Source organism: Rhineura floridana, chromosome 2 (genome assembly GCF_030035675.1).
Source record: "Rhineura floridana isolate rRhiFlo1 chromosome 2, rRhiFlo1.hap2, whole genome shotgun sequence".
Taxonomy (NCBI): Eukaryota; Metazoa; Chordata; class Lepidosauria; order Squamata; family Rhineuridae; genus Rhineura; species Rhineura floridana.
The window spans coordinates 152,310,881-152,455,059 of NC_084481.1; the positions used below are offsets into that span (position 1 = coordinate 152,310,881).

The 144,179-nt window shown below is 42.3% G+C and overlaps 2 protein-coding genes across 5 annotated transcripts; both read left to right on the forward strand.

The window, feature by feature from the left end:
• The first annotated feature begins 352 nt into the window (after positions 1 to 352).
• On the forward strand, positions 353 to 31,563 carry ALKBH3 (alkB homolog 3, alpha-ketoglutarate dependent dioxygenase). Of its 4 annotated transcripts, none has more exons than XM_061610815.1 (11): positions 353 to 447; positions 1,589 to 1,716; positions 4,136 to 4,251; positions 6,268 to 6,302; positions 6,568 to 6,615; positions 12,371 to 12,474; positions 14,104 to 14,192; positions 18,185 to 18,394; positions 28,273 to 28,401; positions 29,207 to 29,305; positions 30,284 to 31,563. In XM_061610815.1, exons 2-11 carry the CDS (start codon positions 1,638 to 1,640, stop codon positions 30,374 to 30,376), a joined length of 1,002 nt encoding a protein of 333 aa, XP_061466799.1. In that variant the 5' UTR covers positions 353 to 447; positions 1,589 to 1,637; the 3' UTR covers positions 30,377 to 31,563. The 4 variants fall into 4 exon arrangements, with proteins under 4 accessions (XP_061466799.1, XP_061466798.1, XP_061466801.1 ...); XM_061610814.1 differs by lacking the exon at positions 353 to 447 and adding an exon at positions 457 to 616; XM_061610816.1 differs by lacking the exon at positions 353 to 447 and adding an exon at positions 655 to 823.
• A 24,375-nt stretch (positions 31,564 to 55,938) lies between these two features.
• Positions 55,939 to 57,400, forward strand: C2H11orf96 (chromosome 2 C11orf96 homolog). The gene has a single exon (XM_061610818.1). It carries the CDS (start codon positions 56,398 to 56,400, stop codon positions 56,779 to 56,781), a length of 384 nt encoding a protein of 127 aa, XP_061466802.1. The 5' UTR covers positions 55,939 to 56,397; the 3' UTR covers positions 56,782 to 57,400.
• The last annotated feature ends 86,779 nt before the right edge of the window (positions 57,401 to 144,179 follow it).

Below are 144,179 nucleotides of genomic sequence, written 5' to 3' on the forward strand. Positions count from 1 at the left end.
TTGATTTAAAAAATGGGAGCCAGCCTCATTGCAGTCGCTGAATGAAAAGTCTTCTCAACGACTACTACTAGTTACGTACGATGGTTATGTACTACCTCCAGGATCCGAAGCCATATGAGTCGCCAAAACGAGTTGCTGGGGGTCACGAAGGGCAGAGGGCTATTGCACTCACGGACTCTTTTCGGGCTTCCCTGTGAGAACAGGGCTACATGGGACTTGGACGTGATGCAGCAGCAGGGCTCGAATGTGCAGCGGATCAAGTTGCAGAAGCTCCCAACCGCCTCGCCTCGAGTCGAAAGCTCTGTCGTTACTTTCCAATGTCCTAAAGCCGAAGGAGGAGCGGGAGAGTGGGCGCGGCAGCCAGTTAAAGATGGTAGCGGACTGTAAGGAATGGTTTGGCGCGTGGGCTCGTCTGTCCGTTTCCATTCGTGCAGCGGGAAGTGGGAGGTGCGAATTTCAGCGAGTGCGTGCGCAGGCGACGGCGGGGTTTGGCTGGGCTGACTGTTCCACTGCCAGTGCCTGCCCTTGGAGTTGTTGTGTTTTGAATTTTGGGGAGTGCTGACTTCTTCGTCGGAGCTGGGGGTTGAAAGGAGGGCGGAAGGGCTGGGAGGAAGTGGTAGGTTGGAAGAGCGCAGCGTCAGGGAGGTTTGGCGGTGGGCTTTGCGTGTCGGGTTGTGAAAAAGCGGCCTTGTTGCTCTCCGTGTTTTATGACACGACTTCAGCTCTGGGTCTTGTTTCAGGGAGGGAAGACTTCATGCATCCCCACATCGTTTTCTGTCTTTCCTCCTTCCCATCCTCAACCTGCAGCGTCATTCTAAATATGGTTATGTAGAAGTTAGGGCTCTCTATTCCCTCTAGGATGCACACCTTAACGTGGTGATTCGTAGTCTTGATGTTTCTCCTCCTTCCAAGAGGTTTAAACTGGGGGGGCTGGTGTGACTGAGAGGCCGGTCTCTTGCAGTGCAGTCTTAACCATGTCCACTCGGAAGTAAGCTCTGTTGAATCCAATGGGACTTAGTTCCAAATGAGTGAAGCTAGGATTGTAGCCTTAGTATCTCTGGTACTGTCACTTTCAAAGCAATCGTGCTGTCCAAGTATTTTTAAATTTATTATTACGTTTCCTCCAAGGAGTTCCAAGCTCCATGATTTTTCCCATGCCCAATTCAACATTGCAACAGATGATAGTTGTTCTTCACAACAATCTTGTGAGGTAGGTTAGGAAGAGAGAGAGTGGCTGACCTGAGGTCACCCAGCAAACTTTACAGATGAAACTGAGTGGGGTTTGAACTCTGTTTCCCAGATCCTAGTCGTATACTGTAACCACTACACCATATGGTTGGGGATTGAAAGATAGGTAGATTGCCTTAGGTCCATAAACAGTGCATTTCTATTTTATATGTGAAATTACCATTGCGTTTAATAGGGCTTACTTCCAGGTAAATGTGGTCTAAGTTGACATTTGAACTGGGGTTCTGCAGTTTATAGAAAATGTCGTTAACTGGTATGCTACACTACCTCTCCAGAAGTTGCCTTCATTTTAATGTGAGACTGAATTGCTTAATTATCTTTCCTCTACATTTTGAAACAGGAAAAAAGCTAATTTTTACAACAGCGGCTGGAAGATACTGTGAAGAACAATGGAAAATAAAAGGCAAAGAGCCCGAGTGCAGGGTGGCTGGGCCGGACCAGTTAATAACAGAGCAGCCTCTTGTGCAGGCAAGATATTTTGTTTGTTTTTATCTTAATGTATATAAGTCAGCTAAATTAAAAGGGTAGGGTTAGTCTTAAATCCTGGTTTTTGTTTAACAGTTATAAACTTGGGTCTGTATACTTGTTCTTAAGTATGTTTATGGTATGTGTGGGTATAAGAGGCTGGGAGAGAAGATCTTGTTATGTGTGTTCAGAAATTAGTGGACTCCACCTTGTCTTCTGTGCTAATATATAGAATTCTGGTTAATTGCTGCTGGTCCAATTATTCCTTGAAATTTTCCCTGAAAGAAAACTTGGAAGTTTTTTTTGGTGTATTTTGAATTTTCCCAGTTAAGCTATATGTTTTCATGGCTGTAGAAGTACTCTCTTACAGCGCAATCCAAACTCCCCCCCTTTTATGCTGAGACATATGTGTATGTGTTAGGGCAGAGGTTGCCAACTTGTCACCTGCTACTGTGCCCGCAAAGACCTTCAGTTCCCAGAATCTGAGATTTAATTTTTTTTTAAGGTAACTCTAACCCTTCTCGAAAGAAAGTTATGGAGCAATATGTGCAGGTACCCTCTAAAGCTATTTCTGTGGAATGAACCAGCCTGGCTGCTCCTGCCTGTCAGTATTACTAACCAATGAGTGAACTCAGAGCTGTCATGCATAAATGAGTTGTTTGGACATAAGGCAATAGGAATCCATGAGGTCTTAAAGAGTTGCTGTTGCCCTCCCTTTTAGTGCACTTTTCCTGCGTCTGTCTCCATAGTTTATCCTTCCTTTTTCCTTAGCAACCAAGATGTATATTTCCTGTGCTGGATTCACCTGAGATCAGGTAGTGCCTAGAAATTATTTTTTGCAGATACTCCAACACAATAAGGGTGGGTGAATGTTAAACAATTCCCCACCCTCCAAAAAGGCAAATGGGAAAGCTTTGCAAAGAAGCTTAGGCATGTGTCTTGCTTTGCAGGAGCTAAAGACCAGGGACTTTAACTGTATAGTAACATAGAGTGCAAGAGTACAATGTCTACTCAGAAGTAAGTCTTTGTTTAAAGAGGCTTACTTCCAGATAAGTGGGTACGGGATTACCCTAGGTTTTGATTTAGGGTTAGCACTAGGGAAAAGGAGAGTTCTTGTGCCTTTAACAGCTGTGTGGGAGGCAGACATTCAACCAGTCAAGCCTTTTCTAGTACAGAAATACACTTCATGGGGAAAGCTTCACCATGACTGCTCTCTAATTTTCTGTTATGCCATGCCCCCATGGTAGCCATTTTGTGACTGGTGTCCCCAGAAGTCTCTCAGATTTTGAAATGTGCCCTCTGGTCCATAAAGGTTGCCATTCCCTGGATTAGGTGGGAGGTTTCTCTCCACCCAGCCCTCCTAGCTGAGCCAAACTTCCATGGGAGGGCTGTTGAAGGGTTACCCTAAATGGAGATTGGGCTTAGTTCATAGTTGTCATGTTAATTTTGTATGTTATATAAATCTCAAAGTTTTTGAAATAGCTAAAAGTAGCATAACAGAAATACTTGATTTGGGGCAAGTGGGAGTGGAATTTATTGAAGTATGCATACAGTGCAATTGTTAGCTTATTTACTCTGAAGTAAGCACAACTGAGTTCATTAGGGCTTGTTCCTCAGATAAATGGGTATAACTTTGGAGCCTGTATGTGGTTTAAATGCTGTATTCAAACAATTTCAAACCTGTATTTGCAAATTATTTTTATTGGAATACTTGTCAATACTTCTGAGACATGGCAAATAGCATACATATTTGAATTAAGTTAAAAAATGAATGCACTGGAAGCATCCTAGTTTTAGCATGCCTGAAGAGCTGTGTGCATTAATCTGTGCTTCCTAGGGATAATCACCAGGGGTTGGGGAGTTAAGTACAATTCTGATTTCATATTTGACTAGTATTGTATCCACTCAAGTTGCCCAATTTAACTTGTATTGATTTCATTTGTTTCTGATTTTTGTGAAACAATGCATTTCTAAAAGTGGGAAACTTTTTCCATGATATAGTAATAGAAAATTTTCTCCCACATCACTGACTTACAGCCTTTCTGACTTGTAAATGTTATGGAAGACAACTCCATCTTGTACTTCATGTGGGCAGTCTTGTGAAGATCCAGATAAATGGCGCTTCCGCATTGGAATTTTTAAAACTAATTTCACTTTACTTACAATTCTCAAAAATTGTATGTTCTTTGTGAAGGGCTTAGGGATTTTTTTATCTTTGGGAGGCACCCTCGCAAAACTTCGCTTTCTGAGATTCTTTGGGAGAATCTATGACAGATAAACTATCTACAAGTGCATGGTGTGAGTGTGCTCAAGGTGCCAGAAATAGCAATACCAAATAACCTTGAAAATAGATTTTTCTTGTCTTCTCATTTTCCCAAATATGTATATTGTTAACTAATTTAGCTGATTCTTTCTAACTTAGCTTCTGGAGTTTCGGGTGCCAGGAACCAACCCTCTGCAAGCGCTGCACAGTCTTGGGTGAGAAGAGAGGAGAAGTTTCCATCTGAAAGACAATTTGTTTTTAAAGCACCAGAAGAGGTAAAGACTTAATAGCTGAATCCTGACAAGATAGCAGTGGTGTGGTTCACCAGCTCTAGGGTCTGAGTGTAAGGTACACACCCTGTTTGGATGTTTTTGTACTCCTCTTGAAGGAGTGGGTTTGCAGGCTAAGGTTAATCCTAGATTCAGTTTTGTCACTGAAGGCTCAGATGTCCTTAGTGGCATGGATTGCCTTGTGTCAGCTGTGGCGGCTCCTGCACAGGGCAGCCTCTGGCCACAACAGTCCATGCTCTGATAACCTTCTGATTGGATTACTGTAATGTAATTACAGTAATTACTGACAACATAGTGCTGCCCATGAAGACTATTTGGGAGGTGTTGCTGGTGCAAAATACAGCTGCTCAGTTACTGAGTGGAGTGTCCAGTCTGAGCCATATTTCACTGGTTCTTAAAGAATTGCACTGGCTGCCAATACTGTTCCAATATGAATTCAAGATATTGTTTATGACTTATACATCCCTGAATTATTTGGGCCCAACATATTTGAAGGAGAGCCTCTCCCTATATAGTCCAGCCTTAGCATTAAGATTTCCCAGGGAGGCTGTCCTTAATGACCCACCACCAGGACTCATGCATTATGTGCTGACATGGGAGAAGACCTTCTCTGTAGTGGCACCCCAGTGGTGGAATGTCTTCCTCTGTGAAGTTCAACAGCCTCCTCTTTCTTTGGAAGTTCTTACTATTTGTAGATGTTTCTGCAGTTTTATGATGAATTATAATGTGTATTTTATTCTGTTTATGCTTGTTGTAGATTGTTGTTTTTACTTGCAGTTTTACACTTCCCCACCAAAGAACTTTGGATAAAGGGTGACCTAGAAATATTTAACAAATAGCAAAAACTTATAGCCTGCTGTTCAGCTTAAAGGCTCCAAAGCTGCTTACAGGGCCAGTTCTGTCATTAGGCTGAGTGCGAGGTGGTCACTTTAGGCAAAGAGTGCTGGTAGGAGGCAGCAGTGGCAGCTTCTCTGGACGCTTCTTCTGAGCCCCTAACCATTCCCTTCTGTTTGAGGACAGAGCTGTAGTAGCAGCAGTAGTAGCAGCAGCAGCAGCATTTATTACCCGTCCTTCACCCTAAGGTCCCCGGGCAGTTTACGACAATTTTAAAATACAGCATCAAAAACAATGTGTATGTGTTACGTTGACTGGCTTGCACCTTCTAAACCTGCCCGCTGCCCCAGCCCTTCCATTGAAATAAGATTCACCTGCCAGTCTAATGGGCTTCTGTACATGGAATGGGAGGGTCATCATTTTGTCCTTCGCTTCTGGCAGCAAAATGTCTTGGACCAGCTCTGGTGACTTACTAGCATGTATTGAAGCTTTTCCATGTGTATCTAAAAATGTTAACCTGTCCAGTTCATTGTCCACGCCATTCGTAAATAACTTCTTGTTGTTGCTGTTGTTACTATTATTGTTATTTTAATATAGTTTGTAAACATAATACAAAACAAGGAAATGGCAATTGCATTCTAAAACCAGCACTGCTGTTTATTATAACAACCAACTATATTTTTATTTGAATTGTAGACAGTATTTTGCTACAGCAGGTGCAAAAATAAATGATCTTGGAGTTATGCTTCAGTTATTGCCTTCCATATACAGTTTTTTGGTTGAATAGAACAGTGGCTGGTAGGCAGCCTAAATATTTATTGTTCAGATCATTTGGATCCTTCCCTTCAGTGTTCTCATTCTTCATGTGGCTTACATGAATAACAAAGTTTTTAAAACAACTTACATATAGTTAAACAAGGTGGTAGAGCTGTGGATGATTTATTATTCAGTGCAGGTAAAACATAGATCGCAGTAACAACAAGTTTTCTGCCATTTCTCTCCCATCCCATGCAGTGCCTTAGCCCATAGGGTGTCTTTTTGAAGTGGCCAGTCTATGAAAACATAAATGCATTCAGAAATATTGCTGGGACACCAAATCGTCTCTTTTTTTAGCTGACTTACCTCAATGTGCCTGCTCTACAAAATTTTGGTATGCTTTGTCCTTAGGTGGTGCGCAAAGCCCCAGAGCCCAAAAGAATAGAGTGAGTATGGCTTCAGTGCAGAACAAGGTACTTTTCTGACCAGTAGCGAGATGGACAACATCTGCTCTTTCCCGTTATCATTTCCATTGCAAAGGAAATGGTCCCAGTTACTAACAGCCATCATCGCTGTTGCTGCTTTTTACTCCCATATTCCTATATCTAAGTGCATTTGGTAGACTTTCCTTCCCTGGCCCTTGTTGGTATTTTGAATCTTGTATGCCTGGTCAACCATACATGACTGCTTTCTTTCTCTCCTTGCCCATAGGAAGCAAGGTGTATATGAGATCAGCACATTGCCATCAGGAATATCTCGGTAAGCAGATAAAACACCCCTCTGTAATTGTTGCAGAATAATGCCGTAGGATTCTGTGTACTACTTGAATTGAGTAATACATTAGTGATTAAACTAAGGGGTGTTCTTCAACACATTGAACACGGATGGACAGTGGTAGAGGGGCAGGTTGTTGCTTCCAAATTTGTATTGAACATTACCTGAGCAACTAGAAGCAGAAATGGCTGGAAAACTTCTCAGCAACCTATTCTCCTGATCTTCATATGAATAAATGTATTTCCCCTTTTCTATCCAAAATATAGTTCTCTTTTAACTAATGACAGGCAAGTGACATTTCTAATGGCATTGCTAATATTTGCATTATTCCTGACAGTTATGTAGCTGTCCACTTTTTTAAATTTAGGAAGAAGAAACCAAATGCACAGTTATAAGATGGGGGATACATGGCTCAGCAATACGACATGTGAGAAGGATCTTGGAATTGTCATTGATCACAAGCTGAATATGAGCCAACAGTGCAATGTGGCTGCAAAAAAGGCAAATGCTATATTAGGCTGCATTAACAGAAGTATAGTTTCCAAATCGCATGAAGTATTAGTTCCCCTCTATTCAGCACTGGTTAGGCCTCATCTTGAGTACTGTGTCCAGTTCTGATCTCCACACTTCAAGAAGGATGCCGACAAACTGGAACAGGTTCAGAGGAGGGCAACAAGGATGATCAGGGGACTGGAAACAAAGCCCTATGAGGAGGGACTGAAAGAACTGGGCATGTTTAGTCTGGAGAAGAGAAGACTGAGGGGAGATATGATAGCACTCTTCAAGTACATTGGGATAAAAACCAAAGAAATGATGAAATTTTAAAAGGGGTAGGCCTAGAAGTAGGCATTGTGAGAGCAGGGGCACAGGATATAAATTCAGAAGAGCAAAATTACCACAGGCCTAACCACAAGTGCCAAAGACACTTGAAGAGAGACACTTGAAGAGAGATGGGAGAACTGGAGTGCTTGGTCTTAGAGGAGAGTATTGATATAGTGAGCATAACGGAGACCTGGTGGAATGGAGAAAACCAGTGGGATACGGTTATCCCTGGATATAAACTATATCGGAAGGACAGGGAAGGACGTATTGGTGGCGGAGTCGCTCTATACGTGAAAGAAGGCATTGAATCCAGCAAGCTCGAAACCCCAAAAGAGGCAGACTCCTCCACAGAATCGTTGTGGGTGGTGATACCATGCCCCAGGAGGGACTTAATACTGGGAACGATCTATCGTCCCCCTGATCAAAATGCTCAGGGAGACCTGGAGATGAGATATGAAATTGAGGAAGCATCCAAACTAGGAAATGTGGTAGTAATGGGTGACTTCAACTACCCGGACATAGACTGGCTGCATATGTGTTCCAGTCATGACAAAGAAGCAAAGTTTCTAGATATTCTAAATGACTATTCCCTAGACCAGTTGGTCATGGAACCGACCAGAGGGACAGCAACCCTGGACTTAATCCTCAGTGGGGACCGGGACCTGGTGCAAGATGTAAGTGTTGTTGAACCGATTGGGAGCAGTGACCACAGTGCTATTAAATTAAACATACATGTAACTGGCCAATTGCCAAGAAAATCCAACACGGTCACATTTGACTTCAAAAGAGGAAACTTCACAAAAATGAGGGGATTGGTAAAAAGAAAACTGAAAAACAAAGTCCAGAGGGTCACATCACTCGAAAATGCTTGGAAGTTGTTTAAAAACACTATATTAGAAGCTCAACTGGAGTGCATACCGCAGACCAGAAAAGGTACCGCCAGGGCCAAGAAGATGCCAGCATGGTTAACGAGCAAAGTCAAGGAAGCTCTTAGAGGCAAAAAGTCTTCCTTCAAAAAATGGAAGTCTTGTCCAAATGAAGAAAATAAAAAAGAACACAAACTCTGGCAAAAGAAATGCAAGAAGACAATAAGGGATGCTAAAAAAGAATTTGAGGAGCACATTGCTAAGAACATAAAAACCAACAACAAAATATTCTATAAATACATTCAAAGCAGGAGACCATCTAGGGAGACAATTGGACCCTTGGATGATAAGGGAGTCAAAGGTGTCCTAAAGAACGATAAGGAGATTGTAGAGAAGCTAAATGAATTCTTTGCATCTGTCTTCACAGTGGAAGATATAGGGCAGATCCCTGAACCTGAACAAACATTTGCAGGAAGGGATTCTGAGGAACTGAGACAAATAGTGGTAACGAGAGAGGAAGTTCTAAGCTTAATGGACAATATAAAAACTGACGAATCACCGGGCCCGGATGGCATCCACCCGAGAGTTCTCAAAGAACTCAAAGGTGAAATTGCTGATGTGCTAACTAAAATATGTAACTTGTCCCTTGGGTCCTCCTGCGTGCCTGAGGACTGGAAAGTGGCAAATGTAACGCCAATCTTCAAAAAGGGATCCAGAGGGGATCCCAGAAATTACAGGCCAGTTAGCTTAACTTCTGTCCCTGGAAAACTGGTAGAAAGTATGATTAAAGCTAGATTAACTAAGCACATAGAAGAACAAGCCTTGCTGAAGCAGAGCCAGCATGGCTTCTGCAAGGGAAAGTCCTGTCTCAGTAACCTATTAGAATTCTTTGAGAGTGTCAACAAGCATATAGATAGAGGTGATCCAGTGGACATAGTGTACTTAGACTTTCAAAAAGCGTTTGACAAGGTACCTCACCAAAGGCTTCTGAGGAAGCTTAGCAGTCATGGAATAAGAGGAGAGGTCCTCTTGTGGATAAGAAATTGGTTAAGAAGCAGAAAGCAGAGAGTAGGAATAAACGGACAGTTCTCCCAATGGAGGGCTGTAGAAAGTGGAGTCCCTCAAGGATCGGTATTGGGACCTGTACTTTTCAACTTGTTCATTAATGACCTAGAATTAGGAGTGAGCAGTGAAGTGGCCAAGTTTGCTGATGGCACTAAATTGTTCAGGGTTGTTAAAACAAAAAGGGATTGCGAAGAGCTCCAAAAAGACCTCTCCAAACTGAGTGAATGGGCAGAAAAATGGCAAATGCAATTCAATATAAACAAGTGTAAAATTATGCATATTGGAGCAAAAAATTTGAATTTCACATATACGCTCATGGGGTCTGAACTGGCGGTGACCGACCAGGAGAGAGACCTCGGGGTTGTAGTGGACAGCACGATGAAAATGTCGACCCAGTGTGCGGCAGCTGTGAAAAAGGCAAATTCCATGCTAGGGATAATTAGCAAAGGTATTGAAAATAAAACAGCCGATATCATAATGCCGTTGTATAAATCTATGGTGCGGCCGCATTTGGAATACTGTGTACAGTTCTGGTCGCCTCATCTCAAAAAGGATATTATAGAGTTGGAAAAGGTTCAGAAGAGGGCAACCAGAATGATCAAGGGGATGGAGCGACTCCCTTACGAGGAAAGGTTGCAGCATTTGGGGCTTTTTCGTTTAGAGAAAAGGCGGGTCAGAGGAGACATGATAGAAGTGTATAAAATTATGCATGGCATTGAGAAAGTGGATAGAGAAAAGTTCTTCTCCCTCTCTCATAATACTAGAACTCGTGGACATTCAAAGAAGCTGAATGTTGGAAGATTCAGGACAGACAAAAGGAAGTACTTCTTTACTCAGCGCATAGTTAAACTATGGAATTTGCTCCCACAAGATGCAGTAATGGCCACCAGCTTGGACGGCTTTAAAAGAAGATTAGACAAATTCATGGAGGACAGGGCTATCAATGGCTACTAGCCGTGATGGCTGTGCTCTGCCACCCTAGTCAGAGGCAGCATGCTTCTGAAAACCAGTTGCCGGAAGCCTCAGGAGGGGAGAGTGTTCTTGCACTCGGGTCCTGCTTGCGGGCTTCCCCCAGGCACCTGGTAGGCCACTGTGAGAACAGGATGCTGGACTAGATGGGCCACTGGCCTGATCCAGCAGGCTCTTCTTATGTTCTTATGTTCTTACATGAAAGGTTGTCACATAGAGGAGGGCCGGGGTATCTTCTCGATCGTCCCAGAGTGCAGGACACGGAATAATGGGCTCAAGTTGCAGGAAGCCATATTTCGACTGGACTTCAGGAAAAATGTCCTAACTGTTAGAGCCATACGACAATGGAACCAATTACCTAGAGAGGTAGTGGGCTCTCCGACACTGGAGGCAATCAAGAGGCAGCTGGACAGCCATCTGTCGGGAATGCTTTGATTTGGATTCCTGCATTGCACAGGGGGTTGGACTTGATGGCCTTATAGGCCCCTTCCAACGCTACTATTCCGTGATTCTTTAAAGCTTCTAATGAGAGATAAATCCAGTTTCTCTAGGCTGTAAACTATCTTGAGAGTATTTTTTTAAAATTTCTCATGTCCTGCTTCTTAAAGACGGTGGGATACAAAGATGTACCAGCAGAAAGAATTCTGGGCAGTAACCCTATTCTGTGAACTGTTAAGAAGACCAGCTGGAAGGTTTGGCACAAAAGGAATATAACACAAGTACACATCTCGAAGTGTTCTGCAAGACCTTTTGTAAGAGATTGCACAATACCTAGCACTTAACAGAACCTCACCACTGGACTTCAGTTCTCTTTTCTCATGTGAGAAATTAGTGCCAAGTCACCTGGATCCAACTCATTGCCTTTTTTCCACTGCCAATATAGCTGGAAGAGCCAGAGTAACCCATGATGTGTTTTTCTTCACAGTTAAAGCAGTATTAATCACAAGAATGCTTGAGACAGTTTTATACATTTGAAAGTCTTGCAGTTAATTTCTGTGTATGTCTACTCAGAGAGATGTGAAGGCCTGGCAAAAAGTTTTTTTGTTATGTTTGTTTTGTTTCAATTTTTCAGGGGGGAAACTTTTTTTTCTGGGCCTTCACATCTCTACTCAGAAGTCCCACAATGAAGCTTTACTTCTAAGTAAGTTTATATAGGATTGCAATGTTAGTTCATGCATATGTTCAATGTGACTCCAAAGAATCTGTATTCAGTGAATGGATAAAATAGGTGGCAAACATATTGGTGTAAAGAAACTATAAAGTTTGAGTCCAAAAGTAGACATGACATAGCATCTCTGTGATCGGATCTCCTTACTGTTTTTTCTTTGGATTAAGGCAGCTGTGGGCAGATCTTGAGTGGGGCCACAGCAGGGAGGAAGGGGGTTAACCCTCCCTTCCACAGACACTTTTTCTAATACAAATATTAATTCCTGAAGGTAGCTGCAGAGGAGAGGGGCAGAGGGCATAATGATATGATACCTTTATGTTTTGCTGATTGTGGGCTGGGAGAACAGATTTGGATGAGGGCCACAGTGCTGCAGCCTTGATCCAAATTCCCTCTTCCCTTACCCTGTCTGCTGCTTTTAATTATCGAAGACCTCGGTTGACTAAATCATGTTTAAGTTTTATCCTTAACAAAATTTTGTACACTGTTTTCTCTATTCAGGTGTGAATGCTAGAAATTCCCAAGTGTGCTAACATGTCTTTTTTATACATGTAATAAGTTTACATTTGCAGTATCTAAAGTTGGAGTTACTTTTCCACATTCCTAAAGAAAAAAGCCCTGATGGCAAGTTTGACTCTGAAAGGTGTCTGGGATTCTTTGTTTGTTTGTTTGTTTGTCTGTTTGTTTGACAAAGAGAACAAAAATGTCACAAAAACTGCTAACTAGCTTTGAATGAAAGCCAAGTATCAAAGGCAGCAATTTATTTGTGCTTAAATAAATGCATTTTTACATTACAGTGGTTGGAAGATGGATCTTGCAATGACCCTGTATAATCCATTTTTTCCTGTGCTAGGATTCATTTGATTCCTGGCTTCATTGACTTAAATGAAGCAGACTGGATGTTTGAACAGCTCCTCCAAGAGATCCCCTGGAGACAGAGAGCTCACATCAGGCAGGGTAATTGTACAGCCATGCTCATTTTTAATGGCTCACTTTTACTGTGGTCAGGCCTAGTACTGGCAACCAGCATGCTGCTGCATCTGTCAGGACCCACTTGGTTGGTGGTTCCTTGCCTGGATCCCTGCCCCCCTCTTCAGCCGCTTCATCGCTAATCCCCAGTAGTATGTGTGCCTCTCACTGTGGCAGTGTTGGAGCCACCAGCCGCCCACATCCCCTGGTGGTGGCATATCTTCCACAATGATATTGGAGACAATACAGAGTAGGTCCCAGCCCATTATAGCTGCCTGCTTGTGGAGGCGAAAGCTGATGGCTGCCATAACGCCATAGTCAAGGGTTCCAAGCGGTGGCAGGCACTGAGGGGCATCATATGGAATTTGGAGAGGGAATCAGGAGCAGCTTTCTCAGGGCCCCTTGATATTAAGTCCATTCTCTCTGGCCCTTCTCAGTTATCAGTTGGACCATCCTACAAGGCTTTCCTGCATATCTTGAAAAATATTAGAACAGTCCTTCCCACAATGGCTTGGAACAGGTTGTCTGAACTCCAGATTGCAGTTAAGATCTCTCCCCCTAACTACAATCTGTTGCCAAAGTTCGTCCCTATTGTTACCCGCCCCCTAGAGCATGTCCTGGCGATAACAGCTTTTTGGTTGGCCACCAAGGCCACTCGAAATTTGTGCTTATCACATGGTGTTAACAACGGCAATTCAGCCTTATAGAGCTGGGTGATGGATGATGGACTGCTGCCTTCAAGTCAATTCCGACTTATGGCGACCCATTGCCTTCCTCAGGCTGAGAGGCAGTGACTGGCCCAAGGTCACCAAGTGAGCTTCATGGCTCTGTGGGGATTCGAACCCTGGTCTCCCAGGTCGTAGTCCCAACACTCTAACCACTACACCACACTGGCTGGCTTCATAGAGCTTGATAGGCTTCCCCTAAAGAAAAGCCTTTAAAATACATCGCCAAGATACAGCTATAGGTGACCAATATAGCAGACAGAAGTTGTTATGCTGATTTTGTCCACTTGGGGGCAGTTGTGCTATTTCTCTTTTTTTGTCTTGTATTGCAAGCAAGATGACACAGCTGATAATACAAACAGCCTACAAAACCTCTCCTTGGCCACATCAAACAAGTATTGAATTGTCTGCTTGGTTCAGTCATTGGTATCTTCAGATACAGCTTGAAATGTTCCTGGTCTGAAATGGAGAGCTGCTGCCAGTCAGTGTAGACTAGGGGTAGCCAATATGGTGTCCTCCACATGCTGGACTACAGTTCCCATCATCTCTAACCATTGGCCAGACTGGCTTGTGCTGATAGGAGTTGTCCGCTAGACAGTGTTGGATTACACCATGTTGGCTACCCCTGATGTAGACAAAACTCTGGATCAACCAATCGTCTGACTTGGTATAAGATAGCTTCCTATGTTCCTATATGTTTGCTTTTGCTGAGCTTTGATATAGAGAATGCAGGAAGAGTGATTACAGATGGCACCGAGGAGAATGAAAACTCACTGATGAATCCAGCCACTAAGGATCTTTACTAGACTGTACTTAGTCCAGCCTTGTAGTATTGACCTTCTTATATGAGAGACATAAATGTTTTATTTTCCATCTCTTTCTTTCTCTCTAGATCTGTCTTATGATGAACCCAGACTCACAGCATGGTATGGTGAACTTCCATACACTTACTCCAGGTTAACAATGAAGGCAAACCCTGACGTATGTATGTGCATACTTATAGGGGTTGAAATAAAAATACTGTGTTGCAGGCAAATGTTCCACAGTGATCTGAATCTCACTACTAAAAGTGGGCAGTACAGCAGTCTTAATACCGTTATTATTTCTTACTATTGTATTCTTTTCTCTGCTTCCTCCAAGGACCTAAGGGCAGCATATGTGTATTCTCCCTTTTCTCTTTTCCCCAGCCCAATTTTATCCTCACAAAAATCCTGTGAGCAAGGCTAGCCGGAGAGTTGGTGGCCAAGGTCACCCCAGTGAATCTCATTGCTGAATGGGGATTTGAACCCATGTTCCCTCAGTCCTAGTCTGACACTGTAAGTGGTGTGCCATGCTAGTGTCATGACTAAAACACTTGTCCCCCTTAACTTTTATTTAGAGATGGAATAACTGAAAAGCTTTTCTACTAGATAGAATCAAGATTCTCTTTGAAGTGTGTGTCTGCATGTTTTGGGCAGTGATATTGGTGCATTCAATTCCAGTGCTAATCTCTTGCACCTATGACTCACTCAAGTCACATTTTCATCTTCTGTTCCTTATCCATCCACATTTCAAGGTTCTGGTCCTCAATACTTGATTTGTAGGTGTTGCCTAAACATCTCTTGCAAAAATAAAACATAATTTCTAAGCACTTAAAAATGTCGAGATGTTATGGAAAGTTACCAGGCTATCACAACAGTTATTCCTTGGCTACAGAGGAATGCCTGGTGCCGTGTGTGATTCTTTATTCACTAATGGGGAATGCTGTTGTGAAGGAGAAAAAGAGAAAATATTAAAATGATCAAACCACTGGGTCACTGCTTGTATTCTTGCAGTCAAATGGCATGTTTATCTCTCTTTGAAAGGGGGAATTAGAAAGGGAGGATTAACACTGGACTCCCTAAAAGTAGGAATGCCTCTACACTGTGCGTTTAAGCCGATTTAAACTGCATGGTTTTGCCTCAGTAAGTCCTTGATATTGTGGTCTTGATGTAGCACTTACGTTTTTTGTTAGAAATCTCCAAACTTCTCCAGTTCTTAAAGATCATTTGTTAAGAGTCATGACAGTTAACAGGTTTGAAATGAGTTCAAATTTTGTACTCCAGGTGCACATACGTATAGAATTTAGCGAGTACTATAAACAATTTAGACTTTCAACTCATTCTTCCTCAAAAGTTTCAGGTAGGTGGTACTAGGGTTGGAAAATACTGTTGGATTAACACCACCTCTCTGGAATACTTTCTGTCTTTGGGGCATGAGGGACTCAAGCCACAAAAGATTTTATGTTAAGATTAGCACCTCTCCAGAGGGCGAACAATTAAAAGATTCCAGCAAAGAAAGGCGGGGTATAAATGTAATAAAATAAAAATAAATAAATGGATATGTGTATAGAATCAAAATGCAGATGCCTTTTTCTCTTCATACTTCTAACTTGCTCATGAAATTTCATTTTGAAATTAGCACATAATACAAGAAAGGAATACTATTACAATCCTTCCTATATCAAGTCTGAGAAACAACTAGAATAAAACAGCTTAAGAAGTAGCTCATTAGCTATAGCATATTAAGTTATATGACACATATATCATGATCAGAAAAAGTATACAGTAGCTGTGTTTCCAGTAAGCGCAGAAGCATATATAGTGGAGTCAGTGCTTGACAACTCTTAGGGCTCATCCAGACGACTGAAAAATGTGTGACATGCCCGCTATGTGTGTTCATTATTTTTCAGTCGTCCAAATGACGTCTCGCACTGTTACGCATTTTCGCGGGTTAAATCTGCTCCTTGCAATACCGGCAAAAATGCAATTTGCTGTTTGAAATCGGGAATCATCCGCTGTGCCTTCCGGAGGATGCAATACTGCAGACTTTACAGCTGATGAGTGGTTCTTGGGTGTTTCCCCTTGCCCCTTCTCCTCATTCCAGCCAATCACGTATCTGTACTTTTGCGCATGTGCGAGAATAAGCCCGAGAAAATTGAACCTTGCAATGGTGGGGTGTTGGGGGGGGGGGTCTGCAACTACTGCACAGATGCATTTTATTTTTTGCCAGCCTGCAAACTGGGCAGCCGCTCTGGGTGAGATCTGCAATGCACAGCAGGCAAGAGGGGTGTGTGTGGTCGGTTTCAGCCTGCCTCCAGAAAGCTTTGTCAATTTCATTCTACTTGCTGGGGTTTTTGCTTCAAATCAGAAAAGCATACATTTGTTTAAGTGTAATATTGCAAATGCAAACAAGAAAGGGACTGCTGGTCGGTTTCAAGCCTGCTCCAGAAAGGTTTGTCAATTTCATTCTCTGTGGGAAGGAAAGGCAGAAGGAGGGGGTGACACGTTTCTTGCTTTTTTGGAGAAATAAGTGCATTGCCAGCATGTGTATCTCCTTAAATATCAATAAAGGCAGAAAAGCATACATTCATTTAAACATAATATGCAAATATTATATAATATAATATTATTATATATATAAGCTTAATTAAATAAATAAATAAATACAAACAAGGCAGGCGTGAAACCGACCAGCAGCTTTTCCTTCCGAGCTGAGAACTCCTTTACAGCCATATTGTGCTTTGTTGCAAAGGGGGAGAGGAGCATATGTAATTTTTTTGCTGACCAATTGGTTGATAGGGGGAGGTTTTAGAGGCGGAGCTTGGAAAAGTGAAAAGAATGTAGGGGTCTTACTGCTGCGGGTGCGGGTGCAAAAAAGCATTTTTTTTAATTGGGAAAGAGCGAACTAAAGGGCAAAGTGAGGACTATCAGATGACAAACCGAATATGGAAACCGTGGATTATCCCGCTCCGTTTGGATAAGCCCAGAGAAACTGAGAAACTCGTATATCACTTTATTATACAACCATGAGACTGGCTGTATACTATAGCCAGTGTGGATTTTTCACATTCCACAATGTTAAATTGAAAATACCCCCCATGCCATTCTGATGCTTCCCATACGTTCATTTCAAAACAAAACCTTACAAAACTTATAGTCCTGAACTCAGGAACACTTGCTTAACAACCCTCTCAATTTTCATGGCGAAACACAAAACAGTCAGAGAGAATTGAGAGTTCAAAGTCTAAAAAGGGGGGGGGGAAACAGAGCCCTTTTGGAATTTTTTATGTCAGAGTTCTCATAATCTGTTGAAATTCATTTAAAATCAGCCATGTTCATAGGGTACCTGTAATCCTAATGCTGACCTTGCCCCATACTCTGACCTTCATCTTCTGCAGTTTAAAAGTTAAAAAAAATGCTTGGCTTATTTTTAATTTAAGAAAATTTGGCTTGAATCCAATTATAACATCGGGCATGCTCAGTAAGAACCAACTGTCAGTGTTCTAAAAGCCAGATTCACAGCTGCTTGGCTTGCATAATCGGGGCCACACCCACACCCGAGGCACATGTTACCAAATTCTTCCAAGCTACACAGCAAGTGGATTGGACTGAAAGACCAAGCCAAATGGTGTTTGCATTTTGACCAATTTGTAGGGCAGTCCAATATCTCAGAGAGGAGTTCAGATCTCCTGCTCCCCTGGTGCATTCACTATAGCTGCCCAATTTCCCTGCTTTTTAAAGTTTGATAGAAATAGCTGTGGGCTATAGGTACGTTCTTAAACCGCAAGGTTTTTTGCCTATTAGTGAATTAAACTAATGTGTAACACATGTGTAGGCTCCAAGCACAGTAAAAACTTAGTTTTTACTTTAGTTTCTTATTGTTTTTATTTTCCAAAATAGTGCTAACTGGGTTGGGAACAGGCAACTTCCAGCTTAACTTTTTCTGTGTTTTTTAGTAGAAAATAAATATAGTTCTAGGTCAATTTCCGGTAATTATTGTTGGCTTATACCTGATTGGGGTCAGTTGATACTTTCATCAGGCTTTCCAGGGCTTTTAATTCCTTGACAACCTCCTTTGGATGCCTTGCATTTTTCCTGTCACGCCCATTTCTGCCTTTGTATACAGAGTTGTACTTCTTTCCATGTTAATCTTGTTTTCTTTCCCGATTTCAGTGGCACCCACTATTGACCATGCTGAAGGATCGCATTGAAGATTTCACTAAACACTCCTTCAACAGTCTTCTCTGCAACCTGTATCGAAATGAGAAGGACAGTGTTGACTGGCACAGTGATGACGAGCCTGCGCTGGGAAGAAACCCTGTCATTGCCTCTCTCAGTTTTGGTGCCACCCGGATGTTTGAGATGAGGAAGAAACCTTTGCCTGTGAGTGTTGTTGACTTTTCTATGCTTAAGGGAGCTGTGTAGTCCAGTTGCTGCATCAACTTTAGAAGGCCTTTATGGAATTGGCCTCACATTTTATTACTCAAAATTGTATAGTATAATATTTATTTTTATGACATTTATACCCCCTACATAGCTCAGCATGGTGTACATGGATCTCCCCTCCCCATGCTATCCTCACAACAACCCGGTTAGGTTGAGAGGCAATGACTGGCCCAAGGTCACTCAGTGAGATTCATGACTGAGTGGGGATATGAACCCAGATCCTAGTCTGTTTTCTAATGAATCATGTCTTCTCCTTATATGTCCAAAGTATGATAACCTCAGCTTCATCATTTTAGCTTCTAGTAATAGTTCTGGTTTAATTTGTTCTTGTTGTTATGTGCCTTCAAGTCAATTACGACTTACGGCGACCCAATGAATCGGTGACCTCCAAGAGCATCTCTTATGAACCACCCTGTTCAGATCTTGTAAGTTCAGGTCTGTGACTTCCTTTATGGAATCAATCCATCTCTTGTTTGGTCTTCCTCTTTCTCTACTCTCTTCTGTTTTTCCCAGCATTATTGTCTTTTCTAGTGAATCATGTCTTCTCATTAGGTGTCCAAAGTATGATAACCTCAGTTTCATCATTTTAGCTTCTAGTGACAGTTCTGGTTTAATTTGTTCTAACACCCAAAGCTCTCCTCCAACACCACATTTCAGATGAGCTGTTTTTTCTCTTATCTGCTTTTTTCACTGTCCAACTTTCACATCCATACATAGAGATTGGGAATATAATGGTCTGAATGATCCTGACTTTAGTGTTCAGTGATACATCTTTGCATTTGAGGACCTTTTCTAGTTCTCCCATAGCTGCCCTCCCCAGTCCTAGCCTTCTTCTAATTTTTTTTACTTTTGTCTCCGTTTTGGTTAATGACTATGCCAAGGTACTGATAATCCTTGACAAGTTCATTGTCCTTATTGTCAATTTAAAGTTACATAAATCTTCTGTTTTCATTACTTTAGTCTTCTTGATGTTCAGCTGTAGTCCTGTTTTTGTGCTTTCCTCTTTAACTTTCATCAGCATTACTGGTTTCTGCTAGTAGTATGGTATCGTCTGTATATCTCAAATTATTGGTATTTCTCCCTCCGATTTTCACACCTCCTTTTCACACATCTTGGTTCAGTCCCGATTTCCTTATGATGTGTTCTGCATATAGATTAAACAGGGTGATAAAATACCCCCCTGTCTCACACCCTTTCCGATGGGGAACCAGTCGGTTTCTCCATATTCTGTCCTTACAGTAGCCTCTTGTCCAGAGTATAGGTTGCGCATCAGGACAATCAGATGCTGTGGCACCTCCATTTCTTTTAAAGCATTCCATAGTTTTTCATGATCTACACAATCAAAGGCTTTGCTGTAATCTATAAAGCACAGGGTGATTTTCTTTTGAAATTCCTTGGTCCGTTCCATTATCCAACATATGTTTGCGATATGATCTCTTGTACCTCTTCCCTTTCTAAATCCAGCTTGGATATCTGGCATTTCTCGCTCCATATATGGCAAGAGCCTTTGTTGTAGAATCTTGAGCATGGGATTTTAAGGCAATAGTTCAGTAATTACTGCATTCCTTGGGATTCCTTTGAATTGGAATGTATATTGAATGCTTCCAGTCTGTGTGCCATTGTTTTATTTTGATATTTGTTGACAAATTTTTGTCAAAATTTGGACAGATTCAATCTCAGTAACTTGTAGCAACTCTATTGGTATGCCATCTGTTCCTGGTGATTTATTTCTTCCAAATATTTTAAGAGCAGCTTTCATCTCGCATTCTAACATTTCTGGTTCTTCATCATATGGTTCCTTCGTGAATGAATCTGTCATCTTTGCAACTCTTTTATAGAGTTCTTCAGTGTATTGCTTCCATCTTCCTTTTATTTCATCTTGGTCAGTCAGTGAGTGTTCCCCTGTTGATTATTCAACATCTCTACTCTTGGTTTAAATTTCCCTTTAATTTCTCTTATCTGTTGGAATAGGGCTCTTGTTCTACCATTTTTGTTGTCGTCTTCTATTTCTTTATAATAACTATTGTAATAGTTCTCTTTGTCCCTAAGTACTAGTTGCTTTATTATTGCATTTAGGGTTCTGACCGTGTTTGTCTTATTTTGCTGTCCTTCTCTCTTTAACCATTTAAAGAGTTTCTTCAGTCATCCATTGAGGTCTTTCTTTTTAACTAGAGATATTGCCTTTTTGCATTCTTCCCTGATAATGTCTCTGACTTCATAGTTCTTCTGGTTCTCTGTCAACTAAGTTTAAAGCCTCAGATCTGTTCCTTATTTGAACTTTATATCTTTCTGGAATGTTATTTAAATTGTATTTTGGCATTATGATTGCTTTGTTCTTCTTTAGCCTTCCTCTGATTTTTGATATTACCAGTTCATGATCTGCACCGCAGTCTGTTCCTGGTCTTGTTTTCGCATAAAGTATGGAACTTCTCCATCCTCTGCTTCCAACTATATAATCAATTTGATTATTATATTGACCATTTGGTGATGTCCACGTGTACAGTCTTTTTGGTTGCTCAAAAAATGTGTTTGCAAGAAACAAATTATTGGCTTCACAGAATTCATTAAGTGTCTCTCCTGCTTCATTTCTATCTCCTAAGCCCCATTTTCCCACAATTCCTAGTTCTCCTCTGTTCCCTACTTCTGCATTCCAGTCCCCCATGATTATCAGAACATCTTGTTTTGGTGTGTGATCAATTTCTTCCTGTACTTCTCCATAAAATCTCTGCAATTCCTCTTCTTCTGTGTTTGCCATTGGAGCATACTTGACATAAAGTCTAATGGAAAAATTGTCCAGTTGCTTTTGACCTTGAAGCAGGCACTCTTTCAACTATCGCAGTCATTTTAGGTTTCTTTCAGACATGTCAAGGACACAAAAAAGGAGATGGCAGCTATATTCTGTGCCTAAAATGTTTAATGGGAACAAACTTAATTTGAATGGTAAGAGTTTCTTAACTGTTTATGGAATACCAAGGTTGTCATAGTCTGTCAATCAACAATGGTATTTTTGATTGTATGTTTAGTTTGAATTGCCTTAAGCTGTTCTTCAGTTATATGTTCTTTAAATAGAATTTATTTCTAAGTCACCTTTCGGCCAAAAAGGCCATCAAGGCAGCTCACAAAGGTAAATACAAATGCAAAATTCAAGCACTAGTACACAACTTTTTAAAAAATTAAGAAAAAATACTCAGCATCTTTTTTTAAAAAAAGAACTAAAACCTAAATAACTCCATTCTCCTGCCCAAAAGGCAAATGCCAGCCCCTCCAAACTGTCAAAGAGAGAACAAGAATAACTCTCCCCCCCCCAAAAAAAAAGAGAGAATACCTGCCACTCAGGGTTACCTTACATGCAGCACCAGAGGTGGGACAGAGCAGGCAGAAAAGTTCACCCCTTGATATTCCAAACAGTGTTTCTTCTCCTGCCTCTTACTTTGTTTAGGTTTTTAAAATGTTTAATTATTGGTATTTATATAGGCTTCATTCACATTTCATGATAATTCATAGTTTGTCTTAAACCGTGGTTTAATTATGAACATGCCACCCCACCACCACATGGGACCCCTACCCCTAGTACGACACCTGTCTCAAACTACCAATAGTATAGTTTGTCATGTTGTCTGAACTCAGACCATGGTTTGTTTATTTTAACTGAACCTTGAGCAATAAGCCAGAAATAAACCAAGGTTTGTTCTGAACACAGGTTTTCTGTACTGAAGTGACAAGCTCACAAGCCCCTTAACAATACTGATGTGATAAATAGCCTGAGGCACTGATGCCCCTGAAAAATACTGGATTTATGTCCCAGAGTCTTATTTAACACAAATATATAACCACTGTTCACATAATGGTTAATATATTTTGAACCAAGCAAGACATGACTGTGGGAGATGTGCAGCTCAGTCTCCTGCTGATTTCCTGATGAACCCTACCCCCACCCCACCCATTGAAGCTTCTTGAAAAATATAAAGGCAAAACATAAAAGTATCCTGTATTTTACCTGCTCCTTACCCAGTGCCACAGTCCCAAACAGATTGCTTCCACCACTGGAACAGATGTAGGTGGTTTTTAAAAAAAATAAAACAAAAAAACGACAACAACCAACAGGAGAGCCAGTTACAGATCTCTCTCTTTCATGCAGATCAGACCTGCACAGTAACCCACCAGACCCATGTAGTGTCCCTAACTAAATAAAGAAGGGCACAGCAGGGTTTTGTCCTTTAGAAACATGAAAATAGCAAACCTGTTAAGCATTCGGGGAAACAAACTTCTAGCTGAGTATGGCACTAAGCCCTGGTTGTTGTTTTTTAACCATTCTGCTAAGGGGAGTGAGAGATCTATAATATCCAAACATTTAAAAACATTATTAGAGGTGTTGAGTTTTTCTGCATATCCCTTTCAGAAAGAAAGCCCTACGCTGCTGCAAAATTCAAAAACATAGTTCAGACTTTAGGGCAAAGATTGTTTAAAAATGAAAATAGCGAAAGTGTTCTGCAACCTCCACAAGAAATATCTTGCGTTGACTGTGCAGTCCTTCATGTAAAGGCCACTTCAACATCTGCTCAGTTGTTTTGTTACTATTGTATTATATTCTTGCTGCTACTTATCAGCTGACTTTTTCCACAATATAGTTTTACTGAAGCACTTTTACAGTAGCCTGGTTCACACGTCACTTTAAATTATAGTGAAGCTAAACTCTGGTTTAAAAGTGTTTGTACAGCATGCTGCTGCTGGAAGCTAAGCCATGGTTTGGCTTAGTGTTGCAGGCCCGTAGTGTATTGCTGCCCATACAAAACTCAGGAACAAGTAAACCAAGAATAAACCTTAGTTACAGATTATGAATTGCTTGGCAAGAAACAAACCACAAACCGTTATTCAGACATAACACTAAGCTAGACCATGGCTTGTTTCCTAGCAGCAGGGGGGGAGCGAAGTGTCCACAATTTTAGCAGCATCCTGCACGGTCACCTTTTGAACCAGAGTTTGGTTTAACTATGGTCTAAAGTGACATGTGAACCCAAACAGTGGCAATGAAGGACTTGGGCTATGGACAACTGGGCATGGTTTAGGGAAAACTATGCCACAGGCCAGATCGATTCCCTGCCTCTGTTTATAACATGAGATGGAGAAGAAGTCTACTCTTTTAACTGAATGCATATTTCCAGGAGCCAAGTCATTTTTGGTTCCTTGCAAAGTATATATATGTTTAATATTGATATGGTATCATCACATGTACTAATGAAGTATACTGTGGGTAATTTTGTAAAGTGGCCCTTGGTGTTAGAAAGATTCTGGCACATCCTAGAGCTTGTGTTAGGTCCTAAATTCGGCAAGATTTTCCTACTCTGTCATTATTTATTATTATTTTATTGATTGATTGATTGATTTTTGCTGCCCAGCCCTAATAATAAATAATAATAATTTTAATTTATAAGTCGCCTATCTGGCCAATGGCCACTCTAGGCGACGTACAACTCAATTAAAATACATCATAATAAATACAGTACAACAATAAAACAGTAAAACAGTGACAGTTCAGAGTAGCAGGCAATTAGTCAAAAAGATTAACCCTCCCCGGAAGTCCCGAAGGCCTGTCTGAAAAGCCAGGTCTTCAAGGCCTGGCGGAATACATTCAGGGAAGGGGCATGTCGAAGATCATATGGGAGGGAGTTCCAGAGAGTGGGGGCGGCCACTGAGAAGGCCCTCTCTCTAGTCCCACCAGCCTAGCTGTTTTAGTTGGCGGGACTGAGAGAAGGCCCTGTGTGGCTGATCTTGTCAGGCGGCATAATTGGTGGCGTTGGAGGCGCTCCATCAGATAAGCTGGGCCGAGACCGTGTAGGGATTTAAAGGTTAATACCAACACCTTGAATTGGGCCCGGAAAACAACTGGGAGCCAGTGCAGATCGAGCCCTGCATTTGCTTCAGCAATTAGTCCAATACAGTTAACCTGCTAGCTTTAAATCTACGCTGCAGAATAAGCTATGAAACTGAACTATAATAGCTATATGGCAGGTAGCCAAGGAACCAAGGATATGCCTTAGGGGGTGGGGGCAGAAGGAGGAGTCGGGGTATATGTGTTAGATAGTAACGGGGTGATGCTCTGGAGATGCTCACAACAAACATTGTTGAAAACAGCCTCTGTTTAACTTTGATGAGACACTGAGCAAGGTCCAATTCCCTGCATTGAGGAATGTTAGGAATTCCTTAGTTCTTTACAAAAGAAAAATGATTTTTCACATAGCAGGAACTGCAGAAAAGGCAACTTGCTTCTCTGATGAGGCATTAATAGTGCACTCGTGTGCAAATTTACTTAGAAGTAAGTTCCACTGTGTTCCACAGAGTTTACTCACAGGTTGTGCATAGGATAGCAGCCTGAAATGGGAAAAGATTGTGGGTTCCCTGTAAATGAAATGGGACGGCATTCGGGGAAGAGAGAAATCCAGGCTTTTAGGATGAGATGATGTGGTGATGGGAGCATTCTACCAGGCTTAGGTAGACAGTCATGATCTGCAAAATAGCCTGATTGCAAGAATCCCAAATGGGAGATTGATTTAAAAGTACAATGCTTGCAATGAGGAGGATTCCAGCTGGTAGGTTTTTTTTATTTTTTAAAGACTGCAAGCAGCAGCATTCATGAATCAGGAAATCACCCAGAAAAGGACTGCAGTAGCAGCAACGGGGTAACTTTAGCAGAGATGAGAGCTTATGCTGGCAATCCTGCAGGAGTAATAGATGAGCCAACTTTAGGAAACGTATGTGCTTAAATAGGCATGAAACACCTGAGCCAATAAATTTCTTGTAAAGATGGCCTAAGCACAGTGCATATTTCATGATGCTTGACATCTGTTATATCTTTGCCATGGAAGGAGTGATTGGAATATAGTTCTGGGGTTCTGAGAATGAATTTGTACAAGTTCCTTCCTATAGTGTGTGTGCTATAGAAAGAAAGAAACAGCACTGTTTTTTTTTCAGTGCTGCGGAGCTTAGATTCTACAGAGAGCTTTGATTTTCTTCAGGTATATGGACATGTGTTGCTGCAAATCATTGGGTTGAATTCAATTGTGTCCCTCTGTTCATGGAAGGCTGTTCAGTCCAGAAAGGCTTCTGTGAACAGAAGGCATGTAGGTGAATTTCACCAGTTCTGCCTTCTTTCTGTGATCCTCCATCCCCAAAATTAACTCCAGGGAGCTGGGGAATCCTTTGGAACAATTTGGGAAGGTGGTGTGGGGCATGGCTGGAAAAAGGGGTTTTGCAAAAAATCACCTCCCTCTCCCTTCTGTTCTCCGAAGCTTCCACGAGCAGAGGGACACAACTGGAGACAAAGCTTCAGATTTTTCTTGAAATAAGTGTTTGAGTTCAATATCTTTGCAAGTGTTTGTTACATTGAGTAAATCCAAGGGTTCTGTGAGACCTAAGCAAGTCCAGTCCTTAAGCTACTTGAGAATATGCCTGTCATTCCGAGCATCTTGGGGGAAAAGCAGGATATAAGTGATGATGATATTATTATTATTATTATTATTATTATTATTTAAATAATAATAGAATGAATGCATATGATTACAGTGCAAACTTAGAGAGTCTGACTGATATGCTAAAAGAAAAGGCTCTCTAACAGGAATGCAGTCATTTTGGATAAATTCTGTACTAAATGCTTCCTATGTCTGCTAAAGTGCTTTCTCAGATTACTGCTGCTCTGCCTGCCTCCCACCCCCTGATTGATGCCTGACAGAATATCCTGCCAAAGTCATGTCGGCAATTGTCTTGTTCAGAGACATCATCCAGCCAAGTCTGTGCTGCACACAATGTTGGCAACCTCCTCCAAGACTGGATCATTTATCATTGTTCACTATTGGCCTACATTAATTGCCATTGGCCCAGACGATGGACTCTGTTGGCCTTAAATGTAAAAATATCCTGAGATGCATTGGGGGGGGGAGAGAAAGCAATAAATGGGCAGCACCAACCAACTCCTGTATCCCACCCATATTATGCACACACACACCTCCCCCCCTTTCTCACACACACATATTTCTCCAATGCTTGCTCCTTTCTCCATCACCAGCATCATCTCCCTACTGTACAGGTTCCAACAGGGGAAGTGTATGCTCCTGAGGTTCTTGGAGATATGGACAAGCATTGTAAGAAACCCAGTCCTGACTCTTTTTGACGCACTTTAAACATTATTTGAATGGTACAAATGTGATTAATTTCAGAGTGGGCCCTGTTTCCTTGATTACCCTTCCCTGCCACCCGGGCCAGTTGCTGGATTTTATCCAGTATGCTCTTCCTTCTTTGTGTTAATGCCTTTGCTTACACCCCAAGTTCAGTTTGTGAAAGGCAGCTGTTTAGGCTTTTCATAGGGCATATGATCAGTGGCTTATTGGCAGCATCTCATTCTCCTCTTTGATCTTGGGATCTTCTGTCAAACTGCTTACAGAAATTGTAACTTTGGTCTTTGGCACAAAACCTGATATAGGGAGAATATGTCTGAGCCAAATATACTTTTCCAAAACAAATGTTTTTGTGCCTTCTGTTTACCGGTAGAGATCAGAAATGTGGAACCTTGCAGTCTTCCAGATGCTGGTAAATTCAGACTCCTGTCAGTTCATGTTAATGCCTTTGCTTATCATGTCTGAGACTCCACTGCAATATTTAGGAGAACACTGGTAGACAAGTCAATGTGGAGAGTGTTGTTTCAAGTACAAAGTTTGAAAACTTCAAAGATTATATGGAAAATCTGAAAAATTGCCATGTTAAAACAGTTTTGGTTTTAGTTTTTTTGGCAGGGTGGGAGAGACTTTTCTGGGAAGGTTCTATTTCAAGCATAGTCACTGCATTTCTGCAATGAAATGAGTTGCCTTTACCCTTTTGCACTTAACTGCTATGCATGTTTCCAGTGCTTTGTGCTACATGTGTGCCTTCCTGTTATACAATTCTATCTTTTTCCTATGTCTTTGAAGTACATGCAGATCGTGTTCCGTAAGTAAGCACTGTAGAGTAGGGATTCCCAAACTGTGGCCTGTGGCATGCCTATAAAAATGCAATTAAAAATCATACAGCATCTAACACAATGTATCAAAATTGCTTCAACAGGCAGAAAAACCTTTTAAGTGGTCCTACCCTTGGCAATTTTCACGTAGTCAGTGGGAAAAAACATATGGGGACTTCTGCTGTAGAGTTACAGTTCCTTTGCTTTAGAGGAGAGGTGGTCTTTGAAAGTATCTGTCTGAAGCTTTGGAAACAGCTGCCAGAGTAGTTGATAGCAGGCTAGGTAGATTAGTGATCTTCTTTGGTTGGAACCTCTGTATTTCCTTTGATAAACTATACCTCAAATCATTCATAGTAATGAAAGCACAGGTACCTTGAAACCTCGGGTCTGAGGGCTGGATGTAGCCTGTCCAGCCTTCAAGATTCCCCCAAGGCCACACACCTCATTGGCTCTGCTCCGTTCCCACTGGAGTGCTTTTGGCTGGTTAGGATGTGTGGAGGGAGGGAGGGCGGGAGGGCGCTTACTGTACAAGAGTAAGAGTTACATCCATTGTTCCACCCTCTTTTGCCCCTGGCCACCACTGGCATGTGGCTCTCAGAAGGTTCTCCAGAAGAGAAAGCTGTGAAAAAGCATCCTGTCTCTTTCTGTATGTATTTTCCCTCAGCTGGAAGCATGTCCTTCTGGTCATGCATACAGATAAAAGTTTCTATAATTCAAGCACAAGGGAGTTATTAGATAAAAGCACAAAAGGTAGCAAATTTAGCTGAGACCTTATTTTGTACAGTATTGGCTTATCTAGATCCCCCAAAACAGATTTTCCTTTCTGCAGTATAGGTTCACAGAAAGCTGCCTTGTGCCTACACTGACGATCAGTAATTCTCCAGGTTTGCAGGCAGATGTCTTTTCCAGCCCTTCCTGGAGATGCCACAGTTTGAGCCTGGGATCTTTGCCATGCCAGGTATATGCTATAACATTAAATCTCAAATATACCCATCCTGTTCCAGGTACAATAGTGAACTATCCTAGTCATGCATAAAAGTTGAAGAAACTGCTTGCTTATTCTTAATCATGGCAGATGTGTACTTCAGCACTATAATACATATTCTTCAAAAATGTTTTATATATAGACTAAAAAATTACCACAATATTTGTGTGCAGAAAGAATTCACCAAACTGTTGCTTTTGAAATAGCAGCAGCCAAATATTCAGCCTTGGAGAAAAAATATGATGAAAGGCTAAGGACCTGCACACGGGAAGAGGTTGAATGCTCATCATCTGGCAAAGCACCATCCAGTAAGGTGGCAGTGCCATACAACTGCATTTCACACAAGTTGCAAAAGTTTCTCACTGGAGAAAGAAGCATTGTCCCAGAAACAATACTGGGAAAATGCATTGTCTCTAAAACACATGGATAGGGAATCTGTGGCCTTTCAGATGTTAGTTTGCTAGTCCCATCATCTTTGGCTATTAGCCATGCTGGCTGGGGCTATTGAGAGTTGGGGTGCAACAAATCATAAAGGCCACATCTCTGCCCTAATGGAAATGCTGTCTGGAGAGATGGGGTCATCCCCTCCACCCACAGCAAGAATGGGTAGAAAGCCAGTGTGGTATACTGTTCAGCAGGTTGGATTAAAAATACAATGGCATAGATTCAAGCTCCCGCTAAGTAGTTAAGCTTGCTGAGTCAAGCAAGCTTGTTTCTCAGCCTAATCTCCCTCAGCTGCTAATTACATGTTGACAGTATGGAACATGTCTCTTTTCAGGAAGAGAACAATGACTATACTTATGGACAAATAGTTCATATACCAGTGGATCATGGGACTTTGCTAATGATGGAAGGAGCTACTCAGGAAGACTGGCAGGTGAGACTGTTTAAACATAGGTGATACAAATGGTTCATCTTCCCCCTGAATTCTCCACACTAGGATGCAATGTCCTTCCTTGGTTTTTAACAAGGCATAACCACTGGGGAAGCCAAATGGAAATGGACTACCTTCAAGTCGATCCCGACTTATGGCGACCCTATGAATAGGGCTTTCATGGTAAGCGGTATTCACAGGGGGTTTACCACTGCTTCCCTCTGAGTCTAGTCCTCCCCAGCTGGCGAAGGCCTGCTCAGCTTGCCACAGCTGCACAAGCCAGCCCCTTCCTTGTGCGCAACTGCCAGCTCGGGGGCAACTGGGCTCCTTGGGACTATGCAGCTGGCCCACAGCTGCACAGGTGGCAGGGTGCATAACCCCTGAGCCACTCACTGTGGGGGTGATCTTTAGCTGGCCCTTGACACCCAGGAGACACGAGCGGGGATTTGAACTCACAGATTCTGGACTCCCAGCCAGGCTCTCCTCCCCACTGTGCTATACCAGCTAAGGCTGACAAAATTAATTACAGTTAATACATCTTTAGGAGGGGAAGGATGGAGAATTGTTTCCTGTGGAATTTGACTGCTTCTTCAGCATGGCTCACAAAGCACAATGATCTTATTTTAAACTTGAATATCCTTTCTGATAAACCTGTACGAGTGGGATAGATTTCTTATACCACTTCACTGAAATAGCACTATATCGGAATGAAAGCTGGAGAGGTGACTTTAAAAAAAAAAAAGTCAGAATGAAGAAGAGATATTTTTTAAAAGCTTTGAAATTTATTTATTTATTTATTTATTGTACTTATATACCGCCCCATAGCTGAAGCTCTCTTATCATATTCATCTTTTAGCCTTAAATTAATAACAGACTGAAGTTGTGAGATAGTTATCCCAGACAGGCAAGAATCTGGTTATTTCTGTAGAAAACTTTGATGTTTATATAGTGCATGAACTCTGTTTTGGTTCTTTGTTTCAGCATCGCATACCCAAGGACTATCACTCCAGAGAAGCACGTGTAAATCTGACATTTAGGACAATGTATTCAGACTCTGAAGCAATGCGTGCATGAATGAAATATTCTGTGGTACTGTACTCTTGCTGTGAGCCCAGAGAGTAATGCTGGTTTGGGTGAGACAGCCTGATTTGAGTTCAGTGTTATGCTGCCAATTTTTGAAGGAGAGAAGAAAAAGCTGCTGAAAAGAGAGTGTGTAACAGTTGCAAGTTCCCAGGGATGAGTGATGCCTTTTTCCTAGTACTGTTTGCTAATGTGTAGTAGGTGGTGGTGGTAAGCTATCTTGTTTTGTTGAAAAACAATTTTCCCTGTAGAGCATTAATTTTAGTATGACTGTTTTGAATCAAAGATCTGAGGTTTTGCTAGTCTGCAAACACCACCTTTAACAAGTTTTCCCCCAGGCAAGCTGTCTCCCAAAACCCCAAAGTGTAGATGAGGAAGACAGTCACTGTATAAAGAACTGGCTTTCCTGAGGCCACACAGTACACCTGTAATAGATTTTAGAAATGGTATCATCTTCAGAGCCCCGTGCTATGCACACCGGTGCTCTCCACATTGTTAATCAGTACATTCTTGAACAATTTCTATGACACTTGTCAAAACTATCTCAAATGTATTCTTCTCAAATCTGGTGCCTAAAGCAAGTAGCCTATTTTTCTTAAACAGAATCCCTAGTAGGATGTTGGGGGGGAAGAAGCTTCCTGTTTACAAAATAAATTTAACCCTTTCTTCAAGTGGCAGTGGTTCCCCACGATTTTGGAGAGGGGCTTCTCCCAGCCCTGCTCCCAGGCATAGTTTAATTAGAGATGCAGAGATTGAACTTGGAAGCAAGGATTCTGGCCATGCCTTTTTAAGCTACTGAGTACTCCCCTGCTCTAGCCTGGTGCAAAAGGGAGAGACAGGTTTAACGTGAAGCTGTGGGCACAAGTACCAACCACTGCCACATACCAGTGATCTTTATAGTCTCAGTCCTGCATGTATGGAGTGCTTGTAGAGCTCTAGTTATATACCTCTTTTCCTTGTCAAGCTATTACTGCACTAATATTAATATTGTTATTCATAATAATAATTTGATTTCTTACATGTCCTTCACCCTAAGGTCCCAGCAGGGGTTACAAGAATCAACTGGAGTGCTCAAATGCTTTTTCTTACTTGCTTGTGGCTTAATTGTTAACAGTCTTATGTCCTTCAGCTGTGCAGTAGACATGCCCAAATACCATCAAGAATAACCATTGAATCAGCAATATTTGTAGGCTATGATCTATGGCTATGATAAGTTTACCTTAAGGAAGTTTATGGAGAGATTCTCTCTCCCTCCCCCAGTTTGTTTGAAAAGCCCCTCTAAAGAGTCATGGGCCCACCTGAACAATGTTGGATGGAGTACTGGGGGAAGTTGGGGATAGTAAACGTTCCTTCTGTAAACTGCCTTAAGGGATACCTTTACCTTCCACACTAGGGGCTAAACTAGACATGATGTATGTTACATAGCTTAATGGCTAATTTGAAAACAATGGGGGGGGGAGAGCCAGATCAAAAAGGGGTGGGGGCGGCCATAATCAGCCTCTTCCCCCACGGGCCTTATTTCTTTTGGCTTTCCTCCTTAGCCATTGTATAGCCCCTTAAGTTTTCAAAATGATGGGTCAGGAGTGGGTGGAGGACAGTCATAAGAGCCGTGCACAGAGGTTGCAAGTAATGGGGCTCTGGTACCCATAGATCACTGAAAATGATCAGTTGCTACTGGAAGCAAGCAGTGACAGGTGGGGTGGCACAGTTCTTTTTCTGTGACTGAAACAGAACACTTGAAACAGCTATTGAAGAAAATAGCTCAGTTCCAACCTTTCCATGTCTATAGCATGGATGGAGAAATTGTAGCCCTCCCATCTTCCCTAACCATTGGCCATGGTGGCTGTGGTTGATGAGATTTGTAGTCCAACAACATCTGGATGGCTACAGGTTCCCCATCCCTGGTGTAGAGTGAGCATCCAGGTGTGTTCTGTTGCCACAGAAATGCATTGGGGTCATGTGTGCAAAGGTAAGTAGATGGGACTCATGGTAGAATCTCTAAGGCTTAAGCTTGTTCTGCAAGTGTTTGCTTGCACCATTGGGATCCATACTGCTGTATGTACTCTTTACTCACTCAGCTGCCAAAACACACATGGAATGGGGGAATCCTTGAAGGAACTAGCTTGTCCTACCTTTTAGGCAGAACTAGATGAGCCTGTTGCAGGACAGCATTAACTGATTTGCGTAATGCAGCTAGTCAGGGAGAGGATGGCCAACATTAGAAAAAATCCCAGTGTGCATTTAAAATGGGGTATGTATTATCTCTTCGTGGTTAGAAATGCTTTTTGCTCATTGAAAGCAGATGAGAGAAACAATGTGAACTGAGCTACTGTAAGTCACTTTTTAGAAAATAGTGGTTCTTCCCCCTCCCCCAACATTGCATTGTTGCTGAAAATTGCTCCTTGCAGAGTACAGACTGAAGTGACTATTCCTCTGTGCAAATTTTCACTCTATAGCCAGGACTATAAAGGATGAAATGCTCAAGCCACTGAAGGCTCACCGCAACTGAATAGGATTGATTTCTTTCCACCCATCACAAAAGTAGTAGTGTTCACTTGATGTCTATCCAAAGAGATCATGCAACTTTCAAAATGGATTTTAAAATCAGCTGCTTCTAGGAGGAACAGTTAAGAACTATTAACATTCATGGGAAATAAGTGATATTAGTAGGTCCTTGTTCTTCAGCTAGAGTGTCATGATCCGCAACTGGATTGTGCTCCAGTGTAAAATGGTGGGCCAAGCAGCACCAATTTAATTCACTTAGGTTTGTTTAAGAATGGGGGGGGGAGAAACATGGAAGAAAATTGTTCTGTCTTACTGTGGGCTGATACCATTGCAAAATGATGGGAGAGGATCCTCCTTGGAGTGAAGAAGCAGTGGGTGGGAGCTTAACCCTTCACCCTACCCATCACTTACTCTATGTAATCCCCTCTTCCCCCAGCTGAATGTTTCAGGTGCTCATGGTGCAGGAACAGCAGCTGCAAGGGATATTATAGAGTGAAAATAGTCATAGCTGCTTTATACCACTGTTCAATATATGTTACACTTAAAGTGTTTCCCTGCAAAGCATGACATAACTATATCACTGTCTGTAAAAGATGCAATGGTTTGATAACAAATATTCATAATAAAATAACCATATTGCAGTAATTCAGCACTAGCAAGAAAAAAAGGGAAACGACTTCTGGCCTAGCTGTTGATGGTAGCAGCAGGAAGATGAGCACTCCTGAAACACTGCGGAGGGAGGCAGGGCCAGTCCCAGGTGTTAGAACAGACAGACATCATCTTGCCTTGATGCTAAGTGGCAGTTAGCAAAGGTCTCTGGTAAGCCAAGCAACCCCTTCCAGCTTACTAATCACAGTGCAAGGAGAACACAGCCCGACAACCATTTTGCAACCTGGGTTCACAGACTTCCTAACATGTAGTCCAGCCCTTTCTGAGCACTAAACCAAGCAGCCAGGCAAAAAACCTGACCTCCTCCCCCACTTTCTGTAAATACCATTTATTAGATTTTAAAAGTCTTACTTTAAATGCTGCCTTTAGACCAAGGCACTGTGCATGAAGATACGCAAGCAGCACAAAAATATTGTAAATTAAAGGTGCAACATATATTGACAAATGGGACAAATCCAGTTATTTCAAATACTGTTTGTAGCTGTTTCCTTGGCAAGTCCCTTAAACAGTATTTTTTTGGAATTTAAGGCATGCAGAATCCTTCCATTGATTCAAGATTAAACTGCTAGATGAATTGTGCTAAAGTTTGCTGTTCATATTGTATATGATAAGAATGTTATAACTGGGGGGGGGAAACACTCAACTGAAGATGTATTCCTAAAAAGAACTGTGTAAGAAGTAGTCATCTGTCAAGGAGTCTTGACTGCTTCAGCTTTAAAGTAAGGGGAAGTGGTATGCAATGCTATATTTAGGTCTTTTAATTCCAAAACACATCCATCTCTGAACATGATTGTGCATTGCCTCAAATTAGAAACATGACATTTTGTTACAAGATGGTAGACCTGTACCCCTCTTAGGGCTTCAGACAGAGAAGAGGAGATAGCAGGTCACCTGGAGTTATGTCCCAACTGTAGAGTTGAATGTGTGTGTTTAGCTCACCCTCAGCATAATGACCCCACAATTCTTCTTGTATGGTTAATCAGTTTTCAAGGATTGTTCGTGTTGATCCCCTGCCCTAAGGTCGGTAACAACAGCCCCAAAAGGACATATCCCTCTGGTCAGGAGGTAGCAAACAGCAATGTAAGAATAAGCCAGGGGAAACAGTGGCTATTTGCTAATGGCAATGAATGGCTAAGTGACAGAAGATGCCACTTTGGGGAGGGGGGGTTGCTTCATTATATTCTTTTGTTCTTAGTGTTAGATCTAGACTTTCTAGTTCTCCAGCTTCTCTACCGCTACCACCATTCCCATCCTTTTTCTTTTTAAGCATTTATGTTCTCTGATTTCTTCCCTTGAAATCATTTGTGCATTTTTATCAAACTGCCAGGTTGGCACCATTCCATCCATTTCTGTTATCCTTGTCCAGAGGACAGCCTGAATGATCAATTTGGCCAAGTCACCTGATGTGCTACAGCAAGTGCACAGTGCCATAGATACCAAATGGCAGCAAAGAGTCTAAGGAGCTGTAGAGCTAACTGAAACACATAGCTGACTAGCCCAGGGCAGCATATTTTTTTCCCGAAGGGATGGTAGATGACAGATGATGAGTGCCTGTGGATCCTAAAATATCTCATAAAGTACTAGCACCATTTGCTTAACTAAATACATTTATTACTCAGTTTGCCTTTTCTGGTCATAAACATTTTCAACTTGGAAACAGAAGCTGTTTTGCGGTTGTGATTTTTTTTTTTTAGTTCTACTTTTAAATGTCCTGTTGCTGTAGCAACACACTGTTTGAATTGTGGGCTGCTGCCACACCCTCTGAAGCTGAAACTACTGCTGTGAATTTCTGTATGTCCCAAGATTCTTTGTCTGAGCTGGGGCTGTTTTGCTATGTTTGTCGCTAAAGTAAAGACTTTATTACTCAGAGTTAACTTTTTCACTCTGAGAAAAGCAAAATGGGCTAGCAGACAGCTAACAATCTTGGGGTCCAGCTACATTTTACACAGGAGATCTGTGGTTTCTTGACATCTTTTCACGTCAGATGAGACTCCAAATTGCTTTTGAGCAGTAATGCTTGGAGGAAAATGGAAATGGACTGCGTTCAAGTCGATCCCGACTTATGGCTACCCTGTGAATAGGGTTTTCATGGTAAGTGGTATTTAGAGGGGGTTTACCATTGCCTCCCTCTGAGGCTAGTCCTCCCCAGCTGACTAGGGCCTGCTCAGCTTGCCACAGCTGCACAAGCCAGCCCCTTCCTTGTCCACAACTGCCAGCCTGGGGGGCAACTGGGCTTCTTGGGACTATGCAGCTTGCACACGGCTGCGCAGGTGGCAGGGCATGTAACCCCTGAGCCACTCATGGGGGGGTGATCTTTAGCTGGCCCTTGATACCCAGGAGACACAGGTGGGGATTTGAACTCACAGACTCTGGACTCCCAGCCAGGCTCTCCTCCCCACTGTGCTATACCTTAATCCTTTTTGTGCCATCCCCAACTAGCTGCTGTTTGCTTCCCTTGAAGGGGGAAATACATGTGTGATGCACTTTCTACCCCTGTGGTGACCCCAAATGTATCTGATTACTTTTCTCCCATTAAACTGAATGGGTACCATTCACTTCAATGAGGGGGAAATTATTATGAAATTAATAAATTACCTGCCTTTCACCAGAATGTCCCAGGGCGGATCACAACAATATAAAATACAACAAAAACAGTTATTATTTGCTATTTTTGAGACACTATAATATTACACTGGCTCCTCCTGGAAAGAAGGGTAGGATATAAATTAATTAAATACGGGGAAACACCATTTTCTTAACACTAGATGGGCAGACCTCCATTGCTGTCGATTATGTAAGGGTGTGCAGAATCTACCTATGTGCAGAACACCTGCTGCCCATCATAACAATGGACACTTTGTTAATAGTGTAGCAAACCATGAAGCTTCCTCAATCACCATATTGCCTAGCCAGGAAATACACAGGCAGAAATCAATAGATAAAGCATCTGTTAAGGCTTTGAAACTCAGTCTAAAAGAGGCGACCTTACAGGCTGAGCTGGATTTCAGGACAGATTCTGTGTGTCTGAGCTATTTGAGGATAGTCAGACATTTGAGAATTGGAAGGCAAGGGGTAGAGCTAGTCATAAGAAACCCAGGTTGGGTGGTCTTTGTAAAGTCAGGCTCAGCTTCAGTTTAATGGCCTGTTACGTAAGCTCCTGTGCTGGAAAGCTGGAGCTAGCTGCTTTTATCAAGACAGGCTGACAAGGCAGCAGGCAGAAGATTGAACAAGGCAGCAGGCAGAAGATTGAACAAGGCAACAGGCCAGAAAGCTGCACAAGGCAAATCTCTTGTCCACTCCATGCAATGCTATCTTCTCTTGTCAGGATAGTTTGTGTTTTGCAGGCTCAGGCTAGACGGACTGAGGGTTGAGTCTATCTCAATGTGTCATATGTTCAGGTTGCTCTCCCCCTACTGTCACATCTCCAGCCAGCTCTTGGCTCAGCACAGAGATAGGAGCGCCTGTTTGATCAAAATAAAAATCTGCTCTTGTTACAAGGATTTGGGACTAAGCATGGCATTTATGATTTTTCTTGCCAGCATTAGCTTTACACTGAAGCTTTCTTTGAGGAAATACTTCACTGGGCTGAGCTATTTGACCCTTTAAAAGGGGAATATTTCAGAGGATGAAGTTCAACTTTAGCCCTTGGAAAATGTTTCCCCAAACTGCCTGACAATCTAAGGCTCATCCTTACACTAATCTGCCTGAATAACAACATTGAGGAAGATCAAACCTATAGCTGCCAATCATAGGGCAGTATCATTACCTGGAAAGGTACCAAAGGCCAACATCTGAATTGCTACTTGTGCTAATACCATAAACACATTCTCTTCCAAGGCCAGTCCTGTGGAGAGGGTTTTAATGGGCTTAGATGCATAGCACAGTTCTATGCAGAAAGTGTTTGCAACCTAATTCTAGAATTCCCATAAAGTTTAGACTTAGATTCTCATTGATGAACAGACATGAAACATTTCCCTAGATTTTCGTAATGGTCCTGCATGCCATACTTATCAATTCCTGCCTATTTTCACACTATTGACTGGAAGTTTCTGCTAAAGTCAGGAGCAGAATTTTGTGGAACAATACATCTGTGGTTGTTTCTGGAGGTAACGCTTTAAAACAAAAACAAACTTTAAAATACATTGAAATAAAACATTTTAAAACATTTTTAAAAAGCTTTAAAAATATATTTTAAAAAGAAAGAAAAGGTTTAAAAACATTAAAAAGCAATTCCAACACAGACGTAGAGTGGGATAAGGTCTCAACTTAAAAGGCTTTTTTGAAAGAGGAAATTTTATTTTATTTATTTATTAGATTTATATACCGCCCGACTAGCGATAGCTCTCTGGGCGGTGAACATAAAAAGTCTTAAGCAAGCACCAAAAAGATAACAGAGATGGTTCCTGTCTAAGATTTAAGGGGAGGGAATTCCAAAGGGTAGGTGCCACTACACTAAAGGTCCATTTCCTATGTTGTGTGGAACGGACTTCCTGATAAGATGGTATCTGCAGAAGGCCCTCACCTGCAGAGCGCAGTGATCTGCTGGGTATATAAGTGGTAAGACGGTATTTCAGGTATCCTGGTCCCAAGCTGTATAGGGCTTTGTACACCAAAACCAGAACCTTGAACTTAGCCTGGTAGCCAATAGGTAGCCAGTGCAATTCTTTCAACAGTGGGATGACATGTTGGCAATACCCTGCCCCAGTGAGCAATCTCGCCTGCACATTTTGCATTAGCTGCAGCTTCCGAGCCAACCTCAAGGGTAGCCCCACATAAAGCACATTACAGTAATCAAGCCTGGAGGTTACAAGTGCATGCACAACAGTGGTCAAGCTATCCCAGTCCAGAAACGTCCACAGCTTTCTTACCAGCCAAAGCTGGTAAAAGGCACTCCTAGCCACTGAGATCACCTGGGCCTCTAGCGACAAAGATGAATCGAGAAACAACCCCAGACTACCAACCTGCTCGTTCAGAGGGAGCATGACCCCATCCAAATCAGGCAACTGACCAATTATTCAAACTTGGGAACCACCAACCCACAGTGTCTCCTCCTTGCTAGGATTCAGACTCAGTTTATTGACCCTCATCCAGCCCACCACCGAGTTCAGGCAGTGGTCCAGGGCTTGTATGGCCTCTCCCCATTCAAATGTTACAGAGAAACAGAGCTGGGTATCGTCAGTGTACTGCTGGCACCTCACCACAAATCTGCTGATGTCTGCTCCCATTGGCTTCATATACATGTTAAACAGCATGGGGGACAAGATGGTACCCTGCGGCATTGCACAACATCTGCCAGGGGGCCAAAAGACAATCACCGAATGCTATTCTCTGAAAATGACCCTGGAGATAGGATCAGAACCGTTGTAAAATCGTGCCTCCAATACCCATCTCACCAAGTTGGCCCAGAAGGATACCATGGTCAATGGTATCAAAAGCCAAGAGATGAAGTAAGAATAACAGGGTTGCACTCCCCCTGTCCTCCTCCTGATAAAGGTCATCCATCAGGGCAACCATGGCTGATTCAGTCCCATAACTAGGCCTGAACCCAGATTGGAATGGGTCAAGATAATGTGTTTCATCCAAGAGTACTTGCAATTGCTGTGCCACAACCCTCTCAATCACCTTCCCTAAAAAGGGGGTATTTGCGACCAGGCGGTAGTTGTTGCAAACCAATGGGTCCAGAGTGGGATTTTTCAGGAACAGTCAGGTCACCGCCTCTTTCAGGGTGGCTGGAACCACTCCTTCCCATAATGATGCATTGACCACACCCTGGATCCACTTGATCAAATTTCCTTGGCAAGCTTTAATAAGCCAAGAAGGGCAAGGGTCGAGGGAACACGTTGCTGGCCGCATCATTGCAAGTACCTTGTCCACGTCAGCAGACTTTGCACTGCACACCTCATTGGGGACTACAGTAGATGTGGATAGGGCATCAAGACTGCTATGGAGGCGAGCTTTACCCTCAAAGTGCCTTGCAAACAATTCACAGTGGGCCTCCGAAGGGTCTAAGACTCCGTTTCCTGGAGTTGATGTCAACAGACCCCTGACAATACAGAAAAGCTCCACTGGATGGCTACTTGAGGATGCGATGGAGGCAGAGAAAGGGGCCTTCTTCGCCGCCCTCAACATGGCACAGTAGGCAGATATTTTACGTGTGCCTGATCAGCCTCACAGCATCTCTTTCACCACTTGTGTTCTAGCCATCGTCCAGCCTCTTTCATTGCCCTTAGTTCACTGGTGTACCAAGGTGCAAACCATGCTCCACAATGCCAGAGAGGGCACTCAGGGGCAACCATGTCAAGAGCCTGACGCGTCCCGCTGTTCTACAGCGTGACAAAGGCTTGAACAGGGTCACCTGCTCCATCTACTAGGAACTCCCCCAGGGCATTCAGGAATCCTGTGGTTCCATTAGGCTCTGGGGGCAGACCATCTTAATCTGTCCACCACCCCTGCAGGGAAGGATTGGACCCATACGTCTAAACTTCACCAGGAAGTGGTTTGACCATGACAATGGGGTGACCTCCACCACCCCCATCTCCAGGCCACACCTTCCTCCATCTGGAGCAAAAACCAAGTCAAGGATGTGTCCTGCCCTATGCATGAGGCCAGTGACAACTTGAGACAGTCCCATGGTCATCATGGAGGCCATGAAGTCTTGAGCCAGAACACTAGAGGTAGCCTCAGCATGGACATTGAAATCACCCAGGACTGTCATTCTGGGCTCCTCCAATACCACAGATGAGACAGCCTCCGCCAGCTCGGTCAGAGAAGCTACTGGGCAGCAGGGTGGATGGTACACTAGTAGCAACCCTAGTTTCCTGTCTCCTTGGCCCAACAGCAGGTGCAGCCAGCTCCAAAACAGAGTGGTTTCCTGGCGACAGAGATGGAAGTTCTTAGACCACAGCAACTCCTCCTCCCCCCCTCCCCATCCCTGCAGCCTGTGCTAGTGCTGCACCGAGTATCTAGGTGAGCAAAGCTGGGTCAGATCAACTCCTCCCAGCTCACCCACCCAGGTCTCAGTAATGCACACCAAATCGGCACCTTCATCCATGATCAGCTCATGGATGAGTGTGGTTTTATTTTGCAGCAATCTGGCGTTAAACAACACAGGCCAGTGGGCACAGCAGATGAGCAACGAGGAACCTGTTCATGAAAGGAGTGGGAGCAAGGAACAAGGCATAGATAGCCTTGCCCTTGGCTTCTATGGTAGTTCACCACCTCCCCATGGCCATACCTCCCTCTACCCATGGTCACTGAAATTGATCATATTCCCATATTCCTCTTTACTAAGACTCCTCCAAAACACCTGATATGGACCCAACAAGAACCCACCAACAAAACTTACTTAAGCCTATTATCCCAGTAGGTCTCTGTGAGAATTGGGAGCAGTCAGACCCACTCAATATCTTTTACACAGGGCATATCTACTCCCCCCTGTCTCACACCCAGGGAGGGCCAGCCTTCTGCCAGTTGCACACTCTCACTCTGAAGGCATCTGGCAACTTTCCTTCACTGCTATAGCACAGTTTTGAAATTAGATGCAAAGTATGAAACTAACATAGCATTGGTGGAGAATGGTTTGATGACAATTGATGCAGTTCTGCTGCTGCTATCGAGTACATTTGTTTCTGCAAGTTATTTAGATGGGTGTTTACCTGAAAACTACATGTAAGCTGTGAGCTCTTAGGAGGAGAGGCAGGGGGCAAGTATAAATAAATGAATAACATTTATCAAAATGCAAAGAGCTGCCTTATTCCATGGCTACACAGATGAATCAAAGAAGGGAATCCAGATTTGTAAGATTTCATTTCATGTAGCTTATATTTTAATTTTTGTTTTAACATCATGTGAAATACAATGTGACTAGCTTTTTCATTAAAAAAAATCCAATTACTTCCATCTGTACACTTGTACTGTGTACCATGAATGAGAATGCAGCATGCCATTGATGGTTTAGTAGAAGAGCTGCTGTTCACTCTGACGTCTGTCAGCAAAATGAACTAAATATATATAAGTAATTTGCTGTGGCAGGGTCTGTACTGAAACATTTCATGTTCATTGTTCAGAAACAATCATCTTGGCTTAGTCTGTATAAAAGACGCTCATCCTATTTATTTATTTATCCTATGATGCTGCCACTTGCATACCTATGTACTGCTTATGCTTTTACTTTACTGTTTTTAAAAAGTATAGAGACTTCACTGCCCTACATTAGTGTGCCCATCTTCTGCTTTTTCTTTTTGAAGGATAGCGTTTAATATAGAATCATATGGTTGGAAGGAAGTTAATGCCTTAACCTAAAGTGCTCCACTATACCATAGCTCACAACTCTCCTCATACTAATAATCTCTACAGATAATTCCAGCTCGTTTCCAAATTCAACCAAAATATAAATGGTGCTAGAAGAAGCATGCCACCATGAACAAGGGCCAGCATTCCAGAAGTGACTGAAAGCAAGAAATAGATCATTATTCATATAGTGTGCTGGTATCTCACTCATTTTCCAAAAACCTCAGAGGGACATATATAAGAATTTCCATTTTATTCTCCTAAATTAACACATGAAGCTGTCTTATACTGCATTAAACCACTGGTCTATCTAGTCTGCTTTGTCTGGAAGTGACTCTTAAGATTTCGGGCAATCTTTTCCAGCTCTCTATCAGAGAGCCTTTAATGGGAGATACCAGAGGCTCAACCTGAGACCTACTGGATGAAAAGCATGTACTCTTTAATTGAGATTCCAGGTTCTGTTAACAACTTCTCTACATCTTTGAAGTAAATTGGGCTAAGAGTTCAGGAAGTAAGTTGGGCTAAGAATTCCGTTAGCTTTCTGAACCTGAGTCATCCCAGGCCAAAATCCAGTATTCTATCTCAAGTCATTAGATCTCAAGTCATTAAATTAACTCAAGATCTCAAATCATTCAATTAACCATCCAGATAAATGATCCAACATCAGAACTATAAGGGGAGTCAAACTATAATCCCAGACTGGTAGACAATCTAGTGTGGTGGAAGAGACACTGCTTCTTCCAGAGTTTGAGTCAGTTCTTACCACACTTTTTGTAGAAGTTCCTCACATGAGCAGGGAGCTTACCTGTGTAGCTGTATAAGAGCAGACCAACTAACTCATGCGAAATCTCCCTTCCAGAATGGCAAAATTCCAATTTGTGTTTCCCTGTTCTTAGAAAAGAAGACACTGACAGGAATTCACAGCTCTGATGTTACAATGCTCGCAGAGTAGGCAGCTTACATGTGTAGGGTAGGATTTTGTTTGCAAAAGTTGGCTTTGAGCATATTATTAGTCAAAAATATTATCAGTCATGCTTAAAAAGAGTGAAGACAGAGGAACATAAGAAGCTCCCTTATGCTGATCATTGGTCCATCTAACTTAATATTGTCACCTGCTGGAAGCAGCTCTCCAAGGTTGCACACCGGGATCTGTCCCAGACCAATCTGAAGATGTCAAGGCTTGTACCTAGGAGGTTTTAACATGCAAATCATGTTTTCTATCATGATGCAGAATGTGCTGCCCCTAAATGTGGGAGGAAATCTGGGCTCACCACGAAACTATTTACATAAGTTTATCCTATAGTGACTTCAAAAATATGAGAACTAACAGGGAACCAAGAGCCAGTGTGGTGTAGTGGTTAAGGTGTTGGACTACGACCTGGGAGATCAGGGTTCGAATCCCCACACAGCCATGAAGCTCACTGGGTGACCTTGGGCCAGTCACTGCCTCTCAGCCTCAGAGGAAGGCAATGGTAAACCACATCTGAATACCGCTTACCATGAAAACCCTATTCATAGGGTCGCCATAAGTCGGAATTGACTTGAAGGCAGTCCATTTCCATTTTCAAGAGGGAACCATTCCATAGAGCTGAGCTTTGAATTTCTGGCTTCTCTCTTTACCACCAGATTCAATTATATTTTCCCTAGAGAAGATACAATAGATGGTTGGAGATTGCTATCTCTAACTACCATGAAAGATTTATTCCATAAAAGTGAGTGTATTTGTTGTTGAAACATGATGGATATGGATGGTTGAGGGAAACAACATTTTACTAGAGTGAAGCATTTTATAGCCTAGAAACACATTATTTCTGTCTGATGGAACATTTTTGTCTGGCTTTGCTGCAGTGTTAACAGTATCTAATTGTATGGAAAACCTCCTGAACTGAGTGCATTTTAATGTCAACTTGTCTGTCAGAGTTGAGTTCTTGGCATTGATTAGTTTTTATGGAAAAAAAGAATAAAAATGATGCAAAGAAAAGAGAGTGCACAAAAACCCTGTTACCTCTGGGGCAGATTAACCTTGAAAATGTCTTACTGCAAGCAGATTGCAACTAAAGTAAACAGGACATATTCTCCCCTGGAATAAATCCACTAATTGGAGCTGAAATACACAAAAGGATTGAACTGGTATACTAAGTTTTTAAAAATGGAATCACTGCTAATTATGCTGCACTTGAGAAAATAATAGAGTTGCATATGAAAAATACAAATATTTAAAGGAAGCTGTTTGTGTTGCTGGAACCAAGTTGAAATGGATCTGTGTTGGAGCTTGTTTACTCTCCTTGATATCAGTGCAGCTTTCAATACCATGGATCACAGTATCCTGGACTCACTCTGGGGTTGGGGGTCAGTGATTTTGCTCCTATCTACAATGTTGCTACCAGAAAGTTATATTGGGAGAGTCCTTTTCGGCCCGGTGGTGGTGGTGGTTAGAATTTATTACCTGCCCTTCACCCAAAGGTCCCAGGGCGGGTTACAACCATTTAAAAACATAATTAAAAACAGTTAAAAACAACCCATTTGTGGGTTGTGCTGTAGGGTCCCACACGGTTCTGTGTTGGTTCCCATGCCATTTAATTTCTGTGTGAAACAGCTGGGTGGAGTCATCTAGGGATTTGGAACACAGTGTCATCAATATACTCTCCATTCCATCTGAATCGGGAAAGGCTGTAGTTGTGTTGGACTGGGTGGAGTGACAGGCTGAATGAGGGCCAATGACTGAATCTGATAAAATGGAGGTACTCAGAATAGGTGGTTCTTTTGTCCAGGAATTAGGGAGACAGCCTGTTCTGGATGGAATAACCAAAGGAGGGTGGCCTTGATGGCAAGGAGGGCCTATTTGCAGCTACAACTGCTTCACCAGTTACGGCCACTCTCAGACCAAGATAGTTTAGTATCAGTAATCCATGGTCTGGTGACCTAATATTTGAACTATTGCAATGCACTCAATGTGGGGCCATCCTTGAAAACAGTCAGCAAGCTTCAGCTAGTGCAGAATGCTGCTGCCCAGTTATTGAGTGGGCCAATGAAATGGGAGCATGCAACACCAGTCCTTAAAGCACTGCACTGGCTATGCTTGTGTTTCAAGGTTTTGACAATGGCTTATAAAGCCCTAAATGGTTCAGGACCCAAATATCTGCAGGAGTGCAGCCTCCCAATACCAGCCTACTCAGTCCCTGCAGGGGTGGGGCTCTGCTTGTGGTCCCCACTAGGATCAAGCACACATAGCAGGGCTTTCTGTATGATGGCACCCTGACTATGGAATGTCCTTCACCTGGAGTTAATTTTGTCCTCCTTGCTGTTTACATTCTGTGTTTTAATTATTTTATTTTAGAAGTTCTTTTGGTTCTTTGTATCTTTTAATGTATTGTTATGTTATCTTTTGTTGTACATCACCCTAGGCTCCCTTTGGAGGAAGGGCAATTCATAAATATAGTGAAAATAAAATAAAATATTTGTTTAAAAAAGAATGGCTCCCCTAAGACATTGTTCTCAATCTGAAAATCAAAACATGGAAAATATAGGAAAAAGTCCTAGTTACCTACCATTAGAACCGCATTTCAATAGCCTCAAATAAAGTTCTGTGTCTGAAGAAAATTGCTTTCCTGATGTGTGCTCTAGAGCCATTTTATTAAAATGTTGTCAACTCTTCTACTAACAAAATTATGGAGTTGACTGTTAAGAGTCTTAAATCAAGAAGGCAACATGGCTTAAAGTTAAGATTGAGCTTTTAGCTCCACGATGAAATAGCACCATGCTAACATCTCAGCGATGTGCAGAATTCACAAAGATGGTCACATAAATTATATTGGCCAGTTGAACCTGCCTTTCCTTTGTTTTATAAACTTTTTAAAAAAAATGTACATAGCAGAACTAACAAAACAGAAGTATTTTCCTTAATATATGTTTAGATTTGAGCTGCAAAGTTGCCAGAAATCCTGACATCAATTAAGTGATTGATTTTATTTAATGTGCAGTACTTCAGACATTACCAGATATAGACAAGAGGTGTATGCTTGTTTCTTCCAGACTTAGCCAGCCACTGGTTGTATATATATATATATATATATATATATGCTATATTGAATTTGTCCTATGTAAGGAATATACTTACTTAGAGCAACCACATGGCATGAACTATCCGTCATCTATATGTCAGGTGTCACATTTCAGATACCAGAAGGGATCTAGATTAAAGCAATGACTTAAACCACAGGAACAGATATAGACATTAGTGCACTTTGCAAGCCAAAGTTGGAAGATGACATCATTGCATATTTTCACTGAATTGTATCATTAAATCTTTAGGTCTCCTTGGGCAAATCTACTAGCCTCATCTGCTGTGTGCATCTTCAGTTCTATTTCAAAGAGGCTCAGAGGGGATTCCCACATGGGCCATATTGACATAAATAGAGGCTTTGCAACACCATTGCCTGGTGAATTGCATCCCTTTGCTTTTACACAGGTGTTGGTACACTGAGTCAACAGAAAAATATCCACAGTCATTTACTATTACCGTGGTGAGGCTCATCCAAGATGGAGCAAAAAAACAATTCATAAAATGAGAGGAGGGTGGAAGGAGAAGAATGAGAATTATTTGTATTTAACTATGGGTTAGCAATCAAATATGCTTTGTGCAGAGCCTTCCATTCTTTCTTGGTAGATCTGTTGCTATGGCAGGTCAAACATCTGTTAATATAAGAGGAAAATTGCTCTCATCAAGTCCTTTCTCAATTCTACCACAGAAGAAATGCCCAGCAGTGTAAAATAATAGGTTTTGCTCTTTGAAAACAGACATTGGGAAATACATGCATTTGCTAAGCAATGCTGTGTTCTTGTCTTCAAAGGAAATGATGTAAATTCAGAGGGCTACTAGCCTTGAATTAAAAAAAACAAATTCTCTGATAAAAGATTCATCAGACTGCCAGATCCTGGAAGGAAACAACAGGGAATGGACATTGTTTATGAGCATCTTCTGCTCATGAATTTGCTTGAGGACACATTTCCTCATAGTCATCTCAATTGTGCTGGAGAGGATGCACTCAGAAGGGAACGTATTTTCATCTCTGGTGGACATGCCCGAAGATCAATTTGTTTTGGATTATGATTCATGATGAACTACATAAAATAACGAAGGAAGATACTCATTTAAGTCCAGAACTGTTTTTAATATCTTTATTCAAAGGTGACAACAGCACGTTGAAATCTAAAAATCTTATTTCCAAATTGTTATTAGGGGAAGAATATCAGTGTTGCAACACTGGAAATTTTTGGATAATCAATCTAGGCTTGCAGGTCTGGTACAGGAATGTCTGGACAGTCGCAATCTTGGACAAAATCACGCTGCATCTCTGGTTCCTACGAGGTAATGCAAAACCAGAAATGTTTGTGTCTATATGGTGGAGGTTTATAGACCACTCTACACAACAGGCTCTACATGATCAGCTTCCTCCAGCAGCGAAAGATATTTGGCTTTCATGATCAATCAATCTGGACCACTCACTTCTTATGTTAATCAAGCTTTTTACTTTTATACTAATTATTTAATTTGAAAGACACTTACCTGTACTTCTCTACTTACTGTATGATCCTGTAGTATTTTGTATGAAGAGTATCATTACTACAATTAGTGACTATGGGGAGGGTGGGAGGAGCAGGGGTTTTATTTTGGATTAGTTGTATTTATGTTGTATTTTGTTACATAAGTAATAAAAGTCTAATAAAAATGAATTTGCTTAAGAAACCTGTTTAGTTACATGACTAGTTCCATGGCCCCAAAGTGGTTTTTGATGTTTATCTCCTGAACAGCAGTTCTCCTTATTTGCATAGTACATGTCTTTTGAAACTGAAAGGAATTTCAAAGTAGTTTGTGATGTGCCATGCTAAAGCCTACAGTTCAAAGAGAAAAGTCAAAAATCCCACTGGCATGCCTAAAATAGTTATTTGGATCTTTGCCTATATCTTGAATTCCAAAATGAACTAGGGCTTAACATTAAAATATGGAATAAAAAATAATTGTGGAATAGTTATTTTCCGAAGTCTATGAGCTGCAAATCACCAGTTTTCTTATGTGTCACTGTCAACATGTATGTATGTTTGCATTTTAGATCAAAACTGCCATCTGGTTGAAGATGTTTTTCTCATAAATTTTACCTTGACTTGAGTGATTAATAGTGCAATCCTATATATGTCTGTTCAAAAGTAGGTCCCATTGAGTTCAAAGGATCTTACTCTAAGGAAAGTGGATATAGGATTGCAGCCTAAATTTCTGCACCTACTGTACATTCCATACTAAATCCTAAGGCAATTGGTAGAATTTATTCATGAGGAAATGCATTTATTATTAAATATAATTATTTCATTTTTGGGGGAAATATACTATCATTACCTCATTAGCTTAACTGCATTTCCAACAAAAATAGCTTGGCATTGATCCTGGCCCTGAAGATGCTTTTAAAAGCCAAGGAACTGAGAGACTGCAGCAAAGAACCTTAATGATTATTTTTTTCTCATATTGGCAGCTAATGTAGCTTTTCTTTGTCTACAAAAGTCAATTGCAGCTTGACAGGCTGCTGAAAGTAGGCCTTGCTGCCACTTTTGCAAAGACATATGGATTCCATGTTTCATTAAGACCACCCCTTCTTGAATCTGAAAACCTTTTCCTAAAACTGTGTCAGTGTGGTTAGATGGCTTTTGTACCTACTTTACCTGGATCATAGGAATCCTTAACATTGTCTTTGAGCTCGAAACAAAGACGGTACATTCAAGCCTTCCATTCACGGCTGGCAGCAAGCATGGCCCAGGTGGGACACTGGTGAGGGCTCAAAACCTAATAGGGGCCCACTGTCCCAAGCCAACCCAACACTACCAGCCACGCTGCCAATGCCTCCATCCACCTCCCCATTTGGAAAAAAAATCTGCCTGCCTGCCCAACATACTACTTGTTTTCTATGCTTCTAGATTTCCCATCCTCCTCACCACTCATGGGAGCTGAGTCACTCCCACTGAGTTGGGGCTTCACATTGGAAACTGCTTATTGCTCTGTTGTGCGCATGCCTTCTAAAAGCAGAGGCCGCGTTCTCTCTGTGTGGAGTGGAATAGGTTGCTCACTGCCAGGCTACCAATCTTCCCTCCCTTCCAGCCCTGCTCGGAAGAAAGCCCTTTGTCTTTCTTTGACAATAAGTGGTTGTCACATTGGTCAGAATTTGTTTTTGTTGAAAGGGGAGGAGCCAAGATGGAGGAGTGTGGTTTAAGAAGAAAAGGATGGGACAAAAGGGCCCTTTGGTATCCTGTGCCCAGGGCCCCCAAGAAACCTGGAGCCAGTCTTGCGTCCATTTCATGCAGTATCGTTGGAAACATTTTGAGCCATATACAGGCGGGCCCCGCTTATACGGCAGGTTCCGTTCTGGACTGCCACCGAAAAGCGGAAACCGCCAAAAAGCAGAACCCATTGAAGATAATGGTGTGCGTCGTGTTAAAATGTCGCAAAAATGGAGCGCGATGAGGAAAAACCGCTGTAAAAGCGGAACAAGCACCTTGAAGCGGGCACTTTCCCTAATTGAAAGCTGCCGCATCAGCGGAACGCCGAAAGCCGAAGCCGAAGAGAAGGCAACAATCATTTTGAAGGAGCTACAGAGTTCAGTGGCTAGGAGTGGAGTAATAGTGCACCAGTCAACCATATCAAGAGCTCTGCATAACACTGGTCTGTATGACAGGGTGGCAAGAAAGAAGACGTTACTCAAAAAGTACCATCTGAAAGCACATCTGGAGTTTGCCAGAAAGCATAAGAATACCCCAGCTGCGATATGGGAAAAGGTTTTGTGGTCAGATGAGACTAAGATAGAGCCTTTTGGCCAAAACTCAGAAGTGCTGTGTGGCACAAACCTAAAACTGCCCATGCCTCAAGATACACCATCCCTGTGTGTGTGTGAAGTGTGGTGGCAGCATCATGCTGTGGGGATGCTTCTCATCAGCAGGGACTGGGCATCTTGTTAAAATCGAAGGAAGAATGGATGCAGCAAACTACAGGGAAATACTGCAAGAGAATCTGCTTCAGTCCACAAAAAAACTGAAGCTTAGGAGGAAAATCACTTTTCAGCAGGACAATGACCCCAAGCACAAGGCCAAAGCAACATTGGAGTGGCTCAAGGTGAATATCCTACAGTGGCCCAGTCAAAGTCCTGTTCTCAATCATATTGAGAATCTGTGGCGCTCTTTGAAAATTGGGGTCCACAAGCAGCGTCCAACCAACCTGAACGACCAGGAGCAAATCTGCCAAGAAGAGTGGGCCAAAATCCCTCTGACACTGCAAAGCTGGTGCATACCTACCCCAAAAGACTTAAAGCTGTTATTGCAGCAAAAGGCGGCTCTTCTAAATATTAATGTGTGGGGGTTGAATACTTATGCAAGCAACATGTTTCAGTTTTTTATGTTTCTTAGAAACATTTCCCAACATAAAACCAATGTCACCTTACAATAATTGATTTTGAGTTTGTGTTTCAAAATAAAATATCATACAGAACGAAATTAGAATGTACCATTTGTAATTCAATAATACGAAAGCATTGGTCAGGGGTCTGACTACCTTTGCAAGGCACTTGTATACGAAGCTGGGCTTAAGAGTGAATATCATCAGTATGCTGATGATGCACAGCTGTCTCGCTCTCACTCGCTTGCTCTCTGTTCTATTTGCATCAGGAGACGCAGTTCAGATGCTTGGAGACAGTAATGGGCTGGATGAGGACCAGTAAACTCAAACTGAATCCAGACACGATGGAGGTGTTGTCTGTGTCAAGTTCTTGAGTCAGAGAGGTGGAGCGATGGCCCATCTTAGAGGGGGTTGCAGTCATCTGGAAAGGGCAGGTCAGTAGCTTGGGAGTGCTCCTTCATCTAGCTCTATCGCTTGAGGCTGTTACAACCTCAGTGTCAAGGAGTGCCTATTTCCAGCATGGCTAGTTTGCCAGCTACAGTCCTTTCAGAAGAGAGAAAACTTGAAAACCGTGATTCAAGCTTTGGTAACCTCCCCTCTGGAATATTGCACTGCAGTGTTCATGGGACTTCTCTTGAAGACAGTTTGGAAGCTGCAACTAAAGCCACAGTGCTTACAGGCATGGTGCTTTGGATACCTCCTCCAGAGTTGTAACTGTAGCACCCAATGCCATGCAAATCTGAGCGACGTTATCCTCAAAGTGCATTGCAAAATTTCCACAGCAGGCTGCTCAGGACTCCAGAGATACCCCTGGTTGGGCAGATGTGTCACCAGCTTATTCACAGTTTGAAACAGTTCTCTCTGAGAATGCAGTGGTGGTAGAAAAGTATGTTTTCTTCACTATCATCCCTGCCATGTGGTAGGAACAATTGTGTGCTCTTGTCCAGGTCTGTTCTGTGTTGCATCAGGGTTAGTGTCCCTTGTTCTCATCCCTCCTGCTTCATCCTGTGCAGCTCCCCAGTGTATCAGGGACCCCTGCACACTTCAAGGTGTGGCAAGGACCCCTGGGAATGATCAAGTTGATGGCCAGGTGCATCCCACCGTTCCACAGATAGACCAGACAGGAGTGCCAACCATATTAGCCCATATGGGCTCCTGCTGGGTGGAAGGGCGGGATATAAATCAAATAATAAATAAATAAAATCCTCCAGAGCATTCAGGAATCCTTCTGATTCCATTGTTCTTAGGGTGGGTGGTCTCAATAGGTCTCCACCCCTGCAGGGGGTACCATCACGGTAAAGGCAAACCTTACCAGGGAATTATCTGTACACGACAATAGGCTCAGTCCAAGCCTCCCTGTCAATGGAACCAAATTGCTCCCCTCTGTTGACAGATAAGTCTTGCCACATGGACTGCAGTCTACTTGCTAATTTCAATATATTTTCTATGTAAATACATACACAAAGCCTAGAAAAATCAAGTGTTTAGTTGCTATTCTACCATTGTTCCAGCAGTATAGGTATCCATGACCCTTTATTTATTTATTTATTGTATTTGTATACCGCCCCATAGCCGAAGCTCTCTGGGCGGTTTACAGTAACTAAAAACATTAAAGACAAATATACAAATTTAAAACACATTCTAAAAACAATTTAAAACACAATTTAAAAAATTAAAAACAATTAAAAAATTAAAATTAAAATACTAAATCAGTATTTAGCATACCAGCCTCACTCTCTAAAAACCAGGCAAGTTTTACAGAAGTTTTTGTGAATATGGCTGTAACATTGGCATCTATGGTGGTTAAGACTGCCAAGTTAGCATCCTCCCCCACCAGCAATATTATTGCAGATACTGCTCACAAAGGAGCCAGGAATTAAGCCAGATGATGCAATAGCTTCAGTCTCAGCCTAATGCAGTCTTGCGGGAAAGATTTTCAGGGATATGATTCCTGGACCAAGTTTTTTAAAGTTGTGGACAAGATAACAAATGTTATTTTCCTCTGTGTGTGTGTGTGTGTGTGTGTGTTTGTAGCTTATTAAAAAAAACGTTACTTTTTAGAAGCTAGAATTTTCAGTGAGGATAGCAAAAATATACAGAATTGTTAAAAAATACAATACTTTTACAAGATAAAGCCATTGAGACAAGATTTTTTTAAAACATATGTTCCTTGTTTAGCCACAAATTATTTCTTGAGATACTGTAATTCTCAAGTAGGTTTTTATTATAGGGACTCTGTAGACTATGTTCTAGATTCTTATTATCAGTAGTGTAGTGGCAAATTCAGAAGTGCAGGGTCCCTTCATGCAGGTCCAGGGCCACAGCCATGCCCCCCCCCTCTTTTGCTGCTGGGTTAAGAATGAGATCCTTTCTAAACCTTCTTCCACTACAACAGATATCCCTAGGAGCCAATCAGCAGGAAAGGCTAGAGTGTTAGTCTTCTCAGTGACTGACTCACCTCCTTTCACTCTGATTGGCTCCAATCAGCAGGAAAGGACAAGGAGGCATGTTAGAAGACTCTTCTCAGTGACTAATGCACTCCCCTTTCATGCTGATTGTCTCATAGGATACTGGAGACATAGGGACCCTGCTGAAACCTTGCTCTGAAAAAAGTAGGGGGTCTAAGACACACACACCCCAAGACCCTGGACAACTACACCCCTGCTTATTATAAATCATATTTACAATAATAAAGTTCAAGTAGCTAGAATACTGAGGGGGTTTGCTCATTAAAGACTTGAACCAATCAACACTATACATGGCCTTTCAAGTGCACCAGGGGATTATGTGGAATGAGAGGTCTGTGCATGCCTTCCATATCCCCAGCCAGCCTTTCCCACTCAGCTCAATTCATCAAGGAATCTAAGCAACCAGCAACTAAAACCCTGCTTTTTTGGCAGGTATTGTTTTATATATTATATGAAAAAAGCTTACTCAGAATGTTGTGATACTTTGGTTTGGTCCTAATAATACACTGCTGTTGGTTTTGGACTTTTCCTAACAGACCAATGCAGGTATCTAAGATTGTTGTTTGTTATGACATTATAAGATAGTTTTAAATTAAAGGGGCATAGGAGTGCCCCTTTACTTAAGATGAGTAGCAAATAAAAAAATTAATCGTTTTAGGACTATAGATTGTAAAAAATGGCACATTTGGGGCTAATTACTTGAAACTTGGTATACATGATCTAGCTGGTTGGAATCTATGAATGTGCCAGATTTCAAACAGATCCAATAAAAATCGCCACAGGTATAGCAAGTTAAAAAGTACTGAAAATTGACTTTCAACCTTTTAAACTCCATTATTTTCATCAATCTTTCCAATTTTTGTAAAACCTACTGATGTGCTTTATTCAGGCTTGGCAAGGAAGGGAATCTTTCATTGGTTTGGTAAAGTTCTGAGCAGCAGTAAAGTTTTCCTGTCTGGCAGCAACTGTAGGCAAAACAAGGCAGGGGCATGCACACATCAATATTTGAAGCAAAAAATTTACCAAGACTGAAATGTTTGCAGAGGAGTGCCTACTCTACTGGATACCACATACAATTCTTCAGTTATGGAATAGACAGTCTGATCTAGTAGTTAGATGAGGGCTCACAAATGTTTTGGAATCCATGGGCACTGTCATGGAAGAATCATACTCTAGAACAGCCTTTCCCAACCAGTGTGCCTCCAGATGTTGTTGGACCACAACTCCCATCAGCCTCCCATTGGCAATGTTGGCTGAGGCTGATGGGAGTTGTGGTCCAACAACATCTGGAGGCACACTGGTTGGGAAAGGCTGTTCTAGAACAATGCATGCATCCCCAAATCAACTGCCCAGACTCTAATATAACTCTACACCATGTCCCACATTGAAATACCCCACACAGAAACTTGCCTCATCCCTCTCTCCACACAAAACCCCCAAAACAAACCCATCCCCACACTGTAGCACCCCACCCTGAAGCCTACACACACACAGCCTGTGAGCTGCTGATGCAAGCCACAAACAGATCAACTCACAATAGGATTCCTCTAGCGAGACCATAAGGCTCAGAGGCTCAGATACATCTTTGCAGGTCCCAGGCACTTCATTGTCCTCATCTGGATTTGGACCAGAAAGACCAAGGAAAAGTGTGGATGCATGAAAAGTAAGCTGTATGTATGCACAATTTGTAACATTGCACAACATCATTACTGTTCACGGGGCACATCTGTTAAAGACATCAGCCTTTGCTTCCAATTTCCCCATTTTGTGCAGCATGAGCCAACATTATGAGAACCTTAACCCTGGTCTTAAACCAGCACAACAACATGTCTAATCTGCCATCATTTGAGGATCCCTATTGCAGCCAAGAGTGTCTGCAGAAATATTTCTGGACATACGGGCAGGTGGGGGGGGGCAGGGGCAAGGTCTATGAATTGTTAGTAAGGGTCATTGGCAACCCACTTACATTTAGCATTCTCTTGATTGCAGCCTAAGAGAGGTGGGATGAAGCAATTAAGCCCAAATGAACCGTCCCAGTGTCATCTTCCAACTTGTTTTTGAAAACATCACTTGTCGCTTAAGCCTTCCTTTCCAAGTGACTCGTGAATCCCCAATGTATCTTAGGGCATTACAACACTGTGTGATAACGTGCATTAAGTGCTTGATGCAAGTGCCTTCTTGGGGTGTTGTACACACGACATCACCCTTATGTCATCCCTGTCCCATGCTGTTCAGCCATCTAAAGCACATTCTGCTGAAACGGTTATAATCAGTTTGGGGCCAAGAATGCACTGCTCATGCGCTTGCTGCATACATGTGTATACCCAAAAAGCACTTTCTCAGGACACCTCCTATTGGGGCCGACCCACCAACATTGCAGGACTGTGCCACTTCCTCTCACCAGGTTTAACTTGTCTATGAACGAAATAGGCAAAATAGGATGCAGTATAGTCACTTAGCTGCCTCTGTATGCCTATATCCCTGGATGTCATCATATATCAACACACCAGTTTCCAGCCCCTCTTTCAATAGACTGAAAATTAATTTTTAAAAAAGATCTGTGGAAACACTATTTGAGGGGAGGAGGTTTGAAAACACACCCACCTGTGTGTACACAGACAACACAGACAGCAGCTGCTGCTTTAGATGATTTATCACTTGAAGGTGTGTACAACTGCAAACCAAGCACACTGCAAAAAACGATCCCTGTGAATTCCGAAGGCCTGAGTTGGAGTGTGTGTATCCCCTTTCTGCTGTATCCCCAATCCCACCAGCTGAAGTAATCGCAGCCAGAGGTTGGGGCTGTAAAGAGCAGGAGAACAGGTAGTGTGTGTGTGTGTTGGATTTAAATCCTACACATGCGCGCGCCCGGAACGCTGCTGCTAGGATCAAAATCGGACTCCTTTGCAGCTGTTTTAAATTTTAAAAAATTTAAAGTCGGGAGATCCCATGATCACGCATGTTCCGCGTCATGCCGCTGAGTCTGGCGACGGAGAGTGCCTGTAAATATCTCTTGGCATCGCTGCCAAGGAAGGGGTCTCCAAGAAACCCCCCCGTAGGTGGCGGCGATGCATTTTAGCGCGCCCCTCTTCCCCCTCCTCTTCGCCAGCCGGATTTCCTCCGCCTTCTGCGGTTGATGATGGCGGGGGTTGTCGTCGTTGCTGCAATCATAACAATAACATTAAGAGGGAGAGAGGGCTCTAGACGTCAAGCGGAAGGGAAGCGGCCTCACCGCCTTTAAATGGCATTGCTTGTCATCTGAGCATGCTCCTGTGTGGGCAGGCGAGGGGTATATAATGACTGGGAGCACGGCGAGTTCCAGCAAGCCACAGAAGCAGCTTGACGGGGGAGCGTGAGAGCGATTCTGCACCGCGCACGCGTCTACTGCGCCGAGGAAGGCTAGTCGCTGACAGAAGCAGGATTACCTCCGCGCGCTTTTTCGGCTGAGAAGGAGAAGAGGGGACTCACCCCCACTGCCGGCGGCATTCTCACCTCCTTTCCCGTTTCTCGTATCTTCCTTGAGAGGAAAGCTCAAACAGCAAATAAGTAAAGCAGAAACCCTAAGAGAAGCAACACCCAGCTGGTGCCAAGTGCCGCGGGCTTTAACTCGGCTCGCAGGTGGTCTCTGTCGCTCTCTTTTGCCTCAGGCAAGCATGATGGCAGCAGCAGCAGCCGCCAAGCCCACGGAGCTGATAGGCATCTGCTCGAGCTACCAGGCAGTCATGCCGCACTTCGTGTGCATCACCGAGGAGTTCCCTCAGCCCATCCGGCCCGCCAAGCTGCCCAAGGGTAAGCTGCGCAGAGCCCGCCAGTCCCGCTTCAAGACGCAGCCGGTGACCTTCGATGAAATCCAGGAGGTGGAGGAGGAAGGGGTCTCCCCCATGGAGGAGGAGAAAGCCAAGAAGTCTTTCCTGCAGTCCCTCGAGTGCCTCCGGCGGAGCACCCAAAACCTCAGCCTGCAGAAGGAGAAGAAGCTCAGCAGCTGCAGCCGGCTGAGAAACAGCCTGGATTCCAGCGACTCCGACTCGCCCCTCTGAAGGAACGGCGTCGCGGCTCGGCAACCCGAGGAGAGACACTGACTGACTGACGGGACCCTCCCTTTGCCCTCCGGTCCCCCTGGCGCTGTGCTTCATAATGAAGTTGGTAGATATTAATCCGAGAGGAACTTCGTAGAGCCTATTTGTAAATCCGAAAGGGACGGTTTCTGAAGAGACTTGGCGGCAGACGATGTTTATTTGGCTTTTTCCTTTCATAGTTTCAAATCCTCAAAGACAAGAGACTTGGGAAGATCGTTCGAGTCCCCTCCCCATCCTCGTTTCTTTCCCTTTTCCCTTTTCTGTTTTTCTAACTCTGATAAAGATCCGGTGTGAATGTGGTAGATTCCAGGGCACTTTGCCAGTAAGGTCGTGATCTTTTTTTTCTTTTTTTTTAAGAAAGTGCTTGTATGTATGTTTCAACTTTGGCTGAATTTCTCCCCTTTGAGAAAATGAAGAAAATAAAAATTGCACATTTTTTCTAACTGTTAAAAAAGATGTTTTATGAATGCAATCAGCTGCTGGACTTTATATTTATTTTTGCATTTAAACTCTTGACTGCATTAACTTAATATGTTTATACCCAGATGTCTGTAATTATTTCCACAAAAGAGAAATAAAACATATATTTGCACAAACCACTTGGGACTGGTTGATATTGCATTTGATCTTTATTTATAAAATATTTATAGACCGCCCCTCCTATAAAATATTGAGGTGGTATATATCAAAATATGTAAGTAATATTGCTTTTAATCTTCTGAAGAAGTATTGCGCAGAAAGTTCTGTGTGCATAGTGTTTTGAAATAAAGGAGTGGTAATATAGATAAATAAGTCAATTTCAGAGTTGGAATAGGTGTGGGGTTTTTTAATACCCTGCCATTTAATGGTAAAAATACGTTCAATAGTGAGTGCTTGATGTTGTGATTAGTTTATTGACCAATAAGGTTGAAGTTGTTGTTGGTTTTTCCCTTCTGGCAACTCAAAGGAGTTGTTGAGTTCTTTGAAATTGGGTATAACGATACAGTTTTTATAATGCAAGACAGGAGATTTTGCAAGGGAAGCCTGCACTGTAGGAAAAAGCATTTGCTTCCCATCCCTCTGATAACTAAGAAGATGCCTACATTTCTCTTCTCCACACCCTCCAATCATGCATATGCAGTTTTCCTACCTTTCATTTTAAAGTGCTTCATTTGTACAGGAAAGTGCTCTTTTAAAGTGCTGCTGAGACTGTAAGAACTACTGCTCCCAGTTTCTTAAACATCAGACTACTAATCTCAGTCCTCACCCTACTCCACCCCCAAGAACAGACCTTCACTTCTAAAGTGTATCACATTTTGTCAGATGTGCTGCTAAGGTCCCAACACTATATTTTGGGGGTTCTCTACTAGCAGAGGGGAAGTTCATGGGCAGGCCTCTAGAAACCTCTCACTATGAAAGGGACTGGGTCTTAATTCTGCTTGTGGGAATTTGGGGAGGAGACGAAGAAGCCATGGTGGATTTTGCTCACTTATACTACTCAAACATGAGTTTCTGGGAAGAAATCAAAAGTTGGAGCTGGAACCAGAAATCCCCCCAGGAATAAGAGGCACTGGCAGAAATAGAGGGCCAGTTACAAGGCCATTCTGCAGAAAAGAATGCATTAAGAGCCTAGATTTGAATAGCACTAAATGCTGCAGAATAGGACCAAACAAAAGGTATATACGAAGCCAGGAGTCTATGCATAGTGTACACACACATTTTTTATTTTTAAAACATTGAAATGCAAAAAACTCATTTTAGAGTTCATCATGCAGAATTTTTTAATTAATAATCAGATATATAAGATATATTACTGTCAGTTTCTCTATTACAAACCCTCTCGTAAACAATCACCATCAGCATTTTGTTCTAAACCTCTGCTTAAGGCTCTTCTGTTCACACAGGCCTTTTCTGAGCTCAATCAATTATTACTGTGTATCACTGTCCAGATGTTGACTAAGTATTTTATGCTGTTTTATGGATGTGTATTGTATAAGTCATTTATTGTGCAGTATATAAGCCTATATGGCATTGTGTGAGCCAGATTTTTCCTTTACCATAGAAACACTAAACTATATTCTTTATATGTACGTATGCACACACTCATAATCTATGCATTCAGAATGAAGATAGCATGCTACCTTGGAAGCCAGTCCTCCATCCCAAATGCAAATAGTCTCACTTCCAAGTTACTTTAAAAATAAGTAATAATTTACAAGTTATGCATGTGTATGTTCTCAGCATATTTCCAGCGTTACTGCTGTCCTGGGCTCCTACTGGGAGGAAGGGCAGGATATAAATAAGTTGTGGTCTGGAAAGCCCATCTTTAGCAGAGCTACTTGACAATGTAGGATTGCACCTTTATCCATAGCTTTTAAATAACAATAGCAGGGCAATTATCACTCAGCATTTTGTGACTCAGGGATGGATTCAAACTACTGCATCCTTGGATGATTCAAGCAACATGACACTGCAGGTTTGTGTCAAAAGTTTAGGTAAACTTCTGTAATAAGGTAGTTAGTCAAACATTTCAGGTTGATGATAAAACTTCCCCTCTTATGCCCTCTATTGTGCTTCACAAGCTGGCATTAAAGGAGGCTCTTTACCTGTATGCCTTCCATGCCTAAGTAGCCAGCATACCATTGAAAACTGGGTAGGAATGCCATTACCCATCTGAAACCCAAAAGGTCTGGCATAATGGCCCACATTATGTCTTAATCTGCATAGGGTTCTAGCAAGTACATGGAAAAGTAGGCCCATTCCCATTTTTTCAGGGGCAGGAAAGGAAGAGAGGCATAAATAAATACAGTATGTATTATACTGAGTTAAATAAATTGTTTGATGTAGCCCCTTCAGTATCAGTTCTGATTGTTGGCAGTTCTTGCTCAGAGTGGCATTCATGAATGGCAAATCATGCAGCTCATCAGTTTTTATTGATGAAGTTGTTGTTATGTGCCTTCAAGTCGATATCAACTTATGGCAACCCTATGAATCAGCGACCCCTAAGAGCATCTGTCGTGAACCGCCCTGTTCAGATCTTGTAAGTTCAGGTCTGTGGCTTCCTTTATGGAATCAATCCATCTCTTGTTTGGCCTTCCTCTTTTTCTACTTCCTTCTGTTTTTCCCAGCATTATGGTCTTTTCTAGTGAATCAGGTCTTCTCATTATGTGTCCAAAGTATGACAACCTCAGTTTCATCATTTTAGCTTCTAGTGACAGTTCTGGTTGAATTTGTTCTAACACCCAATTATTTGTCTTTTTTGCGGTCCATGGTATCTGCAAAGCTCTCCCCCAACACCATATTTCAAAGGAGTTGATTTTTCTCTTATCATACTCAAGTATGGAGGGAGAAATCCCTCCTCTTTGGCAGTACACTATAAAAAGTAGGAAGAAACATAGGAAGCTGCCTTATCTGAGTCAGGCCATTGGTCTACCTACCTCAGTCAACACTGCCTTGCAGTGACTCTCCAGGGTTTCAGGCAGGCAACATTCCCAACCTTACCGGGAGTTGCCAAGGACTGAACCAGGGATGTTCTGCATGCAAAGCAGATGCTTTACCACTGAGCACCCCCCACAAACACTTTGATATTGAAGGAATATTAGTACATTTGTCCTGGGAAAATGAGTTAATATGTATTTTTAAATGTATCGTATTCTGTTATATTTTAGATTTTATAGGAAGCTGCATGGATAGTTCCTGAAACCAAAGTGTAAGCAGGGATGCAGAATCTGGGGCCCTCCAGATGTTGTTGGACTTCAGCCTGATCTTGAAATGCAACTGACATTTAGGGTCTCCCAGATAATCAATTCAGGCCATTGTGATTTGGTGTTTTAAACAAGGGTTGTGTGAAAATCCTAGGCAGCTACTGGCTAGTGCCTAGAATTTAACTGATGATGCAGATTCTTCTTCATGGCCAGTAATTCAGATTAATTGCCAAGATGTAACTGATGAGGACATTTTGGAACCTTGACTTTGATACAAGAAGTCAACTCTTTCCCCTGTGAATTTGTTCTTTACAAGCTTACCCTCTTTTGAGTGTGCATGCACATTTTTAAGGAGAAGGGCAGCAGCCCAGCTATCTCATCCTTGCAGCAAAGCTTCCACTCTATCTATTTACATTTGGACTGCATATAGTGCTACACTTGGTACATAGTGCTACACTTGGACTGGATATAGTGCTATTGTTTTTGAATTTAGGAGTGTCTTTTGCAGGAGATTATACAGCCATGAGAGTGGCTGTATACTATAGCCAGCGTGGATTTTCCACATTCCGCAATGTTAAATTGTAAATAAACCTCATGCCATTCTGATGCTTCCCATAAACTCATTTCAAAACAAAACCTTACAAAACTTATAGTCCTGAACTCAGAAACGCTTGCTTAACAACCCTGTCAATTTTCATGGTGATACACAAAACAGTCAGAGAGAATTGAGAGTTCAAAGTCTGAAAAGAGAGAAAAAAACCCAGAGCCCATTTGGACTTTTTTCTCTGATAGTTCTCATAATCTGTTGAAATTAATTAAAAATCAGCCATGTTCACAGAGTACCTGTAATCCTAATACTGGCCTTGCCCCATACTCTGACCTTCATCTTCTGCAGTTTAAAAATTAAAAAAAAATGCCTGGCTGAGTTTTAATTAATTTAAGAAATTTTGGCTGGAAATCTATGATAATGTTGGGCATGCTCAGTAAGAACCAACTGTCAGAGTTCTAAAAGCCAGACTCACAGCTGCTGGGCTTGCCTAATCAGGGGGCCACACCAACACCAGACTTTGATTTCACTTGAGACAGTCATGGCTTCCCTCAGAGAATCCTGGGAAGTGTAGTTTGTGAAGGGTGCTGAGAGGAGACTCCTGTTCCACTGAGAGAGCTCCAGTGGCCAGACTGTTTTAACAGTTAGCCACTCTGATTGAAGGTCTGTGAGGGGGACAGGGCATCTCCTAGCAACTCTCAGCACCTTTCACTAACTACACTTCCCAGGATTCCTTGAGAGAAGCCATGACTGTCCAAAGTGAAATAAAGGCCTGGTGTGGATGTGGCCAAGGACAGCTTTGGTTTCAACTTGGGTGAGAGGCTATATGTGCCTGCTGTAGAATAAAAAAGGTGGGGAAACCCCTGAAAAAGAATGATACTGTTCACAATGTTTTCCTTTTGGAAAGGAAAGGGGCTTCCCTTCTGCCCAGTGCACACCCACCCAATCTCCATCTCCTTCTCTTTCCCTCCCCTCCCTGCCCCTCCCCCAGGTCAGTGTTGGACTATGACCTGGGAGACCAGGTTCTGAATCCCCACACCACCATAAAGCTCACTGGGTGACCTTGGGCCAGTCACTGCCTCTCAGCCTCAGAGGAAGGCAATGGTAAAACCACCTCTGAATACCATTTACCATGAAAACCCTGTTCAAAAGGTCACCATAAGTCCGGTCGACTTGAAGGCAGTCCATTTTCATTTTCAAACATGATTGCACAGAAATAAATCCCATTGAACTCAAAAAGTATGCAAATGATCAAACCCACCCTCCCTTCTCCTCCCCTATCTCCTCCCTCTTCCCCTCCCCTCCGCCTTCCTTTGTTCCTCCCTACTCATCCTCCTCCCTTTCCAATCCCCTCCTTCCCCTTTCCCCCTCCTCCCCCTCCCCTTCCTTCTCCCCATGGTCAGTTTTACCTATCTTAAGCATGATTGCATGGGAGTAAATCCCATTGAACTCAATAAGCATGCAAATGATCAGACCTGCTTTCCCCTCCTTCCCCTCTCCTCTCCCTTCCTCCTACCCTCCCTCTTCCTTCTTCCTCCTCCCTTGCCCACTCCAGCCCTCCCTCCCTCCCCCCATGTCACTTTTACCTATCCTAATCATGATTGCACAGGAGTAAATCAGACTGAACTCAATAAACATGCAAATGATCAAACCTGTCCCCCTCTCCCTCCTTCCTGCTCCCATCCCAATCCTCCCCGCTGCATTTCCTCCCCTCCCTCGTCCTCCTCCTCCCCTCCCCATCCCCTGTGGTCAGTTTCACCTATCCTAAACATGATTGCAGGGGAGTACATCCCATTGAACTCAATAAGCATGCAAATGATCCATCCATTCTCAGCAAACTTGGACAGGATCCCATTTCTTACTGTATTAAAAAGCAGGGAAATTCACTAACAGGCAAAAAAACCTTGCGGTTTAAGAACATACCTATAGCCCACAGCTATTCTATCAAACTTCAAAAAGCAGGGAAATTGGGCAGCTATAGTGAATGCACCAGGGGAGCAGGAGACCTGAACTCCTCTCTGAGATATTGTACTGCCCTACAAAGTTGTCAAAATGCAAACACAATTTGGGCTGGTCTTTCACAGTCCAATTCACTTGCTGTGTAGCTTGGAAGAATTTGGTAACATGTGCCTCTGAGCATATGGTGAGTGGTGGCAACACCTGCAATCAGCCCAAATAACAGAAAGAAGACATGTGCTGTGCTGATCTTGTTTTAGCCGGGAGGAAGCAACATTATTAAGACAGTTGATATAGTTCAGATGGTCACTTTGAATATGTCTGATTTCCTTTGCAATTTTAGTGAAGTTTCCTATAGGAAATCATTTTCTTTTGTTTCTATTTCTGTGAATATGTGAAGTACAGCAACTCTTTGCAAAATTTATACTAAAAAAACTCCAAACATAATTGTGGAATAATGGCACTGACTTCTGCAGAATAGTCTCCAGTGGACCTCAGGAGTGTCTCTATTTGCACAAGATAAAACGGGGGGAGGTGAAATATATTCTAGCAAAATTCTAGGTGTGCTCTATGTTTTTAATTGACTGTGCCCACCTTGCCTTAAATGAAGTGGTTTAAACATAGCAGGCTGAAAACATGCATCCTCTTTTTTCCAACAGCTAGAGTCATTGCTTAAGTAGCAACATATTGTAATCAGTCTGATTTTACATCAAACTGCAGTTTCAGATTCAACTGTTAATGCACACAAAACAGAAATATAGCATAACCTCCAATTTGACACACAAAAGGCTGTCTTCACTACATTGACCAATAAAAAGGCTTTGAAATTAATAAAAATAAATTTGACACAGATTTCCAGGATGAATAATGAAGAAAACAAACTTTTCCAGTTTAGATTCTCTGTAAAAACATTAGTAACACAGGAAAGAAGCAAAGTAAGAAGAACACCAGCAAGCATACAAAAATATGATTCTCCATCTTTGGAGATGGCAAGTGTTGCCAACATTCACCATATGCTCAGAGGCATATGTTACCAAATTCTTCCAAGCTACACAGGAAGTGGATTGGACTGTGAAAGACCAACCCAAATGGTGTTTGCATTTTGACAAATATGTAGGGCAATACAATATCTCAGAGAGGAGGTCAGGTCTCCTGCTCCCCTGGTGCATTCACTATAGCTGCCCAATTTCCCTGCTTTTTAAAGTTTGATAGAAATATCTGTGGGCTATAGGTACATTCTTAAATGGCAAGGTTTTTTGCCTATTAGTGAATATACATACTGATCATATCGACAAGGTTTTATGAAGACATGGTACAATAAACTAGCTTACAAAAAAAGGTGAATATATTCTCTGGTGCTTGTATGTGTATTTTGTATTCATTTGAAAATACAATGATTCTTCAACATTTCTCCCCCCCCCAAAAAAAAACAGATGTGGGCCTGACACTGAATTGAAAGAAAACAAGATATTCCTTGGTAATTTATCATTGGCTGTTAAATGAGAATTCACTCCAATTTGTTTGCAGAGAGGCTAAACGATGTTGTGTCAAAACAAGTGTTGTCCCACACCTTCCAGTGCATTTCTATGTCACCTTCCTTTTCACAAACACTCTGATCTTTTGGGGAAGCAGTATTGTTGCATAAGAACTTCAAATCAGCTTGGAAGCACCAAGGGTTGCTAGCATACCTGATCTCCAGTGAGAAAAAGTAGTGTAGTTTGCTCTTGTGCCTTTAACAGCAGCTTCAGATTCAGAAAGCAGCAGGGGAAGTTTATCAAAGTGTGTATGGAGATAAATATTAGCCCTTTTAATCCACTACATTGTGTGTGGGAGTAATCAAGAGCAGGGAAGGTATGTACAATTGCCTTCATTTATCCAACATGCATGTGTGAAAAGAGGGAGCTATAGAAGCTGGATGAAATGTTTGCAAACCTAGGCTATATTATTTGGGACCAACTTGTCAAGGACTTGATTGCTATGGTTAACAGAGAACCAGTAAAAAAGATCAGTACAGGCCAGATATCTTTTAATTTAAAACCACAGAAATTCAAGGAACCAAAGCTATAAACTGACCTGTGTTTGGTACAGATGCTGTGAGTCTTCCCAGAATGGTATTGCTGCGGCTGAATTAAAAGAAGTAGATGAGGAAAGTTTAGAAGAAAAACATACCTTTGAATGTTTAAAAAGTTATCCTGTGAATAAAACTGCAGATTATTTAGTTGCTGCATCATGTCTCTTTTCAAATGCGACCTTCAACTTATAGAGAACTTATAGAGAACCAATGAACTCTTAGCTGTGGCCTAGTTTCTAAACAAGGGTACAAATAAGGGCATGTGATTAGGTACAGAACACTGGTAAAGTAACCATGATTGACCTGTGTGATGATCCTGTATTAGTGTAAATAGGGTAAGTGCTGTTTGTATAGGAGATACATGGTAAGTGGAATGAAAGAGGAGGGGGAGTGAATGGGCAGTAGAATGCTGGATGATTGGCTGAGTGTTTAAAATGGCTGAGCGTATAAAAGGAAGAGTGACAGTGGAATCTGGGTGGATGTGATGTGATGAAAGTGAGTGGGTTGTTTTGGTGGGTTTTAGAGAGTTGTTTGCCAGGAGAGCGTGGAGAAGGAGGGGGGTGGAGTTCGGATTAGTATTAGATAAAACCATATGCTTATGTGCCTTATGAAGAAATCTTGTTATCTTTGTTATCTTTGTTATATTTAATAAAAACTATATTTGGTTTACCGAAGGCCTGATCCTTGGCTGGGGTTTCACAGACCAGAAGGGAGGGTAAGGTAATGACCAAGGCTGAAGGGAAACTGTAACAAATGGTGGCAGCGGTGAAGAGAATAACAATACAAGTATTCAGAGTCTCTGGGAATACTGGTATTAGGACGTGACTGGTAGTTGCCTAGCAGGGGGATCTGTCGAGATCTGTGCTAGAGCGGGGAGAGAAACCATAAAAAAGGACAGTCCGGACTGGTGGAGTCCCTGGTGGTGCCTAGTGACAGGCAGTAGCCACGAGCAGGTAGGAACCTGACAGGGAGAGCCAGGGAAGGGCGTCACAACCTGCAGCACATTGCAGTTCTCAGCCTCACAAACCTTTCTTTAAGAGGGAACAGTCTGTTACCAAGCATTATCCATGTAGCCCTTCCTCTCTATTGAGCCGATTCAGCAATCTCCTGCTATACCTACTAGGGCAGCGGTTCCCAACCTTTATGAGTATGGGACCTCATTTGTAAGCTCAAAATATGTTGTGACATCCCCCCCCCACGCTAATTGTAATTTTAGTCTCTGTTAAGTGAAAAAAATGGTGCATGGCAAAATCACATTTCCAAATGTCCCTTTCCAGAGAGCAAGGTGTTGCTTTCTTTTCTTAATGCAAAGATCCAATCACATTGGTATCCCCCTCCCACAAACAAAAAGCCCTCTTTTCTTGTTCTAAGCAAGGGTGTCAGCAGCAGCAGTGCAAGGAGTCGGGAGTCAGTGATAGTAATCCCCTCTTTTTCCTGGTAGCTTTGCCCTTAGCCTCCTTCAGAATCTACCATGTGTTTTATAGACAGATGCCTGCCCTCGGTGCACCTGAAAGATGCTCTCCCACTTCAGCAAAAGTCCTCCCCTCTCATCTGGAACAAGGGGAAGGTGTCCTCTGCAGCGGCAGTGGGGAGCAGACAGCACCCAGGCAGTGAAGAGTTTCTAAAAAATAATTTCTTTACTGTTTGCGCTCCCCCTCCCCTGATTACTTAACTGTTCCCCTGGGGGTCATGGCCCCCAGGTTAGGAACCACTGTTTTTGTCGTTATGTGCCTTAAAATCGATTACAACTTATGGCGACCCTATGAATCAGTGACCTTCAATAGCATCTGTTATAAACCTCCCTATTCAGGTCTTGTAAGTTCAGGTGTGTGGGTTCCTTTATGGAATGTTGATGCATTCTACTGTACTAGGGCATTAAACACGTGGAATACCTATCACATGCATGTATGATTGCCAACAGGATATGTTTTCATGTGCATTTAACTGCAGTTTGACATTTAGAAAATCTGGCCATTACTTACATATATAACCTGTTTTGAAGCATATTGTTACTTGCCAGGGCTGCACCAAAAAGGGCCTTGCTCTTTTGTCCTCCCATTGTGCCACTGTAGCGCAAGGAGCCTTGGCACTGATTCTGTACCGTGGCATAAACATGTTGGGTACTCACAATCTTGGGCATGCCAAGTATGAGGACTAGGTAAGCTGTTTGGATGCAGAACTGTGACTGGGAGCTCCAAGAAAGGAGACACAAGCCTTTCCTTAGCTCCAGGGCCTTCTGTTACAAAAGTAGGAACAAGATATTTCTTGGCCACATCCCTTTGGATATGCCGATTGACCACTCAAAAAGCCCATTAACTCACAGGCTGACTTGGCTAAACTATTAACAAAGGAAACTAGTCTGACCAGTGGAGCAGATTTCTTCCTTTGCAGATTGCATCTCTTACAGCCACACAATTACAAGTTAGAAAGGGTCTCACAGATATAATCCAAACCCATCTCCACAATCCTATAGCAATATGCATTGCTGCCAGTTCATTTCTAGGCCCAATTGAAAGGCTGAATTCTTACATTTTAAAGCCTTAAACAGGTCAGCTTCTGATTTTCTTAGGGTACATCTTCTTTCATATCATTCTCCTCAAGCAGTTGACCTTTGGATGAGGCCCTGCTCCAGATTTCATCTGATGGGGAGGTTAGGTTGGACTTCACAGGGACCAGGGCCTTCTGTTACAACCCGGATGCTGTGGAACTCCCAAAGGAGGTTCATACTGTCTTCTCCCTGCAAACAGTTCAAAGCTTTTTATTCCAATTTTGAAAACTAAAATTGACTGCTATATCCCATGTTTTATGGGAATTTTGCTGTGCTGTTTCTCATTTAAAGGGGGAGGGGAGATCTCATTGTAATAAAGTGTTATTCTTTTTTTGTATTTTAAAATGGTAAATCTGAGTTATTTTATGAATAGTGGTATATAAATTTTTAAGTAAAACTGGCAGGTTGATCATCTACTCAGTTCTGAGCTCCTAGCAGTTCAGTTCAAGAGATGTAACAACAGCAGCTTCCAATTCTCCTTTTGGTTGCAACTGCTAAATTGGTCTCAGTTTAGTCATTACCAGATATGAATGACATAAATGGTAGGCAGCATTAGTAGGAAGTAAGCCTGCAGGTCAGAAGGAATGAAGTACATCATCAAGGATGAATCAGGGCTGAAGGTCATGAATGAGATTCCTTAATATGGGAGTTACATATATCCAGTAGCCATAACCATTTCATCTGGAACTTCTTTCCCAGCCACCAGATAACTATACGCACAGGCCTGTGAATTCCCTTGTGCTAATGCTGAACATCATTATCTGGCTCAATTTGAAGACCTTTAATTATATCCACAATTCCCATCTCCCAATTCCTTCCTCCCATTTTAGCCAAATCGTGTCCTCATCCCAGCCCTGGTTGCTCTCTAAAAACTGTAGCTGAGAGATGTCCACTACAGTGGAAGATAAGGGGACAATTTCCCATTCCCCTCTGTAATTTGAGCACTTTTAATCCCCTCTGTAATTTGAGCACTTGTAATTTTAACAATTTTTTGTACTCTGCTTAAATAACATTCAGTTGGGGGGAGTTCTCTCAAGTTTTCAGAGTCAGTGATTTGCTAGTGAAAATGTTCTATATATTTTAGCATACAAAATATTAGCATATTTATTTTCTGTTAGCTTAGTTATGTGGGGGTGGGGGATAATTTAAGACAAGAAAACCAAATCCCATATGAAACAGTCTTCTTCCTATTCCAGAATTTTGGGTTCATCACTGGGGATTCTCCTGCCATAACTCAGCAGTGAGCTCAAGTGAACACTACTGAAAGGCATAATTCTGCCTAATGATGGTGCCAATGGCCTGCTTTTCCCTGCACTCTGTACATTGCCTGATTTATAGCTTAGAAACAAAATAATCCTTGCTTTCATAATCCCAGTAGACTCACATTTTCCATTAGGCTATTGCTCTTTTTACTTGACGGACTCAAGAGCAGGATGCCGGGTTTGTTGATTTCAGGTATTTCACATTTGAAAGCAGAGATTGCTATTTTATCCTCCCCACCTCTTGCTCACCCGCCATGAGATAATTTGAAAAAAGCTCTCTAAGGTGTGCATTGGAGCTTCTGTGCATAATTATTGTATTCAGCCAGTGGTTGTACTTACAGTCTTGTAGTCACAGGAATCAGGCTGCCTGAATCAAAATAACCTGGGCAACAGAACTGGGAAACATATTTTAACTTTCTGTCAGGATTCCTCACTCTGCTGATTTTGACTATGCTCCCTTAGTGAATAGGCTATTCTGAACTTTTTACCTGGTACATTCCATAAATTGAGAACTTTGAACTGAGAAAAACTGAAGGGTTCTTCATTTCCATTCCTAGGGTTTGTGTGATCAGCCCTAGAACTGAAGGGGGAAAGCATGAATATATTATATGGGAGAGATAATACATTTCTTTTTCTTATTGACTGAATATCTGTAAGTAGATATTTTCAATCTAAAATCTAAAACATGGCCCAACATTATAACAGATTTCCCCTCCATTTTCCCAACAATTCATGCAGCAATATAGACACAATTATGATTTGTATGACAGCCAATGTGATCCAAAGAAGAGAAAGGACTGTCAAGAGGTGCATTCAAGTCCCACTGTTGCCACACTCTTCACTATACCTCAGCTTAAGTTTCCAATAAGTAAAAAAAAAAAAAGGAATGACAGTGACCTGCCTTGTAGGATTGTTATGAGGGTAAATATTTAAAAGCAGTTTGCAAAAGTTTAAAAGTTCTATATAATAAATGTCTTCTTAGTAGTTATCCACAGTTAACAAAAATACCAAGAAATGTCAAAACTCACCAAAGTGAAATACCAGCCCCCACCATAAGGTGGCAGATAATTCTTATTATTTATGTTTGTATAGGGTCCAACAAAGTAAAGCAAAGTTATTGGTCCCTGTGAAATATAGTGTAAAGTTCAACAAAAGGCAAATATTATAATAGGGACAAAAAGAAATGAAGGGACATTGCATGTAACCAGATACAAAGTATTATGGGAGGACGTGCATTTCCTTTAGTTAACATAAAAGGTTTAGGGAAGATATATTATGGTTTTGTAGAAAGAAGGATGAAAGATGGAGGATGAAAAATGTTGGCTAACGAAAGTAGGAGATCCTGAGTCAAACAGTAGGAGTTATAACCTGTGGGTACAAAAGTTCCAGGGTGAACATGCAGCATGAAAAACATTCTGAAAGACTAGCTGAGCAAGGCCATGAAGAGTCTGGAGCATAGGAAGTTTAACACACACACATCCCTAAAAAGATTTGCTTTTGATGTAAGGCAGTAGGAGATGGCATCCTAAGGATAAGCCTGGTATGGTCAAAGCTGTGTGTGAGATGGTCCGTGTAAGAAGCATAAGATTAATATGCAAAAAAGAAAGGCCACAGATAAGAAGTAGTGGTAAGGCAATAGATGAAAAGTATGTATGTTTTTTGAATTAAACCAGAAAGAATGGAGTGTACCAAAAGATGTGACAGGACCTTGTGATGGTTTGAATTTATGGTTTATACACATTCATTTACCATTATTTCCTGGTAGTCCTTAATTCAGTTGACTATACCAGTTACAAGATCTGAACAGGGTGGTTCATGACAGATGCTCTTGGAGGTCACTGATTCATAGGGTCACCATGAGTTGTAATTGACTTGAAGGCACATAACAACAACATACCAGTTGTGATATCTTCAACTTATCATACTTTGACTGTTATATGCTGTAGGTACTTAAATCCCTTGACTGCACCAGTTATAATAACTAGTTTACTTCTGTTCTACCAGTAGTTTCTTGTCTCTAGAGAGATAAAATATAGGAAGTTGCCTTATTCTGAATCGCACCATTGGCCCATCTAGCTTGGTATTGTCTACACTGACTGTCAGCAGTTCTCTGGTATGTACATGAAGCACTTTGGACACTTCAACAACTGTATGGATGCCAAGTATGGATGCTGTTATGATTATTTACAATATTCCAGGGAATAAATTGAACCCCAAATTATTTCACAAATGTCTGCTACTGGCTATTTATCTATGTGAAATTGTTTCCTCTCAACACCTCCAATCTGCCTATCCAGGATACAAGAAATGCCTTATAAATAGTGGTGGAATGAGCATTTCCACCTTAAGATTGGGCCTTTTTAGGACTCTAAGAGACCTGGGGGACAGAATGTTCATTTGAGTTCCCCCTGCCTATGTCATGTGTCAATGTGATTACCTCTGCAACTGTAAGAAAAAGTAAATATGCATATAATCCTTGCAAAAAACATCTATGTTTGACATCAAAGCAGTATGATATTATGTCTCTAAAATTCCAAGAAAAACAATTAATTCACTTGCAATGTGTAGCACTCCTTCAGTCCTTATAACCCTCTTTTCATGTGATCCACTTATAACGTTTCAACTAATATAAATATCTATAAATTTAAAGAAAATATTTACACATTATGAGAGACTACATTTAGATAATTTTATATTATTGTAAATGTTATATGCTCTTTTTTACTTTTCTTGGCAGCAAATTCTGCTATGAAATTATCAAAAGACATTTCTCTTGTAAGATCACATTCTGTAAAGAGAGCAGATAAAGATTACAGTCTTGACTGCAGCATCGTTGACCTTGATCTATTCTGAATACAAAAATAACTTAGAGAGTTCTATTTCTCCTTTACAATATGAAATGGACGAAGTTAGATAAAGGAGAAAACCTATGGTAACATTTGGAAAAAGCTTGTGCTAGGTCCTTACTGAAAATTATCTTCAAATAATTATGTGCAGTAGTAGCCTCAGATCTTCACGTCCTACTGTAGTATCTAAGTGAATGAAATGTAATGTTGCAGCTCAGAAGACAGAGAAATTTGAGGATCTTTTGGGTAAGCTCTCACTCATGCTTCTGAATCCCTTTCCAATCTACGATAACGTTTGGAATAAAAGTCCAGTCTTGCCAGGAATCCAAATAAATCCACAACTTCTGTGTAAGCGCAGGAACACTTCTCAAGTTCCATTTGACGTTTATATAAAATACTGTTGTATTTTTCCATCCTGAATTGCAGTCACTTTTTCCATATGGGAAAACTGATTCGTATCCCCGTGCTGTTTATCTTTCATCAGAATACGAGTCTTCCACTTGATGACCCATTTTTATTTATTTTGTTGTCTCTTCAGTTTCTTAAAAGTTATTCTGCATGCCAAGGACAAAGGAGATGAGAGAAGAAAGCAACTTTTTCCCTGACATAACATCAAGGCCTGGTTTTAGTAGGATTTTGTTGACAGAGTCAATTCTGTGAAGGACTTTATGCCAGAATATTGCCATAAAAGATATTTCAAATGTTTTTTTTCTTTTTTACCAAAGATTTTGCTTCTAACAAACACAATTTTCTCTTTGTACTCATTGACAATCTTTATTAAGGTCATTTTAATGGATTTTTATTGTGTATTGTATATTGTGCCTATAAATCACTTTGGGACTCCTTTTGAGTGAAGCAATAAATACTTTGAATAAATTTAATCTAATCTCTCATCAGTGAATGTAGGCTCACAGGAGTCCTTCACCTCCAGAGCAGATGGTTCTGTTGTTCTTCCTCACAGGGCAGGTGAAACTCATAGCCTCTGTGAGAGGGCAGGAGCAGTAGTACAGTTAGGTAATTTTAGAATATGGTCTTATGGGGGATCTCTCCTTTAGATGGCCATGTGTATTACTTCAGTTGTGAAGCGCACAATGAACATTTCAATCCCCAGTCACCTATGCTCTTCATTGCTTCCACATTCCTGATGTGTTAGAGAGAAAGTTTTCACCATGATAAAAAAGAAGAAATACCTGGAGCATGTGCAGTTTCACATTTTAAACTAATTTAAGTAATAGCATCATTATGACTACAGGAATAAATGGAGTTTGCTTCTGCTGCCCTGAAGCTAAACACATTTACATGGGAATGAGCATCATTTTGTTGGGAAAAATAATATATATATAAAGTAAAAACAATAAAATGAGCATCTGTAATCATGTAAGTATCCTGCCAGTTGCTCCTTAAATATAAAATGTTAAAAATATATATAAGGGAAAAGAAAGGGTGACGATACCAGACCTGTTTGCTGCTGCCCTCATCATCTATTGTTATCTGGATAGTCAGTCGGGGGTCCACTGGACTGAGGTCTAGCCCTAGTTGTGGAGGTGCCCAGTCAAACTGGTAAGAGCAACAGTGAGTGAAGATGGCAAGCCCTCGCAGTCTGTTGCTTCTGAAAATTGGTAACAATGCACCAGTGTTGATGTAGCTCCTCCGTGTGTGAGGCCCAGAGCAATTGCCCCAGACACCTCTCCTTAAAAAAGCCTTGGCATAGATAGTAGCTTTACCCAGGGTCTGTCACACTAAACCAGATGATACATCAGAGAAGCAATCATTATTGGGTGAACCTAGGTTCTCAGCTAGATATTCTGTGTGGGTTCTAAGTGTTGGACCAACTCACAAAACCCTCTATCTGGAAATCTCCATATATTCTGCAAACTGACACAGAAACTTTTCTTGCATGGAAATTACTAAATTCAATAAAGCAGGCCGTGAAGTACCTCACATATGTAGTACTTCCTGGATTTCTCTGCATTTGTGTGGTACAACTTGCAGAATTCCCAGCCTGCGTCTGTGTTAGAATTGTTTTGAAGATGTTTTCAAATATGTTTTTAAATATTTTTAAAATATGCTTTAAAGGTTTTTTTAGAATTTTATCATTTGTTTGCTGCCCTGGGCTTCTTCTGGGAGGAAGGGCAGGATATAAATCTAATAAATAAATATAATTCTAGTAAAACACAAGGACCCACTTTAGGTTTCGGAGGGGAATCGGATCTGCTGAATTTGAACTGAGAAAGTTGTGGAAATTCAGTCAGCCTCTACTGACAAATGAAGTTCTAGGCTTAACAGACAAAATAAAAACTGACAAATCAGTGACTCTGGTGGCCATCCTCCCAAGAGTTCTCAGAAAACACAAATTGAATTGAATTGAAACTTTATTTTTACCCCGCCCTTTTTCCAAACTGGAACTCAGGGCGGCTTACAAATAAAACTACATGTAGTTAAAAACATAGAAAAACATACAATTAAAATACAATTAAATTATGCACAACCTTAAAACCGTAAAAGGCACTTAAGAATCTAAAAACAATTTAAAATAATACAGATAATAATATAAAACAATAAAACAAGACTTGTAAAGCCCAATCCTAAACACCTTCTATTCCAAAAGCCTGTCGGAATAAAAAAGTTTTTACTTGCCGACGGAAGGACAGCAAGGAGGGGGCCATTCGTGCCTCCCTAAGAAGGGAGTTCCAGAACCTAAGAGCAGCCACCGAGAAGGCCCTATCTCACGTCCCCACCAATGGCACTTGCGAGGGTGTTGGGACTGAGAGAAGGGCCTCTCCTGAAGATCTCAGGGCCCGGGCAGGCTCGTATAGGGAGATACGGTCTGTCAGATAGCCTGGACCTGGGCCATATAGGGCTTTATAGGTCAAAACCAGCACTTTAAATTGTGACCGGAAACAAACTGGCAGCCAGTGGAGCTGTTGTAACAAGGAAGTTGTATGGTCCCTGTAACCAGCTCCTGTTAATACTCTGGCTGCAGCTCTTTGTACCAGTTTAAGTTTCCGAACAGTCTTCAAAGGCAGCCCCATGAAGAGCACGTTACAGTAGTCTAAACAGGATGTAACTAAGGCATGCATCACCATAGTCAAACCAGGCATTTCCAGGAATGGGCGCAGCTGGCGCACTAGTCTTAAATGGGCAAAGGCACTCCTGGCCACGGCCAAGACCTGGACCTCCAAGTTCAGAGCAGAGTCCAGGAGCACACCCAAACTGCGAACCTGTGTCTTCAGGGGGAGTGTAACCCCATCCAGCACAGGCTGAATCCCTATTCCCTGATCTGCCCTTCCACTGGCCAGGAGCACCTCTGTCTTGTCTGGATTTAGTTTCAATTTGTTCGCCCTCATCCAGTCCATCACTGATGCCAGGCACTGGTTCAGGACCAGGACAGCTTCCTTGGCTTTAGGTGGAAAGGAGAAATAGAGTTGGGTGTCATCCGCATACTGATGGCACTGAACCCCAAACCCCTGGACAACCTCTCCCAGCGGTTTCATATAGATGTTAAATAACATGGGGGACAAAACTGAACCCTGAGGGACCCCATAGGTCAACGACCCAGGAGCCGAACAGGAGTCCCCCAGCACCACCTTCTGAGTTCGTCCCTCCAGAAATGAATGGAGCCATCATAACACGGTGCCCCCAAGTCCCATCCCACAAGGCGGTCCAGAAGGATACCATGGTTGATGGTATCGAAAGCCGCTGAGAGGTCCAGTAGAACTAACAGGGACACACTCCCCCTGTTCAGCTGTCTGCGAAGGTCATCCACCAAGGCGACCAAAGCTGTTATGGGAATAACCAGGCCTGAAACCAGACTGAAATGGATCCAGATAATCTGTTTCATCCAAGAATCTCTGGAGCTGGGCTGCCACCACACGCTCTATTACCTTGCCCAAAAATGGAATATTGGAGATTGGCCGATAATTTCCCATTATGGAGGGATCCAGGGAGGGCTTTTTCAGCAAAGGCCATACAACTGCCTCTTTTAGACACGATGGAATTCTGCCTTGTTGTAAAGAGGCATTAACTACTCCCCTCACCCACTCAGCCAGTCCCCCTCTGGCACTTTTAATGAGCCAGGAAGGGCAAGGATCCAGCAGACATGTGGCTCTCACCTCTCCAAGGATCTTGTCCACATCCTCGGGCTATACAAATTGAAAGGAATCTATTATTATTGGACAAGCAGGAGCCAAAGTTACATCCCCTGAGACTGTATCAATTTTAGCGTCCAAGTCAGAGCGAATCTGAGCGACTTTATCTGCAAAGTGCCGTGCAAATTCTTGACAGCGGGCTGTTGAGTGGTCTATATTATCCTCCTGGGGGCCAGAGTTTAAAAGACCCCTGACCACTCAAAACAGCTCAGCTGGACGGCTCCCAGGAGACGCAATGGTGGCAGAAAAGGTTTCTTCTTAGTCCTCACTGCCACGGAGTAGGTCTTCAGATAGGCTCTAGCCCGTGTTCAGTCAGACTCGCACCGAGTCTTCTGCCAACGTCGCTCAAGTCCCTGTCTTATTCGTTTCATCGCCGCCAGCTCCCTGGTAAACCAGGGAGCTGGTTTGGCTCCACTCCGTAAGTGGGAACACTCAGGAGCAATCGTGTCCACCGCCCTGGTCATTTCCCCATTCCAGAGGTCAACCAGGGCTTCGACAGAATCACCTGCCGAGGTGGCAGGAAAATCCCCAAGAGCCATCAGGAAACCATCCGGATCCATCAGCCTCCTGGGGAGGACCATCCTAATCGGTCCCCCACCCCTGCAGAGGTTCTGAGTCCCAGTGAGTTTAAACCTAACCAGGTAGTGATCTGTCCATGACAACGGAACTATAGAAAGTTCCTCCACACCAAGATCACCATCATCCCATCCAACACAGAAAACAAGGTCCAAAGTGTGACCAGCGACATGAGTGGGGCCAGATAATACTTGGGACAGACCCAAGGTTGCCATGGAGGCCATGAAATCCTGAGCCACTCCTGACAGAGCAGTCTCGGCATGGATGTTGAAGTCACCCAATACCACAAGTCATGGGGACTCCAACACCAACCCCGAGACTACCCCAGCTAGCTCAGGAAGGGAGACTGTTGAGCAGCGGGGTGGGCGGTACACCAACAGAATCCCTATTCTGTCCCGGCCACCCAACTTCAAATATACACATTCAAACCCCGAAGACTGTGGGAGAGGGCACCTGGTCAGGGGGATGGCATCACGATAGACTACTGCAACTCCACCTCCCCGTCCCCCCAGTCTTGCCTGCTGCTGCACAGAGAAACCTGGTGGGCAAAGGTGGGAGAGATTAACCCCCCCCAGCTTCATCCAACCAGGTCTCCATGATCGCTGATCTTTGTCCTGTTCTCAAAAGGCAAGAGACTCTCCAGCAGAAACACAAGTGAGGGCAACATCCAGGGTCAATCCAAAGTCAGAGTCCAGAGTCTACCTCAAAACCAAGGGGGTCAGGCAAAAATCAGGGTCAGAGCAGGCCAAGATCAGAAGCCAAGCAGTTTGTAAGCACAACAGGTAAAGGACAAGGTAAGAGACAGGTCCAAAGATAATGTTTACCCAGGACAGGTATAAAATTGGTATATAGACATTGTTCCAACAGCCCTTCTAGCCTAGCATTTAAAGATACAGAAGACCTCTTGGTTGCCAAGCCCAGCCTCCAAGAGGTCTTCTGTATCTTTAAAAGTTGTGCAGGGAGAAGGGAGAATACCACCTTGTGGTTTTTCCCATTACTGTGTTGCAAGAACACCTGCACTTGGCTGACTTTCTCTTCTCCTAAAGATACAGGATCAGTCTCAGGCCACGAACCTGGCAACCCTAATAAAGCAACTCCCCTATAAAGAAAGGTTGCAGCATTTGGGGCTTTTATTGTAGAGAAAGGGCGAGTAAGAGGTGACATGATAGAACTGTATAAAATTATGCTTGGCATGGAGAAAGTGGATAGATAAAAGTTTTTCTCCATCTCTCATAAAACTAGAACTCATTGACATCTAATAAAGCTGAATGTTGGAAGATTCAAGACAGACAAGTGAAAGTACTTCTTCACACAGTGCACAGTTAAACTATGGGATACACTCCCACAAGAGGCAGTGATGGCTACCAACTTCGATAGTTTTAAAAGAAGATTAGACAAATTCACAGAGGATAAGGCTGTCAAGGGCTACTAGCCATGATGGTTATGCTCTGCCCCCACAGTCGGAGGCAGTGTGCTTCTAAATACCAGTTGCTAGAAACTGCAGGAGGGGAGAGCGCTCTTTGCTGAAGTCCTGCTTGAAACCTTCCCATAGGCATCTGGCTGGCCACTGTGAGAACACGATGCTGAATAGATGGGCCTGATTCAGCAGGCTCTTTATACAGGCACAAGAGTGGCTGTATATTATAGCCAGTGTGGATTTTTCACATTCCGCAATGTTAAATTGAAAATACCCCCCATGCCATTCTGATGCTTCCCATAAGCTCATTTCAAAACAAGCCCGTTACAAAACATATGGTTCTGAACTCAGAAATGCTTGCTTAACAACCCTATCCATTTTCATGGCAATACACAAAACAGTCAGAGAGAATCAAGAGTTCAAAGTCTAAAAAGAGAGGGGGGGAAACCAGAGCCCTTTTTGGACTTTTTTCTGTCCGAGAGGCACATGTTACCAAAGTCTTCCAAGCTACACAGGAAGTGGATTGGACTGTGAAAGACCAACCCAAATGGTGTTTGCATTTTGACAAATTTGCAGGGCAGTACAGTATCTCAGAGAGGAGGTCAGGTCTCCTGCTCCCCTGATGCATTCACTGTAGCTGCCCAATTTCCCTGCTTTTTAACGTTTGATAGAAATATCTGTTGGCTATAGGCATGTTCTTAAACCACAAGGTTTTTTGCCTATTAGTGAATATGTTCTCATGTTTGCAGTGACAAGAAGGGGGCATCCAACTTTGGATGTCCCTTTCTGAAGTGAGAGCTCTTTCTATGCTCTCAGAGAGGGAGCTCTGGTGCTTCCTATAACCTCCAGGGTGCCATCATTACTGGGTCCATTAGATTATCTAAAAAATAAACCAACAGGAATTTAAGAGTGAAAAATGTTGATCATGGGTATGAGTTCACTGTATTGACCCTGCCACTTTCTAGACTTGCAATCCCAACACTCCTTTGACAACCTTGACAATAATGGGCATATTTATTTTCAGCTTTGTCAAGTCAGGCAACTTGTCAAAGAACTCTGTGGCTCCATGCAGAGTTGCAAGTGATTCTTGGAAAATGGAAATGAACTGCCTTCAAGTCGATCCCGACTTATGGCAACCCTATGAATAGGGCTTTCATGGTAAGTGGTGTTCAGAGGGGGTTTACCATTGCCTCCCTCTGAGGCTAGTCCTCCCCAGCTGGCTAGGGCCTGCTCAGCTTGCCACAGCTGCACAAGCCAGCCCCTTCCTTGTCTACCAGCTGGTGGGGGCAACTGGGCTCCTTGGGACTCTGCAGCTTGCCAACAGCTGCACAGGTGGCAGGGCACGTAACCCCTGAACCACTCACTGTGGGGGTGATCTTTAGCTGGCCCTTTACACTGAACTCACAGACTCTGGACTCCCAGCCATGCTCTCCTCCCCACTGTGCTATACCAGCTGTAAGTGATTCTTCGACTCTTCTTATGTTCTCTAATATGAACCATGATTATTTTAATATGAACTTGTTTTAGCTCTGTAGGGGCTACCTACATCTAGTACAATACACAAAGTCTATTGTGTATTGAGTCTGATGTTTGTAGTCTAAACATCAGGACGGTGTGAGATTGGGAAGGCTGCTGTATCATAAAAGCAAGAACTAGTTTCATCAAGGGGGAAATAAGCTTTGCCTTTGCTTTTGGAGACAAGTCAGCTGGCTCCTGCCTCCAAGAGAATTGCCATCTAAACAGAAAGGCTCCTTTTAGTCTGTAACTTGTACATCTTGACTGATCTATCGACTTAATCATTGCAGGATATATTCACCAAAATCACACAGTTTCCTTCATCACACATCCTTCCTTGCAAACACTTCTGCATGCTTGTCACAAATCACATCTCTCTATGCCACATACAATGTTACATAACAGAGAAATTCATTTACACATGCAGACTAGGGCCAACCTTGCCCTTAGATAGAATGAGAGAGCTTTTTCTTTGACCAGCTGATGCTGTTGGGCACTGCTAGACCTCTGGGTTATTCCTCCTGAGCCCCCTGGCTGTTCTTGTCCTCCTGTACTGGCACCTGGACAACTGCAATGCTTGCTTGTTGCTCAGCTGGCCTGTCTGTTAGTCTCACCTAGTTGCGTTCTCCCAGCATGGACAGGGCAGCTGGGAATGGCCGCTGATTACAGCACATTATTTCCCCCAAAAGAATCCTGGGAACTGTAGTTTGCTAAGCGTGCTGGCAATTGTAACTCTGTAAGGGGTAAACTATAGTTCCTGGGATTCTTTGGGGGAAATAATGTGCTTTAAATGTATGGTATGTACTCAGCCCAAGCAAGCAGTCAGCCCAGGCCACGCACTCTAGGAGGCACTGTGTGTGTGTGTGTGCATGTATTGTTATGTCAATGTGATTCACACTGGTGCCACTTCATCTAAACATTTATTTGAGCAGAGCAGGAACAGATGCCAGGTGTGGCAGTGAACAGGCAGCAGCAACATAATAAGGCCAAAACTAGGTGTGTCCTGCACCCCTTACGCTAGTCTGCTTCGCTTGTCTGCAATGTCCCCATCACCATTGATTTACCTGCCAGTCCAGTCAGCTTCTGTATGTGGAAGGTGTGTGTATGTGTGGAGGGGAGAAGGGATACTGTCTTTTGCCTTAGGCAGCAAAATGTCTTGGCTGGCCCTGATCCAAACTCTTGTCACTATGCTGTGTGTGAGAAAGAGACATCTCCTGCCTCCTGAATTAGACACCCAGCCCTTATACACTCTCTCAGTTGCATGACAGCTGAGAGAACCTTTAAATGACCCAACCTCATGCATAGGAGAGTGATGACATGAGTATTAATTCCATAGGAAGGGCTCATGTGATCAGCCATCTCCACAAGGTTGGCTAATTTAAACATTTTTCCAGCTGCATGGGAGCTGCGCATGGATAAGACTTCCCATGTGGCTGGGATACCCCATCTAAAGGATACCTCAAAGATAGTAGAATGGATCAAACAATGTGGATGTAATTATTTTTCAAATAATGGGAATGCTTCCTCTACCAGTCCCCCCCTTCCTGCAACTTTGGTTCTTCACCTCCCTCCAGTTTTCCAGTAGGATCTACAGCTAGGTTTGTTTTCTGCAGTTACTAATTGGGTTGGGGGGTATGAAATCTATAGAATAAAATTCAGGAGGCATGTTGTCTATGTAAGCCATCTCCTTGTGTACTAGAGTAAGAGCTTTATGTCTGTGACTTTAAGAGCTGACAGCTCTGTCTGCACAGTGTCTCTCAGAGACATACTCATAAACCATCAGTTCAGCATCAGGTTCCTGCTAAAGGACAACCAAAAAAGGACAATAGACATGAGATTTCTGCTGTATGGTTACAAATATGGTGGGAAACAAAAAGGAAGGGGAAAAAAGAAGTGTCTTCCTTCATCCACGCAGGCTGAGTTTCAAGGAAACGGCTGTAGCTCTGGAGTGGAGTGCCAGCTTTGCATGCAGAAGCTCCTAGGTTCAATCAATAGCATTTCCAGGTAGGACCAGGACAGACCCCTGCCTGAAATCCTGGTCAGCTGCTGCAAGATGGCACAGACCATCATGAGCTACATTAATCACTTTTCTGACTTGGTTTCAAGTAGCTTCCTATGTTCCTCTGAGCCCTGGGCTCCTGCTGGGAGGAAGGGTGGGACATAAATCACATCATAAATAAATAAAATTTTACAGGTAAATGATGCCATCATAAATTCCCATATCCATCTAATTCAATTGTTGTAAGAAAAAATGTAGATGTGAAATTGAGATATTACTACACAATATTCATCTGTTGAAACAGAATTCATCTGTTGAAAGCTCACCTTTCCAGTGGTTGTAGGTTATTTTCATCATGGGGGGGGCAGATTTAGGATAAAAACACACTTACCTGTTCCCCTGGTTCCAGTGCATATCCACCTCTCTTTTCAGGAAACAGGGACACACAACGCTAGTCACACTCCCTCCTTTTTTTTTACTGTAAAACCTGGTGGGAGAAGCTTGAGTGCATTTTTAAAAAATTCAGCTTCAAGAGATTTCTCAGCTGATTGGCAGATCAACCTATTCCCTCTCCAGGTGTGGCTAATGAAAATGCTTTGCACTGGCAATTAGTGTGTTCACAGTCTTATAAGAATAAGTAAGCATGGGAAAAAACTATTACAAGGCAATCTCATTGTGATGTTTCCCTATAGAAAATGATTGTACAAAGTCATTCATATTCAAATTACTAGCAATAATCAATTATGTGACCAGTCACCAATAACCACCTCAGGCAAATATCCCCAAATGGGAGCCAAGGCAACATTAAAAGACGGAACTTATATACAATCACTAGTGACTCACCACATAGTGATTGATGCTGTCAGTTAAAGAGAGAGAGAGAGAGAGAGTACTCACCATTAGGTTATTTGCCAAAGGTAATAAAAACCAATTTATCTTGATGAATCACCCTGTTGTGGCTGAGGCCTGATTCACATAGTCAAGTTCTGTGACATGAAGTCAGTACAAAGTGCTTGGAGTTTGTTGCTTCAGATTAGCTCACTTACTTTGATATGTTATGCATGCGTGTGTGGCATATGCTTTGATACATGTCTAGACCACAGTGCACCTGCCACATGCTGAAAAATCTTCAGAAAGATGGATGAACCCAGATGTGTTCTATTGCAGTCTGGCTAGTCACTGAATATGCAGTCTGGATATACATTCACACGGCCAGTTCAACAGAAATAACTGTTAGTTCCCCCAGTTTGAGAAGAAACCATTGATAAACACTCTTCAATTCTGTAGCCAGCTGTGGATTCATCTGATAGTTGTTCCATCCAGCCCACATTTAGCTGGATTAGCTAATTTTGCTAATCAGAATATTATGGGGCATTTTGTCAAAAGCTTTGCTGAAATGGAGATATATTATGTCCACAGCATTCCCACACTCTATCAGGGAGGTTACCCAATCAAAAAATGAGATAAGATTAGTCTGGCAGGATTTGTTCTTGATAAATCCACGTTGGCTTCTAGTAATCACTGCATTGTTTTCAAGTTGCTTACAGATTGACTGCTTTATAATCTGCTCCAGAAATTTCCTAGGGATTGATGTCAGGCTGACTGGTCTGTAGTTCCTAGGTTCTTCCCTTTCCTTCTATTTGAAGATAAGAAGAACATTAGGCCTTATCCAGTCATCCGGCATTTCACCCATCCTCCACAATTTTGCAAAGATTTTAGACAGTTGTTCTGAGAGTTCTTCAGCCACTTCCTTCAATATTCTAGGATGCAATTCATGAGGTCCCACAGATTTGAACTCATTCAAAGTGATTAGGTATTCCCTGACCATTTGTCCATCAATTTCAAGCAGCAGTCCTGCCCCCTCAACTTCACGTTTGCTAGGAGGGTCATAGATCCTCTTTTGGGAGAAGACTAAGCCAAAGCAGTAATTGAGCACTTCTGCCTTTTCTTTCTCATCATTTTGCCATCCTCATTGAGTAGCTGTACCATCATTTCATTTCTCTGCCGTTTACTATTGATGTATCTGGAGAAAGCTTTTTTTGTTGCTTTTGGCATCTCTCGCTAACCTCAGCTCATTCGCAGCTTTAGCCTTCCTGATGCCATCCCTACAATTCTGTGCTACCTGTCTGTACACTTATGGCATTCCTTGCACCCCCTGTATGTGTCCTTTTTTGTTTTCAGGTCATCTCTAAGCTTTCTGTGAAGCCACATTGGCTTCTTCTGCTGTCTTCCCTCTTTTTTCCTTGATGGAATTGTTTGTCATTGTGCCTTTAGAATTTCCTTTTTTAGAAACTCCCACTCATCTTGGACTCCTTTTCTCATTAGGGTTTCTTGCTATGGAACCTTACGTACCATTGTTCTGAGGTTATTAAAATTGGCTTTCCTGAAGTCCAGGGTATGCATATGGTTACTCTCAACTTTTGCTTCCTCCCTACTGAGAGGAAGGGCGGGCTATAAATCAAATAAAGAAAATAAAATAAAAACTCAAATATAATGTGGTCACTTTCCCCCAGAATTCCCTTACCACTTCATCCACTAAGTCATCTCTATTGGTTATAATCAAGCCAAGGATAGGTGATCTGCTAGTTGCTTCCTTCACTTTCTGTAGGAGAAGGTTATCTCCAACACAAGTCATGAATTTCTTGGAGGGGCCATGTTTGGCAGAATTTGTCTCCCGATAGATATCAGGGTAATTAAAGTCCCCCATTACTATTACATCATGCCTCCTCAAAACACTGGCGATTTGCTTTTCAAAAATTTAATCCTCGTCTTCTCCTTGATTGAGTGGTTGGTAATAGACTCCAACCACCATGTTATCTTTATTCCTTGCCCTATTTACTTTAATTCAGATTCTCTTGGTGAAGCTACTAAACTTGTCCTCCTGTATTTCTGTGGAGGGATATATATTTTTAACATATAGCATGACTCCACTTCCCTTCTATTCTTTCTGTTCTGTTTGAACAAGTTATATCCTTCAATTGCTGTATTCCACTCATGGGAATCATCCCTCCAAGTTTCAGTTATACCTATCAAGTCATATTTATTCTCCTGTATTCAGAGTTCAAGTTCATCCTGTTTGTTTCCATGCTCTGGGCATTAGTACACAGACATCAAAGACCCTGTGATTTACAGCCTGGCTTCCTTCCTATATTTTTATGAATACTGTTACTGGGCCTTATTAGAGCTGTTCTCTTAGTTCTTCTTACTGTGCACAAGCCTTTGTTAATCATTACCTCCAAGTTTATGTCTCCCTCCTCCTTAGATTCAGTTTTAAACTCTCCTGATTAAATTCTCCATGCTGTGGCTAAACACTGTCTTCCCAGTCCTTATGAGGAGCAACCCATCACTTGCCAGCAGTCCATCTCCCAGGAAACCCATGGTTCCAGAATCCACATCTCTCGTGTTGGTACCACTTTAGTAACCAGTCATTCACCCAGAGTATTTTTCTTTCCCTTTCTACTCTACTTCTAAGTACCGGAAGGATGGACAAGAAAACTATCTGGACCCTAAATTCCTTGAGTTTCCTTCCCAGAGCTTCAAAGTCTGACGTGATTTCTTCATAGCTCCACTTGGCAGTACCATTTGTTTGCACATGGATGAGAAGAAAGGGATATCTGTCAGTGGGCTTTATGAGCGATGGCAACTCTTCTGTCACATCTCTAATCTGTCCTCCAGGGAGACAGCACACCTGGTGAGTCCATGGATCTTATCAACATACTTGAGCTCTCCCATGCAGTAGGGAGTCTCCCACTACTTTTCTCTTCTTGTTGTTGTGGGGTGTGGTTTCATTGCCTCTGCTTGACTGAGCTTCAGCCTCTTGCTCGTTGCCACGTGGGGTTTCCTGTAATTCTTCCCCTGCAGGCTGTCCTCCAGTCTCATCCACTGCCTGAAAGCGGTTCCATAGTTACATCAGTGAAGGGTGTCTTCTAGCTCTTCTGCTCCTGTCACCCTTTTCCACAGAATTTCCTCCACTTCATTTTTGCAACAGGCAAGCATTTGCATTTGGCAACAATCTTGAGGAGCCAGTTGGTTGAGCAAATATCTTTCCATCACAGAGGCATAAAATGGGGGTAGCATATGGGTCAAGGAGGCATGAGGTTGGTCATGGGTCAGTATGTCGCCATGGACAGCCATTCTTGTATCCAGATCTGCAGTGCATGTTCTCAGGGACTGAAGTCAACTGATAGGCCAGAGGATGAGGCAAGGGTTGAAGATGGGAGTCCAACAGGCAGAACCTCTTGTTCTTGGTATGATTGTTTTACCAGAAATTCAAACCCTTTTTTTTTTTAATGTATGCCCAAGGGCGAAGTCAGACATTGTAAGTGTGGTAAAAGTGGTTTGAACACACTCTCTCAAGCCCTTTTCAGAGATGATAAGAGAGTTAAGTGAATACACAAGGATGGAAGTGGGGCACTGTGGTAGCAGGTTTCCATTTTGTATTTCTGTTCATTATAATATGCACAGGGAACCCTCACATGTATACCTGGATACACAGAGAGCTCTTTCTGCATCATTAGGAACCATGCTTTTGCATGGGAGAGAGTGTTACATGTATCAGAAGTGTTACACATGTATTCCTATAAGACAGGAAGTCTTATAAACATTATAGGGCACAGTTATTGGTTGGGGGAACAGCCCATCAGCAATATACTGTTCTTTCCCTTGTACCTGTTCTTTTAACTCTAACTTCATGTTTGAAACGGATTACATGGTTGATGCAATACTTCCTATTTATTTCAGGTCCTAATTCTTGATCATGCCAATATGGACAGGGCTGGCCTGAGATTAAGGTCAAGATGGCACCCTCCCATTCTCTGTCTTCAGAATCTCACTTCGATACTAGAAATAGGATTGTACCCTCCACTCCACTTGAGGGAAGCAGGCTAACTTAGGGGGTACAGGGCAGGTTACATGGCACATAGAACTCTGCCCCTCAACATTTTGCTTGTATTTCACAGCATCTGCTGCCTGAGGCAATTTCATCACTCTACCTGAATGTAGGGTCAACTCTGGATATGGGTATCTTGCATCAAACTACATAATGGAATAAAGGTCCTCCTTCACCAAACATTATACCGTATCAGTTTTCAGAAAGACTGCTGGATGCAGAACACATTGTCAACTCACAATGGGGGAGGGGAATCAGGTTTTGACCATAAAGCTCAAGCAATTGTGTGATCAATCACTGCAGAACTCAGACTCCACTCACAAGATCCACTCAATCTGCATTTCAGCCCATATTCACAACTATATGTACCGGCCTGAAAAAGGTCATGTCCACACCATACCGTTAAAGCACTCTTATTCTAACAATCACAGCTTCTCCTAAAGAATCCTGGGAACTGTAGTTCCTGTGAACAGCCATCTCTTTTACTTCTTTCATGTAATGGATCCAGAGTCTTCTAGGGCTACTGTCACACTGCACTTTATTCCATTATTTTGACAATTTCCTACCTGGTAATTTGTTCATTATATTTGATATTTCACATAATGCACAAGCTAGCTCCAGAACTGTAGTGGAATGAAGTGGAAGTTTAGCAAAAATTTCCGTGATAAATGATACCAGAAATAATCCGTTAGCAAGGCAGGAAACCTGGAAGGTTGCAGGAGTTTTTCACTAGCTGCAGCCGCTCACATGACAGGCATCTCAGCATGTAGTGTGTTTCCAACCTTTGGTCACAAGGTTTTTTTTTTAAAAAATGAATATTGTATCGGTATTCCGGCATCAGTGCAGATAGCAGCAGCATTTTCCACACACTCCCCTGTCTTGATACAACTGAAACAATTAAAAAAGTCAGATCCTAAAGGGAGAGGGCTTGCATGGTAACGGGACAAGGTCTTATACCTCCTACACAGTGGGGAACAGTGTGCATGGGTGAGGGACGAAAACAAGCCGTGTGAAAGACAGTTGCGCAAAATGCCGGTATATCGGCTGAAAAAGCTGCTGTTCCTTAACGCAACAGGTACTGCAGTGTGAAAGGGATCTTAGAAATCAGAACAGAAGCGCTACCTTTTTAATCAGTTAAACTAATGCAATCAGCCCCATTGAAAGCAGCCTCGGTTGACCAGATACAAAAGAGGACTGGACTCTAGAATCTTTATTTTTTTTTTTCAATTAATTTTTATTCTAATTTTCAAAACCAAAATAATACAAAAAGAAAACAACACAAATCAATAACTAATACAATACAAAAAAATACATATATATAAAAATATTGACTTCCGATTTGTCATAGTTCAGCTATAAATCTATAATATATAACAAACCTATCTTAATAGATTATAAAATCACCTTCCTCCAGCGGTTATCTTAGCTGGTTTCAAATCTCATTAACATCATATCATTTTAATATTCCACAAAAAGTCAAAGAGAAGTTTCCAATCCTTGAGATATATATCAATCAATTTTTTTTCTAAATAAACATGCCAATTAATCCAGCTCATCAAATCTACTAAATCCAGTAATTTCAAAACACTATAATTCAACTATAAATCTATAATATATAACAGACCTATCTCTTAATAGATTATAAAATCACCTTCCTCCAGCAGTTATCTTAGTTGGTTTCAAATCTCATTAACATCATATCATTTTAATCTTCCACAAAAAGTCAAAGAGAAGTTTCCAATCCTTGAGATATATGTCAATCAATTTTTTTTTCTAAATAAACATGTCAATTAATCCAACTCATCAAATCTACTGAGTCCAGTAGTTTCAAATCGCTCTTCTGTCATTATCCATATTGGGTCCATCTTCCATCTTTACGCACCCAAAAATCTTGCTGTCATAGTCATATAATAAAAGTCTGATAGGAATTTCCTCCATCACAGATATTTTCTTACCATCAAATCCAAACGTAACACTGAAGTATTGTTTCAAAGCTGCATCTCTGCTCCTCTTTTCCACATGATACACTAGTACATTTCTTGAAGGTTTTTCCATTGACACAAAACAGGGATTAATTCTATTAACTTTCTCCATTTCAAGTTCCATCAAATCCTTCCAGTCCAGGAATTTTTTTGAACCGATAATATCTTTATCTCCATTCTCTTCAATTCCTTCAGAGACAGCGCTGTATTCCAAACTGTAATATTTATCTCCAGGATCCGTCACAACCAGAAAATCCAAATCTTTTTTCATGTCCATATTTTAGCCAATCTCCATAGATTGAACCTTGCCTTTAATTTCTCTTTCATCCTTTTTTTGTTTTCCAGATCTATCTTTATTCTCCTTTCTCATAGAATCCTGAGTTTCTTTCAGCTCCTGTCTCATTTCATGAAATTCAGTTCTCCACGCTTGTCTATTATTTCTCAGTTCTTGTTTTATTGAGTTAATCCCATCCATTATTTTCTGAAGCATGTCTAGAAATAAAGTCCCTTCTTGTACATCCATGATCTTCTTAATTGCCATTCTTAAAACCAAAAGAACAAAACTCCTTCAATTTTCAATGTCCCAAGCAAAGAGCCGTTTATTTCTTTATCCAGTTACAAAGGAGTTAATCTTTCCAACCAACTAACGTCACACGCTAGACAGTCCTTATCTCTTAAATGTCCAGAAGTGCAAAAACAGCTTTTAGTTCACAGCGTTCAAATAACTAGTAGCAGAGAGAATGAGCAGATTCGTCAACAACAACAAAAAAGTAGATCAGAAAAAATAGTCCCTTATATATATTACACAAAAGTCTTGTAAATCAAAAAGATTTCTTATCTCTCCCAATCAGAAAGCTCTCATCCGTTGTAATCTTTAAAACGCAATTTTCCATGTCAGCTTTTTGCAATAAAAAAAAAAAAAGATAAGCTATTTATATTTTCTTCCCCCTTAGTTCCGTAAATAAAGAAGGAAAGTCTTACCTCATCTAGGTTATCTTAATTGCTGTTACTTTGACAAATCTCTTTAGCTATATAGATAAGAAAATGATAAATGTAGACAGGAGGTTTGCCTGCTAGTCCGTTAAAAAAAAACGGGTCACTTATCCAGCTGAGCTAGCATAAAATCCTCGCTCTGTCTGAACTGCTGGAAGACAGACAATTCTGACGAATTCCAGGCTCCAACAATCAAAACAAAACTATGTGGCAGATCTCACGCTTCTTCCTTATCCGGAAGAAATCATCCCCAGTCAGAAAAAACCCTTCTGACTGAATTTAAAACTGGATAAGTTCCATCCAAGACGGGAGCCCGTCTCAGAGGCAGCACAGGCGGAGGGATCCTCCTGGGAAGTCCTGGACTCTAGAATCTTTAATAAAACTACACAAATGAAGAAATTAGTAATTGGTTCAAGTCACCATGAATGGATGAGAAAAACTGCACCAGCTGAAATTCTAGTCACCATGAAGCCTTTACATCCAAAGGCCAAATACATAACTATTTTGATAACTGACTCACTATCTTTAGTTGCTTTAAAGGGGCCTGGACTTCTGCTACCACCAGTAGCAAATTTATTGTTTCCTGATGATTCCTGCTTGCTTTCCACTGCTGAAGACAGTAAGAACAGCTAGAGGGGAGCGACATAGCTCTGTGCCAGTGTCTTGCTTGCTGAGTGAATAATAATTTTTTCCTGCTATGCTTCAAGCAATTCGTTTCTCAGTCACGACTGTAATAAAGGCTCGTGTCCTAGTTCTGGGTGAATAGGAACATCAGGAGGGTTGATCTGACTGTTTACTATGCATATTCCAAAAGTCAATGAATGTTTGAGCCATTTCACAGCAGAGCCTGTGTGCCGTCAGCTGTTATTTAATCCCCATAATAAAGGGGACAGACAGGTGGCTACCCCAAAGAAAAGGATATAAGTGAGAGAGGGTTTGTAGAGACAAAGAAACAGGGACAAGAAACAGAGCTTGAAAGAAGGAAGTTACAAAGAGAAGCAGAAGTAACTGAAGGGAAGAAATACAATTTCAAGGCACAAAATTGTTTCATATCTGTTTTCAACAAAGGCCTTTTGGGAGAGATGGAAGACAGAATGCAATGACTTTTTGAAAAATCTGAAGCAGGAATGGCCATAATTTGACAGTTGTTTTTCTCTTGGTGGGATTTCCCACTTCTGAAAAAACTTTACTATAAGGCACTATAGTATAGTATACTATAAGCTTGCTATACAGTTATTAGGTCATGATGCCCACAGTTGCCAGTCCTGGGGGTGTGTTTACTCGGAAGTGTTCACTGAATTTAATGGAACTACTCCCAGATTAAATGTGCATAGGCTTTCAGGCAGGCCTTTGCCCTGAATGCTGTGGTGGAACAAATATCTGCCATGCCTGATTTAAAACAGTCAGAAAACAGAGAATTCTTCTACATGTAAAAAAAATCTAGGGTCTCTATACAAGCTACAAGAATTTCGGTTTGCTCGCTCCAAGCTTAATTTTGGTGCTAGCCATTTTTCTTGAGAGGGCAGCATTTTTGCAGTTCCTAGCTGGCAAGTCTCAAGCAAAAGCACATATGTAAGAGCGTGGTGGATGGCTGGAGAGGGGTGAGCCTTCTTTGGTTTACTGTTGTCAATGCCCCAAATAGGTTTAAAGAACCATAGTTCAGTGGCAAAGCACTCGCTTTACATGTAGAAGAACCCAAATCCAGAGCTTGGAAAAGTTACTTTTTTGAACTACAACTCCCATCAGCCCCAGCCAGCATGGCCACTGGATTGGGCTGATGGTAGTTGTAGTTAAAAAAAGTAACTTTTCCAAGCTCTGCCCAAATCCAATCCTCGGTATGTCTGGTTAAAAAACAATCTGGCAGCAGATGGTGGGAAAGGCTTTTGCTAGAGGGCCTGTCAGAATAACTGTGAACAGCCACTCCTTTTATTTCATTCAGATCCCTCCTCATAGAAACTTAGGAAGCTGACTTATAGCGATGGCACCTCTAGACATCCTTTTTATTGTGCATGTGATGATTTGTGCTCATGATGGTATAAGTTCTGTTGTACGTAAGCCCTCTTTCAATACTGTTTGCACCTGCAAACATTTCACAGTAGACATACTGCTTTGTTTCCAAGTGCTGCATGCCCTGTTGCTTCCTGCTGAAATCCTGTAATTTTTTATCCCACAAATGTTCTAGGTTTTGTTTTCTGTCCTGCTTTTGTTGTGCTAAATCGCAACAGTGCCCCTCCAGACAGCAATAATATGGTAACATTGGGGAAGCATTGCAGAACTACTACTAAAGCAGAATGATGTATGGATGGTGCAGTAGAAATCTACCACTAATGCACTATTATTGCATCAATAACATGTTGCAGAAAACTGAAGAAGATGAAAAACAGTCTGAAGGGGCTATTGGTCACTGCCTGGCAATGACTCTCTAGGATTTCAGACAGGATTTTCTTCCAGTCCTACATGGAGATGCCAGGACTGAACCCTGGTGTTCTGCCTGGAAAGCAGATGTTCTACCACTGAGTTACAGCCCGTCCCCAAGGCTCCTTAAAACCTACCTTTACAGGAAGCCCATGACACAAACCCCTAGTCCCCATGCCCAACAGCAACTCAGCCTGCAACTAAACTTAAGCACATGTAACAGTTGCTTATTCCTTCCCGATTTACCCTCCTTCACTTCCCTGTTGTTTCCCTTGTGTCAAACTGTATATTGCTGGCTCCTCAGGTACAGACTGCACCATGCATGATGACGGCTGCTACTGCTGCTGATCGATGATGATGACTCTGCAGTTAAATTGTTCAGCTTCCACTAACTTTGTCCTACCAAGCTAGAACATTTTGACTATATGATACTACGTAGTGCAGGAAAAGTGCAGCAAATTACCACTGAATTCATTTCAGCTTACTTTCAGATATCCAATATTCTTTCCTGTTCCCCAGTGCGGAGGTTTCTGGGGGAGGAAAGATAGTTAGAGCATACATAATATGGCTATATGTCAGGAAATAATCCCAGTTCACTGTTAAAGGATGACTAACTTCAAATAAGGCAACATGGGGGATATTTTAATGTTTTCAGTTAGAAGGAAGCATGAGACATCAGAAAGAAACATCTAATTCTTGTTCAATTGTTTGATTTTTCAGTTGTCCTAACTGCACACTTTCAATTCTGCACACAAGGAGGAGTTGCCATTGTTTTGATTTGTTTTCCTTGTGTTTTTTTGGTGTGTTGGCAGCTATGTAAGTGCTCACTACAGTTAGCTATTTCATGACTGAAAGTTGGTGAAGCATAGCAGATAATAATGGAAAGTTCCTAGTTCCTGTCTTACTGCAGCCATGAACTTTACTTGGTCTAAAAACATTACATAGCTGTCGACCCTGGTGTGACTCCCCCCACCCCCATGTTAAACACAAACTGTTTGGCCTCAATTATTCAGCAGCTTCAGTTTCTGGCACTGCTAAATGTTACTATTCTATTCTCTCCTCACAAAGTTATTTTAAAACTAACCACATGGTTTTCTTTGCCCACCCCATTAACAGAACTCCTGAAAAATACTATTTGTTCCATTTCAGACAAACTTCAAGGAGTTATTTTAATCTACTTTAGTCTCTAAGGTCATTTTCCAGAATAAACCTGGATTGCTTTTCAATTCTTCTTTGCGCTGATAGCCCAGAGAGTAGAAGTCTCTCAGAAACGGTCTTCAACTGTGCTCCATTCTCCCTTAGTGACAGGGGAAGCAGACAAATGGTGGTAATACTGGGAAACACTATTCCCACTATTACCTCCCTTGTGGATTTTCCATGATCGAAATCCAGGAACTGGTGTTTACTTTGTGCCAAGTATTTCTCTGATCATATATTTGTTTCCAGTCTCTAGAGCAGTCATTCCTGTTGTCATTAACTTTACAGATAATCAAATTATGGGTTTTGCTATCATAGTTTTGTGACTACAACAATCACTGAGGTTTTCCTTTCCTTTCCTTGAGGCAATAATTGTTTGGAATTTGACTAAGGACCCCTCCAGATCTTCTTTTATTGTGCATTTATGTTTTTTTTTGTGCTCATGATGGTGCCAAGGTAGTTACAGACAATCCCACTTTCAATATTCTTTGCAAAGTGGGGTCACCAACTGATTTGTTTCCATTTGGTGCACTTCACATAACCTTCTCCTACTGGGAGGAAGGGCAGGATATAAATTTTATTATTATTATTGTTGTTGTTGTTATTCCTTTTGAAAAGCTGTAACTTGTTATACCACAAATGTTCAGGAGTTTTTTTGTCCTACTTCTGTTCTGCTATATTGCCATCTGGAGGGCACTCTTGCACTAATGTGGTAAGTCTGGAGAAGCATTGCAGAATATACGCACTTAAAAATACCAGTCTGGAGGTGCTAATAGCTTGGGATGTCTCCATGGGAGCTGTTAGAAGATTGCTCCATGATACAGGACTACTCCAGGATGTTCTGAAGAGACAAAAACAGATCAGGGAAGGGGGGAAGACATACCTTTTCCCTTCTCAGCTATGGATGATGTAATCTAGGTCTCTGTGTCTGTGAAAAAGAACAAAGAAGACAGTAGGGTTTGGGGGAAATTGAGTTTTGGGGGCTCTGCCAAGCTAACTGCATCAGGGGATGCAGGGCTGCCTACCATAAGAGAAGCAGCAGGAGAAGAACACATTTCCAAACTTAACAAAAGTACAAATCCTACTCATTTAATATAAAATATTTCTGTTCCATTGCTCCAGAAGTGTGAGGTGATTCACAGTACTCCAGGTGGGTATACAATATATCCCTAGATTTGCGAAGAGCCATCGTTCAGTGGTAGCGGATCTGCCTTGCATGCAGAAGGTCCAAGGTTCAATCCCTGGCATCTCCAGGCAGGTAGGGATCTGGGAGACTCCTGCCTGAAAGCCTGCTAGTCAACTGATGAGTCGCCGACAGTCAGTGTAGACAATATGAGCTAAATGATCTAATGGTCTGATCTGGGTAAGAAAGCTTCCTATGTTCCTATGGATCTACTGGTAGATCTCTGGGTGACCTGCAGTAGGCCTCCAAGACTTTCTGATTCCCAATTGTTTAATAGCAACAACTAAAGGTCTATTTTTCTTTTATTTCTAAATCAGGACTCTCTAATTAAGCAAGCTTTGTGGGAGAAAACGAGAGTGGATTTTTGTTTAACATGACTACAAACTCACTTTTGGTACTGAAAACAATTCTTGCATTGGACACGTGCTCAGAGATTAAGGCACCCTATTTCTTACTTTGAAGTGTACATCTGGCACTCGGCCCTAGTTGGTAGCCTTCAAGGCTCGAGTAATAACAAAGTAGATCCTGAAAATGTGAAGCCTAATTTTAAACAGAATATATATGAATGAACAGAAGATATATTAAATGGAATATGAGACATTTGAAATGCTTTGTTTATTTAATGCCAGTTTTGCTACTGGCATTAAGATGCACAAAAGTGATGGAAGGTAAGGGGTAGGCTATTTTTTAAAACTGGTATCTATTTGAATGAGAGTGCCAGAAATACATTAGTACAACCCTGTTATTTCAGTGTGTTCTTAAATTAGGCTATCAATGAGCTCAAGTAATCGAGTTTGGATGGTTTATTCACAAATCCTATTAGGAATTATAATTCATTATTTCACTTCCAAATAATGTATAATTGTTGCAGGCTTCCATTTTCAGAACTAGTTCTTTCATTTTTGCTAATAAGCTGGAAGTTAGTTGTTCACCAAGATAAAAAAGATTTAAAAAAATCTCTTCCCATAATTAACCATTGTCCTTTATCAGCATGCATCACTGCAAAGGAACGAAAAGGATTCAGCCATTTTTTGTTTTATTTCTGTGCTGAAACATGGTTGCCTTCTGAGGCTGTTCTTCACTGGAGGGTCAAAGGGTCACACGAGGTACAGCGGAAGGGGACAATGAAACCTACGGATTTAGGGAGGAAAGAGAAATCTAACAAGTTAGAGCAGTGTTTCTCAAACAGTGGGCCGGGTGGGACTCACCAGTGGGCCTTGGACCACTGTCAGGTGGGCCTCAGTGCCATAGCTTGCCCAGCACTTCCTCACTTGCTTGCCCTCTCTCCTAGTTGTGTCATAGATTCTTGGTTGGACCAGTGACAGCACCAGGAACTTCCTGCATGCTCAGTAAAGGTGGTCAGGACTCAGGAGACAGAGAAGTCCAGCAGTGGGTGGGAAGGAAGGTCTCTCTCCTCTGAAGGGAAAGGGTCAGAGGAGGTGCTAAGAGAAATTATAAGGTGAGATAAAAGGTTAATATCAGTAGTGGGTGGCATAGTGAGTCAGTGGCGCTCACCTAACAGCTGAATCACTCCTGCTTACTGGGAAGAAGAGGGGAGAGGCGGTGGAGAGGTCAGCACGGTGCAAATGCACTGACTGAATCAATCCAACACTCCTGCATTCGTACAGTGTCTACCTCTCAGCCATCTCACTCCTCCCCCTCTCCTTTCTGATGAGCAGCAGCGACTTTACTGTCAGCAGATCAGGTGTTGCGAGGGGGCGTAAAAAGAATGTACACAAATATAGTAAATAGAAGCCCTCTTCAGGTGTTAATTTATTCTCCTAATTAACACTGTGTGGTGAGAAGCTGGGATGAGCACACGACCCCTACCTCCTTTATCACCAACATTCTCCATGTGTTGGAAGGTGACCATCTAAAGAGGGATATTTCAGGGTTCTAAAATAAAGGGGGAGCCTGGATGAGCAGAGCAATCTCTCTACCAACATGTTGCCTTCCAACTTGTCAAGAGTACTGCAATGGAGGGGCAGGGAAACGATGACAACAGCTGCAGAAGATCTACATCCTAATAATGATATATGCTTAATACTATAACCCATAAGAGACTGGAAGCGAATGGCAAAGAACAGACCACTCTTTGTACCTAACTCTCTCTTCTGTCAAAATGTCCTGAAGTGTAAGCATTTATGGCTAGAGATGGAATATCTGGCTAGAAGAAATATTGGATCCCACCATTAATATCTTCCTTATTTCATTATAACAAATCTGTGGAGATTAAGGTCGTTCTGAGGGATGTTTTTGAACTGTTTGGGGTTTCCCCCCAATTGTTTGGCTATACTGTAACGGGAAAAAATCCAAACATCTTTTAAGTTCATTCTGCCTCCTGCAGTGTTATGATGAGATATGGGAAATTCCAGAACAATTTCTCCAGAATCCTCTGATAAGACTGTTTTTTTAAGCCCTAGATGGAAGCTCTGGGGTCAAAGAGAACCATCACAACTGTAGCATGCATCATTACTTGCTGTTTTGCATCCTGGACTACTTATCCTGGGGCAATGACCCACCCATGACCACTGGGCTTTTTCATATTTTTCTGCTTAGTACAGATGCTATTTTTGCTGTTGTTGTTATGTGCCTTCAGGTCGACTACAACTTATGGCGACCCTATGAATCAGCAACCTCCAATAGCATCTGTTATAAACCACCCTGTTCAGATCTTGTAAGTTCAGGTCTGTGGCTTCCTTTATGGAATCAATCCATCTCTTGTTTGGCCTTCTTCTTTTTCTACCCCCTTCTGTTTTTCCTAGCATTATTGTCTTTTCTAGTGAATGTCTTCTCATTATGTGTCCAAAGTATGATAACCTCAGTTTCATCATTTTAGTTTCTAGTGATAGTTCTGGTTTGTTAGAACAAACACCCAATTATTTGTCTTTTCCGCAGTCCATGGTATCTGCAAAGGTCTCCTCCAACACCACATTTCAAATGAGTTGATTTTTCTCTTATCCGCCGTTTTCACTGTCCAACTTTCACATCCATACATAGAGATCGGGAATACCATGGTCTGAATGATCCTGACTTTGGTGTTCAGTGATACATCTTTGCATTTGAGGACCTTTTCTAGTTCTCTCATAGCTGCCCTCCCCAGTCCTAGCCTTCTTCTGATTTCTTGACTATTGTCTCCATTTTAATTAATGACTGTGCCAAGATATTGATCATCCTTGACAAGTTCCATGTCCTCATTGTCAACTTTAAAGTTACATAAATCCTCTGTTGTCATTACTTTAGTCTTTGTGATGTTCAGACGTAGTCCTGCTTTTGTGCTTTCCTCTTTAACTTTCATCAGAATTCATTTCAAATTGTTACTGGTTTCTGCTAGTAGTATGGTATCGTCTGCATATCTTAAATTATTGGTAAGGCCTAAATATACAAAGGCTGAAACGCATTGGGCTTGGATTACAAATAAACACTTTTTTTTCTTGCATTTTGGTTTTCCTTCTTCATATTCCTCTGGTTTTATATGCTAGCCACTTACTGTTGTTGTAATCTATAAAGCACAGGGTGATTTTCTTCTGAAATTCCTTGGTCCGTTCCATTATCCAACGTATGTTTGCGATATGATCTCTGGTGCCTCTTCCCTTTCTAAATCCAGCTTGGAGGACATCTGGCATTTCTTGCTCCACATATGGTAAGTCTTTGTTGTAGAATCTTGAGCATTACTTTACTTGCATGGGATATTAAGGCAATAGTTCAATAATTACTGCATTCCCTGGGATCCCTTTTCTTTGGAATTGGGCTGTATATTGATCGCTTCCAGTCTGTGGGCCATTGTTTAGTTTTCCATATTTCTTGACAAATTTTTGTCAAAATGTGGGCAGATTCAGTCTCAGTAGCTTGTAGCAACTCTATTGGTATGCCATCTGTTCCTGGTGATTTGTTTCTTCCAAGTATTTTAAGAGCAGCTTTCATCTCACATTCTAAAATGTGTGTGTTCCCCTATTGATTATGCAACATCCCTACTCGTGGTTTAAATTTCCCTTTAATTTCTCTAATCTTTTGGAATAAGGCTCTTGTTCTTCCCTTTTTGTTGTCCTTTTCTATCTCTATACAATAACTATTGTAATAGTTCTCATTGTCCCTACGTAATAGTCGCTGTGTTGCATTTAAGGTTCTAACCATGTTTCTATCTCCTTTTGCTTTTGCTTTCCTGTACTCTATTGGCCCTTCAGGCTTGCCATACCAGGAACTGCTGAGTCAGCCCCAGGCTGTGGCAGTTTCAGTTCCAGGCCTGCCTTACAAGCAATGCCATGCTATGGACTTTGTTCTCTGGATATGATTAGTTATAGTAAAGTTCTTATTGTTATTTTGATGCTCTGTGTGGCCTCTTCCTTCATGATACCTTTCATTTCCTTCTCTCTTTAACCATTGTAAGAGTTTCTTCATTGAGGTCTTTCTTTTTAACTACAGGTATTGTCTTTTTGCATTCTTTCCTAATAATGTCTCTGACTTCACTCCATAGTTCTTCTGGTTCTCTGTCAACTAAGTTTAAAGCGTCAAATCTGTGCCTTATTTGATATTTATATTCTTATGGGATGTTATTTAAATTGTATTTTGGCATTATGATTGCTTTATTGGTCTTCTTTAGCTTTACTCTGTTTTTCGATATGACCAGTTCATGATCTGTACTGCAGTCTGCTCCTGGTCTTGTTTTTCGCAGAAAGTATGGCACTTCTCCATCTTATGCTACCAATTATATAATCAATTTGATTCCTATATTGACCAATTGGTGATGTCCACGTGTACAGTTTTTTCAGTTGCTCAAAAAATGTGTTTGCAAGAAACAAATTATTGGCTTCACAGAATTCAGTAAGTCTTTCTCCTGCTTTATTTTTGTCTCCTAAGCCCCATTTCCCCACAATTCCTAGTTCTCTGTTCCCTACTTTTGCATTCCAATCCCCAATGATTATCAGCACATCTTGTTTTGGTGTGTGCAGAGCTTGGACAATTACTTTTAAAATGTAATAAGTTACAGTTACATGGCCCAAAAAAGTAGTAATTACCATTACAACTACAATTGCTCTGAAAATAACTGATTACTTTACTTTTCCTCCAAAGTAATCACTACAATTACATTTCAGTAACTTAAAAAAAAATGCATACAAGGTGCTGGCCTTGGCTGCTGCACATCTAAGTAGCCTAAAACAACATTAAAAATAAACAAATACATACAGAGGTACAGTAGGGTATGGCTTATACGGTGGGTTCTGTTCCGGACCCCAGCTGTAAAGCGGAAATCGCTGTAAAGTGGAACCCCATTGACTTTAATGGGGCGCGTTGCACGAAAATGCCACAAAAGCGGCTTTAAAAGAGGGGAGGAAAGCCGCCGCATTAGTGGAACGCCGGGAAGCGGGGCCCTACTGTAGCAGAATAATTATTTTTATTCATAAGATAGCAATGGTGGTCTCTCCGCTGGTAAGGGAGGTGGGGAGGGAGGCAGAGGCCACTACTCAGATCTTTGCACGTCAAACCAAGTGCAACCCCCCTCCCCCAGCCAGCCAGCATAATTTCTCTCACTTAACCACCTCCCGGACCCTGCCCTGCCACCAACTAAGGGACACTCACCCAAGCAAACATTTTCCCGAGATGCAAAAAAGTTAAAATACTGCAAAAGCACCACAGTAGTCAGAGAGGGTGGTGGAGGCCACTTTGTGTGCCAAGTGCAAACACAGTATTCACACACACACGTGTACACACGCACGCACACACACGTACGTTGTCATCTCTTACCTCCACAGTTCTTTATCTCCATTCTGCTGCTGCCTCCTTCTCCTCCTTTATCCATGTTCTTGACCTCCGGGTCCTTTTTCCCTCCATTCTTCACCACCATTATCCATTTTTTAAAATAATTGTTTTCTCCACTCGACCCTGTCTCACTCCCTCCTCCCTCGTCACCTCCTACCCATCCACAGAGCATGAGGGAAGAGTGACACTGCACAGAAGCCCAGTTTGAGGCACATGATTTTCATCCACAAATCAGAGGAGCAGAAGACTTCCCCTGCTCCCCCCAGTAATGCCCAAAAGTAATTCTGGAAACGTTACAATTACTCCACAAAAGTAGTAAAATTACTCCTAGTTCTATTACAATCAAAATGTAAAGGAATTACCCACTCGCTACTCAAAAAGTAATGAATTACAAGTAATTCGTTACTTGTAACTAGTTACTTCCAAGCTCTGGGTGTGTGATCAATTTCTTCCTGTACTTCTGTATAAAATCTCTCCAATTCCTCTTCTTCTGCAATTGCCATTGGAGCATAGACTTGGATGATGATTATGTTAATAGGTTTTCCGTTTAATCTCATTGATATTACTAGCTCAGACCTTGAGTTGTAGCTCCTAATTGCTTTTGCTACATCACTTCTCACTATTAAAGCAGCCCCATTTCTTCTTAATTTCTCACTTCCTGCATAAAATATTTTGAGGTTGCCTGATTGAAAATGTCCCATTCCCATCCATTTTAATTCATTCACGCCAAGTATTGTAATGTTGATACGTTCCATTTCTTGCTTGTCAATTTCTAACTTTCCCTGGTTCATGCTTCTCACATTCCATATTCCTATTGTGTGCGTTGTACAACTCCAGACTCTCCTTTCAAATCCGTGGGCATCAGCCTCTGGGCTTCCTTTTGGCTTTGACCCAGCTGCATCATTAGTCACAGCACTACTTGTACTTGTCCATTGTTCTTCCCCAATAGCTTGGTGAGCGCCTTCTGACCTGGGGGTCTCATCTTCCAGCACTATCTCATGTTGCATTGTGGATAGTCTGTTCATAGGTTTTCATGGTAAGAGGTATTCAGAGGTGGTTTACCATTGCCTTCCTCTGAGTTTGGATGCATCTTAGTCTGGTGTCTCAGCTTTGACCATTCCGCCTTGGGTGACCCTGCTAGTAGCCTCTTGGTCTAGACTCGTGACAGCATTGCTCTCAGCTTCTTCGACACTCTCACACCTTTAGTGTGGCGGTACCTACCCTGTGGAATTCCCTCCCCTTAAATATTAGGCAGGCGCCATCTCTGCTGTCTTTCTGTCACCTTTTGAAGACTTTCATCTTCTAACAAGCCTTTTAAGTTGAGACCTATCCCAGTCTGCGTCTGTGTTAGAATTGCTTGTTAATATGTCTTTTAATATCTTTAACCCTTTTTAAAAGAAGTTTTTAAAGTTTTTTAAATGTTTTTAACGTTTTGTTTTAATGTATTTTAAGGTCTTTTATGATGTTTTAAAGTGTTTTAGTGTTTCTGTTTGCCGCCCTGGGCTCCTGCTGGAAGGAAGGGCGGGGTATAAATAAAATAATAAATAAATAAATAAACCCCCTCATCATGTTAAGGTGTGCATCCTAGAGGGGGAACCAAAGTTTTAAGTTACAGCAGTGCTAGAAATTTGGGGAGGTAATCTACGGCCATCATGACTAGTAGCCATTGACATCTTCCTCAACCTTATTTAATTCTCTTTTAAGCTGTCCTAGTTGGTGGCCTTGTGGTAGCAAATTACATAGTTTAACTATGTGTGAAGAAATATTTCCTTTTGTCTGTCCTGAATCTCCCACTATTCAGCTTCATTGGATGATCCCAGGTTCTGTTATCATGATGAGTCTCCCAATCAACTTTCTGTAAGTGCATAATTTTATGAACCTCTTTCCTCTCAGCCTCAGTGGAAGACAATGGTAAACCACCTCTGAATATAACTTATCATGAAAACCCTATTCATAGGGTCACCATAAGTTGGGATCGACTTGAAGGCAGTCTATTTCCATTTCCGTGTCACCCACTAGTCACCTTTATTCTAAGCTTTAAAAGCTCTAAATATTGTCACAGTTCTTCATAAAGAAATGGCTCCATCTTTGGATCATATTTGTTGCCCTTTTCTGCACCTTTTCTGACCCCACCAGCGCAGGTGGTGTTTTTTCCTCCCAATGTGTGTCCTTTACATTTGGTATGATCAGCAAAAGCAACTGCTGAAGAAAAACAACACAGGAATGTTTGTTTCCAGAGCTGAAACTTTCAGTTAAAGCATCATCAACAATGACCATATACCGTAAACACTTCAGTCAATAATTATTTGTACACACGAGTTTACATAACATGGGTCCCCTGGAAGGGCAGATAACTGTATAAAAGTACTCTGCTCCCAGGGATAGTTATTTTTCCAGCGGAGACACCCACAAGACATGGGTAGTGCATGCACTGGTCTCCTCTCGCTTAGACTACTGTAATGCGCTCTACGTGGGGCTACCCTTGAAGACGGTCTGGAAATTACAGCTGGTACAGAATGCGGCAGCACAGTTGATTACGAATAGCCGCCGGCGGGATCACATCACCCCGGTACTTGAAGATCTACACTGGTTACCAGTTGTTTACTGAACCCAATTCAAGGTGTTGGTATTAACCTTTAAAGCCCTACACGGTTTCGGTCCAGTGTATCTAAAGGAGTGCCTCCAGCATCACCAAGTATGCCGCCTGACGAGATCAGCCTCCCAAGACCTTCTCTCGGTCCCACCAGTTAAAACAGCTAGACTGGTGCGGACCAGAGAGAGGGCATTCTCGGTTGTGGCCCCCACCCTCTGGAACTCACTGCCATACGATCTACGCCATGTCCCTTCCTTGGTAGGTTTCCGTAAAGGACTAAAAACATGGCTATTTCAGCGGGCATATAGAACCCCTAGTTAATTTTAGTTTTATAGTGTACAGATGGGGGTAAACTGAATATGTGATAATTGTATTTATATGTGTATTTTATAACTGTATTTTAAAATTAATTATGTACGCCGCCTAGAGTGGCTGTTCATTCAGCCAGATAGGCAGCCTAAAAATAAAATTTTATTATTATTATATGTGCTTTGACTCATTTTGTATAAATCAGTCTCTCTGCCAGGATATAAATACAGATCCTTTGGAGCTCAATTTGTCATTTTTATTAATTATTTCATGTATATCCTGCCTTTCCTGTAAGGAGCTCTAGGTGGCATACATGGGCCTCCCCTCCTCAATTTATCCTCACAACAACCCTGTGAAGTAAGTTAGGCTGAGAGACTGTGACTGGCTCAAGGTCACCCAGCGAGTTTCATGGCTGAGGGGAGATTTGAACCCTGGTTTCCCAGGTCCTAGTCTGATATTTCCATTCCTCCTTTCCTCCTCCTGGATAATAAACTCTCTGGCCCTTATAGATCATGCACCAACACTTCCAGGATCTGTATTTATGGGCTGTATTCAACTAACTTTTACTCAGAGTGGACTCAACTTAAATGAATGGACCTTAATCATGACCATTGATTTCAGTGGGTCTACTCTGAATAAATCATAGTTAAATTCACTAATAGGCAAAAAACCTTGCGGTTTAAGAATGTACCTATAGCCCACAGATATTTCTACCAAACTTTAAAATGCAGGGAAATTGGGCAGCTATAGTGAATGCACCAGGGGAGCAGGAGACCTGAACTCCTCTCGAAGATATTGGACTGCCCTACAAAGTTGTCAAAATGCAAACACAATTTGGGCTGGTCTTTCACAGTCCAATCCACTTGCTGTGTAGCTTGGAAGAATTTGGTAACATGTGCCTCTGAGCATATGGTGAGTGGTGGCAACACCTGCCATCTCCAAAGATGGAGAATTATATTTTTGTATGTTTGCTGGTGTTCTTACTTTGCTTCTTTCCTGTGTTACTAATGTTTCTACAGAGAATCTAATCTAGAAAATTTTATTTCCCTCATTATTCATCCTAGAAATCTGTGTCAAATTTATTTTTATTAATTTCAAAGCCTTTTTATTGGTCAGTGTCATATGATGGTGAAGATAGCCTTTTTTGTTTCAAACTGGAGGTTATGGTCTATTTCTATTTTGGGTGCATTAACAGTTGGACCTGAAACTGCAGTTTAATATAAAATCAGACTGATTACAATATGCTGCTACTTTAAGCAATGACTCTAGTTGTTGGAAAAAAGAGGATGCATGTTTTCAGCCTGCTATGTTTAAACCACTTTATTTAAGGCAAGGTGTTCACGATCAATTAAAAACATAGAGCACACCTAGAATTTTGCTAGAATATATTTCACCTCCTACTGTTTTATCTTGTGCAAATTGAGATACTTCTGAGGTCCACTGGAGACTATTTTGCAGAAGTCAGTGCCGTTATTCCACAATTATGTTTGGAGTTTTTTTAGTATAAATTTTGCAAAGTGTTGCTGTACTTCACATATTCATAGAAACAAAAGCAAAAGAAAATGATTTCCTATAGAAAACTTCACTAAAATTGCAAAGGAAATCAGACATATTTAAAGTGACCATCTGAACTATATCAACTGTCTTAATAATGTTGCTTCCTCCCGGCTAAAACAAGATCAGCACAGGACATATCTTCTTTCTATTATTTGGGCTGATTACAGGTGTTGCCACCACTCACCCTATGCTCAGAGGCACATGTTACCAAATTCTTCCAAGCTACACAGGAAGTGGATTGGACTGTCAAAGACCAACCCAAATTGTGTTTGCATTTTGACAACTTTGTAGGGCAGTCCAATATCTCAGAGAGGAGGTCAGGTCTCCTGCTGCCCTGGTGCATTAAAGTTTGCCCAATATAGCTGCCCAATTTCCCTGCTTTTTAAAGTTTGGTAGAAATATCTGTGGGCTATAGGTACATTCTTAAACCGCAAGGTTTTTTGCCTATTAGTGAATTTCCCTGCTTTTTAATGTGGGAGGTAAGAAATGGGATCCTGTGCAAGTTTGCTGAAAATGGATTGATCATTTGCATGCTTATTGAGTTAAGTGGGATTTACACACACACACCAGGCAATCATGCTTAGGATAGGTGAAACTGACCACAGGGAATGGGGAAGGGAGGAGGGAGGGGTGGAAAGGCAGAGGGGAGGACTGGGATGGGAGCAGGCAGGAGGGGGAGGGGAGAAGAAGGACAGATGTGGTCGTTTGCATGTTTATTGAGTTCAGTGGGATTTACTCCCGTGCAATCATGCTTAGGATAGGTAAAACTGACTGGGAGGGAGGGACGGAGGGCTGGAGTGGGCAGGGAAGGCAGAAGAAGGAAGAGGGGAGGAGAAAGGGAGAGGAAAGGGGAAGGAGGGAAAAGGCAGATCTGATCATTTGTATGATTATTGAGTTGAATCGGATATACTCCTATGCAATCATGATTAGGATAGGTAAAACTGACCAGGCTGGGCCTGCCAACCAAGAAGTCTTCTGTATCTTTCACAGTTGGGCAGGGGGAAGGGACAATTCTACCTTGTGGTTTTTCCCATTACAGTGTTGCAAGAACACCGGCACTTGGCTGACTTTCTCTTCTCCTAAAGATACAGGATCAGTCTCAGGCCCTGAACCTGGCAACCCTACCTCCCACCCAAATTTAAAACAAAGCTGTCCCTGGCCACATCCACACCAGGCCTCTATTACACTTTGGACAATCATTATTTATTTATCTATTTTTTTAGTATATTTATATACTGCCCCATAGCTGAAGCTCTCTGGACGGTTTACAATAACTAAAAACATTAAAAACAAATATACAAATTTAAAAACACATCTTTTAAAAACAATTTAAAACAATTTATCATGGCTTCTCTCAAAGCCATGGCTCAAAGCCAATCATGGCTTCTCTCAAAGAATCCTGGGAAGTGTAGTTAGTGAAGGGTGCTGAGAGTTGCTAGGAGATGCCCTGTTTCTCTCACAGACCTTCAATCAGAGTGGCTGACTGTTAAACCATTCTCTCGGGAATAGGAGAGTCCTCTCAGCACCCTTCACAAACTACACTTCCCAGGATTCTTTGAGGGAAGCCATGACTGTCTCAAGTGAAATCAAGTCTGGTGTGGATGTGGCCCTCTTATTAGCCAAGCCCAGCAGCTGTGAGGCTTTTAGAACACTGACAGTTGGTCCTTACTGAGCATGCCCCGCGTTATAATAGGCTTCCAGCCAAAATTTCTTAAATTAATTAAAAATCAACCAGGCATTTTTTAACTTTTAAACTGCAGTAGATGAAGGTCAGAGTATGGGGCAAGGTCACTATTAGGATTACAGGTACTCTGTGAACATGGCTGATTTTTAATGAATTTCAACAGATTATGAGAACTCGCAGAAAAAAGTGCAAAAGGGCTCTGAGTTTTTTTCTCTCTTTTTAAACTTTGAACTCTCGATTCTCTCTGACTGTTTTGTGTATCACCATGAAAATTGACAGGGTTGTTAAGCAAGCGTTTCTGAGTTCAGAACTATAAGTTTTGTAAGGTTTTGTTTTGAAATGAGCTTATGGGAAGCCTCAGAATGGCATGGGGGAATATTTTCCATTTAACATTGCGGAATATGAAAAATCCCCGTTGACTATAGTATACAGCCACTCTTGTGGCTGTATAATACAATCCTTTGGGCTTTTATATGCCTAGACCTTTTAATATTGTTATAGGACTGGGTGAGGGGGTGTTGGTCTGGATATCATATTTGGGTCCCCTCCAAGAGCATGGCTATATCTGTAAGACAGGATTATACAGGAAGAGTGGTTGCCACAGCAGTCAAACAAATTTCTTTGTTAATGGCCAAGTTAAGTCAATGGCTTAAGTATGGGCTTGTTTACATGCCCAAAAAATGTGCATCCGCTGCTTTTTGCAGATCCTTTTAATTTGGACTGTTTACTTGACGTTTTACCCAACCCGCGTGCATACTACTGCTTTTGCCTTTAACTCCGGATTAAATGGATGTGACAAAAACCAGCATTTGCTTTTAAAACCCACACCTGCTTCTACCGTGTATTACCTTTTAAGCCCCTTTTCTGGCAGCGCAGTTTCTTCACCATTAGATCCTCCCTTTTCTCTGCCCCTTTCACTGTCTCGGGGCATCATTTTGTTTCCTGCGGTTGACGAAGCAACGTCTGGTTGCTCTCGCCTTCCTTTCACCCGTTTACTCCCGTCTTCCCCCCAATACATTTCCTCCCCCGCTCCTTTAAACAAAATCACATTCCCCACCCCTTCATAGAGGGTAGCAGGGCTGGAGCTCATAAAATTCCTTCCTCAGAGCTGTGGTTTTGGGGCTATTGTTTATGTCTAGCGTGTGTGTGGGCGAGAGAGAGTGTGAGAAAGTGTGTGTGTGGAGGACCTCTTCTGCCTTGTAGCATCCCTCCGCTGCCCCCCAAAGCTGGATCTCTTCCCCCCTTGGGCTGATGCATGCGCCCTTTTCGCAGCCACAGCGAGAGGAGGCTGGCGAAGATGCCGCTGGGGTAAGGGGAAAGGGAAGCTGCCTTGGCAACTCATCCCAGCATCTGCTCCACTCACGGAGAGCGATAATATTAAACGGTAAATGTTTCCTTTAGTAGCTGCTTTTAATGTCTCTCATGTTTCCCAGAACACATGCTGAGGCTTGTCCCGGGGTGCCAAAGGCACACCGATCCCACGCAGGGACAGCCATACAGCCACAGGTGGGAGTGATTCCCCTTCTTTCAAACGCCTATTCCTTCGTTTAGGGAAACACCGCCCCTTCCCTGCCTCCACAGTTAACATGCTAATGTGCGGGTGCAGCAACAAGGAAATGCCAATAGCAATAAATGCACACGCGTGTGAATGCTACAAAGAAAAACAGCCAATTTATTCATAGCGAGGGCATAAATATGTGAACTGTCAAAATCAATCACGATGGGAAAAGTAGCATTTTTAATGTGGATCCGGGGTGCCATGTAAACAGGCCCTATCTCTTTCTGTGACCAGCGTACAGGTGGCTGACTGCCACAGAAACTTCCAGGGGGCTGCCTGGGGTTGAGGTAGTCTGTGAACACAAGGTAGTGACACAGGCCTGTAAAAGCTGCTGCTACTGCCGCTATCTGCTGGAGGATCCAGATTCCAGAGACCATCTTACCTGTGAATCTTTCAAGACCAGCTCCCTGCTTTGCTGACCTGGGAGGGTGGGGCTCTGACTAACTGACTCTCCCAACCAACGCTGTTGCTGAAGGGGCCAGAGGCCATCTTGCTGCTAGTCCGGATGGGCCTTCTGCTTAGGATGCCTGGAGTCTATCAGGATGGCATGTTGTTCAGGAGTTCTTGTTGGTTGTTCAGGAGTTCTTGTTGGGGTTCAGATTTAACTTTAGAGATGCATTATTTTTGCTGTTAGTGGGATTATGGCTTTTTATTTTTACTGTTAGCCCTTATTATGCATTTTATTGTATATTTATTGAGATGTTTCCATTAGGTTTTGTTTTGTTTTTGACTCTTGTTTATGGCTATTTCAGAGCTTGGAAAAGTTACTTTTTTGAACTACAACTCCCATCAGCCCCAGCCAGCATGGCCACTGGATTGGGCTGATGGGAGTTGTAGTTCAAAAAAGTAACTTTTCCAAGCTCTGGATTTACTTGTTATATTTTGTAACTCACATTTTTTTTTATGTATTGTAAGCTGCCTTGAGCATGGTTTAACTATCGAAAGAGAGCATGCAAACAGATGATGATGAGTGTAACAGAGCAATAGATCTGAACCAACCTGTTCTGGAGCTGGGAATAGAAAGACACAGAGGCTTGACTTGCTCTCTATGCTAAGTCCAAAGCTCTCTAGAAACCCCTTGGTGGCTCTTTCCTAGAGCCTCTGGCAGGTAGTAGAAGATGATGATGATGATGATGATAATAATGATAATAATAATAATAATAATGGGGAGCTAGATCTGTTGGAGTGTTGATGCTGTGAGTCCCTCTATTTTATGCTCAGGCTGTATATATGCCTCCTATGCTATATTTGCCTAAGAATGTCATTGTGCTGGAGGGTCAGGCCTCATCTCCACAGAAACAAGGAAGGGGGTAGGCAAAGCAGGGAAGTGGCCTCATCCACATGGGAACATTTCTTTGTAGGAAATACATTTATTTTACCTTTCTCTTTTTATTTGCATCGTCTGTAGTTCCTGCTCAAAAGTTAGCTGCTAATTGCTTTTTCCCATTCACATAAGCAGGCATTCCTCTGAGGAGGATTAGTCTTTTTCCTTGTGGCCCGCACTCTAATTATACATTTTCACTCCCTCTGGTGGCTAGATGACCAAGAATGCTCAGTCTGTTCTACCTAGCTGCAGTAGGTTTGTTTTAAAAAAAACCCAGAAGTGCGAATATCTGTTTTATCTGGTAGAATGTAGCTGAAATACAAATCCTTGTTTGAGCAGTGTTAAGCTTTTGTGCACAAGTTATAGAGGAAAAAGAAAATAAAGGCACCATTTGGAGCAACATAAAAAAGGCCAGCAGAATGGAGGACAGCAACTGGAAGTTGCTTGTCAGCCTACAGGAAATAAATTGAACAAAGGGAGGAGGGAGTGGGTGTGGGGAGGGGAACGATTGACATATCCACCTAAAAGCATGAGAGCAAAGCATCTGCAAGCACTAAAGAAAGGGAGTAAACATTTTTTTTCTTCCGTTTTTGTATTATCAGTGGATTGGGTCAGTATGGATTTACAGTGGGAACACTGCATGATAGCTTCTGTTTGCTGGTCATGTTATGTGAATCATGCAAATTTAAAGGAGATGTGAGTAGCACCAAGTACACACTAAACCACTGTGTAGATAAGCTCTTACTGCTTTGCCAGGACAGGAGAGGATCTCAGTATTTTAGAATATGCACAGATATGGTTCGGGGGGCACATCTCTGCTTTCCTCAAACACCTCCCATTGTTTAAAACCAAAACTTTCTCCCCTTTGGGTTCCTCTATCCCTGCTTTGATCAAACCCCTCTTTTTGCTTAAAACCAATATTTTTTCCCTTAGTGTCCTTTGTTTATCATTTCTATATCCCTCCTTTCCTGTAAGGTCATAGGATGCCTGAGGATCTCAGTGGGTGGGCAGAATCATGTGGAAACAAGAATGTTCCACTGCCTGTAAAAAGAAGGGCCTCAGTACAGTATAGCACCTGCTGATGACCATGGCATTCTGCCACACATCTAGTACAGACATAGGAACCGTTTTATTAAGATGTTTTCACCTTGTCCATTCTTCTGTCCAGACCTTTCTTAATATGAAGCCTTTGAACTTATCCTCGGCCAGTTTAACACCTCCCTAAGATTCTGGGCCAGAGTGTGCAAAATGTGGTCACCTGTATGCATATAAGCACATATCTGCAGCTCCATGTGCTCTTCCTCCCCCCACCCCTCACATTGTATTTTCTTTAATGGCAAATGGAAACCACAAAGTATTGGAAGAAATAAATTGGCCAATTGAGTTCATTTGTAACTGCCTGGTACACAGGGGGCCTTTGCTGACTTGGTGAAAGGAACAAAAGCAGCTCCCCCACTTCAAAGAGCACATCTTTTTGGGCAGCAGGGTGTTGTTCAGTGTGTAGTGCAGTATTATTTGTTCTTAGGATTTAATCCGCTTTCTATTAACAGTTCCTGTTGTTAATGTCACAGTTACAACTCACCTGGCAAGCCCAGTGTCATGCATTTTTATGCAACCCAGATGCCTTGGCAGCCAGGCCATGGAAGAGGAAAGTGGCTCCTTTTCCCCTGCAGCCCCTTTTGTGCCTATCATACCTGGAATGCTTTGGGATACAGATAAAGTCATAATGGGACCTTCTAAATCATTGTCATCTTCAGAATTGTTATTTTCAAAGCACTTCCAAAACAAATTATCATACAATCATTAAAATTAAAGACAGCTGTGTCATCAGATTTACAACTGATGGGCTCCTGCTGGGAGGAAGGGCGGGATATAAATCAAATAATAAATAAATAAATTGGCCAGACAAGGATAGGAATTAAGTAAGGATGTTAACAGGAAAGGAGTGAAGGAGAATGAATTTAAAAGTTAAAACTAGGGAATGCAAGTGTACCTTCAAATCCTGCTTTAAAAATGTATATTCACATTCTCTCTTTTATTCTCCACAGAGTGAGCACTTCCACTTCTCTTTCCAAAGTAGTTATACTTTGCTTCTGTTTAAACTATTTGTTCATGCTGCCAGTTTAGAGATGGACAAATCTGTCCATTTTGGTTCTTATTTTTCCAATCTTAAATTCAGCTCACATTTCTGTAGTAATTTGTGTTTGTTTTTTTAATCCTCATGAAAATTTGTCAGCATTTAAGTGCGGATTTCTCCTAATAAACACATTTTTGTATGCAGTTTTGACTAATATACACATTTTTGCAAGCCATTTCCCCCGATACAATGCATTTTTGCTAGACTATGTTTTTCAGCACTATGTGCATGTTTGTACATATTGTTTGACTGGAGAACTTCAAGACATAATTCTGAATTGCAAAGGATTTTGGTTCAGCAAGTGCAGCCTCTGAATAAACGTAGCTTTGTATGTGTAAACAAAGTGTTTTTAAAAGTTATATCTGGCATCAGTGAAGTGTAATACGGTCCTTGGAGGATGATTTCCTAATTTTGCCAATATGAAGATGAGCAAAAGGTTGTCAGTGCTTTGTGTGTTAAAAGTGTTGTATAAGCAATGAACAATAATACCGTGAATCGCATTACAACTTGAACTAGTTCTTTCTCTTTTATTAATTATTAACATACAACACTGTAACAAACAAAACGCCCTAGCCCCTTTTGGGGGTGCTAGTAGCTTGAATCTGCTCCCAATACTCACCCAATAGAGTCTCAGAAACGAACGAAACAAGATGGAGGATGGAGTATATTTATTGCTAACACGTGCACGTGGAGAAGGGCCAAGCCAGTTCTGGCAAAACACTGCAGTGCTGGGCTTTTTATAAGCTTTGTTTTACTAATTATGCATGCATCAATATCATAATAACTACATCATAACTACATCATTAGTCCATACCCATTTCCTCCTGGTAACCATATTAGGAGATTGTTTTTCACACTTGTTATCTTGTTATGTTCATTTTAGCCTTGTATATCTGCAACATAGTTTGATACTTTTCTACAGTACAGCTGTACGTTTGCAACAACTACTGATTTTCCCAGCTATAGCTATTTTGCAAACACAGCTTTAAACAAACAATGATAATGCATGTCAGCAAATTAGCATTTCTCTTTACACACACACAAGTAAATTAACTTGTCAGCAGATTAACACACAAGCAAGCTAACTAACTGTCAATTTACTGTGCTATATTTCTAAACAGGCCCAGCACTTTTTACTTTAAGCAGCAAATAAGCAAAATACATCTTTAATTTAAACAAATAAAGTCCAGTGTCACAATTCCCCCCTTAGAAGCTTTTTGATATTTATATCATATAGCTTCTTCATTCTGAATCACTTGTTGATACATAATTTTGCCATACATTTGCATGTTACTTTTAATTACTGCATTGTCTATTATGCTACGAATACCATTCATGATTATAGGCATCAGGCAAGGCAAAAGCATACATCCCATTAAAATCAGAAGAACCAATACAATCATTGTCTTCATTCCTCCAAACCAATTGAACCAACTTCCCCAAGCTCCAAGATTTATTCCTTTCCAAGTTTGTACTGGGACATAAGCAAGCTTTTTGATTTTATTAGCAATGTCTTTTACTATTTTGCCGTTGTCATCAATTTTCACACAACATTCTGTCAAATTAAGGAGTCCGCAGACCCCTCCTTCTTTGGCTAATAAATAATCCAAGGCCAATCGGTTTTGGAGTATAGCCTCTCTCATCTGAGTTGATTGATCAGCAAGCAATGTTAAGGCTTTAGCTGTTTGATTGGTTATTATCTCTATTACCGCCTGAAGTCTAATAAGGCGATTCAAAATATATATTGGACCTCGGTATCCTGCTGTGCCATCATGTGCCCATAAGGCAGGATCATAAGTTGCAATAATACGTTCTGGAGGCCAAGTATCTTCCCAATCATTCCCTTGGCCCTTTGTCAAAGAAAGATCAAGTGCCCTTTTCTTTCTTTCAGACTGTTCTTCATCAAACACTGGAACTAAAGGATTTAGGTTTCCACCTTTTATGGTATACATTGGCTGTATAATTCCAACACAGCAAATACCAGTCCAATTTAAGGGGAGAATTGCATAAACTTTTTGATCACAAATCCAATAGTGTCCTTTTAGTGCAGGCATAGTAGTATTGTGTAGAACTGGGGAATTTTTATTATAAGGAATGTAGTAGGTATCCTTTGAGCCAAGAGGGCCCGTAACTATACGATACCCTTTTCCCAAAATAAAACTACATTTCCATAATTGAGATTCATTTCTGTAGGTACATTTGGTATCATTATTAGTTTGATTCCACATTGCCCAATAATTCTGAAATCCCAAAATAACAGTTCCATTAAGGTGCTTCCATAGGTTGCTAGGTAGGATGCTGAAAGCTAGGACCTCCAAGGTGGCTTTCTCTGAAATGCTACTGGTTCCATGCGCAGGACCAGCCAGACAGGCCCAGCTTCGCAGTCTCAATGCGTGGATGAGACGATGGTGTCGGGTGGAAGGGTTTGGATTTGTTAGGCACTGGGGAACATTTTGGGACAAGCCGGGCCTGTACAAAAGGGACGGGCTCCACTTGAACCAGAATGGAACCAGACTGCTGGCACTTAAAATTAAAAAGGTGGCAGAGCAGCTTTTAAACTGACTGAGGGGGGAAACCCGACAGGAGCTGAGAAAGGTCCGGTTCGGAATAAACCTCCCCCCTGGGATAAAAACCAAAGAAATGATGAAATTTTAAAAGGGGTAGGCCTAGAAGTAGGCATTGTGAGAGCAGGGGCACAGGATATAAATTCAGAAGAGCAAAATTACCACAGGCCTAACCACAAGTGCCAAAGACACTTGAAGAGAGACACTGCTTACAAGTGCCTGTACGCTAATGCTAGGAGCCTGCGAACCAAGATGGGAGAACTGGAGTGCTTGGTCTTAGAGGAGAGTATTGATATAGTGAGCATAACGGAGACCTGGTGGAATGGAGAAAACCAGTGGGATACGGTTATCCCTGGATATAAACTATATCGGAAGGACAGGGCAGGACGTATTGGTGGCGGAGTCGCTCTATACGTGAAAGAAGGCATTGAATCCAGCAAGCTCGAAACCCCAAAAGAGGCAGACTCCTCCACAGAATCGTTGTGGGTGGTGATACCATGCCCCAGGAGGGACTTAATACTGGGAACGATCTATCGTCCCCCTGATCAAAATGCTCAGGGAGACCTTGAGATGAGATATGAAATTGAGGAAGCATCCAAACTAGGAAATGTGGTAGTAATGGGTGACTTCAACTACCCGGACATAGACTGGCTGCATATGTGTTCCAGTCATGACAAAGAAGCAAAGTTTCTAGATATTCTAAATGACTATTCCCTAGACCAGTTGGTCATGGAACCGACCAGAGGAACGGCAACCCTGGACTTAATCCTCAGTGGGGACCGGGACCTGGTGCAAGATGTAAATGTTGTTGAACTGATTGGGAGCAGTGACCACAGTGCTATTAAATTAAACGTACATGTAACTGGCCAATTGCCAAGAAAATCCAACACAGTCACATTTGACTTCAAAAGAGGAAACTTCACAAAAATGAGGGGATTGGTAAAAAGAAAGCTGAAAAACAAAGTCCAGAGGGTCACATCACTCAAAAATGCTTGGAAGTTGTTTAAAAACACTATATTAGAAGCTCAACTGGAGTGCATACTGCAGATCAGAAAAGGTACCGCCAGGGCCAAGAAGATGCCAGCATGGTTAACGAGCAAAGTCAAGGAAGCTCTTAGAGGCAAAAAGTCTTCCTTCAAAAAATGGAAGTCTTGTCCAAATGAAGAAAATAAAAAAGAACACAAACTCTGGCAAAAGAAATGCAAGAAGACAATAAGGGATGCTAAAAAAGAATTTGAGGAGCACATTGCTAAGAACATAAAAACCAACAACAAAAAATTCTATAAATACATTCAAAGCAGGAGACCATCTAGGGAGACAATTGGACCCTTGGATGATAAGGGAGTCAAAGGTGTCCTAAAGAACGATAAGGAGATTGCAGAGAAGCTAAATGAATTCTTTGCATCTGTCTTCACAGTGGAAGATATAGGGCAGATCCCTGAACCTGAACTAACATTTGTAGGAAGGGATTCTGAGGAACTGAGACAAATAGTGGTAACGAGAGAGGAAGTTCTAAGCTTAATGGACAATATAAAAACTGACAAATCACCGGGCCCGGATGGCATCCACCCGAGAGTTCTCAAAGAACTCAAAGGTGAAATTGCTGATCTGCTAACTAAAATATGTAACTTGTCCCTTGGGTCCTCCTGCGTGCCTGAGGACTGGAAAGTGGCAAATGTAACGCCAATCTTCAAAAAGGGATCCAGAGGGGATCCCGGAAATTACAGGCCAGTTAGCTTAACTTCTGTCCCTGGAAAACTGGTAGAAAGTATTATTAAAGCTAGATTAACTAAGCACATAGAAGAACAAGCCTTGCTGAAGCAGAGCCAGCATGGCTTCTGCAAGGGAAAGTCCTGTCTCAGTAACCTATTAGAATTCTTTGAGAGTGTCAACAAGCATATAGATAGAGGTGATCCAGTGGACACAGTGTACTTAGACTTTCAAAAAGCATTTGACAAGGTACCTCACCAAAGGCTTCTGAGGAAGCTTAGCAGTCATGGAATAAGAGGAGAGGTCCTCTTGTGGATAAGAAATTGGTTAAGAAGCAGAAAGCAGAGAGTAGGAATAAACGGACAGTTCTCCCAATGGAGGGCTGTAGAAAGTGGAGTCCCTCAAGGATCGGTATTGGGACCTGTACTTTTCAACTTGTTCATTAATGACCTAGAATTAGGAGTGAGCAGTGAAGTGGCCAAGTTTGCTCATGACACTAAATTGTTCAGGGTTGTTAAAACAAAAAGGGATTGCGAAGAGCTCCAAAAAGACCTCTCCAAACTGAGTGAATGGGCAGAAAAATGGCAAATGCAATTCAATATAAACAAGTGTAAAATTATGCATATTGGAGCAAAAAATCTGAATTTCACATATACGCTCATGGGGTCTGAACTGGCGGTGACCGACCAAGAGAGAGACCTCGGGGTTGTAGCGGACAGCACGATGAAAATGTCGACCCAGTGTGCGGCAGCTGTGAAAAAGGCAAATTCCATGCTAGCGATAATTAGGAAAGGTATTGAAAATAAAACAGCCGATATCATAATGCCGTTGTATAAATCTATGGTGCGGCCGCATTTGGAATACTGTGTACAGTTCTGGTCGCCTCATCTCAGAAAGGATATTATAGAGTTGGAAAAGGTTCAGAAGAGGGCAACCAGAATGATCAAGGGGATGGAGCGACTCCCTTACGAGGAAAGGTTGCAGCATTTGGGGCTTTTTAGTTTAGAGAAAAGGCGGGTCAGAGGAGACATGATAGAAGTGTATAAAATTATGCATGGCATTGAGAAAGTGGATAGAGAAAAGTTCTTCTCCCTCTCTCATAATACTAGAACTCGTGGACATTCAAAGAAGCTGAATGTTGGAAGATTCAGGACAGACAAAAGGAAGTACTTCTTTACTCAGCGCATAGTTAAACTATGGAATTTGCTCCCACAAGATGCAGTAATGGCCACCAGCTTGGACGGCTTTAAAAGAAGATTAGACAAATTCATGGAGGACAGGGCTATCAATGGCTACTAGCCATGATGGCTGTGCTCTGCCACCCTAGTCAGAGGCAGCATGCTTCTGAAAACCAGTTGCCGGAAGCCTCAGGAGGGGAGAGTGTTCTTGCACTCGGGTCCTGCTTGCGGGCTTCCCCCAGGCACCTGGTTGGCCACTGTGAGAACAGGATGCTGGACTAGATGGGCCACTGGCCTGATCCAGCAGGCTCTTCTTATGTTCTTATGTTCTTATGTTAACCCGGCACGGTTTCCAACAACCACTTTTCTTCAGGCGTCTGATCCTTCGCCTCTCCAGGTGGGGAGTCCTTGGCTACTCCCTTCTCTGGTTCCTGGGTAATTGTAGGTTCTGCTTTCTTTATCCTGCTGGCATGGACCCACCGCTTATGGCCTACGAGCTTTACGGCAGACTCAGTAATCAGAATGATCTGCTCCGGTGGTCCCCACGTGGGCTGCAAAGGCTCTTGCTTCCACTTCCGAACTCGTACCCAATCTCCTGGTTGGTATTGGTGGATGGCCACATCCAAAGGTAACCTCTGAAACTCACGATTATGCCTGTGAATAGAAGACAAGACACCCTGCAAGGCAGTAACATACTCCAATAACTGTCTGTTCCCCAATTCCCCATTAATCTCTGTCTGGGGCCCAGGCTCAATGGGAGGTCTGCCAAACAGTGACTCAAAAGGAGTCAATTTTGTTTTTCCCCTTGGAGTGTTTCTCATAATAGTCAAAGCCAATGGCAGTGCTGTTATCCAATTCAGCTTAGTCTCTTGGCAGAGTTTGGTCAACAAAGTCTTAACCGTTCGGTTAGCACATTCAACTTGACCAGATGATTGTGGTCTCCATGGAGTATGAAGGTTCCACTTGAACCCCAAGGCCACACTTACAGCACATATTATCTTACTCACAAAGTGTGGGCCTTGGTCTGACTCAAATGTCTCTGGCATAGAATATCTTGGAAAGATTTCCTTCAACAGTATCTTTGCTACTGTAATTGCTGCCGCCGTTCGCGTGGGAAAGGCCTCTATCCATCCTGTCAACTGATCTATTATAACTAGCAAGTACTTGTACCCTGCACATCTTGGCAATTCTGCAAAGTCTATTTGTAATCTCTGGAAAGGATAGTAGGCCCATGGTCTTCCTCCCATTGCTGGCGGTGGCTTTGGAGCAGGATTAGTTGCTGCGCAGATAGTACATCCATATACTGCTCGCTTGGTCTCTTCATATAATCCAGGTGCAACCACTTGTCTGATTAGAAGATCTCCTAAAGCGTTGCCTCCAAGATGAGTCTGTTTATGAGTCTCTAGTACAAGAGCTCGAAGCACTGCCCTTGGGACAAAAATTAATCCTGTAGGTAGCTGCCACCAACCATTAGGTAATTTCTGAGCCCCATATTGTACTGCAACATCTTCTTCTTTCTTAGAATATTGGGGGACCAACTCCCTCCATGGAATCATAATGTTCATTAGATTCTTTTCCAATGGTAGTCCACTCAGCGCTGCTTCCTTTGCTGCCTCATCTGCTTGATGATTTCCCTTTCGCCGAACTGGATCCATTTCTCTTCCATGGGCCTTCACATGAATAATAGCTACTTTCTTTGGTAACTGGACACATTCCAGGAATTCCTTTATCATCTGTTGATGCTCAATCCTGTGTCCATCACTTTTAATAAAGCCTCTTTCCTTCCACAACATAGCGAAAGCATGTGCAGTTTGGAATACATACTTGGAATCAGTGTATATATTTCCTTCTTGTTCATCCAATTCTTTCAAGGCCTCTATGGCTGCGGCCAGTTCCGCCATCTGGGCTGAATAGGTAGGCGGCAACTTAACACTCTTTACAGGCTTCAAGTCCTCACACACGACGTAGCCTGCATACCGTTGTCCATCTATTACCTTCGAGCTTCCATCCACATATAAATGTCGTCCTGGTATTGGCTGATCAGTCAAATCTACTCGGGGTTTCAATGAGCATTCCAGTGTCTGGATACAATCATGTACTAACTCTCCTGGTTGAGGCAGTAGTGTTGCTGGATTCAGTGTGTTACAGGCTCTCAGGTGTAAGCCCTGTCGTCCTAGCAGCTGCTGTTCATACTGGGTAAGCCTACTTGGGCTGAGAACCTTAGCTGCTTTCTCTCCCAGGATTCTTTTCAAATCATGAGGTCCTAGTACTTCTACAGGAGCTCCCATCATGATCTTTTCAGCTTTCTTCAAAATAATTCCTGTAGCTGCCACAATCCGCAGGCATGCTGGCCATCCTCTTGCTACAGGATCCAATTGAGAGGAATAATAACCTACAGGTAGGTGATCAGGACCCCACTGCTGTGTCAAGACTCCGCTGGCAGTTCCCTTGTTTTCTGAAACATATAATCTGTATGGCTTGAGTCCATCTGGCAGAGCCAAGGCTGGTGCCTCTTGTAAAGCTCGCTTAATGTTTACAAAAGCTTGATGACATTCTTTAGTCCATTTCCAATCTGTTTCCTTCTTCAGCAACTCGTACAGAGAAGTGGCATAACTACTATAATTTGGTATCCATTGTCGACAAAAGCCAGCTAAACCCAAAAATGATCGTAGCTCCCTAACATTTGTTGGTGGTGGTAAACCACAAATCACTGTCCGCCTTTCAGTTGACAACATTCGTCCCTCCTGTGATAGTTGGTATCCTAGGTACATTACTTGCTTCTGGTTCCATTGTACCTTATCCTTAGACACTCGATATCCACAAGCATGCAAATGATTCAACAGGCTCACAGCATCTTGTTCATTGCTCCTCTTATCTGGGCTACAGATCAAAAGATCATCCACGTAGACCAGCAATGCTGACTTTGGTTGTCGTTGATACCATGGTCCTAAATCCTTCTGTAATGCCTTAGTAAATTCAGATGGGGAACTGATGAATCCTTGAGGTAATACGGACCAGGTTAGTTGACACTGCCGATGGTCAACTGGGTCTTCCCATTGGAATGCAAAAAGGTCTTGGCTGTCCTCATGAAGAGGTATTGAAAAGAATGCATCTTTTAAATCAATAACAGTAAATCGGGTAGTATCGCCAGGTACATGAGCCAACAGAGTATGTGGGTTTGGCACTACTGGAACATCTTCTAGAACTTTTTCATTGATAGTTCGCAAATCTTGCACCATCCTATACTGTCCTGGGCGGCCTTCCTTGGGAACTCCAAATATGGGGGTATTGTGAAGACTAGTAGTTTGATGTAACCATCGATACTGGATGAAGTCCGTCACTAGTTCCTTCAAACTTAGGCGTACTTCTGGCTTCAAAGGAAATTGGCATACTGGGTTTGGGCCTACCCCAGGCTTCAATCTGACCTTCACTGGTTCAGCATTGACCGCACGAGCAGGATTATTCTTTCTGGCCCAAATATCAGGGTGAATTCCTTCCGGAGGCTCCCACTATTGTTTCTCTTTAACTTCTGGCTCCCCCCTTAGGATCATTTGGAAAGCGCATTCTTGTTGCTTTGGTATCATTACTTCCAAGGTTTTTCCTCTAAATGTGATTTGGGCTTGAAGCTTTGCTAGAAGGTCCCTTCCAAATATTGCAATAGGGCAACCATCCGAAACCAAAAACTGATGTGTAAAATATTGCTGTTTATCTTCTCTTCCTGGAAGGTGTACCTGGATGGGTTGGGACAAAGGGATTCGACTATGCTTTCCTTCTATTCCCATTACATCCTTGGTTTCTTTACTGAGGGTCAGGGGTAGACGGAACATTGCTCGTGGAATCATAGAGAAGGCCGCTCCTGTATCCACTAGTCCTCGGACTGCCGAATTATCCAGGGTAAGGGAAACATATGGTTCTTCCCACGAGCCGCCCTCATATCCCGTCCATCTTCATTCTGATTCCTCCTGTTGCCCTCTAGCAGCCGCCATCCGAACATAGGGTGGATTCGGATCAGAACTTGAGACTGTCCTGGATTCTCTGTCCCTACAGCCAGGAACTTCTCTATAGCCATATGGGCCTCCTCGTCCATCTTGGCGGGACCTAGGTACCTTCTCATTTCTACAATCCTTTGCCCAATGGCCTTTCTTCAAACACTTAGCGCACTGGTCCTTCTCTAATCTCCTCCTTGGCCCTTTTTCTTTGTCTCTTTGATTCACACCAACCACTGCCGCAATCATATCACATTGCTTCTCAATCATACTGTATTGCTTCTTCATCAACTTTCCTTCTTTCTTAGTTGCTTCATCCCTATTTACATAGACCTTGAATGCTATGTCTATTATTTGTCCCAGTCCCATTCCCATCACTCCTTCCACCTTCTGCAATTTCTTTCGAATATCTGTGGAACTTTGACCAATAAACAAAGAAATTAGGAGTCTTTGATTTTCAGCACCCTCAGGATTAAGGGTAGTAAATCTCCGCATAGCTGTAGTAAGGCGGTTAAGGAAAGCAGAGGGAGTTTCCTCCTTTTCCTGATGAATTTCATATAATTTTGCCACATTCATTGGTTTAGGAATGGCATGTCTAAGTCCATATAAAATCAATCGTCTATACGTGGTAATTTCAGGGGCCGCTGCTCCTGGGGTTTGAACCCACCTCTGAGGTTCTGCTGTTGGTAAAACACGTGCTGGGGCCAAACCGGGCGCATTGCCACCTTGTCTTTGCTCTTCTAATGCGAGAGCATTAGCTTGGGAAAGTACCAGTGACTTCTCCTCTGGACTAAGAAGGGTATTCATTAATGTCTGTATATCTGCCCAAGTGGGATGTTGGCTTGCAAAAATAGTCTCCCACAATTGACAATGCTTATCTTGGTCTTCTCTCAAACATGGCATCTGGTTTTTCCAATTAAACAAATCAGATGTAGTAAAAGGCACATGGACATAAGCAATCTGTCCATGGCCATCAAGCATTTGTCGCATCGGTCCCATAAAGGTACCATCAGCCAAAACATCTTCCATTTCAGGGTTATTTCTTCCTGCGTTATTGCCTATGGGAGTGGAACTATATGTCCGCCCACTCCGCAAAGTATGTCCACTTGCTCCTTGATTCTCCCTTCTAACTTCCTCAATCATTTGGAGACGTGGATGTATCGTTTGGGGCGAAGCTCCCAAACCCTGACTTTGCCATACAGAATGGGTATAACGATCCAACATATCATATTCTTGACTCAGCCGCCCTAAAGATTGACTTAAATCCTGGAACGTTGGTACAGCTCCAGACAGAGTTCCAGAGCTAGTGGACTGGGTCTGCGGGGTAGTCGATTGTTGATACGTTGGGGGCTGATTTTGAGGTGGTGGCGTCTGAGCTGGTGGCTGAATCTGGGCTGGTGGCTGAATTTGAACTGGTGGCTGTTGGACCACCTGTGGTAGCACTGGTAATGCGGGTGCTGGTAGAGGAATCACCGGACCCTGAGGTGGCGGTAGAGGAATCACGGGTGGGGCCCTAGGTGAAACTAAACATTCCTCTTCTTCTGCCTGGAGGACTGGGGGCTTAATTTTCAAATTCTTCCCCTCATTAATTTTACATTGAGCCAGTGCCATTTGGAGCACACATTCTTGTGGTGGGTCTAGACAGATGATTCTCCAACCCCTTGCATAATACCACGAGGTTTCCTCGTTTGGTAATAACTCATAAAGGGTGGCTTCCAACTGTCTAGCCCTAATCACATTGAATGTGCCTCCCTGTGGCCAGCCAATGCCCAGCCCCACCCACTCTCCATCACAAAACATTGACAATTGCTCTTAGTTCGGGACTGGCCCTCTGGAAGAAATAACATTTTTCTTAAATCTAGCAAAATTTTGCAAAACACATTCAAGGGGGGTCATTTTCCAGTCACCCTTTTTCTTGTGACTCTTTCTAGACCCTTTCTTAACTTCCCTGTGTACTGTCCCCTCTGTCTTTTCCTGTTTTGACGCACCCTGCCCCATTTTTCCCATGCCTAGTCCCCTCTGCCCTCTGCAGATGACGTACGACACTTGGGGGTAGCCTCTCCGTCTAACCTGGGGGGTTGAGAGTGTCAACAAGCATATAGATAGAGGTGATCCAGTGGACATAGTGTACTTAGACTTTCAAAAAGCGTTTGACAAGGTACCTCACCAAAGGCTTCTGAGGAAGCTTAGCAGTCATGGAATAAGAGGAGAGGTCCTCTTGTGGATAAGGAATTGGTTAAGAAGCAGAAAGCAGAGAGTAGGAATAAACGGACAGTTCTCCCAATGGAGGGCTGTAGAAAGTGGAGTCCCTCAAGGATCGGTATTGGGACCTGTACTTTTCAACTTGTTCATTAATGACCTAGAATTAGGAGTGAGCAGTGAAGTGGCCAAGTTTGCTGATGACACTAAATTGTTCAGGGTTGTTAAAACAAAAAGGGATTGCGAAGAGCTCCAAAAAGACCTCTCCAAACTGAGTGAATGGGCGGAAAAATGGCAAATGCAATTCAATATAAACAAGTGTAAAATTATGCATATTGGAGCAAAAAATCTGAATTTCACATATACGCTCATGGGGTCTGAACTGGCGGTGACCAGGAGAGAGACCTCGGGGTTGTAGTGGACAGCACGATGAAAATGTCGACCCAGTGTGCGGCAGCTGTGAAAAAGGCAAATTCCATGCTAGCGATAATTAGGAAAGGTATTGAAAATAAAACAGCCGATATCATAATGCCGTTGTATAAATCTATGGTGCGGCCGCATTTGGAATACTGTGTACAGTTCTGGTCGCTTCATCTCAAAAAGGATATTATAGAGTTGGAAAAGGTTCAGAAGAGGGCAACCAGAATGATCAAGGGGATGGAGCGACTCCCTTACGAGGAAAGGTTGCAGCATTTGGGGCTTTTTAGTTTAGAGAAAAGGCGGGTCAGAGGAGACATGATAGAAGTGTATAAAATTAGGCATGGCATTGAGAAAGTGGATAGAGAAAAGTTCTTCTCCCTCTCTCATAATACTAGAACTCGTGGACATTCAAAGAAGCTGAATGTTGGAAGATTCAGGACAGACAAAAGGAAGTACTTCTTTACTCAGCGCATAGTTAAACTATGGAATTTGCTCCCACAAGATGCAGTAATGGCCACCAGCTTGGATGGCTTTAAAAGAAGATTAGACAAATTCATGGAGGACAGGGCTATCAATGGCTACTAGCCGTGATGGCTGTGCTCTGCCACCCTAGTCAGAGGCAGCATGCTTCTGAAAACCAGTTGCCGGAAGCCTCAGGAGGGGAGAGTGTTCTTGCACTCGGGTCCTGCTTGCGGGCTTCCCCCAGGCACCTGGTTGGCCACTGTGAGAACAGGATGCTGGACTAGATGGGCCACTGGCCTGATCCAGCAGGCTCTTCTTATGTTCTTATGTTCTTATGTTAACCCGGCACGGTTTCCAACAACCACTTTTCTTCAGGCGTCTGATCCTTCGCCTCTCCAGGTGGGGAGTCCTTGGCTACTCCCTTCTCTGGTTCCTGGGTAATTGTAGGTTCTGCTTTCTTTATCCTGCTGGCATGGACCCACCGCTTATGGCCTACGAGCTTTACGGCAGACTCAGTAATCAGAATGATCTGCTCCGGTGGTCCCCACGTGGGCTGCAAAGGCTCTTGCTTCCACTTCCGAACTCGTACCCAATCTCCTGGTTGGTATTGGTGGATGGCCACATCCAAAGGTAACCTCTGAAACTCACGATTATGCCTGTGAATAGAAGACAAGACACCCTGCAAGGCAGTAACATACTCCAATAACTGTCTGTTCCCCAATTCCCCATTAATCTCTGTCTGGGGCCCAGGCTCAATGGGAGGTCTGCCAAACAGTGACTCAAAAGGAGTCAATTTTGTTTTTCCCCTTGGAGTGTTTCTCATAATAGTCAAAGCCAATGGCAGTGCTGTTATCCAATTCAGCTTAGTCTCTTGGCAGAGTTTGGTCAACAAAGTCTTAACCGTTCGGTTAGCACATTCAACTTGACCAGATGATTGTGGTCTCCATGGAGTATGAAGGTTCCACTTGAACCCCAAGGCCACACTTACAGCACATATTATCTTACTCACAAAGTGTGGGCCTTGGTCTGACTCAAATGTCTCTGGCATAGAATATCTTGGAAAGATTTCCTTCAACAGTATCTTTGCTACTGTAATTGCTGCCGCCGTTCGCGTGGGAAAGGCCTCTATCCATCCTGTCAACTGATCTATTATAACTAGCAAGTACTTGTACCCTGCACATCTTGGCAATTCTGCAAAGTCTATTTGTAATCTCTGGAAAGGATAGTAGGCCCATGGTCTTCCTCCCATTGCTGGCGGTGGCTTTGGAGCAGGATTAGTTGCTGCGCAGATAGTACATCCATATACTGCTCGCTTGGTCTCTTCATATAATCCAGGTGCAACCACTTGTCTGATTAGAAGATCTCCTAAAGCGTTGCCTCCAAGATGAGTCTGTTTATGAGTCTCTAGTACAAGAGCTCGAAGCACTGCCCTTGGGACAAAAATTAATCCTGTAGGTAGCTGCCACCAACCATTAGGTAATTTCTGAGCCCCATATTGTACTGCAACATCTTCTTCTTTCTTAGAATATTGGGGGACCAACTCCCTCCATGGAATCATAATGTTCATTAGATTCTTTTCCAATGGTAGTCCACTCAGCGCTGCTTCCTTTGCTGCCTCATCTGCTTGATGATTTCCCTTTCGCCGAACTGGATCCATTTCTCTTCCATGGGCCTTCACATGAATAATAGCTACTTTCTTTGGTAACTGGACACATTCCAGGAATTCCTTTATCATCTGTTGATGCTCAATCCTGTGTCCATCACTTTTAATAAAGCCTCTTTCCTTCCACAACATAGCGAAAGCATGTGCAGTTTGGAATACATACTTGGAATCAGTGTATATATTTCCTTCTTGTTCATCCAATTCTTTCAAGGCCTCTATGGCTGCGGCCAGTTCCGCCATCTGGGCTGAATAGGTAGGCGGCAACTTAACACTCTTTACAGGCTTCAAGTCCTCACACACGACGTAGCCTGCATACCGTTGTCCATCTATTACCTTCGAGCTTCCATCCACATATAAATGTCGTCCTGGTATTGGCTGATCAGTCAAATCTACTCGGGGTTTCAATGAGCATTCCAGTGTCTGGATACAATCATGTACTAACTCTCCTGGTTGAGGCAGTAGTGTTGCTGGATTCAGTGTGTTACAGGCTCTCAGGTGTAAGCCCTGTCGTCCTAGCAGCTGCTGTTCATACTGGGTAAGCCTACTTGGGCTGAGAACCTTAGCTGCTTTCTCTCCCAGGATTCTTTTCAAATCATGAGGTCCTAGTACTTCTACAGGAGCTCCCATCATGATCTTTTCAGCTTTCTTCAAAATAATTCCTGTAGCTGCCACAATCCGCAGGCATGCTGGCCATCCTCTTGCTACAGGATCCAATTGAGAGGAATAATAACCTACAGGTAGGTGATCAGGACCCCACTGCTGTGTCAAGACTCCGCTGGCAGTTCCCTTGTTTTCTGAAACATATAATCTGTATGGCTTGAGTCCATCTGGCAGAGCCAAGGCTGGTGCCTCTTGTAAAGCTCGCTTAATGTTTACAAAAGCTTGATGACATTCTTTAGTCCATTTCCAATCTGTTTCCTTCTTCAGCAACTCGTACAGAGAAGTGGCATAACTACTATAATTTGGTATCCATTGTCGACAAAAGCCAGCTAAACCCAAAAATGATCGTAGCTCCCTAACATTTGTTGGTGGTGGTAAACCACAAATCACTGTCCGCCTTTCAGTTGACAACATTCGTCCCTCCTGTGATAGTTGGTATCCTAGGTACATTACTTGCTTCTGGTTCCATTGTACCTTATCCTTAGACACTCGATATCCACAAGCATGCAAATGATTCAACAGGCTCACAGCATCTTGTTCATTGCTCCTCTTATCTGGGCTACAGATCAAAAGATCATCCACGTAGACCAGCAATGCTGACTTTGGTTGTCGTTGATACCATGGTCCTAAATCCTTCTGTAATGCCTTAGTAAATTCAGATGGGGAACTGATGAATCCTTGAGGTAATACGGACCAGGTTAGTTGACACTGCCGATGGTCAACTGGGTCTTCCCATTGGAATGCAAAAAGGTCTTGGCTGTCCTCATGAAGAGGTATTGAAAAGAATGCATCTTTTAAATCAATAACAGTAAATCGGGTAGTATCGCCAGGTACATGAGCCAACAGAGTATGTGGGTTTGGCACTACTGGAACATCTTCTAGAACTTTTTCATTGATAGTTCGCAAATCTTGCACCATCCTATACTGTCCTGGGCGGCCTTCCTTGGGAACTCCAAATATGGGGGTATTGTGAAGACTAGTAGTTTGATGTAACCATCGATACTGGATGAAGTCCGTCACTAGTTCCTTCAAACTTAGGCGTACTTCTGGCTTCAAAGGAAATTGGCATACTGGGTTTGGGCCTACCCCAGGCTTCAATCTGACCTTCACTGGTTCAGCATTGACCGCACGAGCAGGATTATTCTTTCTGGCCCAAATATCAGGGTGAATTCCTTCCGGAGGCTCCCACTATTGTTTCTCTTTAACTTCTGGCTCCCCCCTTAGGATCATTTGGAAAGCGCATTCTTGTTGCTTTGGTATCATTACTTCCAAGGTTTTTCCTCTAAATGTGATTTGGGCTTGAAGCTTTGCTAGAAGGTCCCTTCCAAATATTGCAATAGGGCAACCATCCGAAACCAAAAACTGATGTGTAAAATATTGCTGTTTATCTTCTCTTCCTGGAAGGTGTACCTGGATGGGTTGGGACAAAGGGATTCGACTATGCTTTCCTTCTATTCCCATTACATCCTTGGTTTCTTTACTGAGGGTCAGGGGTAGACGGAACATTGCTCGTGGAATCATAGAGAAGGCCGCTCCTGTATCCACTAGTCCTCGGACTGCCGAATTATCCAGGGTAAGGGAAACATATGGTTCTTCCCACGAGCCGCCCTCATATCCCGTCCATCTTCATTCTGATTCCTCCTGTTGCCCTCTAGCAGCCGCCATCCGAACATAGGGTGGATTCGGATCAGAACTTGAGACTGTCCTGGATTCTCTGTCCCTACAGCCAGGAACTTCTCTATAGCCATATGGGCCTCCTCGTCCATCTTGGCGGGACCTAGGTACCTTCTCATTTCTACAATCCTTTGCCCAATGGCCTTTCTTCAAACACTTAGCGCACTGGTCCTTCTCTAATCTCCTCCTTGGCCCTTTTTCTTTGTCTCTTTGATTCACACCAACCACTGCCGCAATCATATCACATTGCTTCTCAATCATACTGTATTGCTTCTTCATCAACTTTCCTTCTTTCTTAGTTGCTTCATCCCTATTTACATAGACCTTGAATGCTATGTCTATTATTTGTCCCAGTCCCATTCCCATCACTCCTTCCACCTTCTGCAATTTCTTTCGAATATCTGTGGAACTTTGACCAATAAACAAAGAAATTAGGAGTCTTTGATTTTCAGCACCCTCAGGATTAAGGGTAGTAAATCTCCGCATAGCTGTAGTAAGGCGGTTAAGGAAAGCAGAGGGAGTTTCCTCCTTTTCCTGATGAATTTCATATAATTTTGCCACATTCATTGGTTTAGGAATGGCATGTCTAAGTCCATATAAAATCAATCGTCTATACGTGGTAATTTCAGGGGCCGCTGCTCCTGGGGTTTGAACCCACCTCTGAGGTTCTGCTGTTGGTAAAACACGTGCTGGGGCCAAACCGGGCGCATTGCCACCTTGTCTTTGCTCTTCTAATGCGAGAGCATTAGCTTGGGAAAGTACCAGTGACTTCTCCTCTGGACTAAGAAGGGTATTCATTAATGTCTGTATATCTGCCCAAGTGGGATGTTGGCTTGCAAAAATAGTCTCCCACAATTGACAATGCTTATCTTGGTCTTCTCTCAAACATGGCATCTGGTTTTTCCAATTAAACAAATCAGATGTAGTAAAAGGCACATGGACATAAGCAATCTGTCCATGGCCATCAAGCATTTGTCGCATCGGTCCCATAAAGGTACCATCAGCCAAAACATCTTCCATTTCAGGGTTATTTCTTCCTGCGTTATTGCCTATGGGAGTGGAACTATATGTCCGCCCACTCCGCAAAGTATGTCCACTTGCTCCTTGATTCTCCCTTCTAACTTCCTCAATCATTTGGAGACGTGGATGTATCGTTTGGGGCGAAGCTCCCAAACCCTGACTTTGCCATACAGAATGGGTATAACGATCCAACATATCATATTCTTGACTCAGCCGCCCTAAAGATTGACTTAAATCCTGGAACGTTGGTACAGCTCCAGACAGAGTTCCAGAGCTAGTGGACTGGGTCTGCGGGGTAGTCGATTGTTGATACGTTGGGGGCTGATTTTGAGGTGGTGGCGTCTGAGCTGGTGGCTGAATCTGGGCTGGTGGCTGAATTTGAACTGGTGGCTGTTGGACCACCTGTGGTAGCACTGGTAATGCGGGTGCTGGTAGAGGAATCACCGGACCCTGAGGTGGCGGTAGAGGAATCACGGGTGGGGCCCTAGGTGAAACTAAACATTCCTCTTCTTCTGCCTGGAGGACTGGGGGCTTAATTTTCAAATTCTTCCCCTCATTAATTTTACATTGAGCCAGTGCCATTTGGAGCACACATTCTTGTGGTGGGTCTAGACAGATGATTCTCCAACCCCTTGCATAATACCACGAGGTTTCCTCGTTTGGTAATAACTCATAAAGGGTGGCTTCCAACTGTCTAGCCCTAATCACATTGAATGTGCCTCCCTGTGGCCAGCCAATGCCCAGCCCCACCCACTCTCCATCACAAAACATTGACAATTGCTCTTAGTTCGGGACTGGCCCTCTGGAAGAAATAACATTTTTCTTAAATCTAGCAAAATTTTGCAAAACACATTCAAGGGGGGTCATTTTCCAGTCACCCTTTTTCTTGTGACTCTTTCTAGACCCTTTCTTAACTTCCCTGTGTACTGTCCCCTCTGTCTTTTCCTGTTTTGACGCACCCTGCCCCATTTTTCCCATGCCTAGTCCCCTCTGCCCTCTGCAGATGACGTACGACACTTGGGGGTAGCCTCTCCGTCTAACCTGGGGGGTTGAGAGTGTCAACAAGCATATAGATAGAGGTGATCCAGTGGACATAGTGTACTTAGACTTTCAAAAAGCGTTTGACAAGGTACCTCACCAAAGGCTTCTGAGGAAGCTTAGCAGTCATGGAATAAGAGGAGAGGTCCTCTTGTGGATAAGGAATTGGTTAAGAAGCAGAAAGCAGAGAGTAGGAATAAACGGACAGTTCTCCCAATGGAGGGCTGTAGAAAGTGGAGTCCCTCAAGGATCGGTATTGGGACCTGTACTTTTCAACTTGTTCATTAATGACCTAGAATTAGGAGTGAGCAGTGAAGTGGCCAAGTTTGCTGATGACACTAAATTGTTCAGGGTTGTTAAAACAAAAAGGGATTGCGAAGAGCTCCAAAAAGACCTCTCCAAACTGAGTGAATGGGCGGAAAAATGGCAAATGCAATTCAATATAAACAAGTGTAAAATTATGCATATTGGAGCAAAAAATCTGAATTTCACATATACGCTCATGGGGTCTGAACTGGCGGTGACCAGGAGAGAGACCTCGGGGTTGTAGTGGACAGCACGATGAAAATGTCGACCCAGTGTGCGGCAGCTGTGAAAAAGGCAAATTCCATGCTAGCGATAATTAGGAAAGGTATTGAAAATAAAACAGCCGATATCATAATGCCGTTGTATAAATCTATGGTGCGGCCGCATTTGGAATACTGTGTACAGTTCTGGTCGCTTCATCTCAAAAAGGATATTATAGAGTTGGAAAAGGTTCAGAAGAGGGCAACCAGAATGATCAAGGGGATGGAGCGACTCCCTTACGAGGAAAGGTTGCAGCATTTGGGGCTTTTTAGTTTAGAGAAAAGGCGGGTCAGAGGAGACATGATAGAAGTGTATAAAATTAGGCATGGCATTGAGAAAGTGGATAGAGAAAAGTTCTTCTCCCTCTCTCATAATACTAGAACTCGTGGACATTCAAAGAAGCTGAATGTTGGAAGATTCAGGACAGACAAAAGGAAGTACTTCTTTACTCAGCGCATAGTTAAACTATGGAATTTGCTCCCACAAGATGCAGTAATGGCCACCAGCTTGGATGGCTTTAAAAGAAGATTAGACAAATTCATGGAGGACAGGGCTATCAATGGCTACTAGCCGTGATGGCTGTGCTCTGCCACCCTAGTCAGAGGCAGCATGCTTCTGAAAACCAGTTGCCGGAAGCCTCAGGAGGGGAGAGTGTTCTTGCACTCGGGTCCTGCTTGCGGGCTTCCCCCAGGCACCTGGTTGGCCACTGTGAGAACAGGATGCTGGACTAGATGGGCCACTGGCCTGATCCAGCAGGCTCTTCTTATGTTCTTATGTTCTTATGTGTCTGAGACAAAACAACGGACAGATGACGTACAACACTCGCTTTCCGGTTTTCGCAGCCCTTCTCCTCGTGGAGGTAGGGAAACGCGCTACTCACGGTCCACACTCGCTTCAGGGTAAACCGCTGCGGATAAGCCCTGTCTCATGCACACACTTTCACACACCACTCTCTTCACACTTAAGCCCACTGGGCTTCTTACCCCTGCCAAGCAAAGACGTTGGAACGTTCAAGTTCAATCCCCTGCTCCTCTCCAACCTTGTTTCGATTTAAAAGGGAGTCATTATGGCGATCCCTCGTCCCCTCGATCTGCTCTCACAGGCTTGGTCAGGCTAAAGGTAGCCTGGTGCGCACTTTTCCCAACTCCCTGTGGACCACGCCCGAGGCAAAGAGGAATGCCAGCAAGATGAGTCCCGGCGGAGTCGCCAGTTGTAACTAACAAAACGCCCTAGCCCCTTTTGGGGGTGCTAGTAGCTTGGATCCGCTCCCAATACTCACCCAATAGAGTCTCAGAAACGAACGAAACAAGATGGAGGATGGAGTATATTTATTGCTAAAACATGCACGTGGAGAAGGGCCAAGCCAGTTCTGGCAAAACACTGCAGTGCTGGCCTTCTTATAAGCTTTGTTTTACTAATTATTCATGTATCAATATCATAATAACTACATCATAACTACATCATTAGTCCATACCCATTTCCTCCTGGTAACCATATTAGGAGATTGTTTTTCACACTTGTTATCTTGTTATGTTCATTTTAGCCTTGTATATCTGCAACATAGTTTGATACTTTTCTACAGTACAGCTGTACGTTTGCAACAACTACTGATTTTCCCAGCTATAGCTATTTTGCAAACACAGCTTTAAACAAACAATGATAATGCATGTCAGCAAATTAGCATTTCTCTTTACACACACACAAGTAAATTAACTTGTCAGCAGATTAACACACAAGCAAGCTAACTAACTGTCAATTTACTGTGCTATATTTCTAAACAGGCCCAGCACTTTTTACTTTAAGCAGCAAATAAGCAAAATACATCTTTAATTTAAACAAATAAAGTCCAGTGTCACAACACTGTTTATAAAGCCATGCTGATCTCGGGCTGTCTCTGCTTTTAGATGCAATTTTTTTAATTGAGAAGGTAAAATGCGAGCCATACGAATCACATTACACTCTGTTCCTTCAGCAAGTTTAATTCAGTCTGTTTAATATGCTTTTAACTGTCAGTTGTATTTAACAATAATAGTTTTCTTCTTCTCCAGGGCATCATAACTCTAAATATTTAGTTTGGTCTTCTGAAAAAAATGGGAAAATAATATTTGAGCGCTACTCACGATTTACATAGAAAGATACTTCAGGGCTTTAGGACAAGATCTTTCTTCCAAGTTTCAGAAGTATATTATTTTTTAAAGTGCTTTTTATGCTTAAGTTCAGGTTACCCGCTAACAGGGAGGGGGGCATCCAGGCCTGCTGTTATGCTCTTAAGAGCCACTAGACCTGCAGAAATCAGCCCGTGAAGCTTTCTATACTGAGGAGATAAACAGTATTGGCTGCCAATGTCTGCAAATTAAGCTGCTATTGAAAGCAAAGGAAGGAACTGGTTTTTTTAAAAAAGGCAACGCTTTTGGAATTCCTTCCCAGAAAATCTTTGTGGTGTCACCTCTCTTCTTTCACATGCCTCATTAATGTCCACCTTTTCTTTGGATTAACCACTTAGTGACTCAGCTCCAGTTAGTAAATTTGTGCAATAATTAGATAGGGAAGTGTGTATGTTTTTCTCTCCATCACTAATAGCAGCTTGGGGGAAGATGGGCTTCAGATTGGGGCTCTGCTGGGAGAGGGAAGGGTTGGGCCTCCTATGTCTGCTTTGGGATATCCCATGGGTGCCTGTAAGAATTTTTCTGAGGAACGGGCAAATTCAGTACTTCAAATAAATAACAAACATACATTCATAAATAGCATTAGAGAACAAGTCTACTATTTCTTGTAGGTGTAGACTATTGACCAGGCAGTGGTATGACTTGGCAGAACTGGCCTCTGAGAATTTTGTATTCCAGAACCCAGATCTGTCCCTCTATTATTTGTCAATTGGTAGACTTGCTATCCAACTATGGAGAGACCTGGCATCCAAACTTCTGTCCACCCACTACTAGGAACATAGACATCTGCTTTATACTGAATCAAACTATTGTCCACCTAGCTCAATATTGTCTCCTCTGACTGGCAGCAGCTCTCCAAGGGCTCTCCTTGCCCTATCTGGAGATGCTGGGAACTGAAGTTGTCAAGTCTTTCCCTGACTCTCTTCACCTCCTCCAGTCCTTAATTCATTACACTGTTGCTCCAATCAACTTCACAGACATCCCCTGCATTTCCCTAAAACATGCCAGGAAGACCAAAACAAAAGGCTTAAAAACAAACCCAAGAACTTTCTTCTCCAGACCTGTGGTTCCCAGACTTGTCCCTCCACAGACCACTTGAAGACTGCTGAGGGCCTTGGGGGACCACTTAACGGTTTTTCTCCCTGTTGCAGTAATTGTGTGCAGTGTGTTTGATGCTGTATGATTTTTAATTGTATTTTATTTATTTTATATATTGTATTTTCTTGTATTACAACTTGAGTTCCATTGAATTCAAACTGCAATACAAAAATACAGTATAAGAAATAAAAAGCGATGAAAATACAATTGAAAATCAATATGAATATTTAATGCGATGGATATGCTCTCTCCTGGCTTCAACCACAAATCCACAGACACACTGTGGACCACCTGAATGAAGCTTGCAAACCTTGGTGGTCCATGGACCACAGTTTGGGAACTCCTGCTTTAGGCAATGGGTATCTCACCACTCTAACCTTCTCTTTAGAATGTCAGTCCTTGCTATGACTTCATTCATTGGCTAAAAACTCTGAAAGGTGGGAGCAACCTAGTTTTTCAAAAAACAAAAGTGAAGAATAGTGCCTGCACATTTTGCCTCAAATCTTGGGTTTCTTCCAGGGTCTCAGGGGGTCTTAGACCCCTTACTTTTTGGGGAGCAGGGTCCCAGCAGGATCTCTATGTCTCCAGCACCTACAATCTAATCAGCATGAAAGGGGAGTGTGTTAGCCACTAAGAAGGGCGTCCTAACATTATTCTTTGTCTTTTTCCTAATTGGAGCCAATCAGAGTGAAAGGAGTTCCTATTAGTTCCTACTTCTATATGCCGATGATAATGTAGTCTCCGCACATTCAGAGGAAGATCTTCAAACTATCCTAAATGTCTTTGCAGAAGCGTATGAAAAGCTTGGCCTCTTGCTTAACATCAAAAAACCCAAAGTGCATCAGCAAGTGTGAACCAATCCCTCTGTTACACCATCAATCCAGTTTAATGGTGCGGCGCTGGAGAATGTCGATCACTTTTCTTATCTTGGCAGCCATCTCTCTATAAAAGCTGACATCGATGCTGAAATTCAGCATCATCCGGGCTCTGCAAGTGCCACATTCTCCCAAATGAAGCGTAGAGTGTTCGAGGATCAGGATATTCGCAGGGAGACCAAAATGCTTTTTTTGCAAAGCCATTGTACTACTGACCTTACTGTATGCCTGTGAAACATGAACCATCTATAAATGCCACTCCCAACTTCTTGAAAGATTCCACCAACGCTGCCTCCAGAAAATTCTGCAAATTACTTGGGAAGATAGGCGGACTAATGTTAGCATATTGGAAGAAGCAAAGACCACCAGCGTTGAAACAATGATCCTCCAACATCAACTTCGCTGGACCGGCCATGTTGTTCGAATGCCTGATCACTGTCTTCCAAAGCAACTACTTTACTCCCAACTTAAGGATGGAAAACGGAATATCGGTGGACAGCAAAAGAGGTTTAAAGATGTTCTCAAAGCTAATCTAAAAAAATGTAACATAAGCATCGAGAACTGAGAAGCCTTGGCCCATGAGCATCCCAATTGGAGGTCGGCCATTATCAAAGGTGCTATGGACTTTGAAGAAGCATGAGTACAGGGCGAAAAGGACAAATGAGCTAAGCGGAAGGCATGTCAAGCAAATCCTCATCATGACCATCTTCCATCTGGAAAGCTATGTCCTCACTGTGGGAGGCTGTGTGGATTCAGAATTGGCCTCCACAGTCACTTACGGACCCACCGTTAAAGACCTTATCTTGAAAGACAATCTTACTCGGCCACGAGTGATCGCCAATGAATGAATGAATGAATGAATGAAATGACTTCAAAAAGCCAAGGCAAGTTGTGCAGAGTGTGAATTCTGTAATTGCAGAAGAGACTTCCTGTAAAAAAGAAAAGAAAGCTAAGAATCTTGCGCTTATGGCTCACCCAAGAGCAGAGCTTGGAAGTAATTAGTTACAAAAAATGAATTACTTGTAATTCATTACTCTTTTGAGGAACGAGTGGGTAATTCCTTTACATTTTGATTGTAATAGAACTAGGAGTAATTTTATTACTTTTGAGGAGTAATTGTAATGTTTCCAGCATTACTTTTGGACATTACTTGGGGGGGGAGCAGGGGAAGTCTTCTGCTCCTCTGATTTGTGGATGAAAATCATGTGCCTCAATCTGGGCTTCTGTGCAGCATAATTTTTCCCTTGTGCTCTGTGGGTGGGTAGGAGATGACAAGGGAGGAGGTGGAGAATGAGACGGATGGAATGGAGAAAACAATTGTTTAAAAAATGGACAGTGGTGGAGAAGAATGGAGTAGAGGGAGAAAGGAGCCGGAGGGCAAGAACATGGATAAAGGAGGAAAAGGAGGCAGCAGCAGAATGGAGATAAAGAACTGAGGAGGTGAAAGATGACAACGTGTGTGTATGAGACAAGAGAGAGAGAGAGAGAATACTGTGTTTGCCTCTGCCACCCTCCCAAGCTACTTTGCTGCATTTGCAGTGTTTTAACTTTTTTGCATCTTAGGGGGAAATGTTTGCTTGGGTGGGTGTCCCTTAGTTGGTGGCAAGGCAGGGTCTGGGAGGTGGTTAAGTGAGAGAGATTATGCTTGCTGGCTGAGACTGTGTGTGTGTGGGTTTGCACTTGGTTTGATGTGCAAAGATCTGAGTATTTTATTTATTTATTTATTAAACTTGTATACCGCCCCATAGCTGAAGCTCTCTGGGCAGTTTACAATACCTAAAAACAAAGTAGTGGCCTCTGCCTTCCTCCCTTACCAGCAGAGAGACCACCATTGCTAACTTATGGATAAAAAGTATTATTCTACTACCTTTGTGTGTGTGTGTTTATTTTTAATATTGTTTTACGTGACTTAGCTGTGCAGCAGCCAAGGCCAGCACCTTGTAGGCACTCTAGGTTTTTTTTAAAGTAAGTTAAGTGTAATTGTAGTAATTACTTATGAGTAACAATAAAGTAATCAATTCCTTTCAGAACAATTGTAATTTTAACGGTACTTTATTCCTTTTTGGGACCATGTAACAGTAATTGTAGTTTATTCCTTTTTAAAAATAATCTTCCAAGCTCTGCCCAAGAGTGGCAACTACCCCCTTGCCCCTGCAGCCACCCATGGGAGATCCAATTACAAATTTCATGTGTAACATGTCATTTGGCCCTTAATCCCCTTACTTCCCAGCTGCTTCCAGCTTACCACTGCTTGTTGGCAAACACTTTTTGTCAGTAAATGGTTCACCAAAGTTACTTCTGATCAAGCACATCAAGTCATTTTCTCAGGGAACAATTTTTAAGCGTCTTTTGGCCTAAGGTATAATTGCAGGAAGGCGTGTAAAAATATATCCATATATCCATCCTAATTACTTCTTCTGCTTGCCAATTAAGAATGTGTTTCAGAGAACAAATACATAAAAGAATTAAGAATCAATTTTCCATTGAAACCATTTGCTTGCATAAAGATGCTGTTGTGTAATAACACTGGCCACAATATGTGAATTTGTTTGCTTGTTCCTTCTTGACACCCACATAGTTTGCAGGAAGAAACTGTGATATCTGCAGGGTTTTTTCCTTCTGTGTAGGAAAGAGTGAAATATATAATTGCTGATTTTCAACTGTGATGGGAAACACGACGAGGGAACACTAGATATTTTCCTTCAACCCTTGATCATCCAAGGCATTGTATCACAGAAGGTACATCAGTGGCTGGGGAATGACTCAGCTTCTCTCCCAGTGACAAAAGCAAACAGGTTGGGAGGAGGAGAAAATTGAAGGTGGGAGTGAAATAAAGGAAAACAACATACACTGTGTTCTTTCATAACATGAAAGTGCATTGTACGCTACGCTACACAGCATCTGAATCATCCTTTCCATCACTGTCATTAACCAGCGCCAGTCTCGATGTAACGCAAAAGGCCATGCAGGGAAAAACAGATACCTGATATGAAATGTACAGCTGTGGTCAGACCATCCTGCTCCTATTGTCAGCAAGGCCAGAGGGTTATGCAGCCTTTTGAAAAGTGATTTAAAAAAAATCTGCTAGGAACTGAGAGAGAAAGACAGAGAACAAGCTCATTTGGAATCTCCCACTCCAGTTAGATAAGAGCAACCCACAGCCCAGTCCTCTACAGCTAGGGGTTCCCCAACTATGGTCCACAAGCTTCATTCAGGTGGTCTGTACCCTGTCTGTGGATTTGTGGATGCAGATGGGAGATGGTGCATCCATTACATTAAAAATTTTTAATTGTGTTTTCATTGCTTCTTTTATTTTTTGCATTGTATTTATATATTACCATTTGAATTTGAATTATATCCAATTCAAATGGTAATTCAATAAAATGCAATATATAAGAAATAAAAGAAGCTATAAAATGCAATTAAAAATCATACAGCCCATTACAATTGCTACAACAAGCACGAACAAGCATGAACTGGTCTGCCAAGACTCTCAACAATTTTCAAGTGGTCTGTTGGAAAAAATATTTGAGAACCCCTACGCTCCAAACATGCTCTGCCACAATCACAGTAGCGTATGGGATTAGCCAAAATTCAAGATGGTGTTTTGGAATGGGAGGAATAAACATTTATAGCATGGCCTCCCATACCAGTTGGCAGACTGAGCACTTGCTGAAATCTGGACCAGCTTAGGCACTCACTGAGCCAAGAACCTACCGTGCTATCTTTGCCTCTGAAGCATGTTCTCCATCCAGACAGATCTTAGTCAGAGCAGAGGTAGTACAGTAGGGTGTGTTACGTTCCAGACCCCCGCTGAAAAGCAAAACTCACTGAAAAGTGGAACTCCGTCAATAAAATGGCGCCTGACGCCTGAAAAACTCCATAAAAATGGAACAAGCGCCGTATGAGTGGGGTCTTACTGTAATTGAAAGCTGCTGTATTAGCGGAATGCCGAAAAGCTGGCCACCGAAAAGCAGGGCCCTACTGGAATGCATACATTGCTTTTGACCTGACTGGCATCAAGACCCCGAAACGGGTAGGGGTGGAATAAAGTCCTCCCCTAAGAATGGTCACTGAGGGAGTGGTTCCCCTCCCCTGGATGATAAAGCAAATTAACTGCAATGGTTGTAGGAAAGGGAAAGATGTGGTCCTTGGACTCAGTAGTGAACTGACTGGAGCAGAGCATCACTAAGCACCTTGGGAGCAGAGTGTAGCTGTGGAGGGAGGAGCCAAGCTGAGCTGAGCAGAGCACTAATGTGTAGAGAGAGAAGAATAGGAGAAAAGACTGAAGTTGAGTAAGAAGAGACAGCGAACCTGTTCTAGTGGTAATGAACAGTGCCTTTTCAGTAAATATAAGATCCCTTTCAAATTTAATCTTTAATTTAATACTGGATCCCTTCAAGCCCCTCCACCATGAAAACTCTTCTGGGTCCTCTGCTTCAATGAAGATTAGTTCATGTACCCAGGAAGCCAAAAACCCAGGGATTCATGCCCCTTAGGCGAATTGATTGCTGCAATCCTGGTTGTGACATATGTTTCCTGCTGTCCCACATCCTGTTGTGTCCCGTCTACTGAAAACCTTAGGGGAAGAAACAGGTACCAAAGGCCAAACTAAATGTGTGGTTAAATGCATATTTGAATTCAATATGTATGGGTTTTAATGCAAATAGCAGCTGTAGGTGTTTATTTATTTATTTATTAGATTTATATCCCGCCCTTCCTCCCAGTAGAAGCCCAGGGCAGCTTTAATTATATGTTAATTATTTGTGGGGAATCACAGCAAGTGGGGAGCTGGAGTATGATCTTTTCCTGTCCTGCTGTGATCCTGACTAAAGCTGCTTCTTTACTGCCACTATTCCTTTTAGGAATTCCTTTTAACTTAAAAGCAACAACAAAAACCACACGTTCTCTGGCATCCCATTGCCAATGCCCACAGGAAGGTGTCATGCTGTAATGTTGCCCCACAGGCATTCCAGGAAGTGCAGTGGCTTGGGAGGTGCCACATCTGGAACTTGTTTTCAAGGGTAAAGGAAGGAAAAACACCTCATGGGCACCTCATAAAATAAATGATTAAGGTAAATGGTTAAACCCTTGAACATATTCCCCAAATTATCTCCCCCTGCCCACCAATTCTTTGGAGTCAATATATTTTCACACCTCCCCACAGCCTGTGGCAGAAAAAATAATCAGCTGAATTTTTCTGAATAGGATTAAAACAAAGTATTTATTTTGTCCTCTTCCAATGTTCCCTTCAGTTTTTCGTCATATTGCTTTCATTAAACATGATCCATCAGGTTGTAGGAAAGTGTGTGTGTGAATTAAAACAGAATTTATTTTTCTCTTACTGTTATTCATCCATCCATCGATGCATCCATCCATTTATAATGGTGAAGTCTCTACCAGACCAAATAGAAGGGCTCTTAATTTGCACCAGCACAGCTGAGCTGAGAGCAGAATCAAATCTTCTGCACCTGCACAAGACAGGTGCTTGGCTCTGTCATAGGGGTTGTGTCCTGTGGGGCCCATTGTGAAAAGGATGCCTGTCGCATCTTCATTTCTTGTCAAATCTTATGACATTTTGTTTCTGAGTTTTAAGTATCAACCTTGTGATATTGTTCTGCACTGTGTGTACAGCAGCAGCTGCCGGGAATATGTTGAAAGCAGTTAATTACAATATGTTCTCTCTTTATCATTTTGGTGCTGGTTACAGAATGTACAGGTGATGTTTCCATAACAATCCCTTCATATCCATTCCTTTCTAGGAGCTGGCTGCTCTCCTGCCTCAGGAGCGACCTGACTGCTACGTGCCTTTTTTCAGATGTTTGATCAAATTTGAAGTTGGCCTGCAGCACTGAGCTTTGCTTAAAATATCCAGTGTGACTCTGTTAGTAAGAAAAGACATATGGGACAATAAATGGTAATGAACTGTCTGGTGTGTATGCCACCATATCTATGGAAGAGAAGGGGAAATTAGCAGAATTGTTTCTGTGCATTATCAGTTCAAAAGCTAAAGGATATTTTTCTTCAGCTCAAGTGTTTAGAGAGAGATCATGTTAATTCTGCGTGTTGCAACTCTAACAGACCAAGAACTCAACACTTGAATGTTTACTCAACAGTGCTTCCTTCTAAATTCAGTGGGATTATTCCAGTATATGTATGCATAGGTTTGCAGCCATATTGTGAGAGGCTCTCCCTTGAGACCTATTTAATGCCTGAACTCAGTTCTAGTTTATATAGACTGTAACTATATTCAGTTTGGATTCAATCACATACCAGTAAATTCAGGTTGCACAATTATAGTTGATTGGGAGGTCTTATGCAACAAATCCACTTTCCAAAATATCAGATTTTTTTCTGATAAGGGAAGTAAATTAAAAATGCAGTGGAAAGTGTGGGATAGCATTTGCTTTGATGCAATGTCATCTAGCCTCCCCACAAATAAATCAGAGTGAATGCTCAATAGATAGCTGGCATTATCTAATCACCCCCAAAACAAATCAGGATGAACGCTCAATAAACAGGTCGTCTAGAAGTAAGTCAGTAGAATCAAGTAGTAAAAGTCCCCCTGAAGTTGGTAGTATGGGGAGTGTTATCCACTGCAACAAACAAACAAACAAACAAACAAAGTGTGTTAGGGCAAAACCTAGGCAGAACCCTTGTTCCTAACGTGCAGTTAGTTCCTAACAGTAGCCATTGAGATGCATTTGGGAAGCATAGATATCTGGTTGGTCACAGTGAGAACAGGATGCTGGGCTAGGTGGGCCTTTGGTTTGGTCCAGTAGGGGTCTTATGTTCCTAGGAACACTCTGGATAATTTATATTGCTTAATTCCTTTAGCTCTCTTCAGGCATTCAAAAGAACCAGTGAGAGCTCCAACTGTGTAGGGCAGGGATAGCCAGTTTGGTGCCCTTCAGCTGTTAGTGGACTTCAGCTCCCATCTTTCCTGACCATTGGCCGTGCTACATTGGTCTAATGGGAGATGGAGTCCAATAACACACAGAGATTACTGCATTGGATACTTCTAGTTTAGGGGCACAGGAGCACCCACTATGAATTACCACAGCTGGATCGTTAACTTCTGTGGAGAAGGGGTTGAGTCTGATAATCAGAGGCATGACCTCAAATTATGAGGGGTAAACCATGGCATCAAAGACATCTACTGTAGATTTCTAAATGATTGTTGTGCGTACAAAACAAATGGCACTGGTTCAGGACATCTGTTCAGGGAGAGCAAAATAACATTATTGTAAAAAGATATGGGATATCCTTTTTGCTCTTCACTAATGCAGTGATCTCGTATTTATGAAATCTTCTCCAAAAGGAAGCATGTGAGGCCACATCACTGATAATTTAAAAAGAACTTTTAAATGGGAAGTGACTATTTCAATGCTTTTTATTTCAGTCTGCTTTACATTGATTGCTGCAACTAGATCACGTTTTACTGCTCAGTTTAAGGAGGTATACTATGGCTTTTAATCTGATGATTTTAAAAATATTGTCATGCTTATTGTGTAACTACTCTGTACACTGCCTTGTGACAGCAATTGTCCTGAAATTCAATTTATAAATCTTTTAAATAAAAAAATATTTAAAATGTGGAACAGATCCCCTTTGAAACTCAGAAAATATTAATTCTCAGTCTTTGTCATGTTTCTTGTTTTGAATTCTAGGTCTAAGTACTTGTTTGCCTATACAGTATTTGTTAATCTAACAGCTGTGAATCTGAGCAGGAAATAAACCTGAATGTCTCCCCCTCCCCACATGGATCCAGAGATGTACTGTACTTTTGTACTTTTCTGTTCAACATTTCAAAAAATTGGAACATTCTGTGAAAATAATTTTCACAGTAGAATGGATGGTTTGTACGTATGTTTGTGATGCTCATAAATTAATTTCTTAAGTTCTTAAGAAATATCAGTGTTCTTGCATGCTTAAGCGAACATCAGAAGCTGCCTTATACCAGATCAGACTATTTGTCTGTCTACCACAGTATAGTCTGCTCTGACTGGCAGTTGTTTCACGTATTTATTGCAAGTGAACTTTTGAAAAAATGGGACAATGGCATATTCTCAGATGCAACATCTAATGGTGTCAAAAGGCTATATGTTAGGCAATGTGATCTGTATGTCTGGTGTGATGGTGGCTGTCTCAAGAAAAGAGAGTATGTGCATATTGACATCATAAGAAAATCTATTGCAAACAAAGCCCCCTCAAAATGTAGTTCCTGCACTTGAGATCTACCAACTGAGAGGTTCCAGGAGCTGGCAAATCGCTCTGCTGGCATATCTTTTGTGTAGGTGGCATATCTGATGTTCTGCTGGTATAATGGGAATTTTGCCAAATCCTAGGGCCCCTTAGCTGGTGTAACTTCAGTACAGAATTGTGTCCTAAAACTATGCCCCCCCCCCAAAAAAACCTCCCACAAAAATTAAACAATAAACCACTAAAACAGTAAAGTGAGACAAGTGCTTCAGATAAAAACATCTGACATAGGAGAGCAGTTCAGTAAAAACTTCACACTGGTAGGCCAAAAGCCTCTTGGAAAAGAAGTGCCTTAAATAACCGACAAAAAGTTGAGGAAGGGAGGGAGAAGGTGGGGTAAATGGACCTTCCACGGCAGGGGGTTCCACAGATGCAGACCCATGAGGAGATCTGGCAAGATTCCAACCTTTGTGTAATGTGTAAAGCTGAATATGGATGTTATTTCATAGTGTATGTATGCGGAATGGACCTCTGTGCAATAGACGAGTGTGCTTTTAGCATACTGTACATAACTGTTAAGGCACCATCTGAAATTGTACTTCTGTGCTCAGTTCTACTTGTTGGTGATAACAATATCTTCAGGCAGCCCTGAATAAAGTGTCTGGTCACTGAGTGGTTAATCAAAGAATGTAGATAAGAAAATTAAACCTATGTTTTGCTCAGCTGCAGGCCCTCCCTGTCATAGCTAAATGAGAAATTCCCTCGTACTAGTCTTTTTTCCTTCTTCTGTACTTGTCAGAGGAAGTAGTCTCTGACTGAGCATCCTTCTATATGCAGACAACATGTTGGTGTGTGCCTTTGGAGCTGGCCGAGCAATGCTTCCCATGACCCTATCTGCATGTTTGAGAAATGTTTTGTTTTGATTAAGAAAAAACAGATTGGCCTTGAAGCAAACACTTTTTTCAAAAACTGTGTTGCAAGCATTTGCGTCAAGCAGCTGAACTTTGAAGCAGAAGCCTTTTCTACCGATTGCTTCATTAAGAGAACATTAAACCTGGTGTGGGGCAATTTGCAGAAGTTCTGGCACCTAATACAAAAGATCTTTGATGCTGTGTCTCCATGTTCTGTCCTTTGCTTTTCCTGATCATATTTATAGAATCTTTTCTACTGCCAGTTTATCGGCTCCTTTTTGCCTCCACGTACCCTTGCCATTGGGAGACTTGGGTCACTATGTCTCTGTCTGGTTTCCAGGGAGCTTGCACATTATTTTTCTGTATATTTGTTTGCTTTTTTGCTTGTTCATTCCAGTAACCCTTGCGTAGATTCCAGGCAAAGGAAAATGTATTTGATCAACAAGCAGAGCAGAGAGGATGCCTCAGAAACAGGAGAATGTAGAAAACACAAGGTTGCTGCTGTTCTTTTATTTGTATTTTGTCAGCCCTTGGGGAAACTGAGAGTAACAGAGTCAGGTATGAACATATTGTTATATGTGACCCTCTTTGAGTGGTGCAATGTTCCTAGGGCACAGTGCTTACCTGGATTTGGTTTTCTTAAGATCACTAGAGATTTATGCTGCTTTGAACAATATTTGAATTTATTTACAAATATACAGCATGAACATAGGTGGGGACACAACTTAAACACTTCAATGGGCAGCCATATCTACTGCTCTCCATCAGATTTCCAGAGAGACACTCCTGCATCCCCTGATCTTGGTAGTTCACAGAGCTTCC

Coding starts and splice junctions, on each gene's coding strand:
- ALKBH3 (XM_061610815.1), top strand. CDS start 1,638: ATGGAAAATAAAAGGCAAAGAGCCCGAGTGCAGGGTGGCTGGGCCGGA. Junction 1,717..4,135: donor CAGAGCAGCCTCTTGTGCAG/GCAAGATATTTT, acceptor TTTCTAACTTAG/CTTCTGGAGTTTCGGGTGCC. Junction 29,306..30,283: donor CTACTCAGGAAGACTGGCAG/GTGAGACTGTTT, acceptor TCTTTGTTTCAG/CATCGCATACCCAAGGACTA.
- C2H11orf96 (XM_061610818.1), top strand. CDS start 56,398: ATGATGGCAGCAGCAGCAGCCGCCAAGCCCACGGAGCTGATAGGCATC.